Source organism: Vipera ursinii (genome assembly GCF_947247035.1).
Source record: "Vipera ursinii genome assembly, chromosome: 1".
In the NCBI taxonomy this organism is placed as follows: Eukaryota; Metazoa; Chordata; class Lepidosauria; order Squamata; family Viperidae; genus Vipera; species Vipera ursinii.
The window spans coordinates 7524726-7668904 of NC_139512.1; the positions used below are offsets into that span (position 1 = coordinate 7524726).

At 42.8% G+C, this 144179-nt stretch overlaps 2 protein-coding genes across 4 annotated transcripts; both read right to left on the reverse strand.

Annotated features, from left to right (window-relative positions):
- Positions 1 to 13804: 13804 nt before the first annotated feature.
- CRTC1 (CREB regulated transcription coactivator 1) lies at positions 13805 to 106843 on the reverse strand (the record flags this gene model as incomplete). 2 transcript variants are annotated; one of them, XM_083363764.1, is made up of 14 exons in its annotated part: positions 106711 to 106843; positions 47353 to 47469; positions 46432 to 46569; positions 45467 to 45528; positions 43279 to 43373; positions 39578 to 39663; positions 38749 to 38792; positions 37067 to 37287; positions 35129 to 35265; positions 33133 to 33384; positions 29294 to 29395; positions 20757 to 20843; positions 15894 to 16074; positions 13805 to 14016 (listed from the first exon to the last, which is right to left on the reverse strand). In XM_083363764.1, the coding sequence occupies exons 1-14, from the start codon at positions 106840 to 106842 to the stop codon at positions 13805 to 13807; spliced, it is 1866 nt and encodes a 621-aa protein (XP_083219890.1). In that variant the 5' UTR covers position 106843. The 2 variants fall into 2 exon arrangements, with proteins under 2 accessions (XP_083219890.1, XP_083219889.1); XM_083363763.1 differs by lacking the exon at positions 29294 to 29395.
- A 7672-nt stretch (positions 106844 to 114515) lies between these two features.
- KLHL26 (kelch like family member 26) lies at positions 114516 to 137189 on the reverse strand. Of its 2 annotated transcripts, none has more exons than XM_083350382.1 (5): positions 137013 to 137189; positions 128106 to 128288; positions 117813 to 119169; positions 116933 to 117012; positions 114516 to 114697 (listed from the first exon to the last, which is right to left on the reverse strand). In XM_083350382.1, the coding sequence occupies exons 1-5, from the start codon at positions 137081 to 137083 to the stop codon at positions 114646 to 114648; spliced, it is 1743 nt and encodes a 580-aa protein (XP_083206508.1). In that variant the 5' UTR covers positions 137084 to 137189; the 3' UTR covers positions 114516 to 114645. The 2 variants fall into 2 exon arrangements, with proteins under 2 accessions (XP_083206508.1, XP_083206507.1); XM_083350381.1 differs by having other exon boundaries at positions 117592 to 119169.
- Between the last annotated feature and the right edge of the window lie 6990 nt (positions 137190 to 144179).

Here is a 144179-nt window from a genome sequence, read left to right on the forward strand (position 1 = left end):
ATATCGATAAAGTCATTCTGCTAGTCCTCATGGATAAAAAATAAAACCCCTGTAAACAGGATGTCACACAGTTCAAATACCAAAAAAAAAAAAAACACACACGATACATATATAGACTGTTCCCTTCCCCCTTCAGATCACCCCCAAATATGAAGTGTGTACATTGTTTTAGCTGCCTGTCAATAAGAGAAGCTGCTCTGGGCAGCTGAATTTATATTAATTGAGATAAAACTTATTTTTTCGTGCTTTCAGACACTCCGTAAGAAATTTGGAAAAAGAATTTAAAAAGACATGAATTTCTTCCCCCCAAAGAAAGCCATGTCTTAATAGCTACCGTGCTACTAGCTAGAATTAATTAGACTTGCACTTGCTAACTTTAGTCAAATGTTCCGGATGTTTCCAGTAATACAGTTAAAAGCTGCACTATAAACACAGATAATGTTAAATGTGCAACTGCTTATGCCTGCAGTTAGGAACTACTTAAGGTGGAAAATACTGCATTCCCCAAGAAAGAAATGGAAAGCCTGTAGAATAAATACTGATGATCTAAACCAGTGTTTCCCAACCTTAGGAACTTGAAGATGCGTGGACTTCAACTCCCAGAATTCCCCAGCCAGCATAGCTGGCTGGGGAATTCTGGGAGTTGAAGTCCACGCATCTTCAAGTTCCTAAGGTTGGGAAACGCTGATCTAAACTGCCGTGGCCTGTCGGTTCATCCCCAATTCAAAATAAATTCCTTTGGATTGGGTGGCCACTTCAAGCACTGTTTCACAGCTCCAATTTTTGTCCTGGAGGTGCTGGGAAGGCCTGCAGTGGCCCAGTTCCCTCTGCATGTCTTCATTTTCACTCTCTTCGATGCCCAGGTCCACCCTACCCAAGAGACAATATCTGAAAGTCACACACCTTAGTCCAAAGTCCCTTGTTTTTGTGCAGTCTCTTACTGCAAATGTCCTACAGAATAATGAATAGCCTTCCTTTCACAGCAAAAAAAATTCCCAAAGAAAGAAAGGAATTACATGAGCAGACTTGCCAAGTTCTTTTGCCCACAATTATCAGCAGCTGAAGAAATTTAGTCATGACCTTTCAGAAGCCCAACCGCAATATAATCTCATAAACTATATTGACACTGGGATACGCAGCTGTATCAGAACAAACAAGACGACGCACAACTAGTGGTGCAACTAGTCCTCATGCTTTTCAACAATCCACTAAAACAAGATCAATTTTTTTTTAATGAGGGTTGGGTTCCCCCCCCCCCCCAGACAGAGCCATGGCTTGGAAAAGCAGCCCCAGGCAGGCCCTTTGCAGTTCTGACCTTTGATCTCCAACCTTTTAAATCACATTTGCCTTCTCCTTTCCAAAAAACCAAGTTTCCCCTCTGTCTATAGAGATTCTCAGTCATCCAGATCACAGTTGTCCCAAAGGTCCTTTCTCAAGAGACAACCGGACTTTCTTGGTTTTTCCTTGAAGATGTTTCGCTTCTCATCCAAGAAGCTTCTTCAGTTCTGCTTCTTGGATGAGAAGCGAAACATCTTCCGAGGAAAAACAAAGGAAGGTCCGGTTGTCTCTTGAGAAAGGACCTTTGGGAGAAGCTTCCTTCCGTTAGTGCAGGGGTCGGCAACCTCGGCTCTTTTATGACTCGTGGACTTCAACTCCCAGAATTCCTGAGCCAGCTATGCTGGCTCAGGAATTCTGGGAGTTGAAGTCCACGAGTCATAAAAGAGCCGAGGTTGCCAACCCCTGCGTTAGTGGAAGCTTTGTGTATGCACACAACATTTAAGAGTCTACTTTAAGAGTCTGCGCCTGCACGACGACGAAAGAAAAGATGATAAAAATGTCTGACTTCAAAGTGAGCCCAGCGGCCAAACGTTCCGAGCTCCACAAAACAGGAAATTTTATTCCACATTGTTTGGAGGCCGCAAAACTGGCTGGATTTTTTTTTTAAACTTAAGTAATTCTTTCAAGCTACTTATATTCAAAGGACAGGAAAACAGCAAACAGAGGTTTCACTGGGCTGAAATATGGTCACCCTAAGTTCTCTCGGGCTTTCTTTTCCAAGTAGCTAGCAAAGTGAAAAGCCAGAGAATGGAGATGTTGTTAGCAATTCTCAAGCCAAGAGGGTAGGTAATTTTGCTGCTATTGTGTTGTTCGTGGGCATCAATGCTGATCTGGACACTTCGTTGCTTCTCTGCTGGCTCCTTTCTGTGGCTGGCTTGTTTGTGCAGGCCGGGGTTATAAAAATATGCCCGGTTTGTTTTGCTTCTTTTGCTCGAGGTGGAAATTTTTATTAATGCTTTTTTTTTTAATGCATCCCCTCGGCCAATTTTTCTTTGTTTACAGGTGGCCCTCAGCATGAATTACAGTCCTTGAGTTATGGTCATAATGGAGTCTGGAATTTCCATCGTAAATCATGATGGTTGCAAGTTGAAGCACCCACAGGACCAGGCCTGATGTTATGGCAGTCATTATGCCGGCCTTCTTTGATAAACCAGAAAGTGGTCAACTTCACAATACTTGTGGGGTTCCCTCCCCCACTTCCATTAAGGCTGGGTTCTACTAATCCCAGGTGAACAAAACACAAGAATTAATTAATTAATCAATCCCAGGTGAACAAAACACCACAATCTTAGCAGGTCATCGGCTTAGAAGGATTTGCTTTAGCATAGCGTGTTACAAAACACAAGAATTGTGTTTTGTAACACGCTATGCTAAAGCAAATCCTTCTAAGCCGATGACCTGCTAAGATTGTGGTTGGGTTTCTAACAATACGCTGAAGCATAAACTACTGGATCCTGCACAAACACAGCAACGGAACTGCTGTTATCATACATTTTACCCCTGTAACCCACAGATGGGATCCAGTCACCGTGCATTTACAGGAAGCTGATTTACGGCCTGCCAAATTTCAGAGGGCTTAAGAGGCACGGCAGCAACGCCAGCCTAGAACTGGAGGTGATGGTGAAAAATCATCTATTTCAACAGCCAATAAATATATTATTCTGAATATTAAAATTTCGGCAAGACTTGAGTACCGCTTCCGCAAGAGATACTTGTCCGGGATCTGCTTAAATACTTTCAGAGAGCCCATATTTTTCTGAAATAGCCAGATTCACTGCCACATGGCTCTTGATGGGTGGGAATGTTTGCTCAGCTCCCTTCGGCTTCCAGCTGCTTATTCTAGCGTCTCCTGGAATAACGGAAAACAAAGTCTATCCACCCTATGTAAAATCCTACAAAATTCCTTTATTGTTGTTGTTGTTCAGACACTAAGTCGCTTACGACTCTTCACGACCTCTTGGACCATAGTACGCCAAGCCCCCCCCTCCACCATCTCCTGGAGATTGCCCAATTGTCGCCTTCTTCTTGTGCCTTCAACCTTTCCCAGCGCCATTCCAAGAAGCCCTCTCTCCTCGTCTGTGGGCCAAAGTACTTGAGCTTCAGTTTCAGCTCTCTGTCCGTCCAAAGAACAGCCAGGGTTTGCTTTGCTTTAGGATTGGCCCATTTGATCTCCTTGCGGTTCCAGGGACTCAATATTCTGGGGTCCTCCCTTAATCTTTTCCAGTCTAAATGCTATAATTGAGTGGTCTGGTTGTCCAGATTCCTCTGCCCAGATTCCTAGAGCCTCCCTTCCCTCAGGACCGTGCTTCCGTTTTATTTTATTATTTATTAAATTTATATACTGCCCATCTCACTCTTTGGGGAGGCTCTCTGGGCACTTTGCCAATGACCTCTTGGAATGGAGAGCCAAGAATGTTCCGCCAGATGTGCCTTCCAGCAGGGGAGGGAGGGAGGGGTGGCAATGTGGACGTTAACGCATTTCCAGCAGCCCCCACTCGTGTTTCTGGGCCAGGGGAAGAACGTTTTGAAAAAGGTCCCGAGGGGAGGCAGTCGGGATTTTATTTGCTCCGAATGTTACAGCCAGCCAAGGCTCTCGACAGTTTTTTTTGGGGATTAGTTTCTCAACAAAACCGGTTGTTTCTTAACCTGCATAATGCACGTTAACAAACCTAGCAGATGCGTTCGCACAACGTACTGCGTTTTGGCTAGTTCTCTTTGGGGGCCACCTGGCTAGTTTACGGTTCAATATATTGAGCCCACCCAGAAAACAGGTTCATATAACAATCAGGCTAGGCATCTAGTATAAACACAGGGATAGTGCACTAAACGTTACTTAATGCACCTATTTTGCCATTTATTTTTTTAAATACCAAAAAAAACCAAAAAAAAAAAAACCACAACCCCCCAAAACCATGCCACGTGAATCCAACAATTTCCTGTCAAATTTCTATGGACAAGCGCGGGGGAGGGGGGGGAGGGAGGGGGCGGCAGCTACGATTTATAGATATACGTCATTTTCATGCAACAGTGATGCGCTTGGAATCTCTGAAAGGCTTCTCAAAAAAAGATACCCAAGACAGGGTCTCATACCAGGAAGGGAATAAGGATGAAGGCAGACCAAAAGAGTAGTTCCAGCCCTTGATGACTTGCAAAAAGCTCTTCCAAAAGAAAGTGACGAGTTGAACTCAGGGCTTCTTTTTGTCGTAGAAGACCCAGAACGGAGTTCCGGCACCTTTTATGGATGGAACCTTGTAGGGTAGGCAAGGCGGGTTGTATGACCTGTGTGAGTTCTGGTTGAACTGGACCAGGGGTAGGCAACCTCGGCTCTTTTATGACTCATGGACTTCAACTCCCAGAATTCCTGAGCCAGCTTGGCTGGCTCAGGAATTCTGGGAGTTGAAGTCCATGAGTCATAAAAGAGCCGAGGTTGCCTACCCCTGAACTGGACCAAAAGGTTCTGTTCCCCCAGTGTAATTATAGGCCAGTGTTTTTCAAACTTGGCAAATTTACGTTACGAGGAATCCTGGGAGTTAATCCTCTAGTAGGTAGCTGGTTATTGTCATTTTAATTATTTTTCTTTTCTTTTTTTTCCCCCTCAGTGAATTATGATGTGGTTGATTTCGATGTTTTTTTTTCCAGGCAAGATAGTAATGACTTTTCGGCAAATTTCTTCCTTTGCTACATATAACTTAAATGGAGTGTAGTGTTAACAGAGTTACGGAATTGGAAGGGACCTTGGAGGTCTTCTAGTCCGACCCCCTAATCAAGCAGGAGACCCTATACCATTTCAGACAAATGGCTGTCCAGTCTCTTCTTGGAAAATCTCCTGTGATGGAGCACCCACGTCTTCTGGAGGCAGGTTGTTCCACTGACTGTTGTAACTGTCAGGAAATTTCTCCTTAGTTCCAGGTTGCTTCTCTCCTTGATTAGTTTCCATCCGTTGCTTCTTCTCCTGCCTTCAGGTGCTTTGGGGAGTAGCTTGACTCCCTCTTCTTTGTAGCAGCCCTTTAGATATTGGAATAGTGTCCATATATCTTAAAAGTTGTCAAGTCTGAAAAACACTGTTACAAACTGTTCTGTGTTCATGGGACACATATGTTTTTGAGTATTTATAGATCATCTGCCAAACATCCCTTGTGGATATTGACCCTTGCTAAATTTTGCTTTAAATAAAAAAAAGAATAATGCTCTGTCAAACAGTGACTGTGTTAGGAGTGTGCATGCATCTCCAAAGAAGTAATATATAACCATCCCTTATTATTTCTTCAACAGTGAAAACTGGCCAATCTCACATTTATTTTATATACAAACATATCACACCGGAAAAAAGAAAGGAAGAAAAGAAAGCAAATAATGAAAGCAGATTAATAAGTGCCTCGATCTAGTGTTTATCATCCTTCCTGCCTTTTCAAATCTTGCCACAAAGAACCACAAAAATGATAAAAGTTCTGCTTTTAAAAAGATAAAAATGATTCGTAATATGCTATTAAATGTCATCATGATACCCTTGTGTAGGTGTGAACTGTAGCATCACACCCACCGTTGCCATTCCTATAAAACACAGAAAATTTTTCCCCCTTTTTCATTAAAAAAAGTGTGCATACATAAATATTTAAATTGCTCTTTCACAATGTCATCACAGTGACAAAGGAGGTTTTTTCCCCCCCCTAAAATTAAAGCGCCTTCACTGTTTAAAAGCACAGAGCTTTTTATAAGGTCAGGGAGATGCAGCCTCATTTTGAATATTTTTGAACGGTTCAGCCAATGGAGAAGGGAAATGAAGTAGGTAGGTCGCCAAGCATCCATCCGTGAAAGAAAAACAGAAATACGTTATCTTCATATGTATATATTTATATTTATATATATATTTATAGATAAATCTCTTAGGGGACTACTTAAAAAAACAGAAACAAAATAGGAATACCTGGAGACATTGTGCTCGTGGAGAACTATGTTTCCAAGGAGACTAAGCCCAGAGTTTTGTTAACATGCAGCAGTAACAATAACAAGATGCAGTTTCTTTGAACATGCAACAGCTTGGCCTTGAGCAAAAGGTAAGCTGTCCCCTTTGCACACCCTCATCCAAAACGTGCTGCTGAATCAGACAAGGGTCAGCGTCAGGTGTCTTCTGAAAGCCAACTTGCAAACTGGGATTTACCCTTGATCTGGAATTCAGAGGAAGACTGCCTCCATAGGGCATCTTTCTCAACCGTGGCAACCTGAAGATGTGTGGACTTCAACTCCCAGACTTCCCCAGCCAGCGTTGCTGGCTGGGGAAGTCTGGGAGTTGAAGTCCACACATCTTCAGGTTGCCACGGTTGAGAAACACCACCATATGGGGATGTCCCAGCCTCTGGCTCTCATTCTCTCTTCCAAACTTAATACAGGACTAGAGACTATTTAACAAGAGAAATAATTTATCCTCCTTCCTCTGCACTCTCAAGCTCAACTTGGACCAAAACTGAGTTTTCCCCTGAGAGAAAGGATCATTTACGCTGAACTCCCCTTCCTCTCCATCTTAGGATCGCCCCAACCAACAGGTATCAAATCAAGATATGTCAAATGAAAGCAAACCCCTGGGGAACATTTTGATGTGTTCCCCCGCCCCCCGGGAGCATCAAGAGACCTAAAACGTAAAGACGTCAGAGCCTTTTTGCATCTTCACAGGCCCGGCGTGGAACCGGAGAAGGGAAGAAAGTCTGGCCAGGAGTGGTTGGGTAAACGGGCAACGTACCCGCGTATACTACCTAGCCCGGGGGCTAGGCAACCTTGGCTCTTTTATGACTCGTGGACTTCCAACTCCCAGAATTCCCGAGCCGGCTGTAAAAGAGCCAAGGTTGCCTACCCCTGACCTAGTCTTCCACTAGCCAGCTTATTAAGAGAGAAACGAAGCGTTCCTTTGAACCGGTACGGAAATCAAAAAGGGAGCAAAAGCCTCAGGCAGGGAGGGGACAGGTTATCTGAAGGATGCATTTTCCAGCAAGAAGAAAATAAATCTCCAAACAACGTCCTAGAAAGGGATGTCTTTATCCTTCATTCTGAGATAATATTCCTGGACGTGGCTTTAGGACAGGAGGGGACTTAAAGGGCAGCTGGTAGGGCAAATTAATCCATGTCAGCCCGGTCCGTAGGCATTGGTGTCTACCTAATGAATGGCAGCCTGGAAGCTGGATAAGAAACACAGCCGTAGTTCTGAATAATAGACCAGCGTTTCCCAACCTTAGGAACTTGAAGATGCGTGGACTTCAACTCCCAGAATTCCCCAGCCAGCATAGCTGGCTGGGGAATTCTGGGAGTTGAAGTCCACGCATCTTCAAGTTCCTAAGGTTGGGAAACACTGTAATAGACAACCTGGCAGTTTCCACAAAAGAGAATAGCCGTAGCTCAAATTGTCAGCTACAAAACTGAACTGTGGGGTCCTTAGTGCTTGTCTGAGCTTAGTTCCTTTCTTTCAGGCCTTCCCTTACCCAAGTAGGCAACATCATCAGCGATGGAAAGGAGTGGCCTTTGCTCTCTGTGTCCAGTTTCCGAGGTACGGGCTTTTCAAGTGACTCTGAGGCATGGTTTACCTTAAAAGTCCTTTATTCAGCCTAAGACACCGGCAAATGCTTGCTGGAAGGAAGCTGGAATCTGAAATCTCCGCTCCCCCCCCCCCTTGCACAATATATTAAAACCCAATTCTCCACCTTTCTAATGTTATCATTGATCATATTCTCCAATTAATTTAAAGAATCCGTTTCCCTTCCGCCAAAACCTTGTCTTCTTTAGAGAGACAAATGGCCTTGAGAGTGGATTCCTACTCTTCCCTCCTCCCAACTTTAAACTAAAGCAATACACAAGTCTTAAAGCAATACACAAGTTTAAGGTATGAAATAGCTACTTCTTCATCTCTTGTCAAGCAATCACATTCGATGTTAGCAGCGTTGACACTCTGTTTATGGACTAGGGCAGGGGTAGGCAACCTCGGCTCTTTTATGACTCATGGACTTCAACTCCCAGAATTCCTGAGCCAGCATAGCTGACTCAGGAATTCTGGGAGTTGAAGTCCATGAGTCATAAAAGAGCCGAGGTTGCCTACCCGTGGACTAGGGGGTCTAACAGCCTAATCAACAGGCCAAGCCTGTTGGCCTGAGAACAAGCACCGATGATGCTACTAAGTTGAGTAATGAAACGTCTGCAGGAAAACAACGAAGCTCAGCGGGCGCCACAAACTGCTGTTTTTCAGATGTTTTGGGTGGCAAAACGCACAATAATCCCTCGCCACTGACCACGTTGGCAGGACTACTGGAAATGGACAGAAAAAATAAAAATATCCAGAGAGCCCCAGGCTTCCTCCGTCTGGATTTTAGTATCCGACTAGAAACAGGAGCTTCTTTAGGCCCCAAAACGTACTTAGCGATCTTGGCCCAGTAATTTTCTCTCGACTGAGGTTTTCTCTTGTGCTGATTATGAGGGCTAAAATGAAGGAACGGGGCAGAGAATTGTCAATACTGCTCCTAATTTTTTTTTTTTTTGGGTGGGTAGGGGGAATGAAATCGGATTTTAAGGAATGAAAATAAAGAAGGACCACTTCATAACAATGACCAATGTGGGATCAAATCCGGCTCTGAATCAAGCTCACAGTTAAGACGTATCTGTTTGGGTTTTTTTTTTAAATTAAAAGTCTTAATTCTCTACCTAGACGACAGGCACCACTTTTTGACAGATTCTTCTTCACCATTCATGCAGACATCAACAACCATAAAAAGGCTTATTTCCCCAGACAATCCTCTTTTTTTCCCCATAGAACAAAAACACAAAGCGGAATCCAAAAAAAAAACAGAACGCAACTTTGGGGTTTCTAAGCCTTACACGTGACAAGATTCCTTTGCCTTCCTCCCACCCTGCAACAATTTTGGCAAGTTGCAGATCCCGTAACTTGGAGCTCTAGTGCATTTATTATTTTTCTCTTCCCCCACTCCTTAATCTTTAATACAGATTTTACTCAAGAGTTGAAGGGAGGGAGGGAAGTTTTTCATTTTATAAAACAACAGAAAGTAAGGTGCGTAAAAGAGAGAACCATCGGGCCCATAATTACTACCTCAACCAGCAAAATCAGATCCACAACACAGCTTGTGTTGCTGTTTAGGTCTTCAATTTCTTCCTCGTTCTACAACTTTTTTTTATTTTTAACGTGCACTTCCAGCTTCCCCCAGCCTAACAAGGGAAAATTGAAGTACTATTTGTTGAAAGCAAGTGATCCCCGAAGCTCAGATTTCAAATTAAATTGCATTCAGATAGGGTTTTGTCTGTTTGCGTGGATGTATATGTGTGTGAGTGCATGCACACATATACATGCACAATCACACACAGTTATGTATATACATAAATAGTAAATTAAGGCCATTTTGTAAAACTACTTACAATTTATCAATACACAAGTTTTGCTATGTACATGTGTAAGTCTAAAAAAATGAGAGAAAGAAAATAACCATTTATATCTCCATGTAAAAAAAAATCCAGCTCAAGAATCAATGAATCTTTCCCTAAATTGGATTCTGCATTTCGCCTACCCATTGCCCCAAAATTACAGGTCAAAGTTCAGAGGAAATTTTGGCATGCTGATGGAAAAAGACAAGAGATCGGACCGAACACAATGTTCACTGTGTTGCAGGAAACTAGAGAATTGCAAACTGCCTGCTTAGTTAGTAGGTTAGTAGTACCTAGGTCCCTGTGCTTAAAAGCAGGACGCCGCCTTTTCTGATGGGTTTCCTCTGAGAAACAGCAGCAGCAGCAAATTTTGAAATAAGCAGACCACTAGGCGCATTAGAGGCGTTCAAACTAAAATACTGACACGGGTTATGAAATGAAGAGAGCATTTTTCAGAATTTTTAGACGATGGGGGGGGGCGGAGGGAGGGGGAGAAGAAAACACATCACAGCAAAAACGTTACACGAAGAACCTACAACGCTTTTTTTCCCCCTCTAAAAAATAAAAATCCATCCTTTTAGTGCAAAAATTATAAACTGACCATGGCACAAAACGAAACGTAACCGAACACGTATTCAGAATGGATATCCCTGCTACCAGCACGTGATTGTGTAGACACAAAGATCCAGCTATAACTCACTGGGGGAGGGGGAAAGAGTCTGAATATAGGGGGAGCAAAGAACAGTTAAGAGTTAGTTATCTGGGGGTTGGGGGGGTGAGAGAGAAAGCAGGAGGTGGTGGTGACCAGGCTCAAATCTTAGATTCAGGGGGGGGGGGCGGTGTTCAGTCTGTGGACCAGCCGTCCAGCTTTGGCCAAAAAGAGGGTTCCTCAAAGCTAGAGAATACAGACTGGCAGAAGTTGGAAGGAACCTCTGTGTGTCTTCTAATCCAACCCCTTGCTCAGGCAGGAGACCCTATGCAGGCAGTCCTTGACTTACAACCACCACGGAGCCCAACATTTCTGTCGTTAAACGAGACAGTTGTTAAGTTGAGGTTTGTCCCCCAACTTCCTGGGCAGGGCTGTTGAATGAATCACCGCAATCGTTAAGTTCGTAACCCGGCTGTTAAGGGAATCTTTTAGGCTTCCCCCGTTGACCTCGCTTCTCAAGAAAATCACCCTGGGACACTGCAACCACAAGTCAGTTGCCCAGCATCCAAACTTTGATCGTGCGACCGTGGGAATGCTGCAGCAGTTGCGAGTCGCTTTTTTTTTTTTTTTTGGTGCCGTTGTAACTTCGAATGGTCACTAAAACAAACTGTTGTAAGTCGAGGACTACTTGTACCATTCCAGACAAATGGCTGCACATTCACACAACCTTGTCCCAGGGAGTAAAAATGACGTAAAGCAGAGGTCCCCAAATTTTGGGGGCACGTGGAGAGAGGTTTTTCCACGGACAGGAGGGTGTGTGGTTTTGTGTGCTGCCTGCATCTCGTGGATGGGGCTTTGCTTGTTTGTGCGGCCCGGTTGCTGGCATGCCGCGGCCCGGTACTGGTCCACAGACTGGGGGTTGGGGACCTCTAACCTAAAGGATCTCATCAACCATGCGGTGTTAGAAGGAGCATTCGGCCATAGGGCCATGCCAGAACCAACTAGGATGAATGTTAAAAGCAAACGGATCCTCGATCAGGAGAAGCTGTTTAATAAAAATTTTATCGACCCCCCCCCCCGAGTTTTTTTTTAAAAAAAGAGAACTTTTCCAAATTTTCAAGGTGATGTGGCTACAAATTTTCAAAGCAGGGTCCCCTCTGGTCTGAATGCATCCACGATTTATTAAATTTGTACGCCAACGATCTCACTCCGCTTTTGTCCAACTGCATTTGAAACAAACACTCCCTTTACTACACAACGCTTCTGCGAAGACAGCAACACCAGGATACTTGGCAGAGCCCAGAATTAGGGGTTATGTGGTTTATGGTTTACGGCAAGGGGTATCCAGCCTTGGCAACTCTCTGGCCTTCAAATCCCAGAATTCCACAGCCAGCCGTGCTTGCTGAGGAATTCTGGGAGTTGACGTCCACAAGCTGTAAAGTTGCTAAGGTTGGAGACCCCTTGGCTTAGGGGCCACTGTTTACTGAATCCACCCACTAGCGCAGGGGTAGGCAACCTTGCCTCTTTTATGACTCGTAGACTTCAACTCAGGAATTCTGGGAGTTGAAGTCCATGAGTCATAAAAGAGCCGAGGTTGCCTACCCCTGCGCTAGCCAGATACCGTAAATCCCAGGGTGGTTAGCCTGATGAATGCCATAACCTGAACACGTCATGGTCTCTCTTTGGATGGGTGAAGCCACTTTAAAGGATTCCCACCTAATCAATTTGGAGTACAAAGATAACCAGACCCTGGTTTGGTCAGAGGCAGATTATTTCACACAGAAGAGAAAGGTGGGGTGTGTTTTTTTTTTTTAAAAAAAAATATATGCAGAACAAGAACGACTTCTTCCCAAACCGGGGTGGGGGGGTGTGGGGGAAAGGGGAGAGTTTGCTGCCTTAAAAAAAAAGTGATTAAAAAAAAAAAACCCTGCAGGAGACGACCCAGATCTCATCCTTTCAGACAAATTGCAGAATTTCCCTGTATAATTAGAAAAAAAAACAAAACAAAAAACATTTGTGCCTTCTTTTCCTCCCTCGGCTTGCCTTGCCTTGCCTCTCCCTGAAAATTCTTTGAAGGAACAACAACGACAACCAAAACAAAATAATAATAATAATAATAAGAAGAAGAAGAAGAAGAAAAAGAAACAGTTTTACACGGTCAGGTTTGCTGAGAGGAATTATGTGGCTCATGCAACTAAATCTCCCAAACGGGGGCGGTGGCGGTCAAACAGCCAGTTTCTGAAAGCTGCTGCATGCACCTAGGCAAATGAGCTAACAGGCCATGATGGGACTCCAGGAGACACTCAAGGAACGGGGAGATTCAAGCAGAGAGTTGCAAGCCACTCTTTCCCCCCCCTCGCACCCACCCACCCACCCACCCCCACATCCCAACGCAAGCAGCTGCTTTACAGAGTTTATTCGGAGAGCCACAGCTGGCCTTCTCCAGCTCTCCCAAGTCCAGCCCTTTTCCAAGGAAAGGCAGTGGTATCCACAAAGTAGCTTGAGAAGCCATGGTCCTTCTCTTCTCCCCCTACCCCCCCCCAATTCATCAAGCAGTCCCCTAACTCCCCAGGAGGGGTGTGTGTGTGTGTGTGTGTGTGTGTGTGGGAGGGGGAAAGCCCTCAGATCCATGCGGGATGTCTGTTCTTGTAACAGAAGCCAAAGGTTGGATAGTTTACGTGTACACAGGAAAACAAAACAATACACCAACTTTATCTTCCGAAGAGCTCCTCTGCCTTGGAAAGAGGATTTTTTTTGGGGGAGGGGGGAGGGAAGGGGAGGGAGGGGGAGGAATATCACTTTTTCTCTGCCTCTCCACTTCCCAAAGCTTTTAGGGCCAAGGAAGGAAAGAGGAACTTTGGTGACGAGAGGAGAGGGGGAGAAAAGGGGGCCTTGGGGTAGAAGAGACAACTCTCTAGGGCAGCGTTTCCCAACCTTAGGAACTTGAAGATGCGTGGACTTCAACTCCCAGAATTCCCCAGCCAGCTATGCTGGCTGGGGAATTCTGGGAGTTGAAGTCCACGCATCTTCAAGTTCCTAAGGTTGGGAAACGCTGCTCTAGAGGAACAGTTCTCCCAAAGCAAGGCATGAACCAAGGTTGAAGTCGGTGCTGGGGGGACGGGGGGGGGGGCTGAGGGGGGGGGGAGTTAGAAGGAGGGGCGAGCAGGACAGCTGCCGGGCAAGTGTAGAACAAGCGCTTGCTAAACTGGACGCAAGAGCGGAGCGGTGGCTCTCCAGGCAGCCTGACGGGATGCAAGGGATGCGAGACGGGCTTGGCCCGCTCTCCCTCCGAGCACCAGAGCGGCACGGACCTTCCGGGACGTGGAGATTTGGGGGTGCGCTCCTTCGGATTTGCGCGGCGGCGTCCCCCTTCCCCGCTCTCTCCTCCCCCCTCTCCCCCCACCCCCACTACAGCCGGTCCATCCGGAAAGTGTCCTCTGTGGCGGGATCCGCAAGGACCATGTCGGGGTCGTTGAGCATGTGAAGCCCATCCAAGGTCAAGGGGTCGATTTTTAGTTCGTCCAGAGGGAACTGGGAATCTGAGTCAAAGCCGACATCCCCCACCCCGGCCAAAGAGCTGGTGAGGTCTTTCGACAGACTGGGAGGCGACTCCCCGGTCACTACAGAGAGAGAGAGAGAGAAAGAGAGAAAGAGAGAGAGGGAGAGAGAGAGAGAAAAAGAGGGAGAAAGAGAGAGCGAAGGAGAGAGAGAGAGAGAGAATTTTGATCAGGTTTGCTCAGTTTTCCCTTCAATCGGAGCTATTTGTTCTAACCCAGGGGTAGGCAACCTTGGCTCTTTTACGACTCTTGGACTTCAACGCCCAGAATTCCTCAGCCAGCATGGGGGAACTATGGCCCCTTCATGACTCGTGGACTTCAACTCCCAGAATTCCTCAGCCAGCCTGGCTCAGCTTGGAAACCTCTCCCTTTCCCCTCAGCACGGCTGGCTCAGGAATTCTGGGAGTTGAAGTCCACCAGTCATAAAAGAGCCAAGGTTGCCTACCCGTTCTAACCCAATGAAGCTAGTAAAGAAAAAAAAAAAAAGGAAAAACCAATGGTTCCTATTTCAAGTCACAAGTGGATGACCAATGACCATGAGCCAGGGTCTCTTGTGTCAGAGCTGCAGGATGACCAAGGAAGACACCCCCCCCCAACTTCAACCCATCTCCTGTTCAGTCCAAACAATTCAGGATGGGTGCTAAATTGGGGGCAGGAGGGGGGCGGGGAGTGGAAAGGCCAGTGATGGCGAACCTTTTAGAGACTGAGTACCCAAACTGCAACCCAAAACCCAGTTATGTACCGTCGGGTGCCAGGTGTGCGTGGCCCGCTGGTTGGGCGTGGTCCATGGGGGGGCGTGGCTGCGGTAGTAATGGCAGGCTGGGTGGGACTAAAAAGTTCAATCAATCAATTCCAACTTTGCGAGATCCTTTTTTTTCCCCACGAGAAATTGAAATCGATTGATTGAACCTTTTTTTTGTTTTTTTTGCACACGGCGGCAGAGGCCTAAAGCGAAAAGGTTTTATAAAACCCAGCTGAAGGACTGGGACTTGGGCGGCGGCGTGCGTGCCCACAGAGAGGGCTCTGCGTGCCACCTGTGGCATGTGTGCCATAGGTTCGTCACCACGGGGCTAGGCTCTGCTTGACCCTGAACAGCTCAATTTTCCTTGAATTCAAGGTCCAGCCATTTCATAAATAATAAATAAAAAGCAGAGAGAGTTCACCAAATCTCTTAAATTTTTTTTTTGATCTCAGGGAGTTTTTAATTTCCTTTCTGGCCTTTGCTCCAGGTAACAGGACCCACTTTTAAATTATTCTGGCAATCACGAAGTTTGTCCTTGTGTTAAACGGAACAACAACACACACACAAAAACGGATCTAGCCTTGGCCTCCAACGCAAAATGCAAAAGTGTTCCTTCTTCTTTATAATAATCTTTCAGGAGGTTAATTATTTGTCCCCACCCAGTTCTGTCTATCTTTTCTCACTCCGGTCACTATCCCTTCATCTATCTTTAAAAAGATTCACCACAACCCTCACTTGCAAAATGCCTCCTTCTCCAAATAGGGCTGGTAATTCATAACCTACAGATCACACGCAGGATTAAACAGGACCCCTTCTGCAGCCCCCTTAACCTCCAGTTCAGAATGCTCTTCCAGTTTTTTTTTAAATTGTTATGGAGTTTAAGGAATGAAATTTGTGACTTGATCTCTTTAAAAAAAAAGATTACAAAAAATAGGCCATTTTTGTTTTCCTAGGGAAGGGGGCAAAATGCTTGGAAGTTTCCTACAAGGTTTGAAGTACCCATCAACAACCCACTAACGCAATTCCTGGGGGGGGGGGAGAGAAAGACTCTTGCAGCATTGCTATTCGTCAAATAAATAAATAACTTAAGCACCGCCCCCAGGTGCAAGAAAGTTTGCCTATGCCTTGAACTTATAGGTTTAGCAGCCCACCTGCTGTCTGCATTTCCCAAAGAGCTAAAACCACGGTGTTTCGTTACCTGTCAGGATGATGTTGGGGATGTTCCCGTGGCTGGTGTAACTGAGCTGCTGTGGGTCTTGGAGACTTCCGTGGCTCCCGGTCAGCCCCATCATGGCTGCCTGGGAATAGTTGAGGGTAGAGCACGGACTGTACAAACTATTGGAGCTGATGGCGTTTTCAATCATGTTGAACTGCTCGAGCTGAAGGAAGGAATCCTGGAGATCAGATCAAAGGCCTATTTCTAAGGCCCACCAGAGGTAGGATGTGAAGGCCACCATTTCTTCCCTAGTCCTCCCCCGCCCCCCGGCCCACTTTTGAGATACATTGCACCTACAGACTTAAGTCCCATTTGGCTCCATCATTTGCCCTCTGCAGGGGTGGGGAAACTATGGCCCCTTTATGACTTGTGCTGGCTCGGGAATTCTGGGAATTTGAAGTCCACAAGTCATAAAACGGCCATGGTTCTCCACCTCGGCTCTAGAGCCTCGACTAACTTTTAAGATTTGTGGGCTCCATTTCCCAGGATTCTCCAGTCGGAGTAGAAGTCCACACCACTTTGAAATGGGAGATCTTTTACAAGCAGGGGCTGAAGGCAGCCAGCTCCCCTACTGATTTTGCTTTTGGTTCTGAAGAAGGCTAGGAGCAAACATACACTAAGAGGAGCCAGGCTGAGTATCTAGCACCCGCCCACAGGGTCAGTCTATGACCATTCCCATGGTTCTTTTCTCCTGGGTAAATGATGCTTAACGTTACTCCTAAAAAACATGTAAATGACTTTGTGTGTGGACAAGCGACACACTTGTCCATTAAACCTAAATCACTTAGCAATTAATTAATTAAAAGTCATGAAAAACCATTTGTGTTAGTAGAAAAAGCAGAGCTCTCAATTCTACACAGACACACACAGAGACACAGAGACACAGAGACACAGACACACTCATGGCCGAAATTGTTGGCACCCCAGAAATTTTTCCAGAAAATCAAATATTTCTCAAAGAAAAGTATTGCAGGAACACATGTTTTGCTATACACAGGTTTATTCCCTTTGTGTGTATTGGAACACAACAAAAAAAGGGAGGAAAAAAAGCAAATTGGACATAATGTCAAACAAAACTCCAAAAATGGGCTGGACAAAGTTATTGGCACCCTTAACTTAATATTTGGTAGCACACCCTTTGGAAAAAATAACTGAAATCAGTCGCTTCCTACAACCATCAATAAGTTTCTTACACCTCTCACCCGGAATTTTGGACCACTCTTCCTTTGCAAACTGCTCCAGGTCTCTCTTATTGGAAGGGCGCCTTTTCCCAACAGCAATTTTAAGATCTCTCCACAGGTGTTCAATGGGATTCAGATCTGGACTCATTGCTGGCCACTTCAGAACTCTCCAGCGCTTTCTTGCCATCCATTTCTGGGTGCCTTTTGACATATGTTTGGGGTCATTGTCCTGCTGGAAGACCAAAGATCTCGGACGCAAACCCAGCTTTCTGACACTGGCCTCTACAGTGTGACCCAAAATCCTTTGGTAATCCTCAGATTTCATGATGCCTTGCACACATTCAAGGCACCCAGTGCCAGAGGCAGCAAAACAACCCCAAAACATCATTGAGCCTCCACCACATTTTACTGTAGGTACTGTGTTCTTTTCTTTGTAGGCCCCACTTCGTTTTTGGTAAACAGTAGAATGATGTGCTTTACCAAAAAGCTCTATCTTGGTCTCATCTGTCCACAAGACGTTTCCCCAGAAGGACTTTGGCTTACTCAAGTACATTTCAGCAAACTGTAATCTTGCTTTTTTATGTCTCTGTGTCAGCAGTGGGGTCCTCCTGGGTCTCCTGCCATAGCGTTTCATTTCATTTAAATGTCGACGGATAGTTCGCGCTGACACTGATGCTCCCTGAGCCTGCAGGACAGCTTGCATTCCTTTGGAACTTGTTTGGGGCTGCTTATCCACCATCCGGACTATCCTGCGTTGCAACCTTTCATCAATTTTTCTCTTCCGTCCACGACCAGGGAGATTCGCTACAGTGCCATGGGTTGCAAACTTCTTGATAATGTTGCGCACTGTGGACAAAGGCAAATCTAGATCTCTGGAGATGGACTTGTAACCTTGAGATTGTTGATATTTGTCCACAATTTTGGTTCTCAAGTCCTCAGACAGTTCTCTTCTCCTCTTTCTGTTGTCCATGCTTAGTGTGGCACACACAGACACACAATGCAAAGAATAAGTGAACTTCTCTCCTTTTTATCTCCTTTCAGGTGTGATTTTTATATTGTCCACATCTCTTACTTGTCCCAGGTGAGTTTAAAGGAGCATCACATGCTTGAAACAATCTTGTTTATCCACAATTTTGAAAGGGTGCCAATAATTTTGTCCAGCCCATTTTTGGAGTTTTGTTTGACATTATGTCCAATTTACTTTTTTTCCTCCCTTTTTTGTTGTGTTCCAATACACACAAAGGGAATAAACCTGTGTATAGCAAAACATGTGTTCCTGCAATACTTTTCTGTGAGAAATACTTGATTTTCTGGAAAAATTTCTGGGGTGCCAACTATTTCGGCCATGACTGTATATATATTTGGAAGTTGTCATTAAAATTGGTGCGATTCAAACTTTTATTTTAAGACTGTAGGATCTGTTACTTTAGAAATATATACTGTAGAATTTCGGATCAAGAGGCAAATCTCTAGTGATAGACAACTGACTGCTCTGAGTTCACTTTTTCCCTCCAGAACCCTATCAAGTTTTTTGTAGAAAGCTGGGATTCCCCCAAACACACCTCGAAAAACCCTGGGCTAGGCCAGTCATTGTGGCAATGCAGAACTGTGGTATTGCGAGGAGTTAGTGACTTCTCCATCGTGTTAAGAAAAATCTAGAAGTTTATTGCTCGTTCTGAGCCAACCTGCTTGTTTTTTGCTCTAACTTGCTAAACAAAGGAGAAGGAGGGAGGAAAATCTTCCCATAATTAAAAAAAGCATTTCCCACTGTAATAATAATTAATAATAAAATTGGAAGGGACCTTGGAGGTCATCAAGTCTAACCCCCTGCTCAGGCAGGAAACCTTATAACAGTGATGGCGAACTTTTTAGAGACCGAGTGCCCAAACTTCAACCCAAAACCCACTTATGTATCATCAGGTGCCGGGTGAGAGTGGCCCATTGGGTGGGCGTGGCCCATTGGGTGGGCGTGGCTGCAGTGGTAACGGCAGACTGGGTGGGACTTAAAAGTTCAATCAATCAATTCCAACTTTATATATATATATATATATATATATATATATATATATATATATATATATATGTATGTATGTATGTATGTATGTATGTATGTATGCATGCATGCATGCATGCATGCATGTTGTGCTCTTATCTCTGGATCCAAAAGAATCAATTGCCTGGCCACTGATCACTGACCTGACACTTGGCAAAACACAGTCAAAATCTTAACATATCCACTTTGCTACATATTACCACAATCTTAATGGAACTTACTCCAAAGCAAGCACCACACCCTAAAAGTTTAGCAGGCTTAACTGCTAAACTTACTTCCTGTTCCTTCCCACTAGAGGGCAGCAATGCCCCACAGTTGGATAGGAGACCTTGAACTATTGCCCTAATTTCCATTCCATTAAATTCTTCTATCCTATTTATTTTTCAGCATTGGTTGATGTTGTTTGGATTTTTAAATTAAGTAGGAAAAAGCCTCACCAATACTTGGAGGAAAAACCACAAGTGGTTTCCAGAGCTGTAGGCTAGATTAGGAAACTGAAAACAAAAAAAAAGTCGCACCACATTGTTGCCACAAAAATTGCATGGGTGGATCTGTGTAATCCCAGGAATCAAGGTCAATTTTTAATCCTATTTATCTTTTGCATCTATACTTTGCTTACCTACACTTGTGGTACAGAAAGCATGGGAGTCAGAACAAAGAGAAAAGTGCAATCGTTTTTGAACACGAGATTTGCACTTCAAAGGCATTCAAGATGGAGATAGGGGTATGAATGCGTTTTAGCCAGTGATATATGCTATAATGTTTCAAATTAAATGGAAAAGATAATGGTCAGTATCTTCTATTGCTCAGCTGCAAAAAGACACCGATAACCTCAGAATTGTAGAAATCTTTAAAAAAAAAAGGCCGACTTAACAAATACAGGGCCATTCATTTTAGTTTAGGAGATAAGTGAATCTCTGAAATAACTTATGTGACATTTTTTTTCCAAAATTGCCAATGGATTCACTTAATCACACTCCCCAATTAAAATAGTTATTCAAAAAAAAGTGTGCTTGAGAACATGAAATGGTAACCCATCTCCCCTCCTTAAGAGAAGTCAACTTCCCCATTATGTTGCAGAATTCACAATTAAACAACTCTTTCAGGATTTCGTTGCTGGGAAAATTCAATATTGAACTTAATGCAGCAAACAAAGAAGAGGAATCCCTGTGGAAGCTGCTTGGAAGGAGGAAAAGTCAGAATGGCACTCCGTGAAATTAGCTCTCTGTCGACCAAATTTATCTGCTGAGGTTGTTGGTACATTTCTGCTCTAGACTAGGCCCTGGTCGCTCAATTCCATTCCAAATAGCCCTCAATTTATGATTACAAACGGGACCAGAATTTCAAGTTGCTAAGCAAGTCTTCCCACACTGACTTTGCTTGTCAGGAGCTAACTGGGAAGGTCACAAACGGAGATCGCTTGATCCCAGGACACTGCAAAAGTCGTAACTATGAGCCAGTTGCCAAGGGTCTGAATTTTGATCACATGACCATGGGGATGCTGCAAGGGTGGTTAACTGCAAAGACTTCTTGTAATTTTGAATGGTCGCTGAATGAATGGTTGTAAGTCGAGGACTACCTGTACATAAATGAAGTCCATTTCCCACTCACCTGATGGGATAAAGCATTTGCTTGCCTGGCAGTCATCTGCTGGTCGTAACAAGAGTCACCAAAGACACTCCCCAGGATGGATGTTTGCTGCAAGAAGAAAAACAGGAATTAATGTAGAGTCAAGCTCATCTCATTTTTTTTATAAGTTCAGGGAGGAATTTGGCTTTCTCTTTGCCACTCCAAAATGGTGCTTCCAGGTTTTACCATTACATTTTGTGGATTATGGGATTGATTTGCTCAAATTCTACAGATAGGAAATGACTGGCAAGGCAGCGTCTCAGAGTGATTATCCAGAAACGTATAAAAGGGAGTGATAATTTGGAGCGGGAGAGGTAAAAATGGGAAATAAAGAAAAAAACCCAATACATTTACAGCTCTATCCATGCTAGATAATGACTGCAGAAGAAAAACTTAAGAGTAGGAAAAGAACGCTACCATTCAGAAACATTTCTGCACACAGATTTTAAGCACTTAGGACAGAGAAACGTAACCTTGTGACATTACAAAAGTAGCAGTTGCTGAAGGGGACAATTACACGTTGACGGCATTCTGATGGGTAGATCATAGATGGCCCTCCAGAAATTGTTGACCTACACTTTTCAAAGCTCCAGCCACCTTGGACAATTCCTGGCCATTTCCCAACCTTTCCTTTCTGGCAATGGAGCTTCAAGGTCCCTTCCTGAAAAATCTGCAAAGCTCTGGAGCTAAGTTAGAGGTGGAGGAGCAGGCTGCTCCATCCCTTGGTCTCTCTGGGCCACATAGCTGTGTCCCGGAAGCAGGCACCATTTTCAAAATGGCTGCAATGAACTGTGGCTTCGCCAAGGCCTATAAACAGAACAGACCTGCTCTTCTCCCCTAACATGAGCTTTGGAGTTGCGGAGATCTTTGAAAGGTAAAGTGCGTGATCCACGATGGAGAATGGGGAGGAAGGTGTGGGATCTGGGAGAAAAGCAGGCCCAAGGCATGTGGGGAACCAGCTTGGGGGGGGGCATGCACTGCAGCATCCTTGTGCTTGGTTGTAAGGATGAATGCTGTCGGGGTGCTGCATCAGCCGCAACTTTGAAACTGGGTGGTAAGTACTTTTTGCGGGGGTTCGTTGTAAGTTGAGGACCACCTGTATGTGCCAGAACGCTAAAAGAAAACAAACTGATGTTTCAAAAGCACGAGTGTCACCAATGTCCACTAAACGACCTCAGCCAGTTCATACTACCGCAATATCCAAAATTTAAAGGTAAAAATTGCTAGCGCTGCAATTATCCGTGTCTGCACTGCCTAGCAAGGCACATTATGACGCGCCCTCTGGAGCCAAACGCAGGCCCTGCCAGGAGAGAGTGGCGGTTGCAGCAGGGAGCCTGCCATTCCCTAATGACATTATGGGGATAATAAATTCTGGAGATCACAATACAATGTACAGGTAGTCCACAAGCTGCAACGGTTCGTTTAGTGACCATTGCGACAGCACTGAAATTAAGTGACTTCTGAACATTTTTCACACTTAAGAACGTTGCAGCATCCCCAGGGTCACATGATCAAAATCCAGACGCTTGACAACTGGTTCACATTTATGACCGTTGCTGTGTCCAGGGGGTGTGTGGGGGTGGTGGTCGTGTGATCCCCTTCTGCGACCTTCTGGCAAGCAAGGCCAATGGGGAAGGAAGCCAGATGCACTTCTGAATGACTCCATGGATTCACTTAACAACGGGGGCCAGAAAGGCCGTAAAATGGGGGCAAAATTCACTTAACAAATGTTTCACTTAGCCACGGAAAGCTTGGGCTCAATCGTGGTCGTAAGTCGAGGGCTGCGTCTATTTGCTTGTTTTTCAATGCTAATACAGGTAGCCCTCGACGTAGAGCCGTTTGAAGTTACAGCGGCACTGGAAAAAGTGACTTACAACCAGTTCTCACGTTTACAACCACTGCAGCATCCTCAGGGTCACCTGATCGAAATCCGGGCATTTGCCAGCCTGCCTGCGTTTAGGATGGTTGCAGCACCCGGGGTGCGTGTGTGTGTGTGTCACATGACTGCTATTTGTGACCTCTCTGGCCGGCTTCTAACAAGCAAAAGTTAATACGGTTAACTGATTCAGTTAACCACAGCGATGTGCTTAACAACCATGGCAAAAAAGGTCATTAAAAGAGCACAACTCATTTAATATGTGCCTTATTAGCTACAGAAACTCTGGCCTTAATTGTGATTGTAAGTTGAGGACAATCTGTATATTTGCTCTTGCCATTGTACAAAAATCTGACAAGCCTTCAATATCCCAAGTCTCAGATGCTTGAAACTGCATTCCCAACACTGGATCTGGTGTCAGAACAGCGATAATGCAAACTTCTGGCTTTCCCGAGGTTTTTCCACCATCACCCCTTCAATCCCACAAACCTTTGCATAGTTCGCTGAACTTATGGAATGTAAGTTGAGGAAGGCACTCCTCAGCTTACTACTATTGGGACCAGAACACCTGTCATTAAGCAGTCATTAAGCAGTCATTAAGTGAGTCTTGCCCAATTTTATGACCTTTTTTCCTGCTGCAGCCATTAAGCGAAGCACATGGTCATTAAGCAAATCTGACTTCCCAATGAATTGGAAGCCCCTGGGAAAGTTGCAAACGGTGAAGGCATGACTCTGGAAGCTGCAACTGCCATAAATACCTTACAGGATGACAAACCCCTAAATTTTGATCACGTGACTAGGAGGTATGCCGCAGTGGTCGTTAAGTGTGAGAACTGGCTGTAAGTCACTATTTTCAGAGCCACTGTAACTTCAAATGGTTGTTAAACAATTGGCCCTAAGGACTATCTGTATTTTTATTTTATCCTTGCATTGGAAGGATGAAGTCCGGTAAGGAAACTTAGAATAAGAATACAATATCACAACAATATCACAGCAGTTACAAAGTGAAATGTGTTTGAATATTAGTAGCTCAGGGTGGTAATTGGGCTGTTTGGTTTGATCCTCGAGCTTGGCGATTTGGCTGCAAACGTTTCATCTCCATTCAGGGGGACAACTTCAGTGCGCTTTGAATTGTGCTGAATTGAATTGCACAATTCAATTGAATTTGAATTGTACAATTCAAAACACGCTTAAGATGTTCCCCCCCACCCCGAACGGAGACAAAACGTTTGCAGCCAAACTGCCAAGCTCGGGGATCAAACCAACAATCCAGTTACAAAGTAATTTACAAAAGGAGGTTAAAACGTAACAATACCAGCACTTAAAAAACCGCCAGCACTTAAAAAACTGGGAGCTACTGGGACTTAATTTATTTGGACAAATTTATGTTAAAGGACAATTGATTTCTAAAGGGGAAAAAAATCTACAATGGTTTTGACACCATCCACTGACCTTACCTTGTCCTATACAATAAAAAAGAAATGGCATGTCCAATCCAGATTTAATCAAAAGAGCTGTCGTTAATATGCTACATTAGAGCAGCGTTTCCCAACCTTTAGGAACTTGAAGATGCGTGGACTTCAACTCCCAGAATTCCCCAGCCAGTGATGCTGGCTGGGGAATTCTGGGAGTTGAAGTCCACGCATCTTCAAGTTCCTAAGGTTGGGAAACGCTGCATTAGAGGTCCCCAACCTTTTGGGCACCAGGGACCGGTTCCGTAGAGAGAGGTTTTTCCACGGACAGGAGGGTGTGTGGTTTTGTGTGCTGCCTGCATCCCAGGGATGGGGCTTTCCTTGTTTTTGCGGACCAACCGGCATGCCCAGCCTGGTACTGGTCCACGGACCGGGGGTTGGGGACTCCTGTACTCCATGAACTGTCAACTTTTGGTAGAGTGGTACCTTGGTACTCAACTGCTTTGAAACTCATCAAATGTGGTACTCAACGTAGTTTGACGGTATTCCTGGTTTGTTTGGTATTCAACACATAGGCTAGAACTTGACGTTGTCAACTGCCTTGTGACTCGCAACAATACAGGTAGCCTTCAGCTTACGATGACAATTGGGCTCAAAATTTCTGTTGCTAAGTGAAACATTTGTTAAGTGAGCTTGCCCCATTTTACGACCTCTCTTGCCACAGTTGTGAAGTGAATCTCTGTAGCTGTTAAAATTAATCAAACTGTTGTTAAGCGAATCTGGTTTGCCCGTCGACTTTGCTTGTCAGAAGGTCGCCAAAGGTGATCACGTGATCTCGGGATCACGTGTGCAACCGTCATAAATACGAGTCAATTGCCAAGCGCCTGAATTTTAAAAGACAAGACCACGGGGATGCTACAATGGTCCTAAGTGTGAAAACTGATCATAAGTCCCTTTTTTTCACTGCCGTTGTTAACTCTGAACAGTCATTAAATGAACTGTTGTAAGTCAAGGACTACCTGTATTCCTTACGGGGAAAAAACTGTTTGGTAGTTATCATTTTCGGTACTCATCGGGCCTCCTGGAACATATTAAAGATGAGCACCGAGGTACCACTGTATCTGAAAATGAAATAGGGAGTAGACTATGAAATACTTACTGCAGAAAAGGGCAGGAACAAAATGCAGTCCCATGATCTGCTAAAAATCCGAGAAACTGATAAATGAAATTTAATTTACCCGTACTGTGGGTTATACTATACCAGGGGTAGGCAACCTCGGCTCTTTTATGACTCATGGACTTCAACTCCCAGAATTCCTGAGCCAGCCAAGCTGGCTCAGGAATTCTGGGAGTTGAAGTCCATGAGTCATAAAAGAGCCGAGGTTGCCTACCCCTGTACTATACTCTGGAATGGCCATTTGTTCAGCGAAAGGGAAGTGCAGTTTTGAATCCAAATCTAAAAATGCTTCAGAGGCACCTTATGCCTCTCAGAACTTCCTTATAGAAGCTGCATAATCTTAGGAAGGCAAACGCTGAGTTAACAGCACACTGGAAATCACTCACGAAGATTCCTAGACTGCTATCCCAGCAAAAACGTCTAGCTACTCCGCCTCGTCGGGAAAATAAGAGTATTATGAGAATCTGCTCGGTTATAATTTCACCAGCTAGGGTCTTGCTCCCCTCCCAGCTATTGGAAAGTATGCCATTTTATGACTGAGCAACGATGCAAAACCGTGTAATAAATGCTTTCCAGCAGCTCAGTAGATCAGCAAGAATGGATGTAGAATTTATAGAAATTTTCCCCCATGGAATCATCAATGCAGTTTTAATAAACTACTGGCAGCCAAAGCTGCTCCAAAGATATTAAAACTGGGAAGTTTTTTCACTGGTTCAGCACTTCAGGATCCAAGATTAGTCCCTTTGCTGCCTTTGCAAAGAGAGTACTGGGCAAACCAGAGAAGGTTTTGCTCTGTCAACAGTTTCCTCCCTTCCCCCTTAATACAAACTGGGTGAACCCGGCTGTAAGAAAACCAAGAGGTGCACACTACAACACCTTTCACCTCTGCTTTGTCAAGAAAAAGGAATGAAACTGACTTTTAATGCAGCCCAATCCTTCAACCGAACCTAGCATCACCAGGCCTATGCAACTGTAAAGGGTTCCTATACACACACACACACACACACACACACACACACACACACCTAGCTAGTGAGATAGATAGATAGATAGATAGATAGATAGATAGATAGATAGATAGATAGATAGATAGATAGATAGATAGATAGATAGATATAGATAAAAGGTAAAGGTTCCCCCACACGTGCTAGTCGTTTTTGACTCTAGGGGCCAGTGCTCATCTCCGTTTCAAAGCCGAAGAGCCAGCGCTTGTCCGAGGACGTCTCCGTGGTCATGTGGCCGGCATGACTAGACGCCAAAGGCGCACGAAACGCTGTTACCTTCCCACCGGAGTGGTCCCTATTTTTCTACTTGCATTTTTACGTGCTTTCGAACTGCTAGGTTTGCAGCAGCTGGGACGAGTAACAGGTGCTCAACTCTGCTACGCGGCACTCGGGATTCGACCTGCCAAACTGCCGACCTTCTGATCGACAAGCTTAGCGTCCTAACCCACTGAGCCACCGCGTCCGTTGATAGAGAGACATATAGATATAAATTTGGATTGCTAACAAAGAATTAAAGGGAGACTGGTATAGCTATTTCAAGCTGCTTTGCTTTCATCAGCCAGCCACACCCTTCTGGGAGAGAAGCAAACTAGTCAAGGAGAGAAGCAACCTAGAACTAAGGAGAAACTTCCTGACAGTTAGAACAATTAATCAGTGGAACTACCTGCCTCCAGAAGTGGTGAATGCTCCAACACTGGAAGCTTTTAAGAAGAGACTGGACAGCCATTTGTATGAAATGGCATAGGTTTTCCTGCCTGAGCAGGGGGTTGGACTAGATGACCTCCAAGGTCCCTTCCAAATTTATTTATTTATTATAATATGATATAGCTATAGCTATAGATTAGATAGGTAGGTAGATAGATAGATAGATAGATAGATAGATAGATAGACAGACAGACAGACAGACAGACAGACAGACAGACAGACGGCTCTGTCCAGTCAGTCTCTCTCTCTCTCAATTGGGGCCAATTTCTTTTAACTTTGCCACACAAACTGCCATGGGTATCGATGAAATCCCAAGTGGGCAGAAAGAAAATCATAAACTTGGAGGGGATTAATTAGGTTACTGAGTCCAACCTTCTGAAGATAGACAATAAAAAAAGAGCCACTATGTCTCTTGTGTAATTTGTCCCATTATTAAACTGTTCTTATTATGAGGATTTTTTTCCCCCTGTAACATTCAGTTGCTGTGGGGAAAATAGGAAAAGGAAGAAGGGGTATTAAATATGTTCACCCTCTTGAGTGGCTTATAAAAATAATATTTTAAAGGAGGGATAATAAATAAAGAAGAACCTTCCTCCTGGTAACTTAAAATTTACTATTCCGAGTCTTGCACTCTGCAATGAGAAGAGGCAACCTTTCCTGTGTGGCATTTAATTTAAACCTTAATTTCTGGTTACCCAGTCATTCTAATTACTCTTTTCTGAACCGGGTCAGAACAGAATGAAAAGAATGATTACTTCCAATGATTTGGGAATTATGCTCCCACGGAATTTTTGCCTTATTTGCAGCCCCATCCCATTGCTCGCTCATAGTCGGCTTGCGATCCACTATTATTCCAAAATAATTCTCATAAATACTACAGGTAAGTCTTCAGCTGTGAACCATTAATTAGGTGACCGTTCAAAGTTACGACGGAAAAGTGCAACATAGAAACAGTCCTCACATTTGCAACTGACACAGCATCCATATAATCACACGATTAAAACTGGGTCGCTTGGTGTCTGGCATGTACCGTATTTACAACAGGCGCAACATCCTGGGGTCCTGTAAGCATTATTTACAACCTTTAACCACCACCTTGCTTAACAATGGAGATTCAGGTCTCAATTGCGCTCGTAAGTCGAGGACTACCTAATAATTTCCATCCCATAGCAGTGCATTTTTGTTTTCTAAGTTAAGAATCATGTACTTTTATTTCTTAAATGTATTACTTTCGGTCGATTTCTTTTTTCAATCAGAAGACCATCAGGACGGATGTTTCTAACAGGATCGATCAAGAAGCTCATAAACCAGGAATAAAGACGAGAGATCTCTTCCAATCCGATCTCCACAATCTGATATCCAGTGGATCCTGTTTTATTCTAGCTTTCCATAAATCTCTGTTGTTCCAGGTATGTACGTGCTCCCTGGTATATTCCAAAGTAGACCACCTCTAAATGTGGGGACTCGTCCCGACTACTATGCTAACAGCTACTGATATTCTAACTTACTTTTTTTTTTATCAAGGTTGGCTGACTGAAGATGTGTGGGTTTCATTTCCCAGAATTCCCTAGCCAGCGTGGCTGCCTGGGAGTTGAAATCTACACAACGTAAAGCTGTCTATGTTGAGAAACACCGTTCTAATTTCTTCTACAAATGTACTCCTTTTAAAAAAAAGCTATCCAAATTAAAGATGTTCTTGTACTTTGCTGTTCACAAAAGAAACAAATATTCATCACAAACACGTACTAGAGAAAATAGACAAATTTCAACAAGAAGACTTTTCTTATACACAGTGGCACAGTTCTCTTACGCGTTTGCTCTGTAAACATTTTAAAGATTCGAAAAGCACAAAAACAAACCCCCCACACGAATCCATACGTTCCCATTTATCCCCCTCCAATATGCATTTCGTATTTTGTATGCCGCCCATAGTTCACTAGAGTTGGGCAGTCCCCCACCCCGAAAAAAAGACATAAATAAAATGCATTAAAAACGGTTTAATTCTGCACGGTGACACGTTTCAGCATGCTTTTGGAGCCCAAGAATGGCATCGTAACCTTTTTTTTTTTTTTTTTTTTAGAAAGGCAACATTTGAAAGATAATTAACACGACGAGGCGGATATTAGTATGGGAAGAACAGGTCAGGTCAGGTGGCATCAGATTTTTAACAAGAAGGAATTCCCCAAAGGATCCCCCGTCAGCTGACCACATCCCGCCCAAGCGGACGGAGTTGAAAGCATTCAAAAAAGCTGGATAAAAAAAAGAAAATTAAAAATTAAAGAAGAGGAGAGGAAATATATGAGAAGCAAGGAATCCAAAGGCCTTAGAAGCATACAGTCCCTTACTTGAGGGGAGCTGCCAGGAGAGAAAGCTTGATTGGAGACAGGAGAAGTGGGAGACTGGTTGGCTGGGGAGCCAGCATTGCTGCGGTACTGCTGGAGTGAGCCCTACAGAAGGACACAATGTTAAGAGACTGTGGGGAACAGGAGGAGAGGGTGAGAAAACACAGGTTTCTTTCATGTACAGGTGGGGAGGGGAGGGGAGGAAAATGAGAAAAGAACAGAAGGCAAGAATAGTTCCTGGACGAATTCAGCAGCACACAGTCCTGTTCAACAATGCTCGGAGAAGTCATGAACCTAAAAACGGCGTCTCTCAAAGGTGCTTTTTTATTTTATTTTATTTTATTTTCAAAAGGCGACCGGACTATTTTTTTCCTTGAGGAAGAAGGAAGACATTTCGCTTCTCATCCAAGAAGCATCTACAAGGCAGGCTACCGTGTCTACCGCGCAGCCCAATGTCTGCGGCGCAGTCCTTCCGGCAGTTCCGAGAAAGATTCCACCCCCATTTGCACGCTGATACAGGCACAAGAAAAAAAAAAAAGCCCGAAGTGGCCTCAAGAGGTCTCGGAGAGAGTGCTTAACAACCAGATGACTGCAAAGAAATATTTATTTATTATTTATTTTAATTCCATTTATATCCCGCCCTTCTCTGAAGACTCAGGGCGGCTTACAAGCTTAGCAGTAGCCTTCATTCTATGTATATGCCTGCTTATTAGGGCTTTCACACACATCCCAAGCGGCATTATTACAAAGTCAGCTTATTGCCCCCAACAATCTGGGTCCTCATTTTACCTACCTCGGAAGGATGGAAGGCTGAGTGAAGGCTCCCAACACCAACACACACGCACACAAACCCTTCCTCTCAGAAATAATCCTTCTAACACCTCCACCCTCCTTCCAGAACCGACGAAGCTTCTTGGATGAGAAGCGAAATGCCTGCTTCTTCCTCCTCGAGGAAAAACAGCCCAGTTGCCTTTTGAGAAATGCCCCTTTGAGACAAACAGCGACCCGGATGACTGAGAATCTCCACAGACTAAAAAAGGGTTTCTGTTATAACCCAGGATGATTCCAGGTTGCCTATTTTGCAGCGTTTCTCTTCCGCTATATCTGTGCAGCAAATAAGGCGGAACACATTGACCTGGACAATTTCTTTTGTTTTTCAGAGGAGCCCGTGGAAACGGTTATGGAACTCACCTGCGTTCTCGCGCCTCTGTTTGAATTTGCAAAGATTATTAGGTGAACGGACTCCTTCTCCAAAGGACAGGGACCAAAACACTTCAGTGCTACCATAGGTGTATTAAAATTCATCTGAAGGATGGCTTGCTTTAGCTTGGTGGACAGATTCAGCTTTAACACAAGGAAGCAAGCCTCACTGCAAAGGTTATTGCTTGGGACACTAGTGGAGAATTGTGAAGGATTCATAAAAGTGTGTAGAAAGCCAGCCTCTCCGCACCCCGCGTGTGAGATGCAGAACAGGCACAGCAGTTCAAAATGGCAAAGTATTTAGAACGGCCAGTGTCACAGGAATACAGTCTTTCTAAAAAAGAAAAGCCACCAGACATCCCTAATGCTAGAAATATGGAAGGCAGAAAAAACGGAGGCAGCATTTTGTCACACACAGAGAACCCTGAAGTCATTGGTACCTTGGCTAGTGGTTGTGTCTAAATATCATGAAATCCATTGCTTAGTGCAGGGGCAATTTATTCTGGGGGGAAAGCCACACTTTAAGTCAGGGGTGTCCAGCTGTGGCAACTTTTAAGACTTGTGGACATCAGCTCCCAGAATTCTCCAGCCAGCTATGATTTTTGATCTTAATGATTTTGCAGGTTAGGACACAATCAAGCTGAACAGATGTGATTAATGTGAGGCATGTTTTTTTCCTGGGGAAAAACAATTCCACCAAAGGACATGGCTCAAGGGGTCATTTCAAACCGTTAAATGTGGTTCAAGGTTTAGCTATAAAGCTACAATTAACCCAAAATGGAAATTTACAAACTCCTTGGAAACAGAAGAGGGGGAAAGTCGGCATAAAATGGGGAAGAAGGATGCAATCATCCATCCCGGTTAAAAAAATGGGTTACCTATGAGTGCCAAAATCAAAAGAAAGCTTCTTTGGGGGTTGGAAACAAAGAGCAAATGCATTAAGCAACTCTGTGTGTTCAGCTTGGAGTTTTAATAGACACTGAAGCTTCCAGCTAGCTAGATCAAGGTATCTCAAACATGGACGCTCGAAGATTCTTGGACTTCAACTCCCAGAAATCCACAGCCAGCACGCTGGTTCGAGAATTCTGGAAGTTTGAAGTCCATACATCTTCAAGCGACTAACATTGAGAAACACTGGATTTAGATGGTTCAATCCCAAGAGAAAACTTCATTATGGCTGGACGCTGATCTCACCTGGCTCTAAGGCTTTCTGAACCCAGGCTGGCAGACTGCCTGCTAGCAAAAGGAGAGGTATGGAAAGGATTAATGGGTGAGGGGGGGGGGACTCAGAGCTTGAGCTTTTTAGGGGAACTGCCATGACCAGCCACAGGTTAGGGCAGTGATGGCGAACCTTTTAGAGACCGAGTGCCCAAACTGCAACCCAAAAGCCACTTATGTATCATCAGGTGCTGGGTGGGTGTGGCCAATTGGGTGGGCGTGGTTGTAGTGGTAATGGCAGACTGGGTGGGACTAAAAAGTTCAATCAATCAATTCCAACTTTGCGAGATCCTTTTTTTTTTGCCCACGAGAAGTTGAAATTGATTGATTGAACCTTTTTTTTTTTGCACACAGCGGCGGAGGCCTAAAACGAAAAGATTTTATAAAACCCAGCTGAAGGCCTAGGACTGGGGTGACAGCGCACATGCCCACAGAGAGGGCTCTGCGTGCCACCTGTGGCACACGTGCCATAGGTTCGCCACCACGTGGTTAGGGGATGAAAACATTTTCAGGTGCCTGGCATCAAAAGCTAATGATAAAACAGGACCATGATCTCATAAGATTGTGGCTCTTTATTAATTAGGCCTCCATGAAGCCCAGCTGAGGGAGTTGCGGGTGAGACTGCAGGTGAGGTGGCATTTTTCAGGATACATTTTCTATTTTACTCAGGGAAGCATTTAAAAAAAAGGAAAAATGTCAAAGCACTCCATAGTTGTTAGACTGGATTGAAGGAATAGACCCCTTCCCTCACTCACAGATGGCAGCACCTGGTTGACCTCCTTGGGCAGGAGACCAAGGCTTTAGCTCATAATTATCTTCATTACATGCAGTCAAGCTGCTGTCAACTCTTAGCAACCATGCACGTAGATTTCCTCCGGGATGATCTATCTCTGACCTGATCCTTTAGCATTTCCAACAGTGCTCTCACCGCCATTGTAACTGAGTTTATACAATGGATGACTGGGGGGGGGGGGGTAACCATTCTGGACAATGGCCCAGACAAACCTGTTTCTATGCTGCTGCCAAGAACAACTTAATATGGACGTATCTGCGAAGTCACCAAGTTCAACTTGTGGGAGCTGTTGATTTTCCCTCCAGGTAGACACTATATCTCAAACCCGTTCCAAAATCCAGTCCCCATCCAAGGCTTTTGAGAACCGCATTTCTCTCCGATTTCTAATCCAGTCCCTTCACAGAAGTCTCTACGACATTTGGAGGACTACATTTTCCAGAGGTTAAGGGGGAGAAATGGCAAACCAGCCACCATATTTCTCTGCGGTTTCCAGCTGCAACCTCAACGTACCCAAACCAGACCCTTTTCGGGAGGCAGGCAGCTTCCTGACCAAGCCTCTTCTTATTTCCTGTGCTAATTGTCTGAGAAGTCTAGGAAGATGGAGGCCTCCACTCTTTCCTATCAAGCTTACCGAATTGATGTCTATCCCCATGGAAGTCTGCGTTTGGCTGCCCGGAGGAGACTGAGGGATTGTGGAAGGGATAGAGACTGAGAGTGGGGGGAGCTGAACGCCTCGCTGCAAGCCGGAGGTCTGCATCAGAGAAGCATTGGGTGGTAAAGCACTGGCCACCTGGGTCTGCTGCTGCTGCTGCGCGCTTGTCTGGGTGAAGAACGGGTAGGGGGGAAGCTGCTGTTCCATGGAAAGCGCGTCCAACGCCACAGCCTTAAGAAGAAAAGGACAGAAGGACGATCAGTGCAGTGGAATCAGATTTCTTGGCGTGAAGGCTTCAGAAGGAGACACTTGACTCTATTATGCACACAACACTGTTCAATGCTTTATTTAAGGTAAAGGTAAAGGTTCCCCCGCACATGCGTGCTAGTCGTTTCCAACTCTAGGGGCCGGTGCTCATCTCCGTTTCAAAGCCGAAGAGCCAGCGCTTGTCTGAGGACGTCTCCGTGGTCATGTGGCTGGCATGACTAGACGCCAAAGGCGCACCTTCCCACCGTAGTGGTCCCTATTTTTCTACTTGCATTTTTACGTGCTTTTGAACTGCTAGGTTGGCAGAAGCTGGGACGAGTAACAGGCACTCACTCTGTTACGGGACACTCGGGATTCGACCCGCCAAACTGCCGACCTTCTGATTGACAAGCTCAGCGTCCTAACCCACTGAGCCACCACGTCCCTTTATTTATGCTTTATTTAGCCATAGTTTAATTGAGGGGGCCTTGGGGCTCTCTGAGCTTAGCTCCTTTCTTGCAGACATTTCATTATCCAACTAGGCAACAGCATCAGTGCATTGCTGGTCTTACCTAGTTGGCTAATGAAATGCCTGCAAGAAAACAACCAAGCTCCAAGAGCACCGAGGACCCCATAGTTCAACCTTCAGCTACAAATATTCTCTTCTATCAATAGTTTACTAATTATGCATTAACCACAATTTCCTGAGCTAACACAACGTGAGCTGCAAACCATGATTTACAGGCCAAGTCTGGGATTTACAGGGCACGCTAAGCTCTAAATAGGACTTACAAATGTATTATTATATTTGTTTGCCACCCATCTTGCCTCAGTGACTATATAGCTGAGTTCAGTTGATATGTTAAGCCAAATAAATCTTGCTGGGGCTTAGCCTGAATTGAGAACTGGGCCAGAGCAAACTCTTTAAATCAATGCAATGGGCACATTAATTTGTCTGATTGCCTGGAAATAGATTTGATTTCCCCCCCCCCCCCAGAAGGTACATTTAAAATGGGTCATTAATAACCAGATGCTGACATTTTGGAAGGCAACGTTCACGTTAGTTAATGAAACCCAAAATCTGGAGGGCAACAGGTTGCCCATCGTGGTTTGGCATTCCATCCAACTTCAAACAGGGACCAACATGGAATTATCACCAATTTATCCTTCCCATAAACCACTCAGTCTACAATTCAAGGGGAAATTGTGACGGAAAGAACATTTGCTACCAGAGTTGCTACACTGGTAAAGGCTTCCAGTTTGGATCATTCATCACTGATTGGGTCTATGACAGTGATGGCGAACCTTTTAGAGACCGAGTGCCCAAACTGCAACCCAAAACCCACTTATGTATCATCGGGTGCTGGGTGGGCGTGGCCCTTTGGGTGAATGTGGCCAATTGGGTGGGTGTGGCTGCAGTGGTAGCAGATTGGGTGGGGCTAAAAAGTTCAATCAATTCCAACTTTGCGAGAACTTTTTTTCCCCCCGAGAAGTTGATTAATTGAACCTTTTTTGGGGGGGGGGTACATGGCGACAGACGCCTAAAGCGAAAAGGTTTTATAAAACCCAGCTGAAGGCCTAGGACTGGGGCGACGGCACGCGTGCCCGCAGAGAGGGCTCTGTGTGCCACTTGTGGCACCTGTGCCATAGGTTCGCCACCATGGGTCTACTCTATAATGTTGTTATGCCATGGCTTTCAAGACCCCCTTCAGAGAATTCCCTCCTGTACCTGAGTAATCGGCGAAAGAGGCGAAAGCGTAGGAGACACTTGCTGGGACTGGCTTCTCCTTGAGTCTGTGTTCAGTGAGAGGGGGCTGACGGTTGGTTGCCGGTGCTGCTGGGAAGAGGCTGACGTGGTTGTCATTCCTGTCACCAACAGACAAAATTAGCGGGAGCCATAAGATGCCAGAGGGATTTTTCCAGACAAGATTTCCAAAACTACAGGTAGTTCTCGACTTACAACACTTCGTTTAGTGACCGTTTGACGGCACTGAGAAAAGTGACTTATGACCGTTTTTCATAACTTACGACCACTCCAGGGTTCTGTGATCAAAATTTAGACGTTCGGCAACTGGCTCATGTGGATGACGGTCTCAGTGTCCCGGGGTCATGTGATCGCTTTTTTGCGACCTTCTGACAAGCAAAGTCAATGGGGAAGCCAGATTTGCTTAACCGACGTGTTGCTGACTTAATAACCGCAGCGATTCCCTCAGCAACGGTGGCAAGAGAGGTTATAAATGGAGCAAAATTCATTTAGCAGCTGCCTTGCTTAGCAACAGAAATTTTGAACTCAATTGTGGTCGTAAGCCGGGAACTACCTGTAGTGGTATTCTAAAAGTCTTTTTTGGGGAATTGTGTTAATGGGGTGAAATGGAAACCTTGTAAGCAACTGTAGGCATCCATTTTGCCCCCCCCCTAGAAAAAAAGGCCTGATTTTTTTAAAATAACGCTGTTTTTAAGAGGTCAGACCATGAGGACTACCTCTATTCTTACGTGGTTGAATCAGAATATTATTAATATTTCTATTGCATCATTTCTCCAGGAGCTCACAAAACAGGCTGGAAAATATCTTTCAAAAATATCACCGGGATCAAATCAAATCGAATGTTTCAAAGGAAGGAGGACCTGAGTTTTGCTCCTTCTCCCATCTCAGAGTCATTTGATTAGTGAAATGGGCAGCATATATATTTAATGCATCAATAAAATCTCTCTACCTAATCACTCTTCCCCAAACTGACACCCTCCAGAGCAGCTATGCATCAAAATATCAGTGATTATCAGGCAGCATGCTGAATAAGAAAGCCCAGTTGAACAAATCTGGAGGATTTCAGGCTGGGAATGGATGTAGTATATAGCAGGGATCCCCAACCCTTGGTCCGTGGAGCAGTACCAGGCCGCGGCATGCCGGCAGTTGGTCCGCACAAACAAGCAAAGCCTCATCTGCAGGATGCTGGCAGCACACAAAACTGTGCCCCCTCCGGTCAGCGGAAAAACCTCTCTCCACAGAACTGGTCCTTGGTGACTGGAAGGTTGGGGACCTCTGGTATATAGCATCAGGTATGTTCGTGCCTTAGGTTAGTTAGTTAGTTAGTTTTTTATACACACACACACACACATACACACACACACACACACATATATATAAAGTGAATTGTCCCCAACACTACGCAGGTAGTCCTCAACTTACAATCACAATTGGGATCTGTTGCTATGCAAATGGTCGTTAAATGAGTCCTGCCTGATTTTACAACCTTTTTGTTACCGTTGTTAAGCGAACCACTGCAGTTAAATGAATCACATGATCGTTGAGTAAATCCGGCTCTCCCCCCCCCCTTTGGCTTTGCTTGTCAAACACCTGCTGGGAAAAGTTGCACGATCCCAGGATTCTGCAGCCGTTGTAAATACGTGCCGGTTGCCGTGTGCCTAAATTTTGGTCACATGATTGCGAGGCTGCTGCGACGGCTGTTAAGTAGGAGGACCAGTCCTAAGCCACTTTTTTTCACTACAGTCGTCGCTACACGAACGGCTGTTAAGTCGAGGACTATCTCTATCGTCCTCCAAACGCCAGACCAAAGAACACAGTCCTGGCTGAAAATAAACCTCCCGGACAAGACTGCAAGAAGATGCCGTTCCAGAAGGCATCTGACTGTGCCTGCAAACGCCTTACCCTGATTGGCTGTGCTGATCCCCATGTGCGTCAGATTGGCACTGAGGTTTCCGGTGCTGTTGGAACTGCTCAAGGATGGGAAAGTGGACTCTTCTGGGTCTAGCGGGGTTGGGAGTGGAGAAGGGAAGTGGATATTTGTCAGGTCCGGCAGTGATCCCCCTGTGTTGTGAGCCGCAGGGATAAGCGCAGTAGTGTTTTCTTGGTCAGCCGATGGAAAGATGCTGCATTTATGACGGAGACAGAGGGGAAAAAATATTTTGTTAATTGCGGGTCAAGACCTTCTGACTTATTGGAATTCACAGAAGTAAACAGGGTGTCTGAACCCAGTTATTGGGTGAGGCGTGCTTTCTTTATTGTCTTCCTGTGGGGTCTGCCATACTCCTGGTGGGAGGGGGGAAGCGATGGGTGTTACAATATACAATGTATCTTCTCCACTTGCTATAGCTGCTACAATGTCTCCTCTCCGCTTCCCTCTATCTGCCTGCTCTTTGATCTATTTCCCTTACTGCCAGCCTGGGGGTGAGAACAGAATGAATCTCCGGCCATCTAGCTGCGGAAGAACAGGCGCAAAGACCTAACAGCCTAACAAACCTTGGGAATGGCGTCTTATCAACCTCGTTCCCACATCGGCTTCATACCTGGAGATTGGCCCGTTTGAACTGACCGGATGGACTATTGGGGTAGGGTTTGCCAGTTTTCCCTTTAACCTATTGATTCGCCCGGGAAACCCTCAGATCCTACCTTTCATGCCTGCTGTCAACTTCTCCTAATAAAAGTTCCTTTTGAAATGAAGCTGTTCCCAAGGAGTTCTGCTTCCTTGGGAAGAGGGATTGAGGCAGGGTGATGCTTCCTGCCTGGAATCTGCATCATGACAATTTTATCTACTGCATTCTCCTTTCTTGCAAAAAGTAAGGATTCTCTTCAAGGCAGCGCTTACAAACAACCACCATCTTAACAGAAGTTAGCTATCTAGTACAGTGGGTGTCTAAAAATAGATAGGTATTTAAAAATAATTTTCTAGAAAATGTTAATCTTTAAAGATTTCTAAAAAAAACACTAATCAAGCTAAGTGCCTATAACAGAAAATGGGAGGGTTTCTACGAATAAGGTCTGCTGAGTACACCTTAAAACTCAGATCATATTTGCCCCATAAAAAGTCTCTTGGGGCCTTTTTTTTTTAGCCAAAACTCACATCTAGTAAAATATTCTGGGTTTCTATTCAGCTGAACTTCTGGGCCACAATCATTTGTTTCAGGTTTGAAATAAAGCAAAATTCCTATTTTGCGCACACCTCTAATGTCTCTATTACAACAAGCCACAAATGTGTGACTTGGATCATAGAGAATTATGTTAAGTGTGAATTGCTTGATGCAATTACAATCCTTAACTATATTTAACAGGGACCATGACTTGCCATAACATCAAAAAACATGGTTTGTTAATTCACGTATTTCAGAAAATGTGCTAAGCCAAATATCCAAGAGGGATGATCAAGAGTATTCTTGATGCTCCTTATTGAACAGCAACTACTAAAATTATTGCAAACCATTACATGGGACTTTTCAGTTATTCCATCTACTAAGAACACATACACACAAAAGAACGTAGATGTTTTCACAAAATGATGATGCTAGCTTCATATTTGCCCAGAAACCAAAAATGCCCTTTCCCTTTAAACATACTTGATTCCTGGAACTTCACAAGATTTAGGCCTTGAGGATCCTGTCTGAAAAAGAACAGAGCACAGTAGGTCAGCATGAGACACTCAGCTGCAAAAAACAAACAAACAAGCTAATCCAGTCTTTTAACTCCACCCCTCCCACTTAGGACGCTGAGCTTGTCGATCAGAAGGTCGGCAGTTTGGCGGGTCGAATCCCAAGTGCCGCGTAGCAGAGTGAGCGCCTGTTACTCGTCCCAGCTTCTGCCAACCAAGCACGTAAAAATGCAAGTAGAAAAATAGGGACCACTATGGTGGGAAGGTAACAGTGTTCCGTGCGCCTTTGGCGTCTGACCACGGAGACGTCCTCGGACAAGCGCTGGCTGTTCGGCTTTGAAACGGAGATGAGCACCGGCCCGTAGAGTTGGAAACGACTTGTGCGGGGGAACCTTTACCTTTAACATATATATATATATATATATATATATATATATATATATATATATATATATATATATATATATATATATATATATATATGGCTCTGAAAGTGGGGGATTTCATCTCCCTTTAAAAAAAAACTAAAAATGACAGAGTTGGAATATGCTGCAATTAGTAACACGAAATTCAATTTCTGATTGCTTGAAAATTAAAATAAAAAAAGTGTTCACAGAGTATTTCAGCCCTGGTTTATACACCGAACATACCGTTCACTTTAGGAGTCTGAAACGGCCCCTTTCACTTTTATATATCCGCTGTATTCTTAGAAGAAAGACCGCTATCTCTGACAGTTGCAATGGTATTAGTAGTTCATGCACCAGAGCCTCCACTTTGAACAGAATTAGTGCCAGTACCTTCTTAGTATCCCATCCTTGTTTTGAAAGATTCTTTTCGGTCTCTGGTGCATCTTCCTCCATGCCTGGAACCGTCAGTAATAAGACTACAGTGTGAGAAAGAATATATCAGCCAAGTGTGCTCTGAAAATCTGCCTTCCTGGGAAAGAGGAGTAGAGGGGATCCTTCACAGGGATATCCCATCTCCTTTGTTCTCAAGGACCTCTATAACATCAGAATTCTTGTGCGTGCTAAAAGTGAAGGCAGTCTGGGTCCCCCACACCACCCTCCTCAGTTTCTGATCCCCAGATATTGAAGGGAGGGGGACGAAAGGGATTCCCCCATGATTTGAACAACAACAAAAAAAAAGACGCTTCAACGTAGTTGAGGCCTCTGCTTTTATTAGGAAACGCTTTCCTTACATTCAAGCAAATGTAAGTAGAAATGGTTTTAGAAGGACAGTGAGGGCAAAACTGGGAGAAGGCTGGTGTGCGTGTCTACTGCCCCTCCACTCTTTAAAGCTCATGTGAGCCGAGTGGACAGCTGTGCAGGGCTACAGTGGGATGGAAAGAAGATGAAGATCAATTCACTCTTATCAGGAAAGTAAAAAGAGCTATTACTCAAGTAGAGTTACATTCTGCAGAAAGCATTTTTCAAAGCTTCTTTTAAGGGAAGATCATAGCTCAGTGACAAAACTACCGGCATCATCTTCCCATCATCCTGTGCGCCCCCACAGGGAGGGCCTTCTCAGGGTACCGCCGGTTAATGAATGCCGGCGGGTTATTCCCAGGGGAAGGGCGTTCTCTGTGGGTGCGCCTGCCCTATGGAACCAACTACCCACAGAACCTAGGACTGCCCCCGACCTTCGCTCATTTCGCCGGGATCTGAAAACTTGGCTCTTCGATCTGTTTGGTCCAGACTGTGGGGTTGTTAATTTAACTGGGTTTTAGATTTACTCTTGGGGCTTGAATTTAATTTGTTTTAATTGTTTTTAATTTTTTGTATTCATTGTTTTAACTGCCCTGTAAACCGCCCTGAGTCCTATGGGAATAGGGTGGTATACAAATCCAATAAAATAAATAAATAAATAAAATCTTCAATTTAAAATACATATCTGTATCTATATCTATATGTATATCTATCTATAGATATAGATATAGATATATCTAAATATCTACCTATATCTATCTATCTATCTATCTATCTATCTATCTATCTATCTATCTATCTATTGATCGATCGATATAGATATATAGATATATCTATCTATCTATTGATCGATCGATAGATCAAGAAGTCCAGGAGAGCTGCTACCTGATAACAAGAAACAAGGAGTAGGCCAAATAAATATACTAGCTTGGTGTGAAGTTCAGATATGATGAACACTAGGTTACCTACATCAGTACAGGTGAAACTCGAAAAATTAGAATATCGTGCAAAAGTTCATTTATTTCAGTAATGCAACTTAAAAGGGGAAACTAATATATGAGATAGACTCAATACATGCAAAGCAAGATAGTTCAAGCCGTGATTTGCCATAATTGTGATGATTATGGCTTACAGCTCATGAAAACCCCAAATCCACAATCTCAGAAAATTAGAATATTACATGCAATCAATAAAACAAGGAGCGTACATAGAACAATATCGGACCTCTGAAAAGTATAAGCATGCATATGTACTCAGTACTTGGTTTGGGCCCCTTTTGCAGCAATTACTGCCTCAATGCGGCGTGGCATGGAAGCTATCAGCCTGTGGCACTGCTGAGGTGTTATGGAAGACCAGGATGCTTCAATAGCGGCCTTCAGCTCTTTTGCATTGTTCGGTCTCATGTCTCTCATCTTTCTCTTGGCAATGCCCCATAGATTCTCTATGGGGTTCAGGTCAGGCGAGTTTGCTGGCCAATCAAGCACAGTAATTCCACGGTCACTGAACCAGATTTTGGTGCTTTTGGCAGTGTGGGCAGGTGCCAAGTCCTGCTGGAAAATGAAGTCAGCATCCCCATAAAGCTCGTCTGCGGAAGGAAGCATGAAGTGCTCCAAAATCTCCTGGTAGACGGCTACATTGACCCTGGACTTAATGAAGCACAGGGGACCAACACCAGCAGATGACATGGCTCCCCAAATCAACACAGACTGTGGAAACTTCACACTGGACTTCAAGCATCTGGCAGTGTGTGCCTCTCCATTCTTCCTCCAGACTCTGGGTCCTTGGTTTCCAAATGAGATGCAAAAGTTGCTGTCATCAGAAAAGAGGACTTTGGACCACTGAGCAACAGACCAGGTCTGTTTTTCTTTAGCTCAGGTAAGACGCTTCTGACGTTGTTTGTTGTTCAGGAGTGGCTTGACAAGAGGAATACGACATTTGAAGCCCATGTCCAGGATCCGTCTGTGTGTGGTGGCTCTTGATGCACTGACTCCAGCCTCAGTCCACTCCTTGTGAAAGTCCCCAACACTTTTGAATGGCCTTTTCCTGACAATCCTCTCCAGGCTGCGGTCATCCCTGCTGCTTGTGCACCTTTTTCTTCCACACTTTTCCCTTCCACATAACTTTCTATTAATGTGCTTTGATACAGCACTTTGGGAACATCCAACTTCTTTTGCGATTACCTTTTGAGGCTTTCCCTCCTTATGGAGGGTGTCAATGATGGTTTTCTGCACAACTGTCAGGTCAGCAATCTTCCCCATGATTGTGATTCCTACTGAACCAAACTGAGAGACCATTTAAAGGCTCAGGAACCCTTTGCAGGTGTTATGGCTTAATTAGCTGATTAGAGTGGGACACTTTGAGCCTAGAATATTGCACCTTTTCACAATATTCTAATTTACTGAGGTTGTGGATTTGGGGTTTTCATGAGCTGTAAGCCATAATCATCACAATTATGACAAATCACGGCTTGAACTATCTTGCTTTGCATGTATTGAGTCTATCTCATATATTAGTTTCCCCTTTTAAGTTGCATTACTGAAATAAATGAACTTTTGCACAATATTCTAATTTTTCGAGTTTCACCTGCATGTGAACCTTGAGAAGAGATGAAAGTTCAGAGATGTACTATTGAATGCTGATTCTCTCAGCATATCCCTGAAAAGCAGAGGAGTATAGGAAGCTGCTTTGGGCTTGATCACATTACTAGTCCATCTAACACAGTAATGTGAATTTCTCTATTCATTGTATTTATTTGATTTATTTGGATGCAAGAATTGGGGGGGGGGTTTGAGAGAGGAACCCAACTATTATTTGCCATAATTCATTACAATGCATTATCTATGTCAGGGGTCTTCAAACTTGGCCCTTTGATGACTTGTGGACTTCAACTCCCAGAATTCTTCAGCCAGGCATGCTGGCTGAGGAATTGTGGGAGTTGAAGTCCACAAGTCATGAAAGGGCCAAGTTTTGAAGACCCCTGATCTATGTTTGTATAAACATAACTGTTAACATACTTTTCAGTGTTTTCGGCGAGTCTATTTCTGTTCTGACTCTTCCTCTTCGGGATCAAATACGCATTCAGCCAAAATAACTTCAGCGTTTGGACAGCATTTTTCAAATGTGAAAGTTCACAATCTTTGCTACATCTCTCCAATTCTCTCTCTCTCACACACACACACACACACACACACACACACACACACACACGCCTCTAGCGAAGTTTACAGGCAATCTTACAGCTTTTTTTCCCCACAACTCCTGGTTTGTGCTTGCTTTTTTTTAAAAAAAGTCACCTCTTTTTTGCTGCATATCCTGTGACCCAGCTGAGAAAGGCTCTGTCTGGGTGGGGTTCATTGTGCTCTGGTGCAGGGCAGAATCAGAATTGGTCCTAGTGACAAAGGGGAAGAAACCATTACGATGCTAGCCAAGTAGAAAAAAGCATTTGCGATGTACACATTTTTTTCACTGGAAGCAAAAATTACGCTCCCCAGCTGCTAAGTATTCCTCATATCCCATAAGATATTCTGCTGGATAGTTTATAGCCACAGTTTTTTTTTATTGAACTAATAACCAAGCACGATGCAAATGACATTAATGGCACAACTATAAGAGTACCTAAAAGGACTATTGCCTTTACTTTCATGAGCACAGCAAGCCATTCAAACTGACTGCAGAGGTCTGTTCCAAACTCATCGCAGCTGACGTAAAGCGGGTGATTAAAAAAAAAAAACAGGACCTTGCTAACTTTTCTATTGTGAAAGTCCCTATTTTGTGCATATGTGTGAACAACACTAAGTGAATTTATCATGTTTTTTTTTTAACACGGTAGCTTTCTCCCTCTTCGTTGCAGGCTTGCTTCTTAGGATAACTGACTCTTTGGTTTAATGTTTCTGTGGTGGTTCTTGCCACTTTTATTTAACGTTAGGGGTTGCACATAAGCGCTGACAACCAATTCAATCTCTGAAAATCAGAGCCAAAATAGCTAGACTTTAAAACTGACATACTCACAGCACGCTCTATTTATGGTTGCCCACTAAGTGCTCAGTTAACGTTTGGTGAGACCGTCAGTTCCTTACACTCAACGTTCAAAATGTCGCTCCTTTCTTTTAGAATTTATGTACATTGAGATCGGAGTATGTGAAAGACCAGAGTGACACGCATATGAGGCTGCCCTTCCACTGATACCACCCTCAGAGTTATTTCTGAAGTTCCATTCCTTGCCTTCGAGAAAAAAAGGCAGATAAGCAACTTGGAAGCTGTTTCTGTTTTTGTCTATCTTAGAAATGTTTAAGGACTGTCTTTAAATATGGGAAGGACTGCAATGAAAAAGATAAGAGCGGGCTTGTCTCCATCACTTCAGAGGGTGGAATTAAGTAAGGGACCTTGCTGGGAAGAAAGTTAAAAAAGCATCCTTTTAAAAAAGATGTTTAAAAATGTTTAAAAATCAGGGAAGTGCTCCTGAAGCTGGAGTGTTTTCCTGCTGGAGATAATTCAACAGAGGCTACTTTGAAGACATGGAAGATGAATCCTGGCGTGTATAATTTGCTTGGAGTACTGGACAGAATTAGATGTCCTGCATGATCATTCAACCTGTGGCCAACATGTGACCGCTAGTATATGAAACATGTGGCCACTAGTATATACACAGACAGCAAACCCCACTCCCTTCTAGCACTGAAGATGTGACCAAGTTAAGCAACGAAACATCTGCAAGAAAACAAGCAAACTCAGTGAGCACCAAGGACCGTCTGGAATGCTTTGGAACACTTTTCCTAGATTATATATTAGGGAAACAAAATGTTCAGAGAGAGATTGATTTCCTAAGCTTTTACAATTATTTCATTCTGCCGCTATGGTTTTTAATTTGTTTTGTTAATGTTGTTTTGACTATGTGAGGTATTTATACTAATTGTTGCCTGCGTTGGAGTAGAAGTAGTGAGGAGAAAGATACCAATGAAGGCACTTAAGTTTAGAAGAGTAGATAGAACCATTACAGATACACTTCAGGAACAACGACTGCCCACATTCCAACCCCGGATTTAATTATGGTGGTTAGTCAACTGTGGTCGTAAACCATTACCAGTCCTAACCTGGGTTCTTATTTAATGCAGTGCCTTATTTAAACTGTTGGTAAATTTAATCAAATAAGATATGGTCCAGGATTGGCAGTCTACTAGCTTTTAATGTTTTTACTATAAAGAGCATACAATTAAACATGCAGACACATACCTAATTAGTTAAACTAATAATTATAATTGTTTTGTGAAATAATTTTTTTTAATCCAAATTACATGTCGCCCATCTCAGTGAGTGACCCCTGGTTGGCTGAATAAATTAGATAGGTAAATAAATATTTCTTGGATGATACGATATATAGTCTTTATGATATATAGTCTTTACCGGGCAAAAATATGCTTTTAAGAGATTGATGTGTAAATTGAAAAATTAGACTTTTGTATTTCAAAATTATTGCATACATACCTTCTCCAGCTTGTATCTGAAGGAGGAGACAGATAGACAGTACCATATGGACAGCTATCCACGTAAATTAGACAATTAAGGGAGAAATATTTTTTAGATGTTTCTTTCCCTCAATAAATCTTTTTCAAAACCCCCCCACACTTTTTGCCCTATTTGTTCTCTTCTTTTGGAAAGAAATAATGACTTGTTGTTAGTATGATGCCATTATTTTTCCAGGCCTGCTGTATTCTTTTAGTGTTCCCAACCACTCAGGATCACATAAAACAATGATATAGAACCAAACCAAAGTAAGCATGGGACAACACTGTGAAATCAGCTAGAGCCGTGGTGGCGAACCTATGGCACACGTACCACAGGTGGCACGCAGAGCCCACTCTGTGGGCTCGCGCACCGTCAGCTGGGTTTTATAAAACCTTTTCGTTTTAGGCCTTCGCTGCCGTGTGCAAAAAAAAAAGGTTCAATCAATTTCAACTTCTCGCGGGGAAAAAAAGATCTCGCAAAGTTGGAATTGATTGATTGAACTTTTTAGTCCCACCCACTCTGCCATTACCACCACAGCCACGCCCACCCAATGGATCACGCCCACCCAATGGGCCACGCCCACCCGGCACCTGCCGATACATAAGTGGGTTTTGGGTTGCAGTTTGGTCACTTGGTCTCCAAAAGGTTCGCCACCACTGAGCTAGAGCAAAGCCAATAGACTCTATTTATATGTCCACTAAAAAGCACAGAACACTAATTAAAGAACAAAGTGCCTTGAAATTCATGCCGATTAGCCTAGGAATTGTTTTGAAATAACGGAAGTCTGTACTTTGTCCTCCCCAACTCTATTTTAAAGAGAAGAAAAAGTGTTTTGCCATTGCTATGGTTCCACCCTTGCTCATCTAATAAAAAATCATCGTCAGATCTAAGAATATTCCCGCTTACCCCACCCTACTCATGCCATTTATCAAATCAAAGGATATCTGTCTTCCATGCTTATCCACAGAGAGAGGGCGCCGATGTGGTGAGCCAAGGCGATTCCTGTCACGATATACCCTGTCTACCAATCCATGGTGTCGATTTGTCCTACTGGTGTCCAACCCAGATGGCTGAAAGGGAGTCTAAAGAAAAGACAAGAGGAAGAGATGAAAATGCAATCTACTGGATGTTCCACCATAGGATCAGGCTGCTGGAGGGAGATAAGTCATGTGACTATCTCATCTCTGGGGAAATTGGCATGGTAAAAAGAGTGTGAAACCTCTAAAGCAGGGGTCTTCAAACTTGGCCCTTTGATGACTTGTGGACTTCAACTCCCAGAATTCCTCAGCCAGGCACACGTGCCTGGCTGAGGAATTCTGGGAGTTGAAGTCCACAAGTCATCAAAGGGCCATGTTTGAAGACCCCTAGCTCTAAAAGATTTAATATTCAGGCACACATACAGGTAGTCCCCAACTTACAACAGTTCACTTATGAAGGTTTGAAGTTACAATGACACTGAAAAAAAAATGACTTGTAACAGTTGTTCATACTTGTAAAGTATCGCCATTGCAGCATCCCCGGGGTCATGTAATCAAAATTCAGATGCTTGGCAACTGACTCATGCTTACAACGGTTGCAGTGTCCCAGGATCATGTGATCGCTTTTTGCAACTTTCTGACAAGCAAAGTCAATGGGGAAGTTGTTAAGTGTTACTCACTTAACAACTGGAGTGATTCAGTTAACATCTGTGGCAGAAAAGGTGGTTAAAATGAAGCAAAACTGACTTAGCGACTGTCTCATTGGGGCAACAGAAATTTTGGGCTCATTGTGGTCATAAGTCAAGGACTACCTGTGATTTATACGGACACGTTTAACTGGTTTCTACTGTTCCCATCGTTCTTCTGAGCAGAGCTGGTAAAATTCACCTGGAAGGACATGTCCATCGCACTGCTGCCAATCTGATTGACATTTGGCAAGGATCCTCCATAGTACTGGCCACGGCTCTGCCCCAACTGCAAATACTGGGTCTTCTGTAGCTGTAACTAGAAAACAAAAGATGGAGAGGTTAAGTGAGAGAAAAGGAGCGTTCTCGTGTTGGTTAGGAAGAGATAACTGGAAGCTTCCTGTGAAATTTTCAGTAGACGGAGACGGTCCGAATTTAGTGCTGAGCATAATGAATGTACAGATTGAACAAGGATCAGGTCCAGTCCCAGGCTGCTAAAGATACAGCTGTTAAGACTGACAGGTTAAGGCTACAGGCACTAATGAACAGACTTGGAATAAGGCGGTTTATTAATGTTTATTGTTGATTGCCATTTTTACCCTGGTTGTTTCCGCTAAGCTGCCCAGACTCATGCTGTTCAAGTCGGGTAGTCGTGTAAATTCTTTAAACAAACAAGCAAACCAAAGAGATGTTTAGAGTTGGAAAGTGGGTGACAAAGCTCAATCTTACCACTGACTCAGAGCTGAACAACGTTGTCTGCAGTAATTCAAATCTCTACTGCAACACACAGGCTTTGCATTAGGCATGTGCCAGAAATGTAGAATGCATTTTCTTTTAAACCCAGAATAAACCAATTGAGTTTTGTTTGTTTTTTTGGAAGTCCTGCTGACTGGCTGTGGAGGGATTGCAACATTATTTGCCTGATGGGATGGGGTTGGGTTTTTATTACTTTTAAATGTGTTTTAACCTATTTAAGAGTTCTGGGCACTTGTTTAATCTTTTTTAATTTTTGTATTCTGTCTTTTTAACATGTATTGCTCTGTTCACCACCCTGAGTCCTTCGGGAGAAGGGCGGTATACAAATAAAATTAATAATAAAATTAATAATTATTTTGGGGGGGTGAAGGCAGTGGGTGAGTCCCAAAAGTTGGGGTAGGCAACTATGGCAACTGTGGACTTCAACTCCCAGAATTCCTGACAAAGCAGGACTGGTTCGGGAATTCTGAGAGTTGAAGTCCACAGATTGTAAAGTTACCGTAGTTGCCCATTCTGCTCAGAAGTCGAGAAAGTACCGTCATCCTACAGATCCGTGGAGAGTCATATTCATACCTCTAGAACCTCATGGGAGAACAACACATCTCTTTAAGGCTAGAAAACATGCTCATAGTGCAGACATGTCAAACAGAAGGCCTGGGGGCCGGATCCGGCCCACAAAGTGGTTTCATGCAGCCCGCGAAGCCATCCTGGAAACAGTGAGGGAACGGCCCCCACTGCCTTGGCCCTGGCCCAGAGACCCTCCTTCTGCCAGAGACCCTCAGATCTGTCCCACTCCTGCCCAGGCCCCCATAGGCACCCTTGATACGAACGATGTAGAGCTGGCCATGCCCACCCAGTAGGCCATACGCACTCTAGCCACGCCCACCCAGTAGGCCACGCCCACCCGGCCCCTTGAGGGCAACCACAATGTTGATGAAAATGAAATTGAGTTTGACACCCCTGACATAGTGCATCGTATCTCAGAAGCCTCGAGAAAAGAAACTTTCCTCCTTCACAGCACCCAGCTGGTACTAAGCAAAAACTGCCTCTTGTAATACACACAGCTGTGCTTGCTGAGCTTCTCTTGTCTTGTTGGAAAAAAAACCCCTCTTATCTCACTCTTACTATGCAATTCTTCACCCAAACAATGTGGGGTGTTTTGTTTTGTTTTTTCTTAAAGGGGTGTTTAGGATTATGCTATTGAGAACGGTCTTTCAAAGATTTTTCTCAAAATTCAACCTGAATTTAAAGATCCCATAGATCTATTGCAGTGCTTCTTAAAAGCCGAGATAAATTTGCTTTTAATTAGACTTTAGAACAGGAGGAGCAGGAGGAAGATGGGGAAACAACGTTGCTTTGATTTCGAATAATTCCACTAGCTTTGATTTCAAATAATTCCATGACTTTCTTTTCTTTAATATTCAGAAAACAGCAGGTTGACATTCAGCAAAGCAAGGTTAACATTCAGAAAGCAGCAGGCCCAGATAACAGCCCTGGGCATGCTCTTAGGGAACGTGCAGACAAGTTGGCTTGTGTTCTTACAGATATTTTCAATCTTTCACTGCAGCTGGCAGTGGTCCCATTGTGTTTTTAGATGGCCATTATTTTGCCAGTGCCAAAAAAAAGTCTACAATTACGGGTCTCTATGATTACCATCCAGTTGCACTTACATCCATCATTATGAAAAGCTTTGAGAAGCTGATAAAGGACGTTATCAGTTTGCTTACTCTCCAAATCTCTCTACAGAGGATGCTATTTCTTCTGTTCTGTTCGTCTCTTCTGCTCATCTGAGTTTGGCGCACTTGGAGCTAAGAAACACTTGTGCGAATGCTTGTTTGTCGACTTCAGTTCGGTATTTAGTACAATCATTCTTCAGCATCTAGTAGACAAACTGGGCCTTTTAGGCTTGAATGCTCCTTTGTGCAACTGGATTCTCGATTTTCTTATTGACAGGCCCCAGTATGTGCGAGCTGGGACTAATATTTCTAACACCATTTTCTTGAGCACACGTTCTCCTACGTCGGCTGTTTTTCACCCGACTGATCCACGACTGTTTTATGTTATGTTTGTCAGCAAACCTATGGTGAAGTATGCAGACGATACAACGGTAGTGGGTCTTGTTGAAGACGACAGTGAGGGTGCTTATCGCAAGACAATAGAGGGTTTGGTGAACTGTGTAACAGCAGCCTCGTTTTAAACATAGGAAAAACTAAAAGCGATCATTGTCAATTTCGGAAAAGGCAGGCACAGCCACACAGCTCTGTGTATTAATGATTCACCTGTGGAGGTGGTGAGCAGCATCAAGTTTCTGGGTGTGCAGCTAACGAGTAGGCTAGCTTGGTCACTCAACAGTGAAACTCTGATGAAGCAGGCACAGCAGTACCTGGATTTTCTGCGTCACATGAGAAAAATACATCTTCCTTGCCCTGTCATTACCACTTTCTACAGAGGACGATCAACAGCAGCCTGTCATAACGTATTGTCTGGTTTGGCAGCATTATAAGGCAGGAAGGACCCCCTTCCTCAAAGCTTTTAACAACTATTTTATTGTAACAAGTTATCGGTTATACAACTGACACCACTTTCTTTTACGCACACACACACACACACAGTTCCCACTAGTTATAGAGTAAAACCAAATACCTGAAAATACATTTCTCCTATAGGTAGACAGGGACCTAGCCTGCGCCCTCATTCCAGTAACGTTATTATCGCACAGGGTCAATAAAATAAAATAAAAGCATTTCAAACCTATACGCCTCAACTTTTCATCCCCTAACTTGGTGTAAGGGATGCAGCAAAATCATCTGCATTTTAAGGCCGTCATTTTAATTACCACTTCATCGTGCATGAAAATATATAAAATCTCCCTTTCTAAAAAAAAAAAAAAAAGCTGCTGACAGGTAGAACACCTGCTTTGAAAGGCAGCATTTTTCTTCCCATGAACCATCAGACCATTCACGATGCACGGGACGCAGGTGGTGGCTGAGAGGAGAATATAATCCACCCCTTATTCTGCATCTTCCTGGTCAGGAAACTAAACCTTGCAGTTCTGCCTAGAGAAACAACCCCTAACAGAACCTCCATCTCTTTGGTCTTAACAGAAATTTGAGAATGCAGAGTCAAGAGAAGGTCTTTTAACGATCCACGTAACTCCCCCAAGAGAGAATGGAGCTCATTATGCTACTGGTATGGCTGTCTAATTAAAGCTTCCATTGATTTTAGTGGAGATGTTCTCTCCTACTGATGTAGGAAAAGAGAATTTCAAGGCCAGAGGCTGGTGTGGAGCTATCCATGGTCCTGGTTTTAGCATTCGCCTCCCGATGGAAATCTCTAACTTCACCCAACCTTGACTGCAGAGATTTGGGTGTTTTAGTAGGTCTCGCCCTACCAAAATCCAGCCTTGCCTGATGTTACTGCTGTGAGCCTAAGATAATTGCAATCTTATTTTTTTTTTTTAAAATAAACACATTTAAAATTCATGCAAGGATGGGATTAGATCAGGGCTCGTCAAACTAGGCCCTTTTATGACTTGTGGGCTTCAACTCCCAGAATTCCTCAGCCAGGCACGCGAGTTGAAGTCCACAAGTCATAAAAGGGCCAAGTTTGAAGAGCCCTGGATTAGATGACTCTTTGATCCAGCAAAGTAAAGGAAGCTTGCTTGGTTGTTTAATTATTAGCAATCCCTGTAATCCACTCAAATCCCCAAAGACTCTGGATAGCATACAAACAAACAAAAACAAAGAGTGATAACAAAAATCACAAGTTGAATACCTAGTGTAGATTCTATCCATTAGACCATCTAAGAACTGAGTTATTTACTTGATTTATAAGCCACCTCAATTGCCATAGCAACTTTTAGACAGCAGAAAATAACAAATAAATTTAGAACAACAAAGTGAGAAAATAATCACCACAAAAATATTAAGAACCCATGTTAATGAAACAACACAAAGATTACACAGCCTACCAACAGACTCTTAACAGCCTTCGTGCACCGGAATACAGGGAGTCTTCAACTTACAACTGCAATTGAGCCCAAACTTTCTCTTGCTAAGTGAGACAGGTTGAGTTTTGCCCCATTTTACGACCTTTCTTTCCGCAGTTATTAAGCGAATCACTGGAGCTGATAAATTAGTAACTTGGTTATTAACTGAATCTGGCTTCCCCATTGACTTCGCTTGTCAGAAGGCCGCAAAAGGGGATCACGTGACCCCCTCGGTGACACAACAACGGTCAAAAGAATGAACCAGTCGCCAAGCCCCTGAATTTTTGGTCACATGATCCCCGGGATGCTACAAAGATTGGAACTGTGAAAAATGGTCAGTTACTTTTTTCAGTGACGTTGAACAGTCACAAAATGTTGTAAGTCGAGGACTACCTGCAACTGAACAATACCGTTACCTGCTGATCAGGGGCTAAGATCCAATAACCGCATATCATCTGCACACTGAGGCTACCTCGCCTCATGTAGCCAGAGAGCTTCACAAAATGGCACCATGCAGCTTTTGATCAGGAGTGGGGAAAGCCGCTGAGTCCCGAAAGTCCAACAGTGCAAAGAGATCCAAGCAGTGGCACAGTAAACCTCCTTCCCAACTCTTGCAGGTGGATCCCATGATTGGTGACCTTCCATACATCAAGTAGGACCAAGGCAAATAGCGCTACGCTAACCCAGTCCCAAGAGATGACACCGACTTGGAGTATTTTATTTATTTGGCCAAGTGTGATTAGACACACAAGGAATTTGTCTCCGGTACAAAAGCACTCACTGTACTTGCAAGGCAACAGAGAAAATAATACTAACAACATCTAGCCTGGTCCTTGTTAACAACTGAGGTGGTATAAATGTATGTACAGGCAGTCCTTGACTTACAACAGTTCGTTTAGTGACCATTCAAAGTTACAGCAGCACTGAAAAAAGTGACCTATGGTCAATTTTTGACACGACTGTTGCAGCATCCCCGTGGTCACGTGATCAAAATTCAGCCACTTGACAACTGACTCATATTTATGACAGCTGTAGTGTCCCCGGGGTCACGTGATCACCTTTTGCGACCTTCTCACAAGTAAAGTCAGTGGGGAAGCGAGATCCGCTTAACAACCAGTTTTACTGACTTAACAACTGCAGTGATTTAATTAAGAACCGTGGCAAGAAAGGTTGTAAAATGGGGCTTGCTTAGCAAAAGCCATTTTGGGCTCAGTTGGGGTCATAAGTCAAGGACTACCTGTAATTTATGTTTGGCACAGCTCCCATCTTCCTCAGGACACACAAGTCCCATAAACACGTCAAGGTAGTGCCTCACTGGGGGATAATACCAATAAAAGGGCAAAGCAAAGAAGACAATAAAAGGAATAAATAATACTACTACAGCCATACTCTATGGACCGATAGACATACATAATAGATAGAACTGCGAGATTTAGGTGTTCAGCAGAGGTGGCTTCTTGAGAACAGAATATATCACCTCTATCCTTTCATTACAGGTGAAAAGGATGGAAATTCACACAAGGGTGAATTTTTCACTGCAGAACCCATTCACGATGCACCTTCCTGACAGTCTTCATCAACCAGGAAGGACATGGATGTTATATGCCTGTGACAGGGCTAATAATCTCAAGAACCTTGTCCACTTGCTTTCCTTGTCCACAGGCTCAAGCGCCGTACAACGAAGGCCGCTGCTTTAGCCAACTTTAGCTCGGATCTGCCTATCCAGAGTCCAACCTGGAATGAACCTGAGCAATTTTGTTTCCAGATGTGTAGAATATTCCTCATGGCATCTCTTGAAATGCATTTTCATACCTTTCCTTTCTTAAGAGACTCTGGGTCACAGTTAGTCCTTGACTTCCATCCGGGTGCTTAGCAACTATTCAACGTTACAACGGATTCCCCTCCAAAACTTCTTATGACCAGGATTCAATTTTCCAACATCCACCCACTCCTCCCGTGGTCACGGGATTGCATTTTAGGTACTCGGCAATCAGTCTGCAGTTATGGCCATTTGCAGCATCTCGCAGTCACATGACCGTAATTGGCAATATTTTTTTTTGTGCTGGAAACCAGCATTTATTTCTGGTTACCGATATATATATATGTTTTCTGAGGTTTTCGCGGGTGTTTGTATGTGGATCTTTGGTCATTCGTTTTTTCCCCCACGTAGAATTGAAGGTGTAAGAGCAATGTTTCGACGGAATCCCATCCGTCATCATCAGGCTGGTGGCTTCAGCTTCCTTCTTCAGCTTCCTTCCTTCCTTCTCCCAGAAGAAGGAAGCTGAAGCCACCAGCCTGATGATGACGGATGGGATTCCGTCGAAACGTTGCTCTTACACCTTCAATTCTACGTGGGAAAAAACCCGAATGACCAAAGATCCATATATATACATATACATATATATATATTTATTTTATTTATTTATTAGTTACATTTATATACCGCCCTATTCCCTGAGGACTCAGGGCGGTTTACAGGGAGTTAAAAATCCACCATATAAAAGTTAAAAACCAAATTAAAAAAATATTAAATTAACCCTGTATACATTAAAACCCCAATTAAAAATTTCTCCTCAGCCTGGGCCTGAGAGCTCAAAGAGCCAGGTCTTCAGGCCCCGGCGGAATGATCGGAGGTCGGGGGCAGTCCTCAGCTCCACCGGCAGCTGGTTCCAGAGGGCAGGCGCTCCCACAGAGAAGGCCCTATCCCTGGGTGTCACCCGCCGGCAATCTCTCACCGGCGGCACCCTAAGCAGACCCTCCCTGTGGGAGCGCACTGGGCGAAGGGCGTTTGATGCCGGCAGCAGGTGTTCCCTCAAATAGCCCGGACCCAGGCCATGTAGGGCTTTATAGGTAATAACCAGCACCTTGAATTTCACCCGGAGGGCAACCGGAAGCCAATGCAGCTCGCGGAGTAGAGGTGTTACATGGGAGTATCGGGAAACCCCCATAACAACTCGCGCGGCCGCATTCTGCACCAGTTGAAGCCTCCGAGTGGTCTTCAAGGGCAGCCCCATGTAGAGAGCGTTACAGTAGTCCAAACGGGAGGTCACGAGCGCATGAGTAACTGTGCGTAGGGCATCTCGGTCCAGATAGGGACGCAACTGGCGCACCAGGCGAACCTGTGCAAAAGCCCCCCTGGTCACGGCTCCTATGTGGTCTTCAAAATTGAGCCGTGAATCCAGGAGGACGCCCAAGTTGCGAGCCCTATCAACGGGGGGTAACACCTCACCCCCCATCGTTAGAGGTGGAATAACTTGGTTAACCCGAGATGCCGATATGCACAGCCACTCAGTCTTGGCGGGATTGAGACGAAGCCTGTTTCTCCCCATCCAGACCTGAACCGCCTCCAGGCACCGGGACATCACGGAGAGGGCATCGCTGGGTTGGTTCGGGGTGGAAAGAAAAAGTTGGGTATCATCAGTGTACTGGTGATACCCCACCCCGAAACCACGAATGATCTTGCCCAGCGGCTTCATATAGATGTTGAACAGGAGAGGCGAGAGGACCGACCCCTGAGGGACTCCACAAATGAGAGACCTCGGGGTGGATCTCTGCCCTCCTGTCAACACCGACTGCGAGCGGCCCTGGAGGTAGGAGGAGAACCACCGTAGAACGGTGCCTCCCACTCCCAACCCCCTGAGACGCCGCAGCAGGATACCATGGTCGATGGTATCGAAAGCCGCTGAGAGATCTAATAGGACCAGGACAGAGGAGCAACCCCTGTCCCTAGCCCTCCAGAGATCATTCACCAGCGCGACCAATGCCGTCTCCGTGCTGTATCCGGGCCTGAAGCCCGATTGGTACGGGTCCAGATAATCAGTCTCCTCCAGGAACAGAGGGAGCTGATGCGCCACCACACTCTCAACAACCTTCGCCAGAAAGTGAAGGTTGGAGACTGGATGATAGTTGTTTAAAACAGCCAGGTCCAAAGCAGGCTTCTTGAGAAGGGGCCTCACCACCGCCTCCTTCAAGGCGGCAGGGAAGACACCCTCCTTCAAAGAAGCAGTTATTACTGCATGGAACCAGCCTCGTGTTCCCTCCCGAGCCGCATAAGCTAGCCAGGAGGGGCACGGATCCAACAAACAGGTGGTGGTGCTCAGTCTCCCCATGATCCTGTCCACATCATCAGGGGAAACAGGGTCGAACTCAGTCCAGATAACATGCTCAAGACCGCCTGATTCCTCCACGTCAGACTCTGCCCAGTCAGAGTCCAAGCCGGTCCGGATCAGAGCGATTTTGTCCGCCAGATGGTGACTAAACTCCTCGGCTCGTCCCTGCAAGGGATCCTCTCTCACCTCCTGGTTAAGGAGGGAGCGAGTCACCCTAAACAGGGCGGCCGGGCGATTATCTGCGGACGCGACAAGGGCGGCAAAGTAGTTAGACTTCGCCGTCCTTATCGCCGCAAGATAAGACCTTATAAAGGTTCTTAACTGCAATCGGTCGGATTCGGACCGGCTGGATCTCCAACCGCTCTCTAGACCTCGTCTCCGACGCTTCATCTCCCGGAGCTCCACAGAGAACCATGGGGCCCAACGGGATCTGCGCCGAGTCAGAGGTCGCATGGGTACAACGCAGTCGAGTGCCCTGGTGGCAGCCGTTATATATATATACATATATACACACATACATATGTGTGTGTGTGTGTGTGTGTGTGTGTGTGTGTGTGTATGTGTATATGTATATGCAGTGCTTTTTTTGTAAAAGAAAAAGGTGCCGGAACGCACACGTCATACAACCCGCCTTGCCTACACTACAAGGTTCCATCCAAAAAAGGTGCCGGAACTCCGTTCTGAGCGTTCTCTGAGGAAAAAAGCCCTGTGTATGTGTATATGTATATATTACCCCTCAATGGATGGAACCCTCCCCCAAGCTCATAATAGGCTTGAAAATGCCCAAAGATGTGTGACAAATTTGATCCATGTACCTGGAGGCAACTGGACTTTTGTTTTCCTTGCAGCCGTTTTCCTTGTCATCGCCTTCAAGGAAAAACAAGAAAATCCAGCTGCCTTTTGGAAAAAGCACCTTTGTGACCTAAAGAAGACCATTTTTGAGTTATGCATCCTATTTCATTTGCAAATGGATAAGATAAGTTCAAACACCATTTTTAGATTTAGGTCACAATTCCAGCAAGTAAGGAAAAATCTCAGGGATAACGAAGAAACTATAAAGAGTGGAAAGAGAAGCTCACACATAAAAAGTTTAGATTATAGTAAAGTTTAAGAGGCTCAACAGTATTCCCTCTGCGATCTGTACAGCTCCAACTCTGCTGGGCTTTAGAAAGACTATTAAAACCTGACTTTTCAAGTGGCCCTAGAGTTAGATGTGTGATGAATTTTGTCCCTCCTTAACATTTGGAGTTTTATTTTAATGTATTCTGATATTGTTTCTTAGCGGTTAAGTGTAAATTGACATTGTTGTTATGCATATTATTGGCCTTCTTTATGGAGTAGGGAATGTAAGCTGTTCAGAGTCTGAAATTCTTGAATAATACATAAGAAGTGCTTCAAGAAGCCCTCCAGAAGATGGAAGACAGCAGGTAGAGAGGATGAAGGAAGGGAATGGCCCAAGTCTCTCAACAATAGTTCTTATATTCTGGAGATTCAGAATCTATTCCAGGGACTCATTGTTGATCACATTTCTAGATTCCTGGATGAAAAGCTGCTATCAAAGGCCTCTGGGACCGAGGAAGCCATTTAACAAGATTCTTGCCTTTGTTCTAAAGGGGAGAAAATGATGGAGTCATGGTGATGATTGGAATCTCTCTAATGAAAGAAAGGAAATGAAGCACCAATTTACAGATGGACCATCTATCAACTAAAATGCAACATTCATTACCTGAAGGTGGAAAAAAACCCCTCATCACTCTGAAGGGCACTGACAAATATCCTTTTCTACCGATCCCTGCTAGAACAAATGATACCGTCGGACATAACCTGAAGACATTTTGCAAGGGAGAAGGGAATATGGAGGGTATATTTTTCATTCTTTCCTCTTGAGGGATTTGGCCCAGGAGGAGGGAGGGAGGGAGGGAGGGAGGGAGGGAGGGAGGGAGGGAGGGAGAGAGAGAGAGAGAGAGAGAGAGAGAGAGAGAGAGAGAGAGAGAGAGAGAGAGAGAGAGAGAGAGAGAGAATTATTTATTAAACTTATATGCTGCCCTTCTTGCCAAGGAGACTCCAGGCAGCCTACAATCAATCAATCAAAATGCTAAAATGAAACATTAAACAATAAACAGGGATATTAAATTTGAATTAAAATTGACCGAGATGAGGAGAAAGGGAGCAAGATGCGCACAGGGAGAAGGTGAGGCTTTATCTAGTCCAGGGCTTTTCAACCTTTTCACCCACTGTACCACTTTTTAGGATATGGCAACATCCGAGTACCACCAGTCGCCTAGCAAGGTGTCAAAACCTTGATGACCAAAAAAAAAAAAAAAGGGGGGGGGGGGAAGTGATGAAGTACAGGTAGTCCTCGACTTACAACAGTTCGCTTGGTGACTGTTCAAAGTTACAATGGCACTGAAAAAAGTGCCCCCCCCCAAGCCACAGCCTAGCAACACACCTGCCTGCCTGCCCGGTGGCGCTCTTCCTCCTGTCCGAGGTTTTCATTCTTGTGAGCATTTCTGTTGAGAATTGGAAGCGGGGGTGGGGTGGGGGGGTGTTTGGTTATTATTCCCCCCCTCTGCTGGGTGGTTGCAGAAGGTTTTGGTCACTTCACATGACCCTGGGACACTGTGACCGTCATAAATATGAATCAGTTGCCGAGCATCTGAATCTAAATTACGAGACCCTGGAGATGCTGCAACATTCCAGCTGATGGGCTCTTCTTCTGGGCTCAGCAGATGTGCTGGGATCAGCGCCGAGCTCCAGCAGGAGCCTGATGCTGATCCTGGCGCTTCTGCTGAGCCCTGACAGCCCTGCAGCTCCAGCCGTCTCTCGCTCAGGCTTATGCAGTGCTGCCACCAGTTCAGCTCATTCCCCTCCCCTGCTACCACTTTTGTAGGATGGTCGCGTACCACCTGCCAGGTGCCAATGTACCACAGGTGGTACCCATACCACTGGTTGAAAATCCCTGATCTAATGCATTAGTCACCTCCAGAATGACACCCCTCCATTGGGGCCCCGGGCCAGTTGATAAGAGTCAGGTCTTCAGGACCTAGCGCAGGGGTCTTCAAACTTCGGCCCTTTTATGACTTGTGGACTTCAACTGCCAGAATTCCTCAGCCAGGCACACGTGAATTCTGGGAGTTGAAGTCCACAAGTCCTAAAGGGGCCAAGTTTGAAGACCCCTGACCTAACGGAAGGTCCAAAGGATGGGTACAGATCTCACCTCAGGGGCATGATGTTGCAAACAGTGGGAGCCAAGGCAGAAGAGACTCTTCTGGATCCTGCCAGCCAGGGTCCACAACAAATTACCAGAGGGGAACAACTGGCTAATCAACGTATGCCAATAAAAAAACAGTTTAGATCAGGGATGTCCAACCCTGGCAGCTTTAAGACATGTGGACTTCAACTCTCAGAATTCCTCAGCCAGCAAAGGTTCACAGGTCTTAAAAGTTGCCAAAGTTGCACATCCCTGGTTTAGTTGGCGGTATGTGTTTTCAAGATGAGGAATTCCTAACAAGAGATGGGCTACACCTCATAAGAATTGGCAAGAAAGGGTTTGGAAGGCATCTTGCTAACCTGATCCAAACCAAGTCTTATAAGAAAGGCAGAACAGCGTGCCGGAAAATAGTGTCATGCCAAGTATTGGGATTTCACCGAGAGGATACGCAGGGTTATTTCAATAAAGAAAGGAGTGGGTCAATTCATATATCCCAAAAATCCCAATGTGTCCGGACAAATGCAAAGTGCGTGCAGGAAAACGGGATGAATTAAAACGTTTAAATGCAAAGAAGGCAAATATGACTTGAGTAGGTATTGGTGAAACCTTGTGAAATAAAATGGATGAGTGGACTACAAGGTCTGAAGGATACGAAAAGAATAATTCTCCCGTACATGAAAAATAACTCAGAAACCATCAAATAACTAGGCGTATTTACTTACTTAATGGATTTATATCGCTGCCCAATTCCAAAGAGAGATGGCCTCAGGCGGGTATAGGAATAAAACCAGAATTACAATACACAATAGAGAGACAAGGCAAAATCACAGCCACAAGACACACTATTAAGGCACACCAACCTATATTACACAATGAGCTTACCTAATCTCCTGGCCTAAAATACCCGAGGGAATAGCCAGGCTAACGTGGTCAAGGCCAACCAAATCTCAGCCCACAATAATAGCAGCCCAGAAAACGTGAAAATCCCTCTAAAGCATCTTAAGCCAAGAAACTCAAAGATCCAACTTTGCTTTTTAAGAGCATACTTATTGTATGACTTGGAACTTAAAATGTTGTGAACAATATTTTTTTTGTATTCCAGGAATAACAAAAAGAATAATCCTCCGGAGGTGAAAAAGTACTTTGACTTCAGATATAAAAGACTGGGTTTTAAAAATGTGTTATCTAACAATTTTTTTAACAAAATTATACATCCTGTCAATCAGAAAAAATTCACAATATTTTTCTCTCTGGACAAGCAACAATTGGAAAGCTTGGTGAATACTGAAAATTTAGTTTCCTTTTTTTGAAGATGTATAAAATCAAGTAAACAGAATATATTTATAATTATAGGATTTTTGTCTTTTTCTATGTTTTTATTTGTTGCACTGTACTGTTGTTGTTGTTTCTCCTTTTGGAGTGGCGAGGGGTTCGTTTTTGTTTTATGTATATTGTTCAAAAATTGACTCTTGTAGAATGAAATGCTCCTTGGTGGAGCAGTGGGCTAATGCCTCCTTAAGTAACACCAGCTGCCTGCAATTAGTGCAGGTTCGCATCCCACCAGGCTTAAGGTTGACTCAGCCTTCCATCCTTCCGAGGTAGGTAAAATGAGGACCCAGATTGTTGGGGGCAATTAAGCTGACTTTGTAATAATGCCGCTTGTGGGGGAAAGCCCTAATAAGCAGGCATATACATAGAATGAAGGCTACTGCTAAGTTTGTAAGCCACCCTGAGTCTTCGGAGAAGGGCGGGATATAAATGGAATTAAAATAAAATAAAAATAAAAATAAATCAATAAATGAAATTAATAAAACGGTGGGAGAAAAAACTGCCCTCCCCTCCCCCAAGATTCAACACAAAGATAAAAGAAGAACTGTTTATAATTTATGCAAGAAAGTCACTACTATATCTGAACATTCAAAAGGTTAACAGAATACATATCCAGGAATATCAGTTGGCTTATAATAATGAAAATTCTTCAGTTTCACAAACACAGGTAAATTCAACCAAGAAATGGTAACCATTTTTGATTAACCCAAATCCAATTCCTAGAAGCCCGGTATTTTGGTAGATCAGCCAATAATATATATACAATATAATAATAACATAAACCTGGTCTATAAATTATTGCAAAAAGCAAACAAAGACTAAGAATAGAAGCAAAGCAAGGGTATTTCCAGGATGAAACAACGCAACCTATCAAGCCAGGTAGGCCAACTGGAAATAGGCACAAAAATTAAAACAACCCTCATCCAGACAGGTGGGACAGTCTGTCACACATAAAAACCCAGCTATCTCCACTTTCTTGTGCCAAAGCATTGGCAATGTTCCCTAGTCTGGCAATTATTTTTTTTGCAGGAATGTCTACGGAGGTGCTCAAGTCATCCAGGTCACGGTTGTCCCAAAGGTGCTTTTTCAAGAGGCAACAGGATTTTCTTTCTTTTTCCTTGAAGACGTTTCGCTTCTTATTCAAGAAGCTTCTTCAGTCCTGACTGAATGGTGGAGAATGGAAAGGTTTATATTCCTTTGCAGACATCTGGGCATTATTTATTTATTTATTTATTTAATTGGATTTATATACCGCCCCTCTCTGAAAGGACTCGGGCCGGTGTACAGGGCAATTAAAACACTATAAACAACACATAATGTTTAAAATTTAAAATGAGATTCAATCAAATAGCCCTAAACAATAAACACATACTAAAATTTAAAGTTTTTAAAATTTAAAATCTAAAATCCCAGTCCCTCAGTCCAGGCCGGCAGGTTCAAATAGCCAAGTCTTCAGGTCGCGGCGAAACAAGCGAAGGTCGGGAGCCATCCGGAGCTCAACCGGAAGCTGATTCCAGAGGGCAGGCGCACTCACAGAGAATGCTCTCCCCCTGGGGGCCGCCAATCGACATTCCCTGACCGACGGCACCCTGAGGAGGCCCTCTCTGTGGGAGCGCACAGGGCGATGGGAAGTTAACGCTGGCAAAAGGTGCTCCCGTAAATAACCCGGACCCATGCCATTAGCACTCTCTCTGGGAGTCGTTGAGGCCACTTGGAGGTTTCTCTGTGCCCCTGGGGTCACCTGAATAGTGCAAATGGGTGTGGAACCTTCTTGGCACTGCTGAGTGGAAATCCTTCCATTCTCCACCGTTCAGTCAGAACTGAAGAAGCTTCTCGGAGGAGAAGCGAAATGTCTTCAAGGAAAACCGAAGCTGTCTCTTGAAAAAGCACCTTTGAGATGGTTTTGCAGGAAGAAAATCAAGCTCAGTGAACAGCAGGATCCCAACGTTTCCACCCCGAGCTATACAACACAGGTAAGTCTTTCCTCACTGAGCTCTGCTCAAAGTTATGACGGTGAAGTTGCAGCCGTCACAGTGTCCTGCCATCATTCGCCAGTTGCATTTTTTTTTTTTTTGCAGCCAGTTACTGACAAGCAAAGTCAACTTGGAAAGCCGGTGGAAGTTGCATGTCATGGTCACACGGCAATGTGTTTATTCACCTGCACTTAACAACTGCAGTTGGAACTGACATAAGTAATGTCAGGGAATGTCACGCATAATGACTCTGCTGCTTAGCCACACAGTTGCCAGTCTCTATTGCAGTCACTTAGCGAATTTCCAAGTTACAATGGACCCCCACCCAAAAGGTACTCTGCCAGTGTCACATGGCTACATTTTGGGTACCCTGGCAACGGCCTGCATTTATGGCCATTTGCAGTGCCCTGTAATTGTGTGGTTGCAATTTATAATGTTTTTGCCGAAAACCAGCATTTACTTTTGGTTTTCGGCAAAACCACTCCACAGCGAACGATGGATATACTGGACAACTGCAGCATTTGCTTAGACAACTGAATATTCGTTTAATGACCACGGTGATTTGCTTCGCAAACGTTCCAAAACATACAGTATTGTAAAATCGGCTCTGTCAAGCGATGAGCTCTTACACAACTTACTACCATAATAGGCAAGCTCCATGAAGGTTGTAAATCAAGGAGTATCTATCTGTATTTTCACTGCTGCTACTTAGCTTATAGTCAAAAACAACATATACAGTAGATGGGTGTAATCGCCAGGAATGTCTAATTGCAAATACTTAATATTTTCAGAAAAAAAGCCATAAGGACATTTTTTTAAAAGCTTAGATTTTTAATTGATTTGTCAGTGCACCACATTCTAGAATAAAAACATAAATACATCCAACTTGAGCTCAAAAGAAAAACTAAGAGCAATGAAAATACCTTTTTTTTTAGTTATTTCAGTAGTAAAAGGAAGGGGGAAAAACAGGCAGACCTTGAATATGATAGTAAATGTAAATGGAAAAATTGAAAAACTGTTCCCAACAAATGTACATTTCGAAAGAGAGAAATGCCACTCCAATAACGGGTGTCTTGTGGATCGCAGGTTGAACAGAAGCCAACAGTGGGAAACAGCTAAGAGCAAACCAAACGCCATCCTACACTATACAGATAGTCCTCAACGTACGAGCTCAAAATTTGTTGCTAAGCAAGACAGATGTAAAGTGAGTTTTGGCCCATGTTGCAATCTTTCTTGCCACAGTTGAATCACTGCAGTTGTTAAGTTAGGAAGTTGGCAAGTGAATCTGGCTTCCTCATTGACTTTGTTTGTCAGAAGGTCGCAAAAGGTCATCCCCATGACCCCAGGACACTGCAACTGTCATAAACTTGAACAAGTTGCCAGGCACCTGAGTTTTGATCATGTGACCGTGGTGATTAAATATGAAAGATGCCCATAACTCACCTTTTTCAGTGCTGCTGTAACTTCGAACGGTCACTAAATGGATGGCTGTAAGTCGAGGACTACCAGTGTGTAACAAGCACAACATCAAAGTCAAAGGAAATGTATTCCTGTGTTGATCAGACCATACCTAGATTTAGCTATTTATTCAATCAATCAATCGATCATTTCAATCCCTCTTCCAAATAAATCTTCCTCCAAATAAATATGTATACGGTAGCTTATCCTTCTCAACAAGGGATTCTGAAGAACAAACAGCATTAAGAGGGGGGGGGAACAATCGCAGCAAGAAATATAGAAATTAAAAATACATAACAGCTGAGAAAATGTGATAATCAGCAATGGCTAACGAAGGGAGGAGATTAATCTCTTCGCATGATCAGGGCCTCTCAGGGCCGGGCAGATCCACCTCTAGACACATTTGTAGACACATTTGTAGACCTCTAGACACATGTGTAGACAGGGAAGCAATCAAACTGACAAGGGCTCTGAAAAAAGGGTAAAAACAGAGCCTTGCTTATGGGAATGGTTGCTGACAGCGGGTACATTTCACCCAAAGAAGAGAGCTTGTGAGCAGACATGTATTATCCATAGGGTATTGCAGAGTATAGAATTTAGCAGAAGTAGAAGAAAATAATTCAAAGCGTTTGCAAGAAGATTACTAAAAAATTTTTTTTTTAAAAAAAAAAGTTCCGGTCAACACAGTTCACCAGCTGTGAGGGTATAATGTTTAATACGCAACTTCACTGAAGTGGCAGGATGATAAGATGGATCCAATTTGCATACCAAAGACCTCAGCTTACATTCTTGGCGCCTGCAATTAACAAGCTCTTAAGTATTAGATAATAGGAAAGATCTCATCCCCCCCCCCATCTTCAGAGAACCAAAAATTGAAACTAGTATAATATACAGTAGTGGCCAAAATTGTGGAGACCTTTTGGGAAAAGTGTACAGTAGAAAGGCCACCTTTGGTTAAGTTTCCACCAATTTTTCTTCTAATTTCTTTATAACTGTAGCCTTGTAAACTTAATAATACTATTTTACATCGCTTTCTGGGGGACCGGTCAACTCTTTTGCACCATTACTTTAATTTTATTATGTTTTTGCAAGCTCGCTAAATGAAAGAACATAAAAAAACCCAAGCGACTTGATAACGATCACACGACGCACCGACAAATTGTCCTCCTCTCAGCTTCAGTACATGACACCAATAAGTGAATCCTACTGTGATCTGATTGGCTCATTGCCAAAACAAGATGACACCTGATTGGCTCTCTAAACACTCATGCTGATTGGCTACAATCAGATGAAGGAAAGCTACCTGATATCAACCTAAGCAAGTTGTGCTTCCTTTTTTCTGGTTATTTTGGCTATCACTTTTCATAGAATACAGCACAGATAACTGAACAAACCATGTTACATTACATTCTTGATTAAATTATCTTTCCATTGTTATATAATTTTATGGTACTACTCCAAAAAAAAAAAAGTGGTGTTATTAGCCATCAAACCTCAAAAATACACTTCTCCCAAAAGGTTTCCACAATTTTGGCCACTACTGTAGGTAGTCCTCAATTTACAACAATTCACTTAGCGATCGTTCGAAGTTACAACGGTACTGAAAAAGGTGAGTTATGACTGGTTTTCGCACTTACAACTGTTGCAGCATCGCCCCACAGCCATGTGATCAAAATTCAGACACTTGGCAACTGACTCAGTGATGGCTGCACTGTGCTGGGGTCATGTGATCACCCTCGGCGACTTTCTGAGAAGAAAGGCAACGGGGAAGCCAGATTCACTTAACAACCAGGTGACTAACATAACCACTGTAAGCGGTTCAGTTAACAACTGTGGCAAGAAAGGCTGCAAAATGGGGCAAAACTCACTTAACCATTGGTGGAGCAGTGGGCTAATGCCTCCTTAAGTAACACCAGCTGCCTGCAATTAGTGCAGGTTCGAGTCCCACCAGGCTCAAGGTGGACTCAGCCTTCCATCCTTCCGAGGTAGGTAAAATGAGGACCCAGATTGTTGGGGGCAATTAAGCTGACTTTGTAATAATGCCGCTTGCCCCCCCCAAAGCCCTAATAAGCAGGCATATACATAGAATGAAGGCTACTGCTAAGCTTTTAAGCCGCCCTGAGTCTTCGGAGAAGGGCGGGATATAAATGGAATTAAAATAAATAAAATAAATAAACCACTGTCTCACATAGCAAGATAAATTTTGGGCTCAATTGTGGTAGTAAGTTGAGGACCACATGTATAGCGAAAGCTTTGGGGAGACAACTAACTTCTCTACAGCTTATGGATTCAGGTGTAGTATTTTACCCAGAGAAATCTCCATTGGTTTTTAAGCTATACTTCTCATTTAGTTATCTTACTCATGATGCAGACATTAATGTGCAAGCCATATTAGTCGGTCCTCTTGAACTCAAAAGATGCTGCTTCTAAATGGACACATGTGGAAAACACCAGATCTAGTTAAAGCCCTATTATGTAGCACTGTAACCGCTGCTGCTCTCCCCATCTTTCAATTCCACTAAGTTATTCCTTCTTTTCCCATTTTCCTGAGAAAATCTATGTGGATAAATGTTTTCGAAAGATCACATTCTTTCTCCAATCTATCTTTTTCTTCTGCAGTCATTAGATGGATGCATTATTTCCTTTGTTTCCCAATTTTTCTTTCTTCCACTCCAAATTTTCCCACCCGTTTATGAGTTTTGTTTTTTGTTAATCACTCTGAGAACGTTGCCTTGTCCAGTAACTACCTATCGACAGAATTTGAGCAAATCAATCCCATAATCAGCCAATTGTAATGGGAAAACCTGGAAGCACCATTTTGGGGTAGGAAATAGAAAGCCAAATCCTTCTCTGAGCTTACAAAAAATTAGATGGACTTGACTTTACATTAATTCCTATTTTTCTTCTTGCAACAAAGATCCATCCTAGGGGGTGTCTTTGGTGACTCTTGTTGTGACCAGCAGATGATTGCCAGGTTGGCAAATGCTTTGTCCCATCAGGTGAGTGGGAAATGTATTTCATTTAGATATAGGGTAGTCCTCAACTTACAACCATTCATTTAGTGAGTGAAACGGCACTGAGAAAAAAACGCAACCAGTCCTCACACCTACGACCATTGCAGCATCCTACAGTGATGATCCTACAGCTGATCAAAATTCGGGCGCTTGTGAATGCCATTTAGAGCAGCGGGCCCCAACCTTCTGGGCACCAGGGATCGGTTCCATGGAGAGAGGTTTTTCCGTGGACCACAGGGGGCGTGGTTTCAAATGCTGCTTGCATCCCGCAGATGGGGCTTCATTTGTTTGCATGGCCCGGTTTCTGCCATGCCGCAGACTGGTGCCGGTCCGCAGACCAGGATTTAAAGAATACAGAATAAGCTCTGGAAGGGACTTTAGAGATCTTCTAGTCCAAGGGTAGGCAACCTTGGCTCTTTTATGACTCGTGGACTTCAACTCCCAGAATTCCTGACCCAGCAGAGCTGGCTGAGGAATTCTGGGAGTTAAAGTCCACGAGTCCACGAGTCATAAAAGGGCCAAGGCTGCCTACCCCTGTTCTAGTCCAATCCCCTGCTCAAGTTGGAGACCCTTAAACTATTTGTGACCTTCCCAGCTGGCTTCAGAAAAGTAAAAATGAATGGGAGAAGCCGGATTTGCTTAATGACAATGATTCACTTAAGAGCTGCAGTAGTTTGCTTAATAACTGGGGGGGGGGGAGAGTTCATAAAAATCAGGCACGGCTCACTTAACATCCTCCTTGCTTAAGCAACAGAAATCTTGTTCCTCATTAGGGTTGTTAAGTCGAGGACTACCTGTGCCGTGCAGACGTCTCACTTTACACAGAGGTCCTTTGATTATGAAACACAGTATTTATTTATTTTTTTAAAAAAAAGTTACAGAAGTCGCTGCACGCAAGCTACTTCACCAAGAATCGCACGTGAAATATCTCCTCCTGCCCCATTTGAAGCAAAAACTGAGAAATGTTCAAACTGCTTTTCTATTATTAATGCAGCCGGGTTTAAAAATAGAGAGAGATCAATACAGGAGGAGCAGATTCTCGGCCGACAGTCCATCCTGCCAGCTTGAATTCCTAAACCTAAGGGGGGGGGAGTTGTGGTGCACTTCCCATCCCCAAACAAACAGAAGGCTCTGTCCCTTTGCATCCACGACCCGCCCTGCATGTCTGATCTCCTGAGGATAAGGCATTAAAGAGGGCCTCGTGGGCAGACAAGAAAAATTGCCTTGTATCAGACCAAGGTCCACCCACTCAAACATTCTGCTTTCCAAAGCAGAACAGATGCCTCTGGAAAGCTTGCAAGCAGAGCTGCAAAAGGCTGCTCCTTTTTGCTAGGGCTGGACATCTGGCGCTCCTTGATTTGGAGAAAGAAGTCTGGCTTACGGTAATATTTTTCTTTAACTAGAGTTACGCAATCCCCCCCCCCGATTTTTATTATTATTATTATTATTATTATTATTATTATTATTATTATTATTCTGGAAAAGAAAAATGGGCATATTGAGCCTCCGGATAGCTTAACATTTGTTTAGAACAACGGGGGAGGGGGAACTCAAACGCCCAATTGGAGAAATGAGGGGGAAGGGAGGGCTAGCTGGAAATTGCATGGCCTGCCCACCCCCACCCACCCCCCCAGTTTCTAGGAAATATCTTTATTAGATGTCTCAAAGGTGCTTTTTTCAAAAGGCAAGCGGATTGGGGTTTTTTTTTTCCTTGAAGAAGAGGATGTTTCGCTTCTCATCCAAGAGGTTTCATCGGTTCTGGCAAGATGGCGGGGATGACGGAAGAATGGTTGCTACATTCTAGATCAGGGGTATCACACTCAATTTCATTGAGGGCCGCATCAGCACTGCGGTTGCCCTCAGGGGGCCGGGTGGGTGTGGCCAGGGTGGGCGTGGCCTACTGGGTGGGCGTGGCTAGAGTGCGTATGGCCTACTGGGTGGGCGTGGCCAGCTCTACATCGTTGGCATCAAGGGTGCCTATGGGGGCCTGGGCAAGAGTGGGACAGATCTGAGGGTCTCTGGCAGGAGGAGGGTCTCTGGGCCAGGGCCAAGGCAGTGGGGGCCGTTCCCTCACTGTTTCCAGGATGGCTTTGCGGGCCGTATGAAACCACTTCGCGGGCCGGATCTGGCCCCTGGGCCTTGTGTTTGACATGTCTGTTCTAGATCGAGAGGGCCACTGATTTGAAAGAGGGGTAAAATAGGCCATTTATATTGACAGAGGGGGAGGGATAAGATGCCACCTATCTGCTGCCTACAATGCAGTCCTTCCAGCAGTTCCAAGAAAGATGCCACCCCCATTTGCACTCTGATTCAGGGGACCCTGAGGGCATAGATAACCCCCCCCCCAAAGTGGCCTCAAGAGCTCTCAGGGAGAATGCTAACCACCCGAGGACTGCAAAGAAATATGATCCTTCCAACCCCCCCCCCCAATCCTGTCAGAATTATTCCTTCAATAGCCCCTACCATCCTTCCAGAACCGATGAAGCTTCTTGGATGAGAAGCGAAACATCTTCTTCTTCGTGTGCAGTCTGCAGTCATGTGATTCACTGTCAAACGTCTGTGACAGTTTCCCAGTCAGTCTCACAATCCCTTGCTCCCTCCCCCACCCATCGGCAGCCACTTACAAAGGAAAGGAAAGGAGGAGGAGAAGGAAGAGATTTCCAATGCTCCCTGCCAGATTCCCACGAGGAAGTTGACAGGAAGTCAGAAGTTCCTTCTGCTCCCACTGCTTTTTTTTGCCCATCGTTGGTCATTCTGTTTCTCTGATTAGGGGGAAAAAATAGCTTGTTTTTTTACAAAGTATCTGATCATCTGCTATTTCTACTGATCACTATTTCCCTTGCATAACATCCTAGATCATTTCCACTGGGCAGAAAATGTCTGGAACCTAAGCTTCACTTTTTGCTCAATTTCCAGCATCTCAATTGGTACTGTTATTAGTTGTAGTGTGGAGGACAAGAAGTTAGCCATCTGGCTTCAAAATATTATTCAGTGATAATTTATGACATATAGTACATGCACAAGCTTATATTTTATTAAATTACAAATGTTTAAAGTAGGAGCTGCTTGGTTTTTTTTTAGTTTTTAAATAGCAAGTTATGATTCAAAACTTATTTAAAAAAAACTAGGTATGGAAATAACTCAGATATATAGTTTTTTTTCCTATATGTCTCATTGGGTAAATTTTATATAGAACACTTCTGAGCGTTCAAGCCATTCCATCTATGTAAGGTGTAATTTTCATAATTTCTTGTATTATTATCCCCTTATTACAAGCAGAATAACTAATGTTTGTGATTTGCGTAAAGTCACCAAGGAAATATCTAGCAGAGGAGATGTTCAAGCTGAAGATTTAATAATTCATAGCTCAATTTGCAACCATTATGCTCTGTTACTCAGAGTCAACTCACCTACCCTTTTAACTAAATTATCTATTCAGCAAACAAAATTACTCAAAATGAAAATCCAACACAAAAAAAGGAGACATGCCCACTGCTGAGCAAGATTAAAATAGCTTTTCTGCTCCCATTTTTATTTTTAGTGGCAGAATAAATATGCACTTATGTAATTGAGCATAGTTCTGATATGAGCAAACAAGGGATATTTATGTTCTTTTACAGCAGAGTTTCTCCACCTTGGCAGATGTAAGGTGTGTGGACTTCAACTCCCAGAATGCCCCAGCCAGCATGCTGCTTTAGAGTATAGTAGCTCTGCAGCACGTGTAAATAACGTTGGGGTGAAGGAATGCACAGACTATCATTCCATTATTGGGTGGCAGACAGCACATAAAAAATAAGATGCTATTGACACTGGGCCACTCCCCATGAATTCCTATAGCAGTAGCACTTAAAACTGATATGCCGCTTTACTTATATGCTGCTTTACAGCCCTCTCTAAGCGGGTTACAGAGTTAGCATATTTCCCCAAACAATATGGGGCAATTTTATTAGCCTTGGAAGGATGGAAGGCTGAGTCAACCTTGAGCCAGTGAGAATTGAACTGCTGGCAGTCGGCAGAATTAGCTTGCCATACTACATTCTAACCACTGCGCCACCCTAGCTCTTGCCACGTAGAACAGGAAAATGGCAAAAGCTCTCTCTCTCACACACACATACAGCCCAATATCTGTTTGCTTTTTATGAGTCTATCTATCAAATTCGCTCCCTGACATCATTGGCCCAGTCCTGTCTTCTCTTGAGTGACAGCTATTCTTCAAATCTCAGACGCAAAAGTCTTATTATAAAGAGCCTTGGTGAGGCAGTTTTTAGAATGCGGTACTGCAGGCTAACTCTGCTGACTGCCAGCAGTTCAATTCTTAGAGAGGGCTGTAAAGCACTATGAAACGGTATGTAAGTCTAAGTGCTACTGCTATTCGAGACTTGTCACATGCCAAAAACCAAACTTGAGTGTACGTATTCACCTCATGAATTGTGTAGCATTTTTAGTCTGAATGGTAGAGTTTTCTAAATCCTCAAGGGCAGAGGCAATCTTAACCAAGGATGCCAGAAACTAACTTCTGCATGCAAAGCCATGTGTTCTGTCAAGCTATTAACTGCCTTCTAGGTAGTCCTTTCTCTGCTTAGACTGGCTGCAAATAGGCTGCAATAAAAGAAGGTAAGTGAGCTGTCTGCGTATCTTTGCAGACAAAACAGGAACTTGGTCAGTAGGACTTATCCTTCCTTTTTGAAACCTGCCTGCAACTTTAGTTTACGTGACACATATTGGGCACCTTAACAAATGAATCCCAAGGAAAAATCTGGAAGCAATTTGAAACCTATATAGATAGTCCTCAATTTATGACCACAATTGCGACCAGAATTTCTGTTGCTAAGCTAAGCAAGGCCACATCCAATTGTAGAACCTAGTTAGTTGTGTCTTCCTCTCTGCTGAAGTTCATTTACAATATAGAAATGGTGGCAATCCTTGGCCTCTAATGACGCTGGTATAGTGACCTCAACCAGCTGTCCTCTTTTGAGCAGTGTAAGAAAAACATATTAAGGAATGCCATTTCACCAGAATTAACAGCAGCATTGGGGTCTGGAGCAGTGACTCTTTTAGTTACTAGCAAAATATATTGCCTCTTCCTAGCCATCATGGCGAGAATGTTAGCTCTTTAAAATAGACCTTTTCACCACTATCCCATTAAAAAAAAACCCAAATGGTTGCACAGTAACAAAAATAGCAGAAATGAAGTCTCTTGTTCACATTTGGCTTATAGATCATTTATAAGAATTTACTGGCAAGGGGAGGTGGACCGCATGTGAGAAATACAAAGTCACACATTTGCACCAACAAATTATATCAAGAAGCAGCCAGAGTGCCCACTTGATCAGCTACTTTCTACGCCAGAAGTGAATTAGCAAAGAGCGTAATGTGGACTCCAGCAAACTTTGGTTCCGCCAGCCAACATACACAAGGTTTTGCAACCTCTATCGTAACTGCACATTACTTAAATTTCTTTCCTACAGTTTAAATACCCTTTGATCTTCACCCAACATTACAGACAAATTGTAGCTATACGGAGCTTCCTCCTGGCAGAGATTCACCTTGCCTTTCATTTCCATCCCTTACAAAACAGAAATACGAAGATAGGGTCCAGGGTGCAAAAAATCAAAATGTCAAGGAAAGACCTAAGCAGGCTACCTAAAGCATGGAGGATGAAAATGTGGGTGGAAAACCCTCAGTGGCAGGATGTACTTTTGTTGTCAGTGTGATGTCTTGTGTGTTAACATTGTACATAGCAGTGTTTCTCAAGCTTGTCAACTTTTAAGACGTGTGGACTTCAAATTCTGGGAGTTGAAGTCCACAGGTCTTAAAAGTTGTCAAGGCTGAGAGACACTAGTACAAGTAGTCCTTTGACTTAGAACAGTTCATTTAATGACGCTTCAAAGTTACAACGGGACTGAAAAAAGTGACTGGCAACTGTTTTTCACACTTATGAACATTGGAGCATCCCTGTGGTCAAGTGATCAAAATTCAGACATTTGGTAGCCGACTCATATTTATGACGGTGGCAGTGTCCTGGGATCACGTGATCCCCTTTTGCAACTTTCTGACAAGCAAAGTCAATGGGGAAGCCAGATTCACTTAACAACCATGTGGCTAAGTTAACAACTGCAGTGATTCACTTAACAGTGGTGGCAAAGAAATGAAACTTTGATTTTGGGTTTCCCTGATTAGATTGATTTGTTGTTACAGAAATGGCTAGTTTTTACTATTGTGAAAAAGTAAAAAGTCGAGGCTCGACGTTAATACTCTATTCTACTGCAACAGCGAAAGTCAGAAGTCAATCTCTTTTTTTTTCCTTTTTCCTCCCTTTCCCTCCCTTTCTTCTCCCTTTTTTCCCCTCCCCATTGTGTCCCACTATTTGCTTTGTAAAAAGGTAAAGGTAAAGGTTCCCCCGCACATGCGTGCTAGTCGTTTCTGACTCTAGGGGCCGGTGCTCATCTCCGTTTCAAAGCCGAAGAGCCAGCGCTTGTCCGAGGACGTCTCCGTGGTCATGTGGCCGGCATGACTAGACGCCAAAGGCGCACGGAACGCTGTTACCTTCCCACCGTGGTGGTCCCTATTTTTCTACTTGCATTTTTACGTGCTTTCGAACTGCTAGGTTGGCAGAAGCTGGGACAAGTAACAGGCGCTCACTCTGTTACGCGGCACTCGGGATTCGACCCGCCAAACTGCCGACCATCTGATCGACAAGCTCAGCGTCCTAACCCACTGAATAAAATGTTTAAAAAAGGAACAATGGTGGCAGGAAAGGTCGTAAAATAGGGCAAAACTCACTGCGAATTTGGAAAGCCGGGAATACAAAGGTTTGTTATTATTTCAACTTCCTGCCCAGCTACTTGTACTAGGAATGCACATGCTGTTGACATGTTAAGAGATTTGTTTAAAAAAAATAAAATTGAGCAGCCCACCAGCTTTTGCAATCTCTTCTTTCAACAAGTGATTCCCTAAATCTTTCTTGCTTCCAGCAAGCAGAGAGACAGATTATGCTGAATCTCTCAAAAGAGATTTTAATTCCAACTTCTATTTCTCCTAGGGCTAACGTTTTTTCATGGCTTGCGTAAATAAGATGGCAATATATAATAATCTTGGCAGACTCCTGTATCACTCTGGAAACATTCTGCTGATTGTATAGTTCTGGCTGGACTAGAAGCTGCATTTCCTATTTCTTGTTTAACAACTTAACATTAGCTCTCGAGCTAAGAGAAAAGTTGGCTCAAAGTCACTCTGTGGGCTTGAACGTGGCTCTCTCTGCAACTTATCCAGCACCTTAACTACTCATTTAGAGCAGGGGTCCCCAACCGCCAGGTCGCAGCCCACTACCGGGCCTTGAGCCTTTCGGAACGGAGCTCAAGGATCTGGACAGACTCGAACGCTGGGCACTATCTAACAAAATGAAATTCAATGGTGAAAAAAGTAAGGTTCTACATTTAGGCAGGAAAAATCAAATGCACAGGTATAGTATAGGTGGTACCTTGCTCGACAGCAGTAACTGTGAGAGGGAACTCGGAGTCCTAGTGGACAATCACTTCAATATGAGCCAGCAGTGTGCTGCAGCTGCCAAAAAAGCCAACACAGTGCTAGGCTGCATTAACAGAGGGATAGAATCAAGATCATGTAAAGTACTAATACCACTTTACAATGTCTTGGTAAGGCCACACCTGGAATACTGCATCCAGTTTTGGTCACCACGATGTAAAAAAGATGTCGAGACTCTAGAAAGGGTACAGAGAAGAGCAACAAAGAAGATTGGGGGACTGGAGGCTAAAACATATAGGGAAAGGTTGCTGGAATTGGGTATGTGTAGTTTAATGAAGAGAAGGGTGAGGGGAGATGTGACAGCAGTCTTCCAATATCTCAGGGGCTGCCACAAAGAAGAGGGAGCCAAGCTATTCTCCAAAGCACCTGAAAGCAGGACAAGAAGCAACAGATGGAAACTAGTCAAGGAGAGAAGCAACCTAGAACTAAGGAGAAACTTCCTGACAGTTAGAACAACTAACCAGTGGAACAACCTGCCTCCAGAAGCGGTGAATGCTCCAACCCTGGAAGTTTTTAAGAAGAGACTAGACAGCCGTTTGTCTGAAATGGTATAGGGCTTCCTACCTTAGCAGGGGGTTGGACTAGATGACCTCCAAGGTCCCTTCCAACTTCTTCTTCTTCTTCTTCTTCTTCTTCTTCTTCTTCTTCTTCTTCTTATTATTATTATTATTATTATTATTATTATTATTATTATTATTATGGGCATCCCCACTCGTGCAAGCAGCGGGCAAGTGTGTGCGTGCGCTCCATTTGTGCAAATGGAGCTGTGTGCATTTGCCTGTCGCTTGTGTGGAACTATCCCCTCTTCCGCTAGTCCGCAAAACCAAAAAGGTTGGGGAACTCTGATTTAGACTAGCTCCCCTGCCTTTTCTATGATCTACCAATGTTAGCAATGTAATCTCAGGCACTCCTGCCTTTCTGAATTCGGCTTGTGTGTCTTGTTCTCGTTCCATGTAAAATGGAAAAGTCTGGAATGCAGAATCTGGAGCGCTGTCTTACTGCCATGCAAGGTAAGTGCAGTACTTTGGTAGCTGAACGTTCTTTTCATTGTGCTTTTTTGGGGTATCAAAATATAGTTTGATCTTTTCCAGTTTTATTTTCTGCTTTATTTTCCATCCCGGTAGCTAACTGTGTCATCCTGTAAGATTTTAAAAGATTCTGCTGCAGCGCTGCTATTAGCGCTATTTAATAGGGCACAATTCACTTCACTTTCCAGAAGATCTAGCCTAAATTCCTGGAATTTTTTGGTAATCTCCCATGGAAATATTAACTAGATCCATTTCTACTTTGCTCTTGAACCTAGATAAGTCAGCCAAACAAATACTGCCACTGTCAGAATCCATTTATATCACATTTCATAAATGTATAGGTAGAACAATGTGCTTATTCTGGGGATTCTGACATCTCTCCGAAGGGGGGGGGGAAAGGATAGACTTAAGGTGATCTTCTAACAACAGGGAACATTTACGTTTACGTTTTATTTAATTTATATACCGCCCTTCTCCCTGGGGACTCAGGGCGGTTCACAGGGCATATAAATAAAAATACACTACTATACAAAAGTTAAAACAGAGATTAAATCAACCAATTTGAACTGGGGGAGGGAGGGGGAGAGACAGATCTGGATTGCATCTTCATTTACAACTGAAAAAGGAAAGCAATAACCATAAAACCAAGGAGAGTTCCCTTTCCCACGGAAGGGCCTGACACCTAAGCAAATGATGACAGCCTGACCAAATGGATGAGGGGAGGGGCTGAAATGGGAATGCTTTATATAGGATTGAAATGTAACTTTGTTAGATTCCGTCTTGTATTGCCACAATCGATTCCATCCTAGTAAACATTTTCCTTTTGGACTAAACTTGCATCCAAGAGTTCTTATTTCCTAAGATGTGGATTGAGGTGGGTCCTGACAGCCACCTTCTGAGGCATGAACAGACCCTTTTTAAAACCATACACAAGAATTCAAAAGAACTCAAATATTAAGCATCCTTTGCTGAGATCGTTTATCATAGTTCAGTTATCCTGTATGTTTATAAGATTGAAAAGAAGCTGCCATTTGAAATGAAAGCTTTAATAACAGAATCACAAGGCTAGCTAAGGTAGATTAATGAATTGCCTTAAGGAGCAATAGCTTAGATTATTTTCCGTCAGAATAATGGCGACTGATTTCCACATTAACCTCCATGGAACTGAAGTGATCTTATAAGCGTATTGTTTTTTTTAAAAAGGAATTCTGCTAATTTGCAGGTATATTACCTATTATTATTTACACCTAACAAAAAGGTGAAAGTATAAAGAAAAATGTGGCGCAATTGTAGAATTCTGAAGAATCAAGATGAAAAATAAAAATGCAAAGGTATATGTGCAAGTGTATGAAATACCTACAGAAACTCAGATAAGTGATAGACAGGAGAGGGGAATTATCGTCACTTATGCCAATAGCTCTGTAATTTAGGAACACAAAGCACAAACAATCATCTACACACTCAGAGGTCTGTTCTTCTGTTCTATGCTGTTCAACCTAAATAGATTGTCCTAATTAAGAAAACAGGATAAAAATGTCATCTGGAAGTCCTATGAAATTACCGTAATGAATGCTGCACAATAAAAGGTTTGCCTGGAAACAGCCCAAAGGAGTTTGTTGATATATTCATGTTGGATAATCTCTGGGGTGCAAGGCTGGAGGATGATTATATGCTCCCTCCCCCTTTTTCAACAAGAAAAGAAAAGCTGGCTTTGGGAAACTGTAAACCAGTTAGCTAATGTCAACACTGGGAAGAATACAGAAAAACAGAGTTGGAAGGGACCCTGGAGGTCTTCTAGTCCAACCCCTTGCTCAAGCAGGAGACCCTACTACACCATTCAAGACAAATGGCCATCCAATCTCTTTTTAAAAACCTCCACTGACAGAGTACCCACAACCTCTGGTGGCAAGCCATTTCACTGATTAATTGTTCTCACTGTTAGGAAATTTCTCCTTAGTTCTAGGTTGAATCGCTCCTTGGCAAGTTTCCATCCATTACTTCTTGTCCTGCTTCAGAAAATAGGTTGACCCCTCTTCTCTGTGACAGCCCCTCAAATACTGGAAGACTGTTCAACCATCCCTTAATCATTCCTCTTCGTTAGACTAGATCACAGGTCTGCAACCCGCGGCTCCGGAGCCGCATGCGGCTCTTCCAGCCGTCTCCTGCGGCTCCCAGTCCTCTGCCATGTGCAGTCCAAAAAAAAAAAAATGGACTAAAAAAGTTCAACCAATCAATTCAAATATGCAGGGTAGGTGCATATCTCGCCTTGGCTCCACTCTTCAGTCAAACCCTTTTCTGCGTATGTGTGCATGTACGCGCATGCTCACACAATTTTTGTGGCTCCCAGTTTTTCCTTTTGTGAGGGAACTGGTTCCGAGTGGCTCTTTCACTGTTTCAGATTGCTGACCCCTGGACTAGATATACCCACTTCCTGCAGCCGTTCTTTCTATGTTTTAGCCTCCAGTCCCCTCATCATCTTTGTTGCTCTTCTCTGCGCTCTTTCTAGAGTCTCAACATCTTCTGTATTGTGGTGACTAAAACTGGAGACAGTAGTCCAAATAAGGTCTTATTGAAACGGACTTTAAAACAGGTTATTATGGATCATTTTGATCAGTCTCAAAACAAGGCTCACCATATCCATAACTTAAAAGATGAAGAGGGCTGGGCTGGCATGCATTACTTGAGACCCAGCTGGGCACAGAGGGAGTGGCCATTTGGACTTCCAAGTATTGTGCCAGCTACAATTACAGGAGTGGAATGGGACAACTCGTCAGAGTCAACTCGCCACGGCCAATTCGTCACGACTAACTTGTCATGGCTAACTTGCCGCGGGACAACTCACCATGGCCAAGTCGCCAAGGGACAGCTTGCTGTGGAACAATTCAACCATTTTTTTAAAATAATTTTTTTAAAAAATTTTTGTCATTCCCATTTGATTTTGCCCTTCCTTTGGCATTTTTTCTTTAATGATTCTATTTGACTATTTCTTCAATATTAGTGTAACTCTTGTCCCGCAGCTAGCTGGCCCAGACCCTTCCAGGAGAGGGGCAAGGCAGTAATGATGGTGGTCTAGGACAGAGGTCTTCAAACTTGGCAACTTGAAGACTTGTGGACTTCAACTCCCAGAATTCCTCAGCCGGCCCTGGGAGCTTAAGTCCACAAGTCTTCAAGTTGCCAAGTTTGAAGACCCCTGGTCTAGCAGACTTGGGAGGCTATTAGGGCACTGCCAGGCAGATAGGTGAGTGTGAAACCCTACATGTAGGATCGATATTATTAGGAATTGTTTAGGACAGCTGCTTGGCACTTGCTGGATAAATTCGCTTGGATTCACAGAACTCCACTCCAGCCATGCAGATCCTATGAAGTGGACTGAGACAACAGTTTTTCTCAAATACACGGGAGGATTTGACCCTGTTAAGTCCTAAGGATGAAGGTTGCCACAATTCTTCTTGACAAGTTCTGCCCTTCCTGGAAAGTGAGAATCCAGAGTTAAGTGATGCCAGTTTGGCTGCTCAAGCACAGCTCTCCTGGTAATGAGATTACTAAGAGTGAAAGCCACAATCAGGAAATGTATTTTTCAAAGTTTTCCTGGTAGGACAGGGCAAATTAGGTCACTAACACCACCAATATATAAATAGGAACCTTTTCACACCAGCAAATTATCTATTCGGTATGACCTGCAGAGCTGTCTTCTCATCCCAATTTTTAGGTTTTGCGCTACAAAATTTTGGATGGTAGGCACAATGTCCCTTTTGCCCGGTGAACCTGCTTATGTGACTGGAGGAAATTCTAGCCCGTTTACTTCTTATACATCCTTTGTATAGTAACTTGCACCCCACCCTTATAACTCTGCTTACTAATTGTTGTCTCACTAGTTCTGGGAACTATTTAATTTGTTTCTTACTGTAGGACAGGAACCATAACATCTCTAAGAGAACTGCAATTTTTTTTCAGCGTCTATTGTTTTACACAGAAAACCACTTTTAGAACTCTACCACAATATAATTCCATTTTTCCACCTTTTAAAATAGTTTTTAACTTTCTTTAAGTTCTAGTCTTGTTGTATTTTACCAATCGCTGTCTTAATAAGATTTATATCCAATTACTATATGCATATAGATATAGTAATATGTATATAATAATATAATATATGCTCACGTAGTGGTTTAGTATTTAGTACGTTGGCATTTTAGTTTCTATTCACAAAGTAGTTTTATAATCCTATTAATTATAATATATAGATTATTTGGTATTTATTTTCCATATTTACAGTATTATAGTGAACTATTTTATTTACTTCTATTGATTTTAGAAAATGTCTTTTTTTAAATCTTGTAATTATAACAATTGCACAAAATGCTGGTGAATGACAACAAAGAAGCTAAAGTTAACATTCTGACCCAAACCAGCATGAAGACAAACGTAAACTACCGTATTTTCCGGTGTATAAGACGCCTTTTTAAACCCATGAAAATCATCTCAAAAGTGGAGGGGGGGGTCGTCTTATACGCCGGAAAATACGGTATATAAACCAGCCAAGGCTAAATGATCAAGAATAATACTGATGGGGGAAAAAGCTCCTGGAATGGTGTGCTTGCTGGTAAAATAACTAAGAAGGAAAGAAGGTGAAGTTAACGCAATTCACAAACGCGGCAGCTGAGCTCTGTAGACATGAGAGAAGCCAAAGTACCTACGAGAAGGAACTCTACAAAATCAAATCTGGAGAGATGGGTGGCAAATAAATAAATAAATGAAATCAACTACATTGGCGGTGTTGTCGTGGGTTAACTGACAGATGATACTGAGCTTTCACAAATAGATCTTGATCATACCCACAAGTAATTATCATCAATCATAGTGCCATTGTTGGAAAAGAAGTTGCCTTTTATATAAGGACACGTACAATTGGAACACTGAATGTGAGAAATATGGACCAGGGGGAAAAAAAATCTGTCGAAGTAGAAACGAGCCATACCAAATGAAATGTTCAGGAACTAGTGGACCTAGATAAGATTGGAACAGGCCACTTTGAGAACTAAAGAATGGAGCCTTGTCAAAGATAAATCATGTCAAATCAATCTGATCTTTCTAAGAGGCTGACTGTGAGAATGCAGTGCACCTTGCATTCAGTAAAGAACTTAACAGTTTCCATGAGATTCTAGTACAGAAGATTAGCAAAACATAGGCCAATGATTCGACAAGTCATTCAATGCCTCCTCACCAAGCTGTGGAAGCATCAAACGACATACTGTAGGTTTCCACTTTAAGTGCTGTGCTATTTATGAAACCCATAGATGAAGGGAGCAGCATCAAAGTTCCAGAGGATTTTGGCAAACAGGAACTATGGTCAGAAACCTGTGTTGTTGTTAGCTGCGACGTCGTGTCCGACCCATCGCGACCCTATGGACGACGTTCCTCCAGGCCTTCCTGTCCTCTACCATCTTCTGGAGTCCATTTAAGCTCACGCCTACTGCTTCGGTGACTCCATCCAGCCACCTCATTCTCTGTCGTCCCCTTCTTCTCTTGCCCTCAATCTTTCCCAGCATTAGGCTCTTCTCCCGTGAGTCCTTCCTTCTCATTAGGTGGCCAAAGGATTTGAGTTTTAGCTTCAGGATCTGGCAGTCAGGGTTGATCTCCTCTAGGCCTGGCCTGATGGGGGATGTGTTGGGGTTTTTATTGCGGTTTTTTATACTATTATTTATTGTTTTAGCTCGGGCTTTGTATTTAATTCTCTTTTAACTTTTGTACTTTGTATTTTATATGTGCCCTGTTCACCGCCCTGCGTCCTTCGGGAGAAGGGCGGTATACAAATATAATAAACTAAACTATATGCCCCCCCGTACCTTTTTAACTCACATGGCAAATATGGGGATTGGGGGAAAAAAATGACCTCAAACAGGAGTCTGAAAACACTAACAAGCTGAGATAATACCTGTTTATTGGGAAAAACGTAGAGAAAACTCGGATGATTTCATAAAAAACAAAAAAAATGGAAAGTAGAAAATCTGGGTTGAGGTTAAACATTAAGACGACAGCTAGAAAGAATATCAGCATATTAAAAAGTGGATAAAAAAGTGAAGGTTAGGGTGGTTCTATTTTCTTGGACTCAAAAGAGATGAAGAGGGCCATTAAGCAAAGCAGAGATTAATCTGAGGTAGAAAACATCGAAAACCTTATGCAACATCGCAAACCAGAAGGCTATTTCTATGACAACAAAGATCAGAATAGTTAAAGCACTGATCTTTCACAATGGTAGTAATGAGTGGCTAAGAAAGCTGGACAACGAATGAGTGAAACGGAAAACCTTCAAATTATGGATAGGGAGACAGTTACTGCAAGCGCCAAGTTCTGCCAGAAGAACCAATCAATTCTGGACCAAATAAAGATTGATTGTTCCCTCAAAGCAACGATCGGCAAGCAGAAAAACACCTAATTTGGACTGTGATGCAGAAAGATAATGGAGTAGGAAAAAAAAAGCTTGGCAAAGCTGAGGGAATTAAAAGGGTGGGAAGGATACCTCTTCTGCCTTGATCCATGAGCTGAGGGTGGATGAAACGGATTCCCTGAATCGCACCAGGGATTTAGATGGGCCCAGAGGCTTTGTCACAGCCCGTCTTCATGCCCTTTCCAGTTTAGTTTAAAACGCCCTTCAAAAGGATTGCAGGATAATACAGGCAGTCCTCAAGGGCCGTGGTGATGCAGTGGTTAAAATGCAGTATTGCAGGCTAACTCTGCCGACTGCCAGCAGTTCGATCCTGACCGGCTCAAGGTTGAGTCCGTCCACCTTCCATCCTTCCGAGGTCGATAAAATGAGGACCCAGATGGTTGGGGGCAAGAGGCTGACTCTGTAAACGACTTAGAGCAGACATGTCAAACACAAGGCCCGGGGGACAGATCCGGCCCACAAAGTGGTTTCATGTGGCCCGTGAAGCCAACCTAGAAACAGTGAGGGAATGGCCCCCACTGCCTTGACCCTGGCCCAGAGACCCTCCTCCTGCCAGAGACCCTCCGATCTGTCTCACTCCGGCCCAGCCCCCATAGGCACCCTTGAGGCAAATGATGTAGAGCTGGCCATGCCCACCCAGTAGGCCATATGCACTCTAGCCACACCCACCCAGTAGGCCACGCCCACCCAGGCCACACCCACCCGGCCCCCTGAGGGCAACCGCAATGCTGATGCGGCCCTCAATGAAATTGAGTTTGACACACCTGACTTAGAGAGAGGACTGAGAGGACTATGAAGAGGTATATAAGTCTAAGTGCTATTGCTACAACAGTTTGTTTAGTGACGGCTTGAAGTTTATAACGGACTGAAAAAAGTGTCTCGTGACCGTTTTTTCACACTTACGACTTTTGCGGCATCTGCATGGTCATGCGATCAAAATTAGGACGCCTGAGAACTGGCATGTGTTTATGAGCACGGCAGTGTAGTGTTTTGTGATCTTCTGACAAGCAAAGTCAGTGGAAAAGCCAGATTCACTTAACAACCATGTTACTGATTTAACAATTGCAGTGACTCACTCAACAACTGTGACAAGAACGATCATAAAATGGGGCAATGCTCACTTAACAACAGAAATTTTGGGCTCAATGGTTTTCATAAGTCGAGGACTGCCCCTATACCTTTTTCTCTGCCTGTGTTGCATGCAGCCCTTCCTTTCTTATGAGTTCTCTCTTATAAGTACTAGTAACAGTTAAGGAATTAAAACTGTTGTTTTTACAAGACCATCTTGTTAGTTAATTGTTCACTATCAGGATTGTATTTTCCCTTCTTGTTCCTAGATTGGGAAAGATGGAAGAAAACATCACTTATAACCTTATCCCTTCACCTTGCTGCCCAGAGTTTAGTTGCTTAGGTCATTTGAATTATGTGTCTTCTGGTTATTTAATTTGTTCCCAGATAGCTAAACAGGAATTAGGAAAATTACAGGTTCCCCATCTTTTCATCAGAACATTTAATACAGCATAGGAACATCAGTAGAGTTCACCTGCTATAAATGCATTTAATCCTTCATTTAATCATTTAATCAATCCATTTTTCAAAAAAACACCATTGTGGCCCAATTCACAAAAATAAACCATTATTTAGTATTATATGCAGGAATGAGCCTGCACAAATTGCCACATAGAAACAATCCCCCTTTCCCATTTAACTAGATGAATAAATCGGAAACTTTCCTTTTTGCAAATTCCTGGTTTGCTGTTATGTGTAAAGGAAAGCTGAGTTTGTTAAGCAAGTTAGAAAAGAAACTTTGATTTGTTTATTTATTAATTCAGCCATTTAGGTAATTTACCAAGCTCTGATTTTGACTCAGATTGTTTACCAAATGACTGCAGATAATCCTTGGCTTACAACCATTCATTTAGTGACCATCAAAGTTACAACATTGAAAAAAAAGGACTTATGACCAGTTTTCACATTTATGACCATTGCAGCATCGCCACAGTCATGTGATCAAAATTCAGGTACTTGGCAACTGGCATGTATTTTTGACAGTTGCACTATCCTGGGATCATGTGATCACAATTTGTAACCTTCTCACCTGGCTTCCAGCAAGCAAAGTCAATGGAGGGAAGCCAGATTTGTTAACAACCGCATGATTCACTTAACAACTGGAGTGATTTGCTTAACAACTGTGGCAAAAAGATCGTAAAGTAGAGCACAACTCACTTAACAACTGTCTCGTTTAGTAACAGAAATTTGCTAAAATCTATTTGGTCATTTTTCAAATATTTTTAACACTCAAATACTATTTATCAAGCATAGGCACTTTATTTTCATCTGATCTAATCTGGCTAATAATCAGACCCTACTTTGCTCTATTAGTCATAGAAATTAGATTTTGTTTGGGGAAAGGTGCTAAGCCAATCAGCGGGAAGATGAAAGGAGTAAAACTAGCAAAAAAGGAAAACAGAACTAGCCAGTTCACAAGTTCCTACCTGTATGTACTTAACCTTGTTTTCTCTTTGCAACCAAGACCTGATATAGAATAACTTAAAGCAATTCCCTCAACAAGTAAAAAAGAAAACATGAAGAGAAATATAAGTCAGAGAAGGCAGTGCCAATAGTAAACCTGGCATAGTTTAAATTATTTGAATATTCATCAATTTGCAAGGATAACCAGGGTAATCCTGACAGTGGCATTCACAGTCTAAAACTGATAAGCCTTTCTTCCATTAATTTCCCAAATTTCTCTGAAAGTAAGGAGTATGGACTGCCGAAATCTGAGTGGAAAGCACTGACTTTCTGGGGAAGCCGGCAGGAAAGACTGCAAATGGCAAATCACGCGGTTGTAAGTGGAAATGGATGGTCAAGTGCCCAGATCGCAACCTGGTGGCCGCGAGGGTATGTGACCTTTTGTGAAGGTCGGAAATGCTTTACAGAAACAAGGATGTTGTAACTTTAAACAGTTGTTACACGACCAATCGTAAGTCGAGGACCACCTATATTCCCTACTAGAAATTATTTTGCTCGTTTTGTTACTTGTTGTCCGTTAGGTCTCAGGTTTGATAAAAACAAAGGGAATGTGTTGAATAATTTAAATTTATTTATTTATTAAGATTCCTAAAAAAAGAATCTAACCAGACTTTTCTGGCCAAGAAACAAAAGGTTGAAACACAGGTGTAGAAGTTTTTGGGATGGAGGGAGAGAGAAGGCCTTGTCTTAGTAAGGCCTTATCTCCAGAGAGTTGGACAGTATTATCACCAGATTAACTTTACCTCTCCCTTTGTCTGGAAGATGAATCCGTGACAATAATCAATCATTCCAGATTCACAGAGCCGATAGAAACTTCTGCTGTCATAAAGCTCCCAGGGAGGCAGCTTCTCTTGCTTCCCAGTAAAAGCTTTATGACAAGCCGGAGACCAACCAGAGAAGGAGCAACTGCTCCAGTATTTTCTAGATAGTCCTTGATTCATGACCACTAGTGGGATTAGAATACCGGTTGCTAAGCAATGTGGTCTTTAAGCAAATCATCACATGACTGGACTCGATTTTATGGCCAGTTTTACTGCAGTGATTAAACAAATCATGGGGTTGTTAAGGAAATAAGGTTTCCCCAATTAACTTTGCTTGTCGGAAGCCATCTGGGAAGGCTGCAAATTGCAACCACGTGACCACAAAACACTTCCAACCATCATAAATGGGAGCCAGCTGGCAAGTACTTGAATTGTGGTCACATGATCCTGTGCATGGTGCAGCAATGGTCATAATTTTGAGGATGGGTTGTAAGTCACTTTTTCTGAGGTCATTATAACTTTGAACCATTGTTAAACAAATGATCCTAAGTCAAGGATTACCTGTCTCTTCCTTGTATTACCTATTACACAGTAGTCCTCCATTTGGGATTGTAAGAATGTATTTCAAAATATTTAGAACTTAAAAACTGACTTTACTAATAGTAGTAGCAATATTAACCTTCCATTTTGCTGTAACAAACAGACAGCAAAGAATGATGCATCTACGTGTTGTTAGTTGCGAAGTCGTGTCCGACCCCTCGCGACACCATGGATGTTTCTCCAGGCCTTCCTGTCCTCTACCATCTTCTGGAGTCCATTTAGGCTCACGCCTACTGCTTCAGTGACTCCATCCAGCCACCTCATTCTCTGTCGTCCCCTTCTTCTCTTGCCCTCGACCTTTCCCAGCATTAGGCTCTTCTCCAGGGAATCCTTCCTTCTTATTAGGTGGCCAAAGGATTTGAGTTTCAACTTCAGGATTTGGCCTTCTAAAGAGCAGTTAGGGTTGATCTCCTCTAGGACTGACCGGTTTGATCGCCTTGCAATCCAAGGGACTCGCAGGAGTCTTCTCCAGCACCATAGTTCAAAGGCCTCAATTCTTTGGCGCTCGGCCTTTCTTATGGTCCAACTTTCACAGCCATACACTGCAACTGGGAAGACCATAGCCTTGACTATTTGCACTTTTGTTGGCAGGGTGATGTCTCTGCTTTTTAGTATGCTGTCTAGATTTGCATCTGTATTTGTGTTCAATATTGAGCAGAGAAAGGCATGTATGCCTGGGTCTATTTTAATGTATTACCTAGGTTTTTGTTTGATTCTTGTTTAATGTAATCCTTAATAAAAATTATTGAAAACCCAACCAAACCAAAACTCAGCAGAGTGGTCAGCTTACAGTCAGCCATGATGGTGAACTGATGTTCCTCTAAAAGGGGTTCTCAACCCATGGGCCATAGCCCACTATTGTGTCTTGAGCCATTCGCAACCGGGCTGCGGGAGTGGCAGGAAAGCACACATGGGTGTATCCCCAACTGAGCGAGCGGCAGGCAAGTGTGCACGCTCCATTTACACCAGTGGTGGGTGCGGGTGTCTGCCGCTTGCACAAATGGAGCTGCATACACACGTGTGCATGTTTGCTCACCGCTCATGCGGAACTGTCCCTTCTCCCCCAACCCACCGGTCCACGGGGAACTCTGCTTTAAAATACACGTTCTGGCTGAAAATGGTACTCAAGTGCAGGATTCGGACTGCCGAAATCTTTCTGGAGTAAGGAGACATTGTAAAATTACCCATTCGTACTCCTCATAGCTATTTTTCTGTGAGCATGTGGTAGGAATTGCATTTTTACAGTTGGCTTGTAATTGCTTGGGATTGTAGGATTTCATGATATTTATATCCACTAATGTCGCCTGCATGATCTTTAGGTTTGACCAAGGCTTAATGATTTTGGACTTCTGTTTCTTTTTTGCTGTTTTTTTTAATAAAAAGACTAAGAACCTTCAGATTGGCAAGTTGTATTAAAATCATTGGGTGAGTCGAAACCTTTAAAAAAATCAACTACAAGCTTAAAGATTTGTTACAAAACAACTATTGCACAATATGCAGCAAAAAGATGATTAATGTTGGCTTTAGAAAGTTTTAAACAAATTATGGGCCCAAATGACCTTTAGGATTAAAGTCTGAAGCCAACTGAAAAAATCCTTTCTCATGGAAAAATGCCGTTGTTTATATTTCAAAATAACTGATTACTTTGAAGGCTGGACATCATAGGACACCAGATGGCTATCTTAAAGAGAGATTTTTGATGAATAGCGAAAGGAAGCTTTAAAATCGTTTACCTTTATACCTGAAGGTGAAAAGGAACAAGCCCCATTGAATAAAACTGAAATCGACTTGCAGGTGGATTAAAAAAAACGGTAGCTTACAAGAAAGAGATGGAAGTTATGGATTTGCAAATGAAACTATATGATGATCTAGTAATGAAAGAAGGCATAAAAATAATAAATCAGAAGAGTGGTTTTTTTAAGTTGCATTAATTAAGGGATTTACTGGGATTGCTAAATTACAAGGGCTTGATAAACATGTTAAAAACTTTGAGAAAAGAGAGTATGAAAAAGCAAATTTTAGAACTTTCTTTGAGGAACTTAAATGCTGTTGGGAGAAAGAAGAAACAATACAAATCACGTCCATTTGATCCAAGTTAAAATAATGAGTTACTATTTTTTTGATAAATGTTTAATGTTTTTTTTAATTGGCTCTGGATGGTGATGTTTTAAAAAAAACATTCATTTGAAGAGAAGAAATGGAGGGGGGATATAAATAAATGAAGCTGTAAATATAAATATCAAACAGAAGGATTGAAACGGCCTGTATAGTTGTGTTAGTTTTGATAATCCTGAATGGACTTTTGCTGATTAATATGAAGAGATTGTTAGGCATATGGTGTTAGCCTACAATGTTGGGTTGAAAATATATTAACCATAATGCTATGACTTTAAGAAGTTAATTGGCCAATGGGTGTGTAAGTGTTCTCATGGCCATAAGAGGAAGCTAGGAATGTAGCTTCTCTCTCTCTCTGAATTCACTGATCTCTACTATTACTGTTTTTGCTCTGCTGTTGGTTTACTACTGTTGTAAACCTGAACTGTGTATTGACCTCTGGACCGGTAAGAAGACTTTGTGTTTGGATTACTCCTTGGACTGTTGCTATTGTTTATGACCTGGACTGTTTATTTTTTGACTGTGCATTTTTGTTCTTACACCACCTCAAAGTAAAATACTTTTTGCTTTTACAACTCAGTGTACTCCTGTGTGTGACTCTTGTTGCTCTCAGTACCCTTCCTTGTCTGTGCAACTCTTTGGTAGCACAAGGAGACCTCTGCACAACAAATTCCTTAACAGAGATGAGCTTTAAAAGACTGGGATGAAGTAGGGGATGAAGAGGTGTTTGGTTTTATTTTAAGAGAGAGTCGTAAGTTGTTAATGCTGATTAGACTTGTCCAAGATGAAGGGGGGAGATTTCCTTTTTCACTTTTCCTTTCTTTTCTGCGCTTTTTAAATTTAACTTCCTTTTCCTATAATATGTTCCTCTACTACAGGGGTTCCTAAACAGGGGTGCAAGATGATATTCCAGGGGGTGCAAAAACTTGGCTTTTCAAAATTATAGTGTATGTGCCTTAATTTGTTGCAGTTATTTCAAACTTTTGTAAGGGGTGCAAGAATATATCGGAAGCGTTCTAGGGGTGCGGGGTGTCTTGCTCGGCTGTGGTTTGGGGGAGCCACTTTTTTCAGTGCCATTGTAACTTCGAACAGTCAATAAGCAAATTGTTGTAAGTCGAGGACTACCGGTGCTTCGTCACTTTTTTCCTTTTTTTTGGTTATCAAGTTTTTGACACCTTGCTAGGCGACTGGTAGTACACGGATGTTGCCATATCCTAAAAGTGGTACAATGGGTGAAAAGGTTGAAAAGCCCTGGTGTAGATAATATTGGTTTTATTTGTATAATATCAGAATAAGAACTGGAAGGCACCTCGAAGGTTTTCTAGCCCAACCCCCTGCTCAAACAGGAAATCTTATATCATTTCAGACAAATGGTTGTCCAATCTCTTCTTAAAAACCTCCACTACTGAAGCATCCACAACTGAAGGCAGGTTGTTCCACTGCTTAATTGTTCTGTCAGGAAATTTCTCCTTAGTTCTAGGTTGCTTCTCTCCTTGATTAGTTTCCATCTGTTGCTTCTTGTCCTGCCTTCAGGTGCTCTGGAGAATAGGTTGACCCCTTCTTCTTTGTGGCAGGCCCTTAAATATAGGAACACTGCTATCATGTCACCCCTATTCCTTCTTTTATAATATAATCTTTAATAAAATTATTGGGGGGGACACTCCAAAACTGAGCAGAGAGTATATATTACCTTCATTCTACAATCCAATTTTTTTTAGGAGTAGCCACTTCTTCCTCCTGATAAAATATCCTCCTATGTACACTTCAAAGCAGTATTTCCCTCTTAATACCCGCCCTGTGACAAGATGGATTCCCGTTACTTAGAGATGTGTACCACAAAAGCAAATCCCCCTTCTTTCAAAGTATCCTTACTACTGCACGGTCCTGATCATCAGCCATCTGCCTCCCACACTGAGTAATACAGCAGAATGTCAGAATACTCCCTGCTAACATAACACTCATCCACCTCCTCTCCACCCCCTCATTCAAGGGCTTATCTGTTCTTCACAGTGAAACTGTTTTCAGGGAAAGAGGATCTGAAATAAAGCTCTGCATTTCTAATCAAATCATAATAAAAAGACCAAATAAAAAGATATCACCACCCACCGACACAAGATTGCCTCCAAAATCTTGGCAGCAAGCGTGGGAGGGGGCAGCAACGACAACGAAAGAAAACAGGCATTCAAGATCGAAAATGAAGAAGGGTGTAGCGAAACGGCAGCCCCACAGCCTTGCGCTGTAATAATGAGTGCTGGAGAGTAAAAGCATGAGGGTAAACAACGCTTAATGAAGAAAAATGCTGCAGGGAGGGAGAAAAGATCAAATATACACAGGCAATACGAGAGCAAACTCTGATGCACCATCTCAGAAATGGAATGGCAAAGTGTCTGGTTGCCAAAAAAAGTGGGAGAGGTAAAAAAAAATGGAGAAACCACAACTGATGTCAATAGATTCAAACTTCACATCATTTTTATTTTTTTTAAAAAAGCATGAAAAGAAAATTAGCTTAAAGACATCCAAGGGCGGAACTACCAGCACACCCATCCATCGGTGCAAAAGCCAAGATTCCTCCATTACAGGTAATCCTCGACTTAAGACCACAAACTATTTATTTTTATATACCGCCCTTCTCCCGAAGGACTCGGGGCGGTGTATGCTTTACATCCCTCTAATGCAGGGGTGTCAAACTCAATTTCATTGAGGGCCGCATCAGCATTGCGGTTGCCCTCAGGGGGCCTGGGTGGGTATGGCCAGGGTGGGCGTGGCTAGAGTGCGTATGGCCTACTGGGTGGGCGTGGCCAGCTCTACATCGTTGGCATCAAGGGTGCCTATGGGGGCCTGGGCAGGAGTGGGACAGATCTGGGGGTCTCTGGCAGAAGGAGGGTCTCTGGGCCAGGGCCAAGGCAGTGGGGGCCGTTCCCTCACTGTTTCCAGGATGGCTTCATGGGCCGCATGAAACCACTTCGTGGGCCGGATCTGGCCCCCGGGCCTTGTGTTTGACATGTCTGCTCTAATGATATTGAAAATTTTGCCCTACAGAAATGGAAGCAGAAGTTTACTTCAGGTCAAACAAACTATCGAAGAAGAAAAGCGTGCATTATCTGATTATATAAAAGACAGACAAGAACAAGCACTGATGCCAGTTAAAAATTGGAACCTACGAAATGTTGCAGGAATCAAAAAGTGAATATTGAACTAATGTAATAAAAGCACAAACAGAGAGTGCTGGCAAGGAAAAGCATTACATGGTCAATTTCTGCAAAAGTTTGAGGGGGGGGGAATGGATAAAGATAAAACCTGGCAATTTTTCACAACCAGAACATAAAAAATAAAAATAAAACAACACCTGAAGACTTGATTCTGGCTGTGAAAGAGCAAGCTATTTGAACTAATGCAATCAAGACCAGAACTGAGAAATCGTCAAATGATTCAAAGTGCAGATTTGTGAAAAGAGGCAGAAGAAGAGTAAATCAGCTTGAGCAAGAAGATAGCACAAACTAATTATAAACAAACAACTGTAGCACAGCTAACAAAATGATTCACAGGGACATCTGTAAAAGTCATCATGTGCCAGTAATTAAAAATTGGTCAGAAAATAAGAATTGAAAAAGTAGTCAAAACTGCTCAGGTTAGAAATATTGTGGAATTTCTGAATATGAACTGCTGAAGTCTTGCCTCATAACACACCAGTTTTAACTATGTTTGAAAAGAAGAAACTAAGGATAACTGATGTGGCAATATCAGTGTACAATACACTAGAATACAAAGGTTTGGAGAAGATCATAAAGTAAAAGATCTGAAAATCAAAATTGAAGGATTATGGCACAAACCAGCAAGGGTGGTCCAATGGTTATTGGTACACTGGGAGCCATACCAAAAATGCACTTAGAAAATACAGAAATTGACACAAAATTTCTATCTGTCAATTACAAAAGGCAGTACTGCTTGGATCCACAATGATAGCGTAGGATTTTGGGAACAACTTGATGCATATGAAGGACAAAACCCAGCTAAAGAATTGGTAGCTGTGACTACACAATGGTGCAAACGGAAAATGTAAGTAAGAAGAATGATTACAAACTACAACAAAACAACAACGAAGCAACAATAGTACATTGGAATATCTGCAAAAAAAATACCACTTGCTTGTGGGACCACAAAATAGACAAAGTCATAGAAAATGAAGCAGCTAAAGTGCTAGCGTAGGACTTTAGAATTGAAACAGACAAGCATCTGCCACATAACATTCTGGACCTAACAGTTGTCACTAGGAAAGGCAAGGAAGTCTGGATAGTGGACAGGGCAATCCCTGGAGATAGCAGAAGAGAAGAGAAAGAACAGGAGAAAATCCACAAAACACAAAGATCTGCAAATAGAAGTACGGTAGAACAACTCTGGCAAAAGAAAGCAAAGATAGTCCCCAAAGTAAAAAGGTGCCTTGGATGCAATCCCAAAAAGTCTGGAGCGCTACTTAAGCACCATCATTGCCATTGACAAAATTATCATCAGTCAATTTGCAGCTTTACTTGGAACAGCTAGCACTCTGCGACAATACCTTTAACACCATCAAACAACACCTGCCTACTCCAGATCCTGGGGAAGGATTCGATAGGTGGATAAAAATGCCAATCTAGTCCAAACATTTGGCTGATTGTGCAACAAACCAAACCAATAACAATTAATGCTCCGATGAGACTGAGAGCCATCCTGGCAGCAGTGTATTAAAGTCACCCATGCCAGATAAGTCTTAGTGGAAGAGCCAAACTAAGTGTATCCATCAATCCATTTAAAAAAAGAAAGAGAATCCCATACTGGATCACCTGTGTCAGATAAGTTGCCGAGCATCTGTCGACAAATGGGCAATGAGACTCAAGAGCTATGGCTGGGCAACCAAGGCCTAGCCTTGCAGGATTACCGAAACAACAACAACAACAACAAGCACAGACAAGACAAAAGTGTACTCTGTTTGAAAATTACACCACTATTGCCTGCTATTATAAATTGCAACCAACGAAGCATGTGGAGATACTTAAAAGCAAATGTTTGAATATTGGAAAAGAATTTATCCAGAATCAAATATCACTAAACAACTATTAAGCAGACAAAAGGAGATTCATTACCAGAAATAAAATATTCGGGAACGCAGAACTGGAAGAGATTCAGAAAAATTGTGAAAAATAGAAGACCCCAAAATAATACTAGACAAGTAGAAGAAACTCAGATTATAACAATTGCGAGTATAAAGGGAAAAGCTGATATGAACTAAAAAATGGATAACTTAGTTAGAAGAAGCAATAACGACAGAGCAGTACAGACCAGCACTTGAAACCATGCATGAACTACTCCCCAACAAGAAAAAGTAAAAGAAAAAACTATGACACATGCAGAACTACCAATAGAAAGACAAGGAGAGCCAATCTTGAACACAGTATCAAAAAAAGACCTGCCACCTTATGAAGGATGTGAATAAGGCATATGTAGTAGTTAAAATAATGTCTATCAAACAGAACAATCAGCTTGCCTTAGTACAGCAATGGTGGTGGTGGTTACAGAAGAACTGGATGATGACATTAGAAATTCAAAATTAAAATCACGTTCAATTGCAAAGTGGAAGATCAGATCGGGGCTCAAGATTAAGGTATTAAGATCAGATGTAATTTAAAGAACACGAAAAAGCAAAAAAATTGAAGAATGCAAAGATCAAGCCTAATAAAAAATATTGGATTAGCAGCAGAAAATTTGGAAATCACACAACAGCAAATAACGACAATAGCAGGGAAAATTTAACATTATGAGGCACAAATCACCCAATTGAAGCAAAATCAGCTATTTCAATGAGACTAGAGATGATTTTACCAAAGTATAAATGGCAATAAAAATTCTGAAAATGGAAAACAAAACAAAAAGGGAACAGTACACTTTTGGGAAGATTTATGGGAGACTCAAAAAAAGCTGCAATAAAAATGCTGGATGGATAAAAAAAATCAACATGAATTTAATAAAAGTCAAATGGAAGAACTAATAACAAAAATGGTTAAAAATCAAGTGAAAAGGATTCAAAACTGGACATCGCCTGGAAATAACCAATCACATGGCTTTTGGCTGAAATATCTGATTAGCTTACATACAGTTATAGCTCGATGAACTATTGCATAAAGGAGATATCAGCGACTGGCTAATAACCGATAAAAATTATCTGATTCCAAAAGATAAGGAAAGGGACAACATCAGGAAACTACCAGCCAATAACATACTTGCCTACACGATTTTAATTACTTATTGGCATAATAACAGATAACATCCAAGATTATTTAGAAAAAATAACATTCTCCCAGTAGAACAGAAAGGAAATTAATGAAAACCATAGGTACAAAAGATAAACCATTGATTGATTAAAATGGTCTTAAAACAATTGCAAAAGGTGAAAAACATACATAAGGCATGGATTGATTACAAAAAGATATTTGATTCATTACACACAACTGGATCATAAAATGTATGGAAACAAAATAGTGTCAGTAAAAACTTTACAATGTTAATAGAAAAACATAATGAATCAGTGGAAGACAAACTTGTTGGTTGTAGATGAAAAAAATATGATTTTGTGAACCTTAGGAGAGGCATCTTCCAGGGTGACTCATGACCACCCTTATTATTTGTCTTTGCTGTGATCTCACTTTCAGTGATTCTGATGAAAACAAACCTTGGTTATCAAGCAGCAAAAAATACCATTAAATCTCACATCTGCTTTATATGGGTGATCTGAAGCTTTATGGAAAACCAGAAAACTCAAATCCAGTCATTGACAAAAACCTTAGAATTTTTTAGCATAGATATAGCAATGGAATTTGGCCCAGAGTAATGTGCTACAGAATTGAAGCCTTTGAACTGTGGTGCTGGAGAAGACTCCTGCGAGTCCCTTGGACTGCAAGGCGATCAAACCGGTCAGTCCTAGAGGAGATCAACCCTGACTGCTCTTTAGAAGGCCAGATCCTGAAGCTAAAACTCAAATACTTTGGCCACCTAATGAGAAGGAAGGACTCACTGGAGAAGAGCCTAATGCTGGGAAAGATTGAGAGCAAGAGAAGAAGGGGACGACCGAGAATGAGGTGGCTGGATGGAGTCACCGAAGCAGTAGGCGTGAGCTTAAATGGACTCCAGAAGATGGTAGAAGACAGGAAGGCCTGGAGGAACATTGTCCATGGGGTCGCGATGGGTCGGACACGACTTCGCAACTAACAACAGCAATGTGCTACAGTAGTAGCACGATTTAGGAGCATTACGAATAGTAATGGAATTTAAATACTGAATGGCCAAACCATCAGGAGCCATCAGGATCAAGCCTACAAGTATCTGAACATTTTACAGTTGGATAACCTCACGCATGGACAGGTAAAAAATGCGATCAGTAAATAATATATACAAGTGAGAAAGGTGTTAAAAAATCACTGAATGGTGGAAACACCACAAAAAACCATCAATACCTGTGCCATACCTGTGATACAATACACAGCTGGAATTATTAACTGGACACAAGCTGAATTAGAGTGTCTGGACTGAAAAAAAGGAAGGTAATCAAATTAACTACAAATTATATCTCTGCGGTGATATTGATTATACCTGCCCAACAGAAATGGAGGAGGAGGTCTTCTTCAGGTCAAAATGTCAAGAAAAGAGGGCATCAGCTGATTATGCAAAAGACAGCCAAGAACAAGCATTGATGCAAGTTAAAATTGGAACTTACTGAATGTGCAGGCAACAAGAAGTGGATATCGAAATAATGTAATAAAAATGCAAACAGAATGCTGGCAAGGAAAAGATGGTCAATTTCTACAAAAAAATTGAGGGGAAACTGGATAAAAATAAAACCTGGCAATGACTTATAACAGGAACATTAAACATTAAAAAGAAAGAAACTGAAGGCTTGATTTTGGTTGTGCAAGAGCAACCAAATTAAACTGATGCAATCTAGGCCAGAACTGAAAAAACATGAAATGATCCAAAGTGCAGATTATGGAAAAAGGCAGGAGAAACACTAGATTATATGATCAGATCACGCAAGAAGGTAGCACAAGCTGATTATAAACAACATAACATAGTTGCCAAAATGATTCACTGAAACATCTGTAAAAAGTATCATGTTCTGGTAATAAAACATTGAAGGGACTACAGAGGTGAAAAAGTAGTTGAAAATGAGCAGGTTAAAATGTTGTGGTATTTCCGAACACAAACTGATACAGACTTAACTCATGACACACCATGTTTAACTGTGATTGAACAGAAGAAAGCAGGGCTTAGTAGAAAACAAAGAGTTGAAAAAGATCACAAAGTAGGAAGATCTGAAAATCAAAATCGAAAGATTACGACATATTTATATTTATTTGATTTATATACCGCCCTTCTCCCGAATTTCTGCGGTGTACAGGGCAATAAATATCTACTGCTAAGCTTGTAAACCGCCCTGAGTCTTCGGAGAAGGGCGGGATATAAATGGAATTAAAATAAAATAAAATAAAATGGAATTAAAATAAATGGAATTAAAAAAATAAAAATAAAATAAAATACAAGGTACAAAAGTTAAAAGAAAATTAAATAATTATGCCCGATGCAATAGATAATTAAAATCAATATTAAAAACCCCTAAACCCATCAGATCAGGCCGGTTTGTTCGAATAAATAAGTTTTCAGATCACGGCAGAAGGGGCGAAGGTTGGGAGCCATCCGAAGCTCCACCGGTAAGCGGTTCCACAGATCCAGCGCACCCACAGAGAACGCCCTCCCCCTGGGGGCCACCAATCGACATTCTCTGACCGGCGGCACCCTGAGGAGGCCCTCTCTGTGGGAGCGCACTGGACGAAGGGAAGTTGACGCCGGCAGCAGGTGCTCCCGTAGGTAATCCGGACCCATGCCATGTAGGGCTTTATAGGTCATGAACCTGCCACGGTGGCCCCGGTGGTTATTGGCACACCGGGTGCCATACCAAACAATCTTGACTAGCACTTAGAAAATCTGCACACTGAGAAAATTTCCATCTCTTTAGCAACACACTGCTTGAATCTGCACATACACTACTTCGAATACATTAGGACATCCTAGGTCAGAGGTCACTAACCTTTTGGGCACCAGGGACCAGTTCCATGGAGAAAGGTTTTTCCACAGAGCAGAGAATGTGTGGTTTTGAGTGCTGCCTGCATCCCACAGATGGGGCTTTGCTTGTTTGTGCGGACCGGTTGTTAGCATGCCGTGGCCCGGTACCAGGCCACGGACCGGGGTTGAGGACCCTTTTCCTAGGTCAGTGATGGTGAACCTTTTAGAGACCAAGTGCCCAAACCGCAACCCAAAACCCACTTATGTATCATCGGGTGCCCGGTGGGCGTGACCCATTGGGTGGGCGTGGCTGCGGTGGTAACGGCAGACTGGGTGGGACTAAAAAGTTCAATCAATCAATTCCAACTTTGCGAGATCTTTTTTTTTCCAGCGAGAAGTTGAAATTAACCTTTTTTTTGCACACGGCGGCGGAGGCCTAAAGCGAAAAGGTTTTATAAAACCCAGCTGAAGGCCTAGGACTGGGGCGATGGCTCGTGTGCCCACAGAGAGGGCTCTGCATGCCACCACGGTCCTAGGTTACTGGGAAGAACCTGCTGCATATGAAGGCCAGCAACAGTAAATAACTGGCAGCTGTGATTTCACATTGTTGTGAACAGGTGATAAATAACCCACCCTTACTTTGTACAACTCAAAGCAGCACACATAACGCTCCTGCCTATTTTCCTCCCCTGACAACCCCTGTGAGTAGATTGGGCTGTGAGCTAAAAAGCTTGACACTAATGCAGCTAGAAAGTGGCCTCTGACATATATTATCTGGGTGCTCAGTATCAAGCAACTTTTAACTTCTTAAGCCACCCACACTAAAGACACAAATAACAACGCAGGAATCCCTCTTTTGCCAAGTTCATTTTAGGTTCAAAACCCCATTAGAATTAGCAATTCAAGTGTTAAAGTAAAAGTCTTTCTCATAATTTGTCACCTAATCATTTGGAGACTGAGGTTCAGGCATGCAAACCTGTACTTAGCACTAAGCTGAAGACGCTTCCACAAACCGATTCTCTTGAATATTACTGAGTAGAGAAAATCAAAATCGTGTCCATGAAACCCTCTGGATCCATGCCAAGATGAACCAAGTGCGCATATGATGTATATTCTGAACACTTTTCCCCCTGCAAAACATGTTTTCTTTCTTTCACTGGCTTTTTTTGTCACTCTCTTTGTGAAGCTCGGCTGACTGTTTACAATGTATTTTTTTTTCCTACCAGGAAGATGAGAGGATACACTACAATTGGCAAAGTAACCACGTGAGTGGTTGTGCTCTCTGTTCAGTCATGAAGAAACAATTAGTTGGCAGGACATGAATGGGGATAAATGTCCTAAAGCACCTTCTGTTCTAACTAGCAATATTTTATTTAAACACGCTTGAAGTTAAAGCAAGGCAAAAGCCTTACTGTGCAGAGCTGACAAGCAACAAAACTCCCAGTGCAAGGAGAATAAGAGCTCCTGTTTCTGACACAACAGTTGTCTAGGTTTGCCATCAATCCCATCAGCAGGTAGCCCATTTGACTGACTGTATGGCACCATAGCCCAATCAAATTCACCAAATGATCACTCAATGGCTAGATCCAAAATCCAGTCAACAATAAGGAGTAAGGTTAATCCAATGTGGACCAAAACTGAATCCTTAATTAAGAAACACATGAAGCAGGCTTGAGACACTTATTAGTCTAAAAAACTACCTCAAAGAGTGTCTCTGACAATTGGATAAACTATGCATTCCACCCTAACCAGAACTAAGGAAAAAGGGAAAGAAAAAAACTACTTTTTTTCCCTAATGTCACAATTTGAAGAGGGTGGTTTTTTTTTTGGTTAGCACAGTATTTCACACCTATTTAGGCAGCATTCACCCACATTTTTTTTAAAAAAAAAAAACTCTTTAATTTTGTACAATATAATTGCTACACCTGTGCCCATGAACACAACCGTTATTTGTTCATGTAATTTTTGAACTACTGATATCTTAAAAATATGTCGTATTTTTTTTAATTCATCGATTATTTGACAGGATTCAACAAAATGCAGAATGCCATTGCTGGTGCATCCTTATTGCAAAATGCTAAATGCTTGAAATCAACCATAAAAACTTCCTTGTGTTTTTGACTCTTGGTGACAACATGAATAGCCTACTCTCTGTTGGCTCAGAGATTCATAACTGATGGAATGCATGGAAAAATATGCAAATGGATACTGGACTGTTCCTTTGTGCTTAGTTGGCTATTTGGGACATGCTGTTTAATTTTTATAAAGATGGATGGAAGAAGGACCAATTTTAAATTAAAAAAAAATCTGGAGAAATCTCAATTCATGAGAAGTGTTGAAACAGGGATTTTCTATCCCCAAAGTATGCCTGGCTCCTTCTCCTTTTGGCATTTATGATGATGCTAAACCTTTCTTTCTAAATAAGATTTTGGCGCATAAGCTGTATTGATGAACCACAATATAGTTTGATTGTATATGGTTTTATTATTTCCTATATATTATTTTTTATTGTTGCACACTTACCAGAATCTACAATTGAGCCATAATTTTTAAAGAAATATGGTAATAATAGAGAGAATTGGTTCCAATTGCTTTGAGCAGACATTTTTAAAATATTGCATAAAATGACAAATAAAGCTCTACGCAGTGTACATTGTTTTTCTGTCGTGAAAGCATATGAATCAGTTGCCCAAATGATTCCCAACCAAAATTTCAGAGGCTCTGAAAGAATGAGACGGATTTGCATCCCCTTAGGTGCCACTCAAGGGATACTGATTAAAAACAGCAGAGTTTGAAAAGGTATTGTTTCTCCCACCACCACCTTTTCCATTCTAATAAAAATAATTGCATATTAGGATGCTTCAATCATAAGGCAGAGGATAAGGAATTTTATTGAAGGAAGCATGGAGTTGATCGGTCATGGAAGGGATAAATTCTTCTGAAGATCTTCCAGAACAAAAACCAAGTTAGCAGATCAATTAAGCTACTGCCAATAATGAGCTACCAAAAAGTACCATTAATAATATTACCAAGCAGCTGAACCCTGGCAGACCCATTTATAATGTCCACTGGAAAACAAATGATAAAATGTAATCATTTGTTTATTACTTGGCTATCTCAGATCCTCAGAAAAAGCACACAAACACACTAATGGACATGAAGCACAAGATAATGCAGAGACAGGAATGATAGTGAAAAAATAAGGCTCCATACAAAGTAAGAAATAAATTTGGTTTTCACAAAACCACGTAAAACCATTCCTGTATGAGTATAAAGCCAGACTCACAGCTTTAATAATCACTGTGTAATTCGTAGCTACTTTTTTTTTTTTGCAATAACCACAAGGGACTAGGAAAAGCTGGAGGAAAATGTATTTTCAAACACTGGATGACAATTAAGATATTACAAGACTATTACAGTAGAGTATCTGCACTGCATTTGCCATGGATCTACAATTCCATATCTGAATTTGTTCAATATACAATTGAACAATCAGAAAGACCCTCACAAGTCTTACTGATTTGCCAAATGCAATAATACTAAGTAGCACACTGATTTAACAATGTTGTCAATGACATTAAGAACTCATAGGAAAGGGCGGTTTAAACAGCAGAGGCACAGAGCTACATCACTTTCATCAGCCCTCTGTAAACCACTACCATTAATTTAGCCCAATAAATGTCTCCACACCCCACAGCACATCCTGTTTAGTTCTCCATATCAACTACATCTGTTCTTCTGCAACAATGAACACCAGTGTAAAGGTAACAAGAAATGAAGAGTCCAGACTGGTTCATATAGCTCACCCTGTGTAGCTAGATATTTATTCATCTGTCATCAGATGCTATGGGACATAACTGGAATTCCCTATCATGGGTCTTACTTGATTGTTCAAATGAATATCCTGATCTTTCTTCAGAAATCTAAAGTAACATATATAGTTTTATCCCAAATTTTAAAAAAATCTTATTTCAATCCTGTAAGGTAAATTAGACCTGGCCCAAAATCACCCAGCGAGCTTCATAATCAGATGGATATTTTTTAAAATTTTATTTTAATTCCATTTATATCCCGCCCTTCTCAGAAGACTCAGGGCGGCTTACAAGCTTAGCAATAGCCTTCATTCTATGTATATGCCTGCTTGTTAGGGCTTTCACACACACCCCAAGTGGCATTATTACAAAGTCAGCTTATTGCCCCCAACAATCTGGGTCCTCATTTTACCTACCTCGGAAGGATGGAAGGCTGAGTCAACCTTGAGCCTGGTGGGATGCGAACCTGCACTAATGGCAGGCAGCTGGTGTTACTTAAGGAGGCATTAGCCCACTGCTCCACCAAGGCTTATTTCTAGCCCAGAGCTTTTCTAACCCTTATATTCTGACATGATACATTTCCATAATAATACAAGATAGCATTTGTACTGAAATATCGGTATTAACACATCTGGCCAGCAAGAATTTAACCAAAATATGAAAAGAACTTTATATATAAAGGAAGTTATTATCTTCTGTATAAAGACTTCAGGCTGCACCAAGTTACTACAACATTAATGGATCCACAAACAGGAAAACACACATTTTCAACAGAGAAAAGTGTGTTTCAACTCAGTTTGTTCTTCTGTTCCAATTTGTAATGTAATTTATACCACATTCCAAATTACCTCATTCTTAGTGCCTTTTTCTGAGTTGCCCCTAATAAATTAGATGTCTTTACACTCACTAGGAACCCAAATATCCTGGCATTTACAAGCTGATCATCCCACTTCTACTACAGAAAAAAACTAAGTATTTTTACCTCAACTGTGAAAGAATTTTTATGCCGGCTGTAATCTTTAATATGTGGGAAGAACTTGCAGAATGGCCCTTACCAGCATGAATCTTCAGTGTAAACACACAATGTGGCTCCATCAAAAACTAGACCATAAGTATTAATTTATTATCAATATATGTTCCCCCTCAGTTGACATGTAATAAAAAAATAAACACAGTAACCATTAAAAAGAAACACTGGTAGCAATAGATTTTTCTATGCCAAACAGGACGTACTGATGAGTGGAGCCATGCCGAGCCTTCAATTTAATTCCAAAAAGATGTTTAGAAGCATGGACTCACAATTCTTAGCCGATCTGTCTTTCCTGAGGTCACATGGCAGCTGCAGAAGACAACAGCACAAGCCCAGGAAAAGATATTGCTACTTTAAAGTGTTCCAGACAGATGCTATGTTCACACCTCCTATATACCTTGAAGCACCTTTTTTTGTATTATTTCAAAAAATGCTGCAGTGCTGGTGACGTACTCATGGGATAGGAGGCTACACTCGATAAATAGCAAAAGTAAAAATCCTGTTATGTTCATCCCGTCCATTTGCTTAAACAAAGTCATCAGTTAAATTATTTCCATTGTTAACTCTTTGTAGACATGCTGCAAATCCCATCACTCAAAGGGTGTTAACTGGAAAGAACAAGAAGACTGGCCTTCTCCACTGTAGCCTCTGCTTTGTGAAATATTCTTCCGTTGAAGATTATAATGACCCCAACCCTGTGGGATTTTCTTTTAGTAAAGGTAAAGGTTCCCCCGCACATGCGTGCTAGTCGTTTCCAACTCTAGGGGCCGGTGCTCATCTCCATTTCAAAGCCGAAGAGCCAGCGCTTGTCCGAGGACATCTCTGTGGTCATGTGGCCGGCATGACGCCAAAGGCGCACGGAACGCTGTTACCTTCCCACCATAGTGGTCCCTATTTTTCTACTTGCATTTTTACGTGCTTTCGAACTGCTAGGTTGGCAGAAGCTGGGACGAGTAACAGGCGCTCACTCTGCTACGCGGCAGCACTTGGGATTCGACCCGCCAAACTGCCGACCTTCTGATCGACAGGCTCAGCATCCTAACCCACTGAGCCACTGCGTCCCTTGGGATTTTCTTTTATAAGGTTTTAAAAACGTGTTCCTGAACCAGGGGCCCCGTTCCTTGCCTTTACTGTTAGTTGGCTAAACCACCTTGGCTGCTGTATTTATTATTTGGACATTTTTATTGTTTTTAATTGTTTTAACTCTTTTATAGTTTTAGAATTGCAAGCCACTCAGTCACTTGGCTGAGATGGGTGATTATAGAAATTGAATAAATAAAGTTGCATTTGTAAAATAAGCATTAATTAAACTTATCTGCCACCCAAATCTCAATGACTCTGGGCAGCTTACAACAAAGAAATAAAGACAAATATAAAATATAAAAGGACAGACCAGATGGAGTGAAAAGGTGTACTTCACTCTCCCTGGCTGTGTGAGGAACCAGTTCTTCTCTTCTGGAGGCCATTCAGATGTCTGGGAGAATGCAAAAACAAAATGGTTGGGCATATCCTATGGGAAAGAGGCAGTCTCCCAAGTCAATAGGCCATATAGAATTTTTTAGATGACAATCAGCATTTTTAAGGAGGGATGTTCATTTTACTCCACTCTAATATTTCTATTTATGACATTTGTAATCGTTTAATTGCATTGCAATAGCCATTCTCCCATTCTTAAAGTCATTTCTTAGAAGAAGATAGCTGATCATTCTATTGATATTTCATTCAGAAAATGTAATATTCCCCTTTATTTAATAGCTTAATTTCAATACAAAGCCAATCTTTCTCACTGAAAGAATAGTGACTTCAGAAAAGAGCTGCGTACTACAATTCAAAGTTGTAGTAACATTTTATTACTAACATAGCTACAACACACATTGCAAACTCCTAGTTACGAAACAATCTACACAAGCTAATACCCAAACCAATTCCTAGGAATCAACTGTTTAAAGTGCTCTTTCTCACATAGCTATTATGCACTAAAATTATATAAGCACGATGTTGAACTCTTTAATATTTACAATTACACAACATTGCAAGGATGGGAAATAAAATTATTTTCTCCAATGTTTTCTTTTTCAGTAAGAGCAAGTGGATATTAAATATCCTTGATCTCATATATTTCCACCCAGAGACAGACAGAATACAAAGGAAAGATATTTTTCCGTTTGTTCAAATCCAGATACTCCACCCAAGCAGGAGAGCATTAATTGCATTCTAAAATAGAAAAGAATGATTCTCCCTGATAAAATAGCAGTATCTTGATAATCCATACTTCATTAAGTATATTGTGATACCTGATCACACTGACCCACTCTACAAAACCAGGTAACAGATTCTTAAAGACTGGATAGCTGTTTCCTTAAATGAATGAATACTGTATCCCAGACTATAGATTGTACCTAATTCTTTGTAATTCTCCCTGCTCATCTAACATTAAGCAATTGCTTAAGCAAATAGAAAGAGAGCATTTTTACACAATGTCCTCACAATATCCTACAGGAAAATATATACCACCTAAAAGCAAAGATGGGTAGAAGTCACCCTTTCAACAATTCACACACAACCATGTAAATTAGATGTAAGCATTTTCTAATTTTGCATTTCCCTCATTTTCACACTCCTCTTTTATGAAGGAAAAGATTGTTAACCCCTTTTCTTAATTTGCTCCTAAACACACACAGGGAGAATGAATTGATTCCCTTATGCAAAAATTAAAGGCTAATTAATTTTCTCCCCTTTTCCAAATACACAATACTGCTCATCCCTCAATACTGTCCTTTCTTATATACAAATAAAAGAATGGGAGCCTCACTCATTATAAACATAACAAGATGAGGTGTAATTACCACACGTCTTGAATATTTTAATTAAACACTCCTCCCAATATACGCAAGACTCTTCAATTCCCTGTCCATAAATTGGGAAGAGAGTTATTATTTCCTTCCCATACATATGGAGGGGATTTACTCTACAACTTCCTTATATACTTATAAGGAATATTTATAAATCATTATTTTTAGCTATACATTGAGCAGGGGAATATCTGCCTAAAAATATAGGCACTGCTAGCCTCTTGCCCATATTTGCCATTATATAGAATATTCTTTATTGGCCCAGTGTGATTGGACACACAAGGAATTTGTCTCCAGGGCATAAGCTCTCAGCATACATACAAGCAACAAAGTGATAAATCATGAGATGCAATCATAAATCGTAAGATACAACCAACAAAGTCATAAAATACCAATAAGAGTAGGTAATAGGAACGATGTAAAGGTTAATAATAATACAGTCGTGCTATGTGGTTAGATATTAAAAATACAAATTTGCCCATCCTTTGAGGAAAGAGTAGTCATTATGATCTTTTTATCAAAATTCACTCATTCTCTCTTATTCCCCTAACATTTAATAAAAGACAGACAAAAGTGTTATGATTCCCTTCTGATTTGGAGAGGTTAACTCCACTTCCATGCTCCCCTACTCCTATTCTTACATTTTATTAACCCAGTATCCCTCACCTGAAGTAGAAAGGAATTAAAATCCCTTCTTCTGACCCACTCTTCTTCCAAGCTTGTTATCTATCTATCTATCTATCTATCTATCTATCTATCTATCTATCTATCTATCCATCCATCCATCCATCCATCCAGCTATCTATCCATCCAGCTATCTATCCATCCAGCTATCTATCCATCCAGCTATCTATCTATCCATCCAGCTATCTATCTATCATCTATCTATCTATCTATCTATCTATCTATCTATCTATCTATCTATCCTTTCCCCCTCTTTCAATAACTCCATGATAGGTTGGGAAGGCATAATTCCCTTCCTTGTACCAAAAGAAGAGCGGGAGGGGGGTGTCATTTCATCCCCCTTTGACCTCCTTTCTTTAGTTTATCCATCTTTGCACTCCATCTCTCTCACCCAAAGCACGGAAGGGCCTTTCATTCCCATTTCTTTTTCCAGGGGAGAGAATGCATCCAGCATTTCGACATCCTGCTTTTCTGATCCCAAATACTAAGGCCCCTGGCAAACAGCATAAAGCCATTACAGTGTAAAGCAGGGGTCTTCAAACTTGGCCCTTTTATGACTTGTGGACTTCAACTCCCAGAATTCCTCAGCCAGCTTTGCTGGCTGAGGAATTCTGGGAGTTGAAGTCCACAAGTCATAAAAGGGCCAAGTTTGAAGACCCCTGGTGTAAAGGCTAACGATCACAACGTTAAGGGGATTTTATTTTATTTTTTTAAACCGGGGGGCTTAACTTCTCCCTTCTTCCTCAACAGATTTTTGCTTTCGATTCCCAGCTCCGTCCCTGATCGGGGGGGGGGGGGCGTCTGCTCCCCCAAGCCCCTCAACTGCCCCCCCCACTCCTCAGCTTGAAATGACGGGCTGGCCCCATCCGTTCTCTCTCCCCCACACCCACTCGGTGAGGCGAGGGGGGGGGAAAGGATGCCAATCCGGCGTTTTTAATCCCCCAATTTTAATCGCCTTCCCTCAGCCCAAATTGAGGGGGCGGTTTTCGAACACCTCCCCTTTTCTCGGGGAAAAGGGGGAAAAGAAAAAAAAAAGAGCGTGCCGCTCGACTCCCCCTTCCGAAATGGGACTTTTTTTTAAAAAACTGTCCCCTGCCTAAGCCGCGCAGTGAGAAGAGGGGGGCGAATTTCGAGGCAAACCCCCCCCCCCATTTCTGAGGGGACTATGGGACAGCGCGTCAGTCCCTCCTGCTCTCCATCCTTCCCCTCCTCCGTCGGGTCTCCTCCTCACCCGGTGGGCACGCGTCAGGCTGAGGTCTTTCATGACCTCCTCGAACGCCGCCGTCTCCTCGGCCTGCTTCTGGTTGTGCAGCGCGATCTTCTCGCTGAATTTCCGCGGGTTGTTCGACGACGCCGCCGCCATCTTCCCCCGTCCGCATCCCTCCTCCTCCTCCTCTTCCCCCCCCCCAGCCCCGACTCCCTCCCCCCCTCCCAGCGGGCTCCAGACACCACCGCCAACCAGACGGCGCCAACTGCGCAGGCGCACCAGGAGAGAGAGAGAGAGAGAGAGAGAGAGAGAGAGAGAGAGGGAGACGGGGCCGAAGCGAGCGCCTGAAAGGCTAGGAGCGCGCTTCTGCGCGTGCGCCGTCCGAGCCAGAGCCAGCCGAACGGCCCGAACTGCGCAGGCGTAAGAACAGGCAGACTAGGGAAAGGGAGGTGGAAAGAGTTTCAGAGTCGCGACTTGCGAAGCCAACCTGGAGGCGAGGAACTTTGGCGCACGCGCAACTCCTTGAAGCAGGCGCACAATGGACTTTTTCCCCCCCTATCTCTATGGGCCGAGTAGTTCTTTCTACGCTTGCGCGGGGGTTCTTCTCAGCCCCCCCCTCCACTTTCACACTTAGCGGGCAAGTAAGCGGGCTGTGTCACGCATGCTCAAAGCGTCTGTCCACTATTGCTCGTTAGGCGGACGTCTGTTCTGTCTACTGTAGTTGTCCTTCCTTATTAAGGGAACTTTACTCTTTTTTAAAAAAAAATTCCCTTTCACATTCCTCAGTAGCTGTATTTATCCAATAGCTTTAAATTGGTGCCTAGATTTTTTTTCTGAATACTTTCTCCATTTGCATCATCTTCGGCAGCTTAGCCTTAGTTCAGTGTTTCTAAACCTTGGCAGCCTGAAAATGTGTGGACTTCCAACTCCCAGAATTCCCAAGCCATTCATTATCTATGCTGGTTGGGGAATTCTGGGAGTTGAAATCCACACAGCTTCAAGTTCTTAAGGTTGGGAAACATTAGATCACCCAACAACCTTAGTTTGCACCAAGTTAAGGACAAACCACTAACCAATATTAAACTCTAGTTATGGAATGGATTCAGAATTATAGCAGGATAGTGTATACTTTCATGATTTTTCAAAGGCTCTCCTTTCATATCAGCCCAGGCCACTGTGGCCACCTGGCTAAGCAGTTATAGAGGCTGTTTCCATGGATTTCACTCTCTTTTCAAAGCTATCAAATAACCCTGTGTTTCTCAATTTGGGGAACATTAAGTTGTGAGGACTTAACTCCCAGAATTCAGGGAATTAAGATGGGATCCCAGAATCCCATGCTAGCTAGGGAATTCTGGGAGCTGAAGTGCATTCTGGGAGGGATATTGACAGTTCAAAAATGTGAAAATAAATTCATATATACATCTGGTTGCTTCAACTCTCCATTTTAGTCATTCTGATCTCTTGGAAACCTTGAATAATTTAAATTGTAAATAAATTATTCAGAAATAAATAGCCAATGATAGTAATTAGGACTACTGTAAGCATTAGTATCCAGAGTTTAGTTCATATGTGATACTAATAACATAATACTTGTACACTGTAACACTGATCAGCATTTATATGCTGAATAGAAGAAAGGGACCTTCGAGGCCTTCTAGTCCAACCCCCTGCTCAGGCGGGAAACCCTATGGTTGTCCAATCTTTTCTTTAAAATTTCCAGTGTTGGAGCATTCTCAACTTCTAGAGGCAGGTTGTTTCACTGGTTGTTCTGTCAGGAAATTTCTTCTTAGTTCTAGGTGTCCCCAACCCCCGGTCCATGGATCAGTACCGGGCCACAGCATACCAGCAACCGGTCCGCACAACAAGCAAAACCCTATCCACGAGATGCAGGCAGCACACAAAACCCCGCACCCTCCACTCTGTGGAAAAACCTCTCTCCATGGAACTGGTCCCTGATGCCCCAAAAGTTGGGATCTCTGTTCTAGGTCTATCAATCCTTCTGGATTAGAAAAAGGATACTTCTGAGTTTTAGTGTCTAGCAATGGAGGAAATATTTGCCCAGAAAACCACGGAAACAAATGATAGAAAACTGACTTCTCCTGCACAGTAAGGGGTGATTAACTATGATTCAGGACATCCACTCTGTTAGACTCATCCTATTTCTGACCAGCTACAATTCTTAGTTAGGATTCACCGAAAGCTTAAAACAAGACAAAGGGAAGAAATTATAGTGTTCTTGGCAACCCTTTCTAGGCGAAGATTCTTCACAAGCCTGGGCCAAATTGAAGGCATTGGAGACAGAACAAAATCCTCACTGATTTACTTTAATCCAGGGCTGATTTAAATTGATGACATAGATTTAATTAACCTTGTAAGTGAGAATAGAGTTGAGAAGAGGTTGTTATGGAGGAGTGATGAAAGGAAGGGCTTCAAAATCATCTTTTATGTTTGTAGGGCAGAAGCATTATTATCACAGCACTGAGTTTGTTCTTCCTCAGTTATGCGTCACATTTTTGTTGTGAAGCTGGGTTTTAAGCTCCTATTGAGTAGCAATCTTGGCTTAAAAGTGGGATAGAATGTCATCAAAACCAGACAGCAATATACAAGTTGTGTACAAGGTCTCACATATCTGTGATATGACACCCAGAGTGACTCAGCCACTTTGTTATATAAGAGGCAGAGAAGACTGCCATTTTCCTGCAGAGATTAGCACTGGTGTCTTTGTACACACACATACACACCATCTATGGGGAAAGGAATGCATTTTGTGTTGGAGGAACAAGTTTTGTCCTTGGAATGCAATTCTACTAACATAGCTTTTTCAACAGTTAGAAAAGGCATGTGGGAAATTGTTGGCTAGGCACTCTTCTTGGTGATGTCATTAAGTGAATTTTGCCCCATTTTATGACCTTTCTTGCCACAGTTATTAAGTGAATCACCAAAACGTAACTCAAGACTTAAATCATAATATTTCTTCAAGTTTTCTTTGCGGACCTCCGGTGACGACATCGCAGCCCCCGAGGGGCCCATGGACCACAGGTTGAGAACCACTGGCCTATGCACATAGCCTAAAGGAGATATCTACCAAGGAAGACTTCAAAGAGAGAGGGATAAAGCTGAAATCTTTGCAGTAACACCTCAGGTAAAGACTTGTGCTCTGTAGAAAATGGGAATGTTGCTGAAACGAGGCCTCTGAAACCACTCAAATTAAAATAAAAAAGAACATTGGCTCAAAAAGTTCAGGGCCTTTACTATCTAATGCTCGGAGCATGAAATGTAAACACAATGAGCTTAAGAGGAGAAATATGACTGAACAGGAATGAGAGGTCTGGTGAGATGGCACCATGACCGGAATACAGCAAACTATGGATGCCACTTCTTCTAAAGACAGAAGCAAAAGAAAGTGGGGAGGATCTGTACTGTAGGTTAAAAATATCCTTTCCTGCTGAGAACGACAAATGGATAAACCTGGCAATGTTGCAGAGAGCATCTGGATGAGTGGAGGATTAAATGAAAACAATATGGTCCATGAGGCTTACTATCACCCAATCAATTACAGAGAAAATTTGGATGGTGCCTTCCCAAAACAAATGGCAGGCCTTTCCAAGAGGCATGAAGCCATCGAAATGGGAAACATCAATTAGCCCAACATCTGTCCTTGAGCATGGTCATTCCAGGAAATTCCTGACATGTCTTGTTGACAGCTTTCTCTTTCAGCAGGTATTGGAAGAGGCCAAGCGAATCAGCTATTCTTGACTTGAAACCAATACAAAAGCATTTAATAAAGGAAATACGAAAAGGGCTGGAAGAAAATGAAATTCTTATTTTAAACAGAGCTAAATAAAGTATGAGAGCCAGTTTGGTGCAGTGGTTAAAGCAACAGGCTACAAATCTGGAGACCATGAGTTCCAGTGACTTTGCTGGTCAGAAGTTTGCAAAAAGTGATCACATGATCCCGAGATACTGCAACCGTCATAAATATGAGATCATAAATATAAGCCAGTTGCCAAGCGTCCGAAATTTTGATCATGTGTGGGCATGCTGCAAGAGTCCTAAGTGTGAAAAACGGCCATCAGTGCCGTTGTGACTTCACGGTCATTAAATGAACTGTTGTAAGTCGAGGACTACCTGAACAAACAACTGTAATAAGGAGGAGGGGGGGGAAATGGAAGACACCAAAGAAGCCAGGGTAGTTACCCCAAAAGCTTACTAAAACCTGAAAAGGGTTTTTAAACCCCAAAAGGGGAAAGGAGGCATATAGGAAAAGCAAAAGGAGTTGGTTTATAGAGACAGAAGAATATAAGCAGATAGACTAGGCTTGTAGTTGGCAATAAAAAAGTGAAAGCTGTGGAGTTGATTAGCAAAGGATGCCAAGAACAATGGGTTTCTTTGGATGCAATCAAAATTAAAATAATCCGTATATCAGCGGTTCAGTGAAGAAAAGGCTGAGCAATTCAATTCTTACTTTGCCTAGTCTTTTCCAGGGGGTGGGGGATGCATTCCACCCATAAATTGTGAAGGGAAGAATACAGGAGAAGGATGTAAGCTTGAAAACGAGATTCCTCTTTATTTCAAATGTGCTTAAATTGCCAGAAGCAGTTGAAATGCATTTAGGACAATGACCAACCGAAGAATTGATGCTGGAAGAATTTACGGTCTGACTGAACCGTCTGGAAAATCCTGAAGAGCTAGTGAAATGCCAGATGATGGGAGGAGAGCAAATGTTCTCCTTATCTTCAAAAAGATTGTGCAAGGGACAGAGCAGTCTTGACATTAAGACCTGGGAAAAGTCTGGAGTAGATATCAAAGATTGCTCAGCCCAAGTTCTACTCATCTGGGTGAGGTCACTCTGCTCCCTGTATTGCTGCCCTGCCCATCTGTAAGAGGACAGCCATCGTCAGTCATAAATCAGAAGGCCATTTGGTATTGTCTTATCAGACTAACAAATCAAAACATACTACTGTACCAGATCCTTCCTGACTTTTAGTCTGTCCATCTTTCATTTCCACCCAAACTTTAAGAGTGACCCTTCTGAACAAAAACATTGCTACCTTCGTGGTCCACTCAGCTGTCTATCTGCAATCTGTGTAGGCAACAGGCAACCTCAGGCCCTATCTGTCTCTCCATCAAGCATCCTGAGATTTGAGTGCTAAACATGATCAGGGTTGGAATGCGAACACAAAGATTCTGGGAGGTTAAACACTCCACCCCTCTCTTTTAAGAACTAAAACTCAACCCACCATTTTCAGGTTTGCCCCTTCTGACGGCACCAATCTGCGATGGTCCACTTGCCATTTTAAAAGACGAACTAGGCCTACCACTATTGCAGATCAAGACTGAAACTTTACTGTGTCAAAAATCTAGTATCTCTAATGCAGCCAGAAACAAATCAGTAGATTTTGTTGTTCTTGTTGTTGCTGGCTAGGTCTAAAAACAAGCCACTTAAATTAGCTACAGGTAGCACTGCTGGCTGGGGAATTCTGGAAGCTTAAGTCTACAATTCTTAAGGTTGCCAAGGTTGGATACCCCTGGATTACATTTTTGTGAAGTGCCCTTCATTTTATCAGATGTTCCCAAGTTCCTCTTGATCTTTTTGCTACCGTTGAGTCCCCGTGCTCTCCTTCTAGATCTAGAATGTCAACAAGCTTACCAAAATGCTGAACCTTGTTCCATAATCACTGCAATTGCATTTGCACATGGTGGAACAGTTTTCCAGTTAAATCCTTCCCCAAGGCTGTGAACAGATTCTATTTTATGGGAGCTAATCATGTTGCGAGTTGGGACTAGGTTTGTATTTTGATTGGTGAATTGTGTTGGTTGTTTTTATGGATCTTTTTTAAAAAATTGCTTAAATTCTAGATCAAAGCCCAATGGATTACAGTAACCTGGAAACATGCCAGGCTTGGTTAGTTTTAACCTTGATTAGTTTTCTTACTGGCTTAGTGAGTTGGATTTAGTTTTAACACACTTTTATTATTGTATTATATTGGGCATAATTATTTAATTCTTTTTAACTCTTTTTTAACTTTTGTATTTACATTTTGATATTTATTGCCCTGTACACCGCCCTGAGTCCTTTGGGAGAAGGGCGGTATAAAAATTTAATAAATAATAATAATAATAATACAGCTAGCCTATTTATTCAAAAACCCAGAAAATAGGTTAATACAGTAACCAGGTTCAGTTATTGATGGTATAAATTCAACCAATAAATTCTATCAAGAATGCTATTAATGCTATTAATAAATTCTATCAAGAATGCTATTATTAATGCCTCCTTAAGTAACACCAGCTGCCTGCAATTAGTGCAGGTTCGCATCCCACCAGACTCAAGGTTGACTCAGCCTTCCATCCTTCAGAGGTAGGTAAAATGAGGACCCAGATTGTTGGGGGCAATTAAGCTGACTTTGTAATAATGCCACTTGGGGTGTGTGTGAAAACCCTAATAAGCAGGCATATACATAGAATGAAGGCTACTGCTAAGCTTGTAAGCCGCCCTGAGTCTTCGGAGAAGGGCGGGATATAAATGCAATAAAAATAAAAAATAAAATAAAAAAATATTACACAGATGATTTTTAAAAAAATAATTATGTACCACCAGAACTTTATTCTAAATTTCAAAGAAATTGTATTGCTAAACCAAGTAAAAGGGAACAATTAACATCTGGCCATGCTTCTCAGTTCATGCATAAAGGGATATCCTGAAGCATCCATCTTTGCTTCCTTAGAAAATACTGACTTTTTTTGTTAATGAGATTTTAAAATTCTCTTTCAGATGCATCACAATATTTCCCTTCTCAGCCGCATGTTGTCTTTCACACTTGCAAACGACAGGTAGCCCTCAACTTACAATTGTAACTGAACCCAGACTTAAAAGTTATGCCAGTTGTTAAATGGGTACCTGATTTTATGACCATTTCTGTGGTAGTTGTTAAGTGAATCACCATGGTCAGGGGTAGGCAACCTTGACTCTTTTATGACTAGTGGATTTCAACTCCCAGAATTCTTCAGCCAGGCTGGTCAGCCTACTCCTGACCATGGTCATTAAGTGAAAGCCAGCCACTGTCATCAAGCAAATGTGACAGTTGGTAGCGAATCCCATTGTTCACAATGGAAATTTTTTTTTTACCGGAAACAGGAAGTAAATGCCATTTTCCAGCAAAATATGTTGTAATAATATAATAATAACAGAGTTGGGAGAGACCGTGGAGATCTTCTAGTCTCCAACTCCCTACTCAGGCAGGAAACCCTGTACCATTTCAAATGGTTGCCCAATCTCTTGTGGCCATGTAGTCATGTGACCATGGACACAAGACCACATAAATTGTGGTCATGTGACTATGGATGGCTCTAAACATTAGCTGGTTGCTAAGTGCCCAAAGTGCAATCATGTGACTTTAGGGAAGGCAGAGGAGGCGGCAGCCATCATAAGTTCAAATTGGTTCGTAAGTAGCCCCAGGAGGTCCACCGTAACTTTGAACAGTCACTAAGCAACCTGTTGTTAAACTGAGGACCATCTGCATTATTCCACTTCAAGTGTCTATTAAGATTGAAGTTTTAGACCAGGGGTCTTCAACCTTGGCCCTTTTATGACTTGTGGACTTCAACTCCCAGAATTCCTCAGCCAGGCATAAAAGGGCCAAGTTTGAAGACCCCTATTTTAGACAGAGAATTTTTTTCTAGGCAAATGTACTTTATTGCATATAAAGACTGTATCTCGGTGTTTTCCTGGTTCTTTTCCCAGGGCAAAACAGAATCAAGCAAACAGCTTGTACACTGTGCACTGAAATAATTCAAGAAGTCTATATATGAAAGTTATGTTTTTATTCCACACTTGGAAAACGCTCCAAAGTTCATGTTCCATAACACAAAAACAAACCTGATCAGCAAGATGTGAAACTCCTAAGCATACACATTCAAGCTTCTTCTGAAAAGCTGCAATTCATTGGTTTTATGTATTTAATGCAAAGTTCTCGTTTGTTGTTCCAGGCTGCCGCTGAAGCATACGTGGCTATTTAAATACAGAAAAAGCAAAGGAAGAAATGAGTTTCAATTGTGTTAGCAGCAGTCTTCTGCCAGAATGGCCAGCACAGGCATTACAATTACTCAGGGGATGTCCCAAAGGTGTCTTTTCAAGAGGCAACTGGACTTCCTTTGTTTTTCCTTGAAGACGTTTCGCTTCTCATCCAAGCTTCTTCAGTTCTGACAGAATGGTGGGGAATGGAAGGATTTATATTCCTTGCAGTCAACTGGTAATGGTTTTTAAGGCCCTACATGGCATGGGTCCAGAGTACCTCGGGGACCACCTGCTGCTGGCGTCAACTTCCCTCCGCCCTGTGCGTTCCCACAGAGAGGGCCTCCTCAGGGTGCCTCCGGTCAGAGAATGTCGGCTGGTGGTCCCCAGGGGGAGGGCCTTCTCTGTGGGCGCTCCGGCTTTATGGAATCAACTGCCGGTCGAGCTCCGGATGGCACCTGACCTTCGCTCCTTCCGACGCGGTCTGAAAACCCATCTATTTGAACAAGCCGGCCTGGCCTGATGGGGGATATGTTGGGGTTTTAATGGGGATTTTTTATATTGTTATTGATTGTTTTAGCTGGGCTACTATTTAATTCTTTTTTAATTTTTGTATTTTGTATTTTTTATATGTGCCCTGTTCACCGCCCTGAGTCCTTCGGGAAAAGGGCAGTATACAAATATAAATAAATAAATAAATAAATAAATAAATAAATAAATAAATAAATAAATAAATAAACTGGTCATTACCACTCTTTCTGAGAGTCGTTGGGGCCATTTGGAGGTTAATCTGTGCCCGATAAGCAATATAAATCTTTCCATTCCTTACCACTCAGTCAGAGCTCAAGAAGCTTCTTGGATGAGGAGCGAAACGTCTTCCAAGGAAAAAGAAAGGAAGCCCAGTTACTTCTTGAAAAAGTACCTTTGGGACACCATGACCTGGATAACTGAGAATCTCCGTAGATACTCAGAAAATGGAGAACTGCATCAGGGAATTTTACCTCAGCTACTTCTAGACCAAACATCCCCCATCAAACACCCTCTGATGTTCTCCCTCCTCCCTCAGGGTTCTCTCTTGCAGACATTACAATCGATTTACGGCAACAATTGTGACCAGAATTTATGCGGCTAAGCAAGGCGGTTGCTAAGTGAATCACTGCAGTTGTTAAGTTACTAACATGGTTGTTAAGTGAATCTGACTTCTCCCTTGACTTTGCTTGTCAGAAGGTCACAAAAGGTGAACACATGACCCCCAGGACACTGCGACAGACATAGATGCCAGTTGCCAAGCATCTGAATTCTGATCACATGACCATGGGGCTGCTATAACAGTCATGCATGGAAAACGGTCGAAAGTCACCTTTTTCAGTGCCGTTGTTACTTCGAACAGTCGGTAAACAAATAGTTGTAAGTCGAGCGCCACCTGTACTCGAAGTAATCTGCCAGTTCAGGACTCACAGCAGATGTGAGTGCTGAATTGGCAGATTAATACAAATGCCCATTCAGCACGTAACATCTCCTATCATCAGAGTTCATCCTGCAGAATGTCAATCTGTTCTGCTCATCTCATTTTCCAAGCAGCTGCAGATATATAAAAGAGGTTTTCCATAACCAGCAATTAAGAGGAATGATAAATATAACCATTCCATCAAGTGATTGTTCATACTGTACTTGCCCATCCTGACCAACAATAAACATTCTTGATTCAAGAAAGCGTTCAAGTGTCAAGGCAGTGTGCTGGCCAGGAACATATCCCTATTGAAGTATGATTCTCCACATATGTTCCCCCAAAAATGATTACGATAAACAATAACAGGTACAGGTAGTCCTCAACCTACGACCACAATTCAGCCCAACATTTCTGTCGCTAATTGAAACATTTGTTAAGTGATTTTTGTCCCATTTTACGACCTTTGCTGCCACAGTTGTTAAGCGAATCACTGCAGTTATTAAGTTACTAACAGAGTTGTTAAATGAATCTGGCTTCCCCACTGACTTTGCAGGTCAGGTTAGACAAGTTAATGACATGACCCCAGTACACTGCAACCGTCATAAATATGAACCAGTTGCCAAGCGTCTGAATTTTGATCATGTGACCACAGGGATGCTACAATGCTCATAAGTGTGAAAAACGGTCATAAGTCACTGCCCTTGTAACTTTGAACTGTTGCTAAATGAATTGTTGTAAGTCAAGGAATAGCTACACTGTCAGTTTATGGAAGTCGTAATTACCTGTGCGAATAATCCTGGTTTGGCCTCCTCTCCAGAGATTCCAAGCTTCTGTGAAGTCTTCTTGGCACTTTCCTAAATCTCTGCAGAGGAAAACATGTCTTATCGAGTTTTCAACAACAGAACAGGTATATTTTTTATAGTTGTTCAAAGCTGCTTTTCAGGAAAATACTCCTGTTACAAGATCACGGATTGTTGGTTCCTAGAGCCCTCTTCTTCTTCCCTCAATTGCTCTTCTCATTGCTTCTGGGAAGTTCAGGATGATCTTAATTTTCTTGACTTTTTTTTTCAAACTGTCCAGTTGCCCTACACCTCCAGATAATGACACTCTGAGATACAGTGAACCCCTCCGTTATTCAAAAATGAAAAAAAAAGATTATTGAATGTCTGCAGATGTGATACTGTTGGGAAGAGAAACCGGGCTGTGCACCACCACTCAATCTTCTTGAGAAGATTCCCTACTCAGGACAGTCTTCCATATCACACTCCCATTCCCAGCAGAGTCGAAAAGGGCTGCTGGAATACAAAAAAAAACCCCAAGAGAGTGTAGACAGAAGAGTTCACTCGTCTGCCATGAATACACAACTTTATTTTGCAAAACAAGCCAGGCAAGAGCATGCACAGGATGGTTCAGGAGATCAGGTATAGTTTTCGATAGTCACCTCCAGGCTGTTGGCTGTGGTAGAATCACGGGTGCGCAAGCAATCCCAGCAAACGATTCCGGGAAGTGGAGGTCTCTGTCCCATTCATCCGTCTCCGTGTTATACACCTGCACGATGCTGGTGACGTTGTTCAGGTGCCAGTTGTATCCCCCCACCACGTAGATCTTCTTCCCTAGCAAGCAACAGCCAGCTTCAGATTGTCCTACCCGCATGGGACTTACCATTGTCCACTGGTTGGCTTCTGGTAAGTAATACTCCACGGCCAAGACATCAAAGCAACGGTCGACATGGTCCATGCGGCCCCCGAGGGCGTAAACCTTATTATTGGTGCTGACCATTGCATGCAAGACGCGTGGTTCGTTCATGGGAGCTTTGAACTCCCACTGATCCAGGGCAGAGTCATAGCAATGCAAGGCTTTCTTGTCCTCCACGGATATTCCATACCCGCCAGATATGTACAGCTTGCCTCCAACCGTGGCCCCCGCGTGGCCCCATGTCCTGCGTTTGAGGGGGCAAACATAACTCCATTCATTGGTTCTGGGGCAATATTTTTCCACGGATGCCAAGCTGCCGGATCTGTTCCTGCCACCTGTGGCATAGACCATGCCACACAGCACGTTCAGCTGAAACAGGATCCTGCTCTCCTGCATTGCCTGAATGCGTAGCCACTGGTTGAGGTGGGGATCGTAGCGGTAGCAGACGTCAAGGGCTCCCTCACCGCTGCGGTACTGCAGGTGCTGTCCCCCAACCACGTAAACAAAGTTATCTAGGACAGCCACACAGGTGTGGCTAGTTCCCACCTCCATCTCTGTCAGCTCCTTGAATTGGCGTGTGCTGCTATCGGGCAAATAGTAGACTTTGCCACTTACGGTCCTATCGTTATCGGTGTATGGAGTGCCACCGAAAGCTATGAGAGAAAGGACATCGGAGCGGATTGCAGTTCTGGGAGACTGCATCTCATGCTGCCGAAAAGGCAATATTTGATAGTTGAAAGCTTCTAGGAGGTACTGCCGGCATAAGACGTCCTCCACCATGATGTCAAAGGTTTGGACGCTGTCCACCAGCTCTGAAGATTTCATGAGCGGGAAGCGAATGTGGCAGAGAACCTGGCTGGCACTGCTGCAGCGTGTTGGGTCATACTGTAGCCACCGGATGGCAGCCCGGAAAAGGTCGATCTCACTGCAGCTCTTGAGCTTGTTGCTCTGAAGGAAGAAGACGAGTCGCTCCAAAGGGAGGTGGAGGAAGTCTTCTTCCTCAGAAATCTGAAGGAAATGCCGGAAGGTGAAGGCATCGACGGACTCCTTCAAGGAGGCAAGACTGAAGGTGGTGGCCATTTGCCCAATGTTAAGGCAGGTCTCAACACTCATGGACGATTTCAGGAACTCCTCGCACAGCTCCACCACGGGTACCATCTGCAGGAAGACAGCCGCTCCCAGCACATCCTGGATGCAGTCAAGGTCAAGGGTGACTTCGGCACTGTAGGCAAACTCTATGATGTGCTTTAAGCCCTTGGCAGAGACTCCTTTCAACTCTATCACGTCTTGGTTGGTTTCCCTCATCCCACCAGTGAACATGGCCCTAAAAGAATCAAAGAACAGGAGACGAAATTGATGAGATTCACCATTCCTGGACGTCATCAGGGAGAATCTAAGGTGCCCAGAGTCACCTGAACTGCAAGACGGATGGCAAATAAATTTGATAAACAAAAAAATTTGACAAATAAATTTAATAAATAAAACTGAGATATAAATTGGATAGATAAATAAGTAAATCTACAAGTTGCCAACTGAGAAAGTGTGCAATAAATAACTTGCTTTTCCATTGGTTGATGCATCACAGTAAATTACATACAGATAGTCCTCAACTTACAACAATTTGTTTACCAAGCATTCAAATTTACAATAGCACTGAAAAAGTGACTTACAACCAACTTGAACTTACGACCAATGCAGCATCCCTACAGTCCCTTGATCAAAATTTGTATGCTTGGCACCTGGTATATATTTATGATGGTTGTAGCATCCCAGGATCATGTGATTGACATTTGCAATCTTCCCAGCCTGTTTTCGACAACCAAAGCCAATGGAGGAAGCCAGATGTGCTTAACAACTGCAAGATTCACTTAACAACTACAGTGATTTGCTTAACAACCATGGTGAAAAGAGTTGTAAAATCGGACATGACCCACTTAACAATCGCCTTGCTTAGCAATAGAAATTCTGGTCTCAATAGTGGTCATAATTCAAGGACTACCCATATGTGACTCCACTTTGAGGTTGTTTTCTCAATCAATAAGCATATTTAAATCATTATAAATGACTAACAAAAATAAAGGTTTCTTTCCTGTGCAATGGCTAAATGCTCCTTGTCTCAGAAAATCTGCCTCAACCCTTCCTTGTTTACACCAGCTCATTAGACCTTCCACAAGGATTCGACATATGCAGATGTTAAGATGTTTTTCCATGAAATGTTGATGAACCCTTTATATCTTCTCAAATCACTGCCTTTTTAAATGAGCTTTTATGAATTTTGATTTAGTTTTATGTTAAAGACTGTCTCAAGTGTCTCTATTAAAATAGAACTGTAGGATATATATTAACATAGAAAGCTGGCTTCTGGTTTGCGCGCGCAGTGCTTTTGGATGTGCAGGAAGAGCTCTCTCCTTGCCGTCCGATCCTTCTTCACTGGAGGACCCTGAAAAGGGTCTAAAGTTGCCCTGGAGGGGCGACCACCGCAAGGAGGCCCTCCTGTGATCGTGGAAGGGAGGCAGCCCTCCACTTGAATCCGGAGCAGCTCCTTTTGGCCCGAAGAAGAAACCAGCAATCAAGATGGCCGATCATTAAGCTGTTCCCCTAACTGCCTGCCTGTGGGACTTTTCTGAAAATTTTCTCCCCCCTTTTTTTTAAACAACGGCATTTGTATACTTGGGGAATAACATTTTAAGCCTTAAAGCGTGGAAGGAAAAAAAATCATCTGATTAAGCAAAGAAATTAATCTTATTTCTACTCATTAAAAAGCTCCTATTTTTGTGGGGATCTACTACCCTATTTTCTGTTTAAAAGGTGAATTGAGGAAAAAAGAATGGACTAATTATACAAAAGCTTTATATTAATCTGGGGGGAAAAAGAACTTTACAACTTATTCTATATGCTACTGATGACATCTTGTGGCTAAACATGGAATTGCAAGCAAACCTTTTGCTTATTGTGAGAGCTGACTGAATAACAGAGCTGTCCTTGATACTATCTTCAAAGATAAGTGTGGGAACACCTGGCACTGAAAACAACTTTTAGGAGCATTGGAGGTGGAAAATTATTGACTCTTATTAAAATAGCCTCCATGGAAGACTTAGCTGTAAACACCAACGAAATGGATGACTATATCCCACCACTTAACTACAAATTGATATTGGACACAATGTTGGCTATAACTGAGCAAATTAAAGCCAAATTGCATGATAAACCTGACAACTTAAAGCCACTAAACCAAACTTTGACCTTAAATGATGAACTGACAATTCAAAAACAAATAGAAGTAGAAATTAACATCAAAATAGGAGATTTCAAAGAGCAACAAACGCAGCCTACAGAGAACCTTGAACTCCAAACTCCAACTACAAAACTTACAACTCAAAAAACAACACCCAAAGAAAGCAACATTAAGAGTGAAGATATCAAAGGCCTTCAAATACATTATGTTGAGGATTCAGCTAATCAAACGATAACAACATTAGCTACTACTTTCTACCTAACCCAGATGGAAATGGAAGAAGAAAAAGATCAGACTGAATTAATGATAATTATATTACATCAAACATCAAAAACTGAGTTATTAAAGCAATATTTCAATGATTATAAAGGGGACACCAGCTTGGCAAAACTGTCATTTGGATGGTCTCCTTGGATTCAAATAAGAGTTGGAGGAAGAAAGGGAGACACATTTAAAAATTCAAAGGTACTAATGGGTCTGAAGAGCAACAAAGATGATTGGGGGACTGGAGGCTAAAACATACAGGGAACGGTTGCTGGAATTGGGTATGTGTAGTTTAATGAAGAGAAGGGTGAGGGGTGACATGATAGCAGTGTTCCAATATCTCAGGGGCTACCACAAAGAAGAGGGAGTCAAGCTATTCTCCAAAGCACCTGAAAGCAGGACAAGAAGCAACGGATGGAAACTAGTCAAGGAGAGAAGCAACCTAGAACTAAGGAGAAACTTCCTGACAGTGAGGACAATTAACCAGTGGAACAACCTGCCTCCAGAGGTGGTGAATGCTCCAACACTGGAGGTTTTTAAGAAGAGACTGGACAGCCATTTGCCTGAAATGGTATAAGGTTTCCTGCCTGAGCAGGGGGTTGGACTAGATGACCTCCAAGGTCCCTTCCAACTTTATTATTATTATTATTATTATTATTATTATTATTATTATTATTATTATTATTATTATTATTATTATTATTATTATATCTCCTGAGCTTTCCACAGTGCTCTACATTCAGGCAAGCCACATGGTGTGATTCCAAAAGCAGCCGCCATTTTTTAAGCGCTGCATTGCATTCATTTAACAACTGCATGATTCGCATAACAAAGTGCAAAGTGTAATCTATTGGCTTTAACTGTTTTCTTAAATGTCTTGGATCACTTGCTTAAGTGTCTGACCTAGATTTCTGTGTTGTAGGTTGCTGTTACTGAAGCCAGACCTACTGTCTCCAGGCAGATAATTAGGTTTTGTGTGGGAAACTACTTCAAACCTATTGGTCGCCGCCTAGAGGCTAACAGTATAAATAGCTGCACAGCAGCCATTAGGGCTGCTTCTGTTCTCAGTTAATAAACTTGTTTGCTGTTTCAACACTTCGTCTCGCTTAATGCCTAAAGAACCGGAGATATAACACAAAGATTGCAAAGATTCATTTAATAACCATGGCAAAAGTTGTAAAATGGGGCCTGACTCACTTAACACCCACCTTGTTGGGCAATGTTATTTAATTCATCATTCCTTAGCGATGGAAATTCTGGTCCCAATTGTTATCATAAGTCAAGGACTAACTGTAAGTCTGTTGTTATCAAAGACAACAAACAGAAGATACAGAATACAGAATAACAGTTGGAAGGGACCTTGGAGGTTTTCTACTCCAACCCCCTGTACATGCAGGAGACCTTATACCCGTGGTGGCGAACCTGTGGCACGCAGAGCCCTCTCTGTGGGCACGCGTGCCGTCACCCCAGTCCTAGGCTTTCAGCTGGGTTTTATAAAACCTTTTCGCTTTAGGCCTCCACCGCCGTGTGCAAAAAAAAAAAAGGTTCAATCAATCAATTTCAACTTTTTGCAGGGAAAAATAAATCTCGCAAAGTTGGAATTGATTGATTGAACTTTTTAGTCCCACCCAGTCTTCCATTATCATTGCAGCCACGCTTACCCAATGGGCCATGCCCACCTAATTGGCCACACCCACCCGGCACCCAACAATACATAAGTGGGTTTTGGGTTGCAGTTTGGGCACTCGGTCTCTAAAAGGTTCACCATCACTGCCCTATACCATTCTGGACAAATAGTTGCCTAATCTCTTCTTAAAAGCTTCCAGTGTTGAAGCAACCATAATTTCTGAAGGAAGCCGTTCTAATGTGTTCTCACTGTCAGGAAATTTCTCCTTAATTCTAGGTTGGTTTTCTCCTTGGTCAGTTTCCATCTGTTACTTCTTGTCTTGCCCTCAGGTGCTTTATAAAATAGGTTGACCCCTACTTCTTTGTGACAGCCTCTCAAATATTAGAAAACTGGCATCATGTCACCCTTAGTTCTTCTCTTCGTTAGATTAGACATACCCAGTTCCTGCAACCGTTCTTCATAAGTTTTAGCCTCCAGCCCCTAAAGAAAATCATGAGCTGCAGTTTCCCTCCTCTTATAGGGGAAGGATTGAAAATGCTTTGTTGCTACAAAGAACTGAATATCAAGAAAAGCACGGTCAGCGTATAATTATCCTGGTTTTTTTTTTTTTAAAAACTGTCTTGTAATCTTGAAATCTAGATTAAAGCAACAGCTGCCAAATCATCCTTAATGCTGTCTCTTTCCTTTTACCCTTCATTTGCATCAAAATCCGAGCTACAAACCAAAGGGAAGATTATGTTATTCATTGTTCCTCCATGACAACCCTACAAAACACCCAAGTTACAAGAGAAACCCTTGAAGCAATTATAGCTCAGCAGCAAGCCCACACCGGGGCCAGTGTGTAGTGCACAGAATCCGATAGAGCCATTAGCATCTGGTGGGAGATCTTCTGCCCCCACCTTAATTGCTCCTTATTATGAAGAGCAATAAATCTCTGGGGTTGATGTTACTACGGAAACAAACACCAATCAAAAAACAAGGACCAGGGTGTGTGCAAAAACTCACACACACACAGCAGGCACAAATAAGGCAAGTGTAATCAAAAACAAGATAAAAGGTGGGAAAGTCAAAGTTCGAAAGAGGGAAGACATGGTGAACGCCCAGAGGTCACTCAGGAAATGTCTGAATGCAACTGCATTTGACTAATGACTCAGAGCCTTGATCATCTCCAATGGGGGCATTTTCACACCTGCCCCATAACAACCAGAGCCAGATTGTGGTACGGAAGGAGCATTTGCAGGTAATCCTCAACTTGTGGCTGGTTGCTTAGTGAGTGTTCAAAGTTTATGCACTTATTTATTAAATTTCTATGCTGCCCATCTCACTGATGCATTAAGTCTGGGCAGCTTAAAGGTACAATGGACCTCCCCAGGGGTACTTATGACCCAGTTCCAAATTTCTGATAGGTTTCCCCCCACAGTCATATGACGGCATTTTAGGCACTCGGCAACCTGCCTGCATTTATATCCATTTGCAACATTTTTGTGGTCATATGACATTTTACGATGGTTTTGCTAAAAAACCAACATTTACTTCTGGTTTTCAATAAAACCACTTCACACTAAACAGTTGGCTTGCTTTACAACTGCATTGTTTGCTTAACAACTGCCGCAGAAAAAAGGTCATCAAATCAGGTTGGTCATGTGGGTGACCTGCTTTATGACCATCATGGCTTACAATCATAATGGGCACCATCCATTAAGGTCATAAAATGAGGATTACCAGTAGCAATCACTTCTCTGGAGTCTGCCCCAATCTCAGAAGGGATGGTGGGCACTCTCCAGAAAGAACATGAAAATCTAAGCCAGAAGTGACCACCTTGGCATCTTTAAAATAGCATCCTGGTCAGGGGATTCTGGGAGTTGAAGTCCACTAGTCTTAAAGTTTCCAAGATTGGACATCCCTGATTTAAACAAAATCCCACCAATTTAGGTGAAAAATGAGGACATTTGAGTATATGTTTTATTTATCAGAATGAGGTACAAGAAATATACTCTTTTTTAAAAAAAACATAGTGATTCTGGACACATTCTGAAGCCAGGAAACTGTTTTCCTAAGCAAAGCTGGTCTGGTCTTCATTCTATTCCAGATTGGGTCAACTGTTATCTTATCTCAACAGCTGAATTTAAGCAATCAAAATTATGTGGTTCTGGGAATCCGGTGCAAAATACCAACACAGGGTGATGATTGTGCATTTATATTAAAATAACATAGTTATTAGTACAGGACCATTTCCTCCCTGTTAATATATAGAAGGGCACTTAAAATGCTGTTCTTCAAAGCATTCAAGAAACAAGTCTGAATGTAATCATCCAGCAAATATTATAAAATAGCTGGTTGCTACCTTTTTTGATGCATATAACTGATGTGTTGGTTTGATAATTATTGCTTATTACTATTTTGACTGTTTCATTGTACTAATGTTAAGCAACTTAGAGGCTATAACTAAATGGCTTGCAAATGTAAATAAATCAACATTCAGCTCAAGAATTGATGATCTCAAGGTTTTTTTTTTCTATCCAGAAATCTACCTCTGGTTTTCATCCAAGTATTCTTCATCAACCTAACCTGAGAACATTTAAACCTTTTTTGTTTAATATTTTGTTTTTGTTTTGTTCTGTCCATTTTCCTCTTATACTCCAAGTATACTGATTAAGTATACTGATTAAAATGTATACTTGTATATAAAATGTATACTCCAAGTATACTGATTAAAATGTTATTGTTTACAGTTAATATTACAATATTAGTGTTTAGAACAACCCATCAAAGTTTGACTGGTTTTGCACTGCACGCATTCATCCTGACTAATAAATTGCAAAATGCCTTTTCTTTTTAGGAATGGAAAACTTTTTGCAAAAAAATGTAACACTCAAAAAACTCCTGATTCATTCAACTATGATACCAAGCATAAGCAACACATACATTTAGGATAGAAAGAATACAAAAAGAATCAGGCTAGAATTATGGGTATCAGCCCTTAAAGTGAAGGTTGTTTCTTTATATAATTTAGAAGCTGCCTGACCCCCAATCACTCTGGACAACTTACATTTTAAAAGGAAAACACAGTTAAAAAAGAAATGTGCATTCAGAAGAGAAAAGCACACAGAACAACAAAATTAAAACCTACAGTGGCTCAACTACCTAAAAGCTGGGAGAAGAGATAGGGATTTTTGACTTGTCATCAGGATGGGAGACACATGATACCTTGAGTTTTTTTTCCCAAGAGGGCTGGGGTGCCATGAGTTGAGTGAAGAAGTAGTTTCTTTTTTATATATTCATGAACAACATACCAAAAAAATGAAAGGATAGGATAATTAGAGAGAAATAGACTTGATGGCTACCTGCAGATGGAAGGGAAGGGAAGGGAAGGGAAGGGAAGGGAAGGGAAGGGAAGGGAAGGAGGAAGCGGTATTTTCCAACTTTAAATATGTGCATAAAAATTTATTAAATTTTTATGCCCCCCCACCTCCCCTACAAGGTGACTCTGAGAATTCTGGCTAGGGAAATCTAGGAGTCCACACATCTTAAAGTTGTCATGTTTGCAAACACTGATTTAAATTATTTGGGGAGGTCCCATGAAAACCACCTAGATTCCAAAGGGCAAACGCTAAAGTAATGCAACTTTGCCAGTGCCTAGAAAAGAGGTCCAATGGTTTCTTTTTGACAATATATGGGCTAGGTTTAGACTTTGGTAGCTCTGCAACCTACATTTCCCAAAAGCTCTCTCAGATGCAATGGTATCTTTGCCTTATACAAGCATAAGATGTGGCCTCACTCCAACCAGCATAGACCTTTGAGCCACAGAGCTTAGCAACTTTTCCAGATCTCAGGTAGGGTTTGGAGATGTCTGGAGATGATGCCTGTCCTTCTTGCCTGAAAGCCATCTGCTGCACAATACAGGTAGTCCTCGACTTACGACCACAATTGGGACCAGAAGAATTTCCATTGTTAAGCAAGGCATTCTGAGTCATGCCAAATTTTATGACCTTTTTTGCCATCTCTGTTAAGAAAAACACTGCATTTGTTAAGGGAATCTTGTGGTTATTACGGGAATCTGGTTTCCCCATTGACTTTGCTTGTCGGAAGCTTGTCTGGGAAAGTCACAAATGGCAATCATGATCCTGGGATGCTGCAACTGCGGTAAAGACATGCTGGTTGCCAAGCACCCAACTTTTGATCACCTGACCATGGGAAATGCCACGATGGCTGTAAATGCAAGGACTGGTCATAACGCTGTTTTAACTTATCACAGTCGCTAAAAGAATGGTTGTAAGTCAAGGACTAATTACAGCCCTTGCTTGCAAACTGTTAGGATATTTAAATTTAGTACCTGCTGCAGTAAAGTCTATAATGGGCCAGAACACACAGTTGTCGTTGATTGATTGGAGAGAGCTGGCTCCTGCATGAGGCAATCTACGTTATGATTGGTTGTTGTGGGTGTATGATTGGTTGTTGTGGGTGTAAAGGGGGAGTTCCCTTTTTCCCCCCCCGCCTTTTTTCCTTCTGTGTGGTCTGTACAAGTAATCCTCAACTTACGACAATTGAGACCAAAATTTCTGTTGCTAAGGCATTTGTTAAGTGAATGTTGCCCCATTTTGCGACTTTTCTTGCCACAGTTGTTAAGTTGATAACACAACTGTTAAATGAATCTGGCTTCCCCATGGACTTTGTTTGTCAGAAGGTCGCAAAAGGGGATCGATCACATGACCCCAGGTCTTTGGAATTGTCATAAATATGAGTCAGTTGCCAAGTGACACAATTTGGATCACATGACCATAGGGATGCTGGAACGGTCACAAGTCTAAAGTCACTTTTTCCAGTGCCATTGTAACTTTGAACAGTCTCTAAATGGAACTGTTGTAAATCGAGGACTACCTGCGTGCTGTTCTGTGATTTACCTGACAGTTTACCTCATGATGTAGTGATGTGCCTAATTATCTTGTCTGCCGTGAATACAGATGTAAAATATATTTATTTATATAAAACTTCAAATCCGTGTCACTGTCTCTGACTCCATTTGGAAACCTACTGTGCAATTCCCTGACACAAACCCACCATCTAGGACCCACACTTTCAACGGGGTTTGAAAGAGCGGGAAAACAGCTTCCATGAGGACGTTTGAGCCCCTCACCTGAAGTAGTCACTGCAGGCCGCCAAAACAACTTTGTGCACCTGAAAGACCTCATTGTTGATGGTGAGGATGACATCCAGCAACTGGGACTGAGCCCGCAGAGAAGCCAGGCCGTGCAAGAGGGTAACACTATGGCCCGGAGCAGAGAAAGTGCATTTCAATGTGCTGTTCTTGTCCGCCATGCTAGAAAGGGGGAGAGAGGGATAAATTACAAGTTGTTTTTTCCCCCCCTTGAATTAGTCATACAGGTAGATCCAAGCCTTTGATCTTTTTGATTGTCCTTTTCTGCAGTTTTTCCAGCTCTACAATACAGGTAGTCCTCAACTTGTGAGCCGTAATTACATCTATGGAGATTCTCCGTCGTCCAGGTCATGGTTGTCCCAAAGGTGCTTTTTCAAAAGGCAACTGGACTTTCTTGCTTTTTGTTTTCCTTCAAAACGTTTCACTTTCTCATCCAAGAAGCAGAACTGAAGAAGTTTCTTGGATGAGAAGCAAAACGTTTTTGAGAAAAACAACAACAACAAGACACTCCAGCTGCCTTTTGGGGGAAAAAAGCACCCTCGAGACACCCAGAATTATGACTGTAAGTTGTGCCAGTCGTTAAGTGGGTCACCATGTAACTGCACCTGATTTTGCTACCTTTTTTTGCACCAGTCATGAAGCTAATACTACAGTCATTAAATGAATGCCATGCTCATTAAGGCGACCCTTTGTCTGCAATGGGCATTTTTAGGTTTCCAGCAAAAAAACCCATCATCAATTATGACTGTAGGACACTACAGTCATAAACGAGAGCTGACTGCCAAGGGCCCAAATGGAGTCACATGACCAGGAGGGCAGCCATCAGAACTTCAAATCCTGATTGTAAGTACCCTGGAGAGGTCCGTTGTAATTTTGAATTATTGCTAAACAACCAGTCGTAAGTCGAGGACTACTGTAGAAAAAGGAACAGATTTAAACACAGTTTAAGGACAATATACGCTACTGAAAAACTGCCACACCACCAATTTGCAAGGAAGTGTTATTATTACCTGCTCTGTAACAGTCTCTCGAACTGGAAATATCTTTTACCCAGTGGTTTGCAATCTTTTCTTCACCACGGACCCCGTTTAAGTACCTTTTGTGTCCACAAACTATAGCCACAGACCCCCAAGACTTAAGATTTAAATAAAAACATTTTTTTAAGCCTTCAAGGACCCACGGGACAACATTCTGTCGCCCTCCAAAGGGTCCGCAGACCACAGGCTGAGAGCCATTGTTTTACCCCTTTTTATACAAGAATGAAGGGAACAAGGCCCCATCTTCCCACAAAAATTTAAGCATTCTTCAAGGTCATAGCGATAGCACTTAAGATTTATATACCGCTTCACAGGACTTTACAGCCCTCTCTCAGCAGTTTACAGAGTCAGCGTACTGCTCCCAACAACGTGGGTCCTCATTTTACCGACCTCAGAAGGATAAAAGGCTGAATTAACCTTCAGAGGGTGAGACACAAACTGCTGAATTGCTGGCAGCTGGCAGTCAGCAGAAGTAGCCTGCAGTACTGCATTCTAACCACTGCATCACAGTGGCTCTTAATACAAGAAACACCTTCAAACGCCATTGTGGTTACCAACTGACCCTAATCACACACACACACACAAACACAAACACAAACACACACACACACACACACTCAGGAAATCAGGAAAAATAATCTTGGAATATAATAACAACAACAATAATAATGTTGGAAGGGACCTTGAAGGTCTTCTAGTCCAACCCCCTACAGAGAAGAGCAACAAAGATGATTAGGGGACTGGAGGTTAAAACATATAAGGAACAGCTGCTGGAATTGGGCATGTCCAGTTTAATGAAGAGAAGGATTGGGGTGACAGGATAACAGTGTTCCAATATCTCAGGGGCTGCCCCAAAGAAGAGGGAGTCAAGCTATTCTCCAAAGCACCTGAAGGTAGGACAAGAAGCAACGGATGGAAACTAATCAAGGAGAGAAGCAACCTAGAATTAAGGAGAAACTTCCTGACTGTTAGAACAATTAACCAGTGGAACAACCTGCCTCCAGAAGCTGTGAATGCTCCAACACTGGAAGTTTTTATATGGGGACCTTGGTGCTCTGTGAGCTTGGTGGTTTTCTTGCAGACCTTTCATTACCCAACTAGGTAACATCATCGGTGCTAGGAGGAAGTTGGGTTTGCTCTCATTTTATATACTATACTTGGTGATACCTTGATTGGGCTGTTGTTTACTGTTAGCTTGTTTGGCATGATTGCAGTATTGTTTGCTTTTTGATTGTTAGTCTAATGTTAATTTTGGTGCTAATCTCTGCTCATCTGGGTGTTGATTGCTGGGGAAGTGGTGCATTGGTCTTTTTGTTTCCCTTTTAGCTTGTTGATTCTCTCTTTTGAATGGTATGTAGATGTTGTTTATGTTCATGTGCCTGTGGATGGCTGATTATTTGAGTGCCAGGCTTCCAGGAATTCTCTAGCATTTTTGGACTTGGTCTAGGTAGGATACTCACAGTTTCCAAGTTGAAACTATGGTTTCAACTGGGAGCATGATATAATTTAACCTTTTCATTGAAAAGCCATTAGAATGAGGACTGAGGGCCCTGGGGGAAGAGAGAAAGAGGTCACATTGCAGAATGTGAAATAATGGCATTTTTAAAAAAAACTTTAATGCCTTGTTGCCTTGCAGTCCCATTGTTTGTGTTACTATAGTTGTGGGGGGAAAAACAACACAGAACAGCATCTGTTCCTTGGCAGAAGTTCCAGGAAAGGCACAAAAGAAAACCTTGAGTGATTCTTTGCCAAGGCCCACACGCCACAATTGTGGTGGTTGGTGCTGTGTGCGGGTAGTTGCATACATACCGTTTCAACCAATTGAGAACTTACTTTGGGAGTCTGGAAGAAACTGGAACTTGGTTATTAGCTAAAAAGAATTTATTCTTTTAAGAACGCTGAACTTTTCTCTTAAAAGCTCTAGTACTGGGAAATGTAGAAGGAAAGAAGACGAGCACCAGCAGCAAAGGGGATAGACTTCAGTACATGGGGCACTATTGGGGGACCTGAAAGAACAAGTTAGGGACAGAATCTCCTGGAGAAGATCTATATATGTCAGTGTTTCTCAACCTTGACAGCTTGAAGATGAGTGGACTTCAATTCCCAGAATTCCTCAACCGGCCATGCTGGCTGGGGAATTCTGGGAGTTGAAGTCTACCCATCTTCAAGCCATCAAGGTTGAGAAACACTGATCTATGTGATCACTGGGAGTCAAAAATGACTTTATGGTATATAATCAATCTTAATCCATCTCTTTTCAAACCACTACTAATGACTACTTTATTCCTTCAATACTAAAGAGACAGGCCTTTATATAGGTGGCAATGTACAAAACTGCTCATATTGTTTGATTGATTGATTGATTGATCAAATTTATATAGCCACCCATTTCACTGGAAGTGACTCTGGGCGATGTAGAACAATCTGATAAAGTCACAAAAAACAATCATTATAAAACACTCCTAATATATATATACTATAGATATATAGATATAGATATATAGAGCAAGTGTTTTCTGGTGAAACCAGTCTAATAAAACACCTTGGTCTACTGCTATGATTACTTTTGCGTTTCAGCCCCAATCTAGGAGTGTTTTGCAGACTCAAGTTGCTACTTCAATAAACTATTGCTGTAAATTTTAAATTTTGCTGACAAAGAGTTAAAGGGAGACTAATATAGCTATTTCAAGCTATTTAGCTCTCATCAGCTAGCCATACCGTTCTGAGATTCGAACCTGGGCAGCTTGCATGTTAGGTAGCTGTATTAACCTCTAGGCCACAGGTTCTCCTCACTATCAGCATTTACACCGCAGAAAACATTTCTATTATTTCCTAATAATAATAATAATAATAATAATAATAAGAAGAAGAAGAAGAAGAAGAAGAAGAAGAAGAAGAAGAAGAAGAAGGAAGGGACCTTGGAGGTCATCTAGTCCAAACCCCTGCTCAGTCAGGAAACCCTACACCATTTCAAACAAAGAAAGGGAAGGCAATGAAACTGAGCACTGGTCATGAGATGAAATGGTGGTTTCATGTGGATGAACTTGGATCGTTTTTTTAAAAAAACTAGACATAACACAGAAAGTTGTGGATGTTTGATGGTCCTAAACCAGTGATGGCGAACCTTTTAGAGACCGAGTGCCCAAACTGTAACCCAAAACCCACTTATGTATCATCGGGTGCCGGGTGGGCGTGGCCCACTGGATGGGTGTGGCCATTCAGATGGGTGTGGCCCATTGGGTAGGCGTGGCTGCAGTGGTAACGGCAGACTGGGTAGGACTAAAGTTCAATCAATCAATTCCAACTTTGCGAGGTCTTTTTTTTCACGCAAGAAGTTTAAATTGATTGATTGAACTTTTTTTTTTTTTTTTGCACAAGGCAGCGGATTCCTAAAGCAAAAAGGGTTTATAAAACCCAGCTGAAGGCCTAGGACTGGGGCGAAGGCGCGCATGCCCACAGAGAGGGCTCTGTGTGCCACCTGTGGCACCCGTGCCATAGGTTCGCCACCACGGTCCTAAACAATCAGCCATGCCCAGCATTTCCACTTAGTTGGCGATGGGAGGAATTCCAGCACTCTTCTTGCTTGTGGGCTTCTTCTTCAAAGACATCTTGTTGGCTATTGGGGGACCAGCATGTGAACCGGCCTGGTTGGTTGAGCATGCTGGAAAGCTCAGGAAAGCAAAGGAAAGTCGGTTCTGGAAAGCAAAGAATGAACTTTTGCAAGAAAATTAAAGATAATAAAAAAGTTTCTTTCAACATATAAATAACAAAAAAAGTCAAGAAAGCCATTGGTCCACTAAAGAGAGAAGATGGCAAGGAAGTAACAGGCAGTAGGGAGAAAGCAGAGCTGCTTAACTCATTCTTTGCATCTGGGAAGATCCTGGAAAATAATAATCAAAAAACAGATCTGTGAACATCTAGAAACAAATAAAAGTTATAACTAGTAGCCAGCACGGGTTTGTTAAAAACAGATCATGCCCAACCAATTTTATTTCATTCTTTGACAAAGTGACTAAATTAGTAGACCAGCGAAATACTGTGGACAAAGTATATTTAGACTTCAGGAAGGCATTTGACAAAGTAGACCACAACCTACTTCTTGGTAAGCTAGAAAAATGTGAGATAGACAACATCACAACCAGATGGATTTGTAACTGGATGACAAACCTTACTCAACAAGTAGTCCTTAATGGTACTACATCTACATGGAGGAAAATAAGCTGTGGGATACCATAAGGTTCCATCCTAGGCCCAGTACTCTTCAATATCTTTATAAATGACCTAGATGAGGGAATACAAGGGGATCTCATCAAATTTGCAGATGACACCAAGCTGGCAGGAATAGACAACACCCCAGAAGTCAACCCCCAAATCCAAAAAGATCTTGATAGACTTGAACAATGGGCCCCATCCAACAAAATTATATAATGTGGAAAAAAGCAAGGCTTTACACCTAGGAAGGAAAAACCAAAGGTACAAGTACCGATTAGGTGAAACCTGGCTCAAAAACAGTAACTGTGAGAGAGACCTTGGAGTCCTAATGGATGATCAATTAAACATGAGCCAGCAGTGTGCAGCAGCAGTCAAAAAAGCTAACACAATCCTTGGTTGTATAAACAGAGGCAGAGAATCAAAATCACATGAAGTATTAGTACCGCTTTATAAAGCTTTAATAAGGCCACAGATGAAATACTGCATCCATTTTTCGTTAGGTAAAGGTAAAGATTCCCCCGCACATGCGTGCTAGTCGTTTCCGACTCTAGGGGCTGGTGCTCATCTCCGTTTCAAAGCCAAAGAGCCAGCGCTTGTCCGAGGACGTCTCCGTGGTCATGTGGCCGGCATGACTAGACGCCAAAGGCGCACGGAACGCTGTTACCTTCCCACCGGAGTGGTCCCTATTTTTCTACTTGCATTTTTACGTGCTTTCGAACTGCTAGGTTGGCAGAAGCTGGGATGAGTAACAGGGATTCGACCCGCCAAACTGCCGACCTTCTGATCGACAAGTTCAGCGTCCTAACCCACTGAGCCACATTACAAAAAAGATGTTGAGACTTTGGAAAAAGTGCAAAGAAGAGCAACTAAGATTAAAGGCATGGAGACTAAAACATATGAAGAGCAGTTGCAGGATTTTGGTATGGCCAGTCTAGAGAAAAGAAGGACTAGGGGGGACAGGATAGCAGTATTTGAGAGGCTGCCACAAGGAGGCGGGGGTCAATTTAGTTTCCAAAGCACCAGAAGGCAAGACAAGAAACAATGGATGGAAACTACCGGTAATCAAGGAGAAAAGCAACCTGGAATTAAGGAGAAACTTCCTAACAGTGAGGACAATTAACCAGTGGAACGGCTTTCCTTCAGACATTGTGGGTGCTTCAACACTGGGGATTTTTTAAGAAGAGACTGGACAGCCACTTGTCTGAAATGGTATAGGGTCTTCTTCTTGAGCAGGGGGCTGGACTAGAAGACCTCCAAAGTCACTTCCAGCTCTATTGTGATTGATTGATTGGTCCTTCCTCTTACCCAGTAGGCCTCCTTTAAGTTCCCACAACAAAAATCCTGGCAGAGGACAGTCTGGACCTCCCAGAGAGAGGAAAATAGGAAATATATATATATATATAAAAATAACAAGGGAAGGCAGAAAAGATAATGCTGCAGGGGACATGATCACATAATGAGATAAAGGGACACCTATGCTGCATAGCAACTGGGTTCACACAACACAAAATACCTGGAGATGTTTTATAGCAATATTCAAATAAGTAAGAATGTTTTAACTTAATTAGGACCACCATATTTTTTAACAGAAGAGAATATCTGTAGTTGAGGGTTGAACTATGGAGTCCTTGATGCTCTCTGAGCTTGGTTGCTTGCTTGCAGATGTTTCCTCACCCATTTTTATTATTTTTTATTACTTTATAAATAACTCAAGGCAGCAAACCTACCTAATACACCTTTCTCCTCCTATTTTCCCCACAGCAACAATCCTGTGAGGTGGGTTGGCCTGAGAGAGTGGCTGGGCCAAAGTCACCCAGCTGGCTTTCATGCCTAAGGCACGACTAGAACTCACAATCTCCTGGTTTCCTTAACCCCTGGACCAGACTGGGTTCCTGTTTATATAGAAGCTACTGTATATAAACAGGGAGGCAAACCCAAGATTCACTAGCACTGTGTTACCTAGTTACCTAGTTGGGTAAAGAAACATCTACAAGCAAACAACCAATCTTAGAGGACACCAATCAAGAGCTCCACAACTATACTTTGGTCAGTGGTTCTCAACCTGTGGTCCACGGACCCCTGGGGGGGCACAATGTTGTCACAATGGGTCCATGAAGGGTTGAAGAAATGTTATGATTTAAATCTTAAGTCTTGGAGGTTTGTGGCTACAAAAGGTATTTAAAGGGTGTCCAGGGTGAAGAAAAGATTGAGAACCATTAGGTTACAAAAATTGCCACAACCACTAGGCAACAGCAAAGAGTTGGATTACCTTAGCAAGGGTGATCAAAATTTTGTGTGAAAGCAACCAGAGGACAACCTGTAGCTCTCCAGATATTGGGTGACACTAGTTGAGGTTGCTGGGAATTGTCATTCAGCCACAAATGTGACTGCACTAAAAGGTGAAGGTGGACCACATTTACAAGGCAAAAAACGAGAGATGGGGAACACCTGAGGACCTTAGATTAAGAGGAGGAAAAATCTTTCCAGGGGCAGGCAGAACAACTATGGGGTGGAAGGAAGACCCAAAGGCTCCCAAGTCACTTTTCAGATGCGATGGACTACACCTCCCATCATCCCCAGCCTGACAGATTCCCTACACAGGAAGATCTGGAGTTCATCACACAAGGGAACCACTGACAGATGGACCCAGAAGGACAAGAGCCTGGAGCTACAGGGCTGGGGAAGACGATCCGCCCTCACCCAGGATTACATTGCCCACGCTCCCACAACTTAAGTCTTGGTGGAGCAGTGGGCTAATGCCTCCTTAAGTAACACCAGCTGCCTACCATTAGTGCAGGTTCGCATCCCACCAGGCTCAAGGTTGACTCAGCCTCCCATCCTTCCCAGGTAGGTAAAATGAGGACCCAGATTGTTGGGGGGGCAATAAGCTGACTTTGTAATAATGCCGCTTGCCCTCCCCCCCAAAAGCCCTAACAAGCAGGCATATACATAGAACGAAGGCTATTGCTAAGCACATTGATTTGTGCTTTAGATTGTAAGCCTCCCTGAGTCTTCTTTGGAGAAGGGCGGGATATAAATGGGATTTTTTTTAAAAAAAGTCATCAGACATCCATGCATTTGCACAGCACCCTATCTTTCATTTAGCTTTAATTACGCCGGGCTCTAACCCTAGTTCAGCCCGGAGTGCGCAGCCAGCAGGTGGGTAGGGTTCCTTATCCTGTGCAAAAGCAGAAAACGGGCCAATGCGGTAACCTGGTTAATTAAACCTGGCGTGTTACTACAGCACCATACACACAGACACACAGACAGAACTCCTGGCAAGAGCCCCGCCCAGTTTCCAGAGGTGGGTCAGAAATCCGAGAATCGCAATCTTAATCAAAATGCAAAACAGCTGCGGGGCGGGGAGGGGGGGGAGAAAAAGAACCCGGAGGAAAGAAGAGAGACAGAGGGAACCGCGTCGTCCTCCGGACACCCGAGGAGCCGGGGAGGGCTCTCCGTCGTGGGGTGGGGGGTGAACCCCGGTCCCGTGTGGGGCAGAGCTGGGGAGGGAGGGAGGGAGGGAAGGGGTGGACTGCGCCATCCCTTCCCCCCCTCCCCATGGAGGTGGGACTAGAGACGGCTTGGGGTGGCGGGAGGGCAGGCGGGAGGGGGATCCGTCTTTCCCTCCGGTCCTCACCTGCTGAGGCTGCTGTTGCTCGGCGTGGAGGGTCGCTCGGCGAAGGTTTCGGCCCCGCCGGGCTCCGCCATCTTCCCGCCGCCTTCCGCTTGCTGGATGGAGGCCGCCCCAACCCGGGGACTCAGCCGGAGTGGGACGCCGGGAAGGGGAAGGGCAGGGCCGGGCCGGACAGGGCGCGGGAAGAGACGGACCGGGAGGCGCTCCGCGCGTCCCCAAGCGCAAGGGCGCGCGAGCCTCCAGAGAGGAGAAGCGTCCCGCGCGCGCCAAAGCCAAACCGGGACACCCCCCCCCCGGAAAGCGGGGTGGGTTGGGGGTGGGTGGGTGGGGAGGCGCGCTCTATGTTCGAAGAAAGGAAAGAATAAAGCGGGAGGAATTGGTTTTATTTTATTTTATTTTATTTCAAGCGGCGTGAAAATAAGGCGTCCCAAGGCGGGGAGGGGAGGGGGCGGCGGGCTCGGTTGCGCTTTCTGCAGCCGCCTGGGAATAATTATTATTATTATTATTATTATTATTATTATTATTATTATTATTATTATTATTATTATTATTATTATTATTATTATTTTATTTGTATACCGCCCTTCTCCCGAAGGACTCAGGGCGGTGAACAGGGCAAACATATAATAATACAAGAATACAAATATTAAGAAAGATTAAACAAGGTGCCCAAAACTAACAACAATAAGTTAAAATGCACTAATTACAGGGGTCTTCAAACTTGGCTCTTTTATGACTTGTGGACTTCAACTCCCAGAATTCCTCAGCCAGGCACGCTGGCTGAGGAATTCTGGGAGTTGAAGTCCACAAGTCATGAAAGGGCCAAGTTTGAAGACCCCTGCACTAAAACAATATTAAAATCCAAATCCAAACCCATCAGGCAGCGCTGCGCCTTCGCGGCTCACCAAGGGGCTCCTTGAGCCGCTCGGAAGGCGTAGAGCCCCCCCCCCGCTGCCCTTCCCCGGGCTGCGTTCACACGGCGCCCGCTTTGAGGGGGGTTTGTACAATCCTGGCGAGCGTATTGGTGGATTCGCCCCGGAGAAGCCGCTTTGGGTTTAGCCGGTGTTTAAACACCGCCGCCGCCCCCCCCCCCGTCGAATTTACTCTCCCTCGGCTGTTTAAGCCTTTCCTGGCGCGGAGTTAAGCGTGAAGGCCGACGCAAGAGTTGGAGACGTTTCTGAATGTGGGAACGGGACTCCACACCCATCCAGGCTGCTGTTCTTTCCCTGCCCTGTGTACTCTTCAGAATTTTATAATAATAATAATAATAATAATAATAATAATAATAATAATAATAATAATAATAATAATAATAATAATAATAATAATAATAATAAGTAGTTGGAAGGGACCTTGGAGGTCATCTAGTCCAACCCCCTGCTAAGGCAAGAAACCCTATCCAGGGGTAGGCAACCTCGGCTCTTTTATGACTCATGGACTTCAACTCCCAGAATAGCTGGCTCAGGAATTCTGGGAGTTGAAGTCCATGAGTCATAAAAGAGCCGAGGTTGCCTACCCCTGCCCTATACCATTTCAGACAAATGGCTGTCCAGTCTCTTCTTAAAAACTTCCAGTGTTGGAGCATTCACCGCTTCTGGAGGCAGGTTGTTCCACTGGTTAGTTGTTCTAACTGTCAGGAAGTTTCTCCTTAGTTCTAGGTTGCTTCTCTCCTTGACTAGTTTCCATCCGTTGCTTCTTGTCCTGCCTTCAGGCGCTTTGGAGAATAGCTTGGCTCCCTCTTCTTTGGGGCAGCCTCTGAGATACTGGAAGACTGCTATCATGTCACCCCTCACCCTTCTCTTCATTAAACTACACATACCCAATTCCAGCAACCGTTCCCTATATGTTTTAGCCTCCAGTCCCCCAATCATCTTTGTTGCTCTTCTCTGTACTCTCTAGAGTCTCGACATCTTTTTTACATCGTGGTGACCAAAACTGGATGCAGTATTCCAGGTGTGGCCTTCCCAAGGCATTGTAAAGTGGTATTAGTATTTCACGTGATCTTGATTCTATCCCTCTGTTAATGCAGCCTAGCACCGTGTTGGCTTTTTTGGCAGCTGCAGCACACGGCTGGCTCATATTTAAGTGATTGTCCACTAGGACTCCAAGATTCCTCTCACAGTTACTACTATCAAGCAAGGAACCACCTATACTATAACTGTGCATTTGATTTTTCCTGCCTAAATGTAGAACCTTACTTTTTTCACCATTGAATTTCATTTTGTTAGATAGTGGAGTTGTAGCCTTTTTGTTAGATAGTGGAGTTGTAGCCTTTTTGTTAGATAGTAGAGTTGTAGCCTTTGGAGTATGTAAATGAAGGTTCAAGCATCCAATTGAACCAAGCGTCCAAAGTTCAATTGTAAATTTTGCCATGATTTAACCTTTTTGGATAACCTTTGGACTGGAGTGGTGATAAGCAGCGCCCAGGATATACATGGAATTTTCTCATAAAATGTGAGGACTCACCCAATTGAAAGAGAGTGCAGCTAGGTAGGGAGATGTCACACATCTAAATGCTTCTGAATTCAACAGCTAGACACAGGTAGTCCTTGGCTTACAATCATTTGTTTAATGCAGGGGTAGGCAACCTTGGCTCTTTGATGACTCGTGGACTTCAACTCCCAGAATTCCACAGCCAGCATGGCTCTGCTTAGAAACCTCTCCCTTTCCCCTCAGCATGGATGGCTTAGGAATTCTGGGAATTGAAGTCCACGAGTCATAACAAAGCCAAGGTTGCCTACCCCTGGTTTAATGAGTGTTCAAAGTTACAACAGCATTGGAAAAAAAATTTCTACAGATAGTCCTTGACTTATGACCTCAACTGAGCCCAAAATTTCTGTTGCTAAGCAAGACATTTGTTAAGTGAATTTTGCTCCATTTTATGACCTTTCTTGCCACAATTGTTAAGTGAATCACTGTAGTTATTAGTAACATGGTTGTTGTGAATCTGGCTTCCCCATTGACTTTACTTGTCAGAAGGTCACAAAAGGTGATTACATGGCAATGGGGCACTGCAACCGTCAAATACGAGTCAGTTGCCAAGCGTCTGAAGTTTGATCATGTGACCGTGGGGGAATGCTGCGATGGTCATAAGAATAAAAAAACGGTCATAAGCCATTTCTTCAGTGCGATTGTAACTTGAAACAGTAACTAAATGAGTTGTTGTAAGTTGAGGACCACCTGTATCTGTTTTTTACACTTAGGAGTGTTGCAGCATTCTCAGGGTCACATAATCAAATTTGGATGCTTGGCAACGGGCAGATATTTATGATGTTTGCGGTGTCCTGAGTTCATGCAATCCCTTTTTGTGACCTGGTAAAGTCAGTGGGGAAGCCAAATCCATTAGCTGCAGTGATTCACTTTACAACGGTGGCAAGAAAGACCATAAAATGGGGCAAAGCTAATTTAATGACTGTCTCACTTAGCAAATTTTGGGCTCAAATGTGGTTGTAAGTCAAGGACTACTAGTAAATAAACAAGAACACAGGCATTAAGCGCATGTTGCCCTGGTGCTGGGGTAGGCAACCTTGGCTCTTTTATGACTCATGGACTTCAACTCCCAGAATTCCTGAGTCAGCAATGAGTCATCAAAGAGCCAAGATTGCCTACCCCTGCCCTGGTGAGTGCTGGCACATCTGACAATATCTCTTCTTCTCAAGGGCCACCCCAGCTGGGCAACTTCAAGGAAGCAAGAAGGATGCCTAAAGTGCATTGAAGGGTATTTTTGATGCAGGCCTGGGGACAGGAGGAACAATTTGGGAGCTAAGAGAAATCAATAGAAGAGAATGTTACTTGAGATTGAAATGTGGGGTTCGTGGTGCTCTCTGAGCTAGATGGTTTTTCTTGCAGAAAATAATAATAATAATAATAATAATAATAATAATAATAATAATAATAATAATAATAATAATAATATAATGTTGTTGTTGTTGTTGATGATGATGATATAATGATATAATGATAATATAATATGATGATGATGGAAGGGACCTTGGAGGTCATCTAGTCCAACCCCCTGCTCGGGTAGGAAACCCTATACCAGAGGTCTTCAAACTTGGCCCTTTTATGACTCATAGACTTCAACTCCCAGAATTTCTCAGCCAGGCATGCTGGCTGAGGAATTCTGGGAGTTGAAGTCCATGAGTCATAAAAGGGCCGAGTTTGAAGACCCCTGCCCTATACCATTTCAGACAAACGGCTGTCCAGTCTCTTCTTAAAATCTTCCAGTGTTGGAGCATTCACAGCTTCTGGAGGCAGGTTCTTCCACTGGTTAATTGTTCTAACTGTCAGGAAGTTTCTCCTTAGTTCTAGGTTGCTTCTCTCCTTGATTAATTTCCATCCGTTGCTTCTTGTCCTGCCTTCAAGCGCTTTGGAGAATAGCTTGACTCCCTCTTCCTTGTGGCAGCCCCTGAGATATTGGAACAGGTCCTGTCTATTAAGGAGTTCCATTGGATCGGAACCTTAAGTCGGGCTTTTTCTGCCGTGACTGCTACCCTCTAGAACAGAACTGGGCATTATATGGCCCATGGGCCACATATGGCTATTTGGCTGTGCCTGTCTGCCATTGAACACATAAATAATAGATTGTAAACAGACTGATTGACCTAGAAAACCAAACCGGCCATATTATTGCTTAACCTACTGTACCAACCCAGGTAAAATAGGTGGGTGAGTGGAGGCCGAACCTGGACTTTCCAGTGCTATTATACTCACCAATAACTGAACTGCCGGTTGCTTCTTGTCGTAATTCCAAACACTGCTTTGGTATAAAAAATCAAAGCATTGCTCCTTTCACTATACTCTTGTTATTTTGTTGAATCCTGTCCTGTGTGGGTTTGTGGTCCGATCATTACACAAGCCAGAAGCTTGTGAGCTAATCATACTCTTCCCACAGATGGCAAGCGCTGATGAAACAGAAACATGTGCCAAAGCATGCTACAATGGGCTCTGGGTTGCAGTGGGCAGTTTTCAAGTTGGCATAGCTCCCAACAGACTCGTGCTAGGCCAGGGGTAGGCAACCTTTGCCCTTTTATGACTCATGGACTTCAACTCCCAGAATTCCTGAGCCAGCCATGCTGAGGAGAAAGGGAGAGGTTTCCATGCTGAGCCATGCTGGCTCAGGAATTCTGGGAGTTGAAGTCCACGAGTCATAAAAGAGCCAAGGTTGCCTACACTTGTGCTAGGCAAATGAGGGAAGAGGGTTACAGGTAGTCCTCGACTTACAACTGTTTGTTTAGTGACCGCAAAGTTACAACAGCACTGAAAAAAGTGACCGATGGCCATTTTTCACACTTAATGGCCGTTACAGCATCCCCATGATCAAAATTCAGACGCTTGCCAACTGGCATGTATTTATGACGGTTGCAGTGTCCTGTGGTCACGTGATCCCTTTTTGTGACCTGACTAGAAAAGGCAATAGGGATGTCAGGTTCACATAATAACCACATTAGTAACTTAACAATTGCAGTAATTCACTTAACAACTGTGGCAAGAAAGGTTGTAAAATGGAGCAAAATTCACTTAATGTGTGTCTTGCTTAGCAACAGAAATTTGGGGCTCAATTGTAGTCATAAGTCGAGGATTACCTATATTCTTTGATTATTCCTCAGAAGGTTCTTACAGGTAGTCCTCAACTTACAGCAGTTCATTTAGTGACTGTTCAAAGTTACAACAGCGCTAAAAAAAGTGACTTATGACCGTTTTTCACAGTCACGATCTTTACACTATCCCCATGATCGTGTGATCAAAATTCGGACACTTGGCAACTAGTTCATATTTATGATGGTTGCATTGTCGCAAGGTCATGTGTTTCCATTTTGCGACCTTCTGACAAGCAAAGTCACTGACTGGAGAAGCCAGATTCACTTCACAAACGGGTTACTAACTTATCAACTGCAGTGATTCACTTAACAACTGAGGCAAGAAAGGTCGTAAAATGGGACAAATGTAACATGTCTCCTTAACAACATAAATTTTAGGCTCAATTGTGGTTGTTAAGTCGAGGACTATCTGTACTGTCCAATTTTGGGAATACATTCCAGGAACACCTCCAAGTCTTACTGCCCTTCCTCCAAACACTCCCTCCAAAACCTCTTCTCAAGAAACAGAAGAAGAAGAGGGAATCAAGCTATTCTCCAGAGCACCTGAAGGCAGGACAAGAAGCAACGGATGGAAACTAGTCAAGGAGAGAAGCAACCTAGAACTAAGGAGAAACTTCCTGACAGTTAGAACAATTAACCAGTGGAACCACCTGCCTCCAGAAGCTGTGAATGCTCCAACACTGGAGGTTTTTAAGAAGAGACTGGACAGCCATTTGTCTGAAATGGTATAGGGTTTCCTACCCGAGCAGGGGGTTGGACTAGATGACCTCCAAGGTCCCTTCCAACTTTATTATTATGATTATTAATCATCGCACAGTCAGCCAGATGTTCAGACTGGATTTGGCATTTTTTTCTACCTATCGAGTCCTTACCAAGGACCTGGGATAGGCAAATGTGGATGTTTGATGGTATTACGGATATCGTCGCAGGATGGAAGCAGTTCCTAGTAAGGCCGCCTTTTGCAATTGACTAATGGCGAATTTGCCAATGCCAATGGTGTTCAAGTGGTGCTCCAGTTGTTTTGGGATTGCACCCAAGGCGCCTATTACTATTGGTACTACCCTTGCTTGCTTTTGCCACAGTCTTTCTATTTCTATTTGTAGGTCTTTGTATTTGGTTATCTTCTCCAGTTCTTTCTCGTCTGTTCTGCTGTCTCCAGGCACTGCCACGTCCCCTATTCAGACTTTTTTGTCTTTCTTATCAACAATTGTTAAGTCTGGAGTGTTATGTTGCAGGTGCTTGTCTGTTGTTGTTGTTGTTGTTGTTGTTATTATAAGAATTCTTGGTGATTTTCTCCATGGTGCCTCCTGGACTTCATCTCCCATAATCCATAGCCAGGCACAAAAGCTAAACCAAACTAGCTAAAGGGAACAAGTCTAGGGATGCCTCCTCAAAAACAAGCGCAGGCTGAATCCACACAGGGCTATTTGTGCAGAGAGGTAAAACCTGCAAGACAGTTGGCCCATCCTTGCGATTCTTTTTCTACAGTATACATGACAGAAGGAATGGGGCTTAGATCACTAGTTTATGCCCATCATCTTGCAGATTTTGGAAAAAAAACTGTTCCCGA

What these genes read in the sequence shown, in the direction of transcription:
- KLHL26 (XM_083350381.1), bottom strand. Translation starts at nt 137,083, where the DNA reads ATGGCGGAGCCCGGCGGGGCCGAAACCTTCGCCGAGCGACCCTCCACG. An exon ending in AGCAACAGCAGCCTCAGCAG is followed by an intron (nt 128,289 to 137,012) that starts GTGAGGACCGGA and finishes CCCCCTTTCTAG; the next exon opens with CATGGCGGACAAGAACAGCA. An exon ending in GCCTGCAGTGACTACTTCAG is followed by an intron (nt 119,170 to 128,105) that starts GTGAGGGGCTCA and finishes TGATTCTTTTAG; the next exon opens with GGCCATGTTCACTGGTGGGA.